The sequence below is a fragment of the Sturnus vulgaris genome, chromosome 19 (assembly GCF_052056855.1).
Source record: "Sturnus vulgaris isolate bStuVul1 chromosome 19, bStuVul1.hap1, whole genome shotgun sequence".
Classification (NCBI taxonomy): Eukaryota; Metazoa; Chordata; class Aves; order Passeriformes; family Sturnidae; genus Sturnus; species Sturnus vulgaris.
This window is the reverse complement of record NC_142261.1, coordinates 490,187-634,365: the sequence shown is the minus strand read 5'-3', so window position 1 is coordinate 634,365 and position 144,179 is coordinate 490,187. Positions and strand designations below refer to the sequence as shown.

The 144,179-nt window shown below is 45.6% G+C and overlaps 2 protein-coding genes across 8 annotated transcripts; one reads left to right on the top strand and one right to left on the bottom strand.

Annotated features, from left to right (window-relative positions):
• The first annotated feature begins 29,920 nt into the window (after positions 1 to 29,920).
• PIWIL1 (piwi like RNA-mediated gene silencing 1) lies at positions 29,921 to 42,549 on the top strand. Its single transcript, XM_014893163.2, has 18 exons — positions 29,921 to 30,135; positions 30,502 to 30,716; positions 31,794 to 31,915; positions 32,520 to 32,600; positions 33,117 to 33,314; positions 33,641 to 33,752; positions 34,655 to 34,772; positions 35,411 to 35,528; positions 35,664 to 35,778; positions 36,317 to 36,504; positions 37,007 to 37,079; positions 37,401 to 37,601; positions 37,705 to 37,808; positions 38,305 to 38,375; positions 38,888 to 39,041; positions 39,860 to 39,985; positions 40,430 to 40,577; positions 41,623 to 42,549. Exons 1-18 carry the CDS (start codon positions 30,108 to 30,110, stop codon positions 41,737 to 41,739), a joined length of 2,289 nt encoding a protein of 762 aa, XP_014748649.2. The 5' UTR covers positions 29,921 to 30,107; the 3' UTR covers positions 41,740 to 42,549.
• Positions 42,550 to 42,783: 234 nt separating this feature from the next.
• Positions 42,784 to 118,356, bottom strand: RIMBP2 (RIMS binding protein 2). Of its 7 annotated transcripts, XR_015807682.1 has the most exons (22): positions 113,810 to 113,832; positions 90,567 to 90,656; positions 85,326 to 85,448; positions 82,227 to 82,331; positions 79,140 to 79,190; positions 74,043 to 74,226; positions 69,234 to 69,385; positions 66,609 to 66,685; positions 65,729 to 65,838; positions 63,964 to 64,740; positions 61,042 to 61,193; positions 60,038 to 60,499; positions 58,147 to 58,290; positions 56,765 to 56,923; positions 51,190 to 51,307; positions 50,028 to 50,212; positions 48,961 to 49,129; positions 47,942 to 48,051; positions 47,074 to 47,145; positions 46,707 to 46,841; positions 43,386 to 44,300; positions 42,784 to 43,350 (listed from the first exon to the last, which is right to left on the bottom strand). XR_015807682.1 is itself a non-coding variant. In XM_088176117.1 (21 exons), the coding sequence occupies exons 4-21, from the start codon at positions 82,326 to 82,328 to the stop codon at positions 44,109 to 44,111; spliced, it is 3,351 nt and encodes a 1,116-aa protein (XP_088032243.1). In that variant the 5' UTR covers positions 82,329 to 82,331; positions 85,326 to 85,448; positions 90,567 to 90,656; positions 118,219 to 118,356; the 3' UTR covers positions 42,784 to 44,108. The 7 variants fall into 7 exon arrangements, 4 of the variants coding, with proteins under 4 accessions (XP_088032243.1, XP_088032241.1, XP_088032242.1 ...); XM_088176117.1 differs by lacking the exon at positions 113,810 to 113,832 and adding an exon at positions 118,219 to 118,356 and having other exon boundaries at positions 42,784 to 44,300; XM_088176115.1 differs by having other exon boundaries at positions 42,784 to 44,300; positions 113,810 to 113,834.
• Positions 118,357 to 144,179: the final 25,823 nt, after the last annotated feature.

Genomic DNA, 144,179 nt, shown 5'->3' with positions numbered 1-144,179 from the left:
GATTATTTTTTTAAAAAATACTTTCAAAGTGAAAAAGAGGATTTTTTTTTTATCTTAAAGGGATAAAAAGCAGCAGGGAGTTGCTTTCCTTAGTCTATATGCCCTTTAAAATCCAGCACAGAATACCCCATTAATTTATTTTCTCTTTCCCAGCACCACATTTTGAGAAGTGCCCTGCACTGCAGATGTGCAGTATTATTAAACCCAGAGTGATGCTGCAGGAACGAGGGATGTTTTTCCCCTTTGCCCCAGCCCAGGGCAGGGCAGCAGAGGCAGGGCAGGTCTGTGTGTGCAGAGCAGGGATGTGTCACCCCTGCCATGGCCATTGTCAGCGGGTCAAAGCCCTGAATATCAATGCACTCGTTGCCTCAGCCCCGCAGCCCTGCTCTGACTGCAGGGCTCACTGCTGGGGCACAGCTCTCACCTCTGGCCTCAGCAGCCTCATGGCTCGCTGCTTCAAAGGCTCCTGCTCGTGTGCAAAACGCCTGATGGAAGCAATGGTCATACAGCACAATTATTTCAGAAAAACTCCACATTGTGTTTCAGCTGAGGACGGGAGAACTGGCCAAAGTCTGAATCACTTTCAAGATTCAGATCTAAATCCTGAGGTTTAGAAATATGAAAGTCAAAGCTACAATAGTCCAAACACACAGAGCCTATTCTTTGCACCTTGAAATGTGGAAAATTAAAGACCTGCTCTCAGTTTGACTACTCACCTTTCCGTTTTCTGAGGCACCCAACAAAGTTCCCTCTGCTAATGAATACAGGTTTTGATTGTTGGATTACACAGATTATTTTCTGTCATCTTCAAGTCCTTTAAACAATTGCTGCCTTTGAAATCCCTTATGCAAGAAGCATATGACCTTACAACACTCCTATTCCTCTTTTGTGTTTAACATCACAGCCCTCTCTGTGGTTGTGCACAATGTGGGGAAAGCTGCAGGTCAGGGCTGTGAGGTGAGAGCTGAAAACCCAGGGCGCCCAGCTATTGAAGCTGACACAAAATACACAGAAGAAAAGAGGCTGCATGGAAAAGGCTTTAAAAGTAAACATTATTTTTTTTTATATATCACATTATGTTACAGTTCCAAAAACCAAGGAGCAGATGGTTGTACACAGGGCAGGGCATAAATCAAGGGACAACAGAAAATGAAACGGAATGTAAACTGGAGTGCTGAAACAATCTCAAATTAAAACTTGCTTGAAGTGTGGTCAAGAATATCCATACTGGGTGGAATTTATCCTGGAACACCATTCCTGCCCCCCAGTCTGTCTCCTTCCTTCTCTCTCTTTTCTCTGCTCCCTGCCATGTTCTCCTGCCTGTGCACTGACACCAATCTCTCATGAATTTTCCATAAGCATTTCAGATTTCCACAATATCTTCCATTTTAACACGCCACTGAAGTTCACAAATAGAATTACCCGTTTTTGGGATGTCTGTGGGCAGAGGTGGGCAACATTCAGAGAAACTGAGGCACCCTGGTGACACCAACAAACATCAAGTGCCTGTTAGGAGCTGAGGAGTGTTTTCAATTCCCTGGGAAGCCATGGTTTAAATACAAGGAAACTTTCACATATAGTGGTGGATGATGGATCTTTTGGTGAATTTTTATTGGGAGTTTTGTTGTGCAGCACAGTTCCTAGACTGGGATTTGAATGCAGAGAATGCTGTGGGCACAACAGGCTTGAAACAATAAACTCAACCTAACTTTGTCTAACTCAGCATTTAGAAATTTTATTGGCAGAGACTTGCAGAAAGGAACGAGAAATCATAATTCAGCAAATTCCTTCTATCACTGCTCAACTTTCTGTGCTGGTAGTAAATTATTCACCTCAGCAATGAGTCAGTTAGCAGAAGATTAAAGGCTGGATTCTGGCACCCTTGCTGCTCTCGGTGAGCATTGTGCAGCACCCTGTTGAATGCTACAGACACATTCTTGAGGGTGGGACAGCTCTGTGAAGAGAGGAATTGTTTGTGCTCAGAGCCCCAGCACAGAGCAGAACATCCCAGAGCATCAGCACAGAGAATCCCCAGAGCTCTTGGTCACAGAACATCCCCAGAGCCCCAACAAGGAACAGAACATCCCAGAGCCCCAGCACAGAACATCCCCAGAGCTCTTGGTCACAGAACATCCCCTTGGGCACAGATCCCTGGCAGTGAGAGCTGTGGGGCATCCCCCCCCTCCAAGAGCCACGTTCCAGGTGGGAACCACACCTGACCCTCCAATTTCCCAATTGCACTCCCTGAGGAGGAGCCTTGCAAGGAAGGGTTCAGGCAGCCCTGGGCTGTTCTGTGTAGGCACAAATCCTGGCATTCCAAGGGATGTCCCTGTGTCCTGTCCAGGATTGATTCCAGGATTGTCCCTGTGTCCCTGTCCAGGATTGATTCCAGGATTGTCCCTCTGCCCTGTCCAGGATTATTCCAGAGATGTCCCTGTGTCCCTAAGACTGATTCCAAGGATGTCCCTGTGTCCAGTTACTCCCAGGATCAAAACTCTCTGCAAAATGCAAAAATGTGACCTTCCCCCTGTCAATACAAAAGCAAAAATGAATCAGCCAGGTGCAAGTCTCCTACTAAATAAATAAACCTCATGAAACTACAATTATTAAACTAAATACGTTGGACTCCACAAGCCTTTCATGAACTGGATACCAGTTTAAACTGATAATTCTCTGCATGGAAAATTTCAGCAATAATATTTTTTTTCCTGCTAACAAGGACTGAAAAAATAGCATGGCACTGATATTCTGTCACTGTACCTGGATCTGCAAAGTTCAACAGGCGAAAGTTAAAGTGATAAAATTCCCAGAGAACATTTTGGAATTCAGAACTGTCAGGCAACTCACAGAAAACAACTCACACGCTCTGTAGGCACTGATGTTTCATCTCTCACTTCTCTCAGCTATCCTGAGCTGGGAGTTATCATTTCAGCTTACTGGAAAGCACTTGATGCAGTTCCTTTTAAAATATATTTTGTTGGAAGTTGTTAGAAAATTCAATAAAGAGACTTTGATCATGATCCATTCATTGACTTTCTTGGACTAACTTTTATATGGGATTTAAAGTGGATTTGAAGCTTCTGTTTCAAAAGCAAAGCATATTTTCCAAATTCCTGCAGTGCCTCATGGCATCAGCTTTGCTTTTGAAATAGAGAACGAGGATGCAGAGATATTAAAGCTAAGCTCAGAGAAACATGATTTTCACCCCCCTCTAGAAAAACAGGAACATCCTTACTCTTCCTTTGAATACATAATTAGTGCTAATTGAAGACACATGTCAGAAATGCATGCAGCAGGACAGAGGACAGAATGCAGAGGAGAGAATTTTCCTATCAATGCCAGGGACAAGCAAATCCAGAGCTGCAATTTTTCCTCTTCCTGGATCCTCCTGCCACAGGTAAGACCTGCAAGTGTCCATACACAGCCCTCATCAAACCCTTCTCTTTTCTTTGGCTGTATAGTGTAGGTATCCATGAGTTCTGCACAGATCCTAATTCCCAAATTAACTCTATATGCACAGACAGGCTTTTTGGACAGTTAGCAAAATTTCCACTGAATTGTCAAATTTGTATTCTTAATAAAAAAGGATGTTCTTCCTTGAAAAACATAATCACTCCTTCAAACATTTATCATAAAAACTGAAGCACTGTGAGTGTCTCAAAGATAAAATCAGCTTTATTTTGAGTAAAACCAAAAGATGCCAGCACAGAGATGTGGAGGTGTTCTCCTGCCCCAGTCTGGGGTCACCCCCCAGCAATGACAGAGCACAGAATTCCCACTCAGCTTTTCCCATTTCCCAGCTGTCAGGCAATTCCCTGGATCCCAATCTCAGTCTGCAATGCTCTGGGGGCAGGATCTGTGCTGCAGGAGCAGCAGAGCCTGGATGGAATTGAATTCTGGAGAGCTCTGCTGGTGGCTCCATGGCTTTGCTGGCTGGGGATCAGCTGCTCTGAACTCAGCCATGCACTGCAGAGCCCTGCCCTTCATCCCTCATGGCACTGCTTTTCCTCAAATATTGTGCTCCTACTGCTTTTTGAGAATTCCTGTGTCCCCCTCAGTCCCCCTCAGCAAAATGCAGCAGCTGGAAGGAGCCAGGGAGGGGTGGTGGCCTTTTATGAGCTGTGTTTTCCCAGGTAAATCTGATAATTCAGCTGCACCTCAGCGGGACAACTGCAAGGTTGAAAATCATTTTAAGCTTGGGAAGATTTGTGTAGGTCTTCCTTGCTATTGTGGTAACATTTTTACATTTGGGTTCTGTACAATTAATGACTGAAATCTGAATGTCACCCCAAATTGTGGCTGGCATGGGACAAGAATTGTTACAGTCGTGGCTGTGATGCCTCTCAAGGCTCCTTCAACAGCCCAAGAAGACAGTGTGGAACACAAATCCAAATATTTACTCCCATTAATGCATGTTTTCCCCCAGCTCTGCCTTCACACGTTCAGTCTGGTTAATTTAGCTCCCCTCTCTTTGCCATTTGATGTCCCACCATGATTATGATGGGATGCTGCCAGAAGACAGGTGGGGATGCAGCCTGGGTGACAAAGCCCAGCTCCTGCACAGGGCTGGGGGCTCCTGGGGGGAACGGGCCCTGGGAGGGCTCAGGGCTCCCCTGGGGCTGGGCTGTGCTCACAGGAAATGTGTCCTGCACTGCCCATGAGCCTCCAGGGCTCTTCACAGCGTTTTAGAACTGTTTGTGCCACCCAGCTAAAGGAACTGACAAAACAAAGCAAAAAGCTGGGAAAAGAGACAATGAAATGACTTAGGTTGAGATGCTCCATAATTTATTGCAGATCTATGAGAGAACACTTGTAGAACCCATTTAATTCATTTAATAGTAATGCAAACATTGATATAAATTAAAACTCCAGAACGCTTTCTCACATCTTTTCTCTCCCCATGAGAGGTGAATGAAAATGATTTATTACCCATAGATTATAATTGCTTAAAATAGGTTATGATGTAAGGAAAAAATCTAATCCCTTCTACCAGGCAGGAGCAAAATTCTACAGACAGAGAAATTACATCTAACACCAGTGTGTTAAGGAAGAAACATTCTTCTTCTCCCTTTGGGGAAACTCTAAGAACATCTTTTTAGAACTGTCAAAATTCACAAGCTGTAATAAATTATTCTTTTTCATTACCCATTTATTAAGCAGGCTGTTTGGTATAATAGCAGAAAAATTCTGTCTAATTTTCACAGCATTACACTGCTGTGATTTCTCATTTGGAACAGACGGGTTAGCAGGAGCAGGGCTGTGTTTCATTCCCTACTCTGGGACCATCTTCCCTCTGAACTCTGATGAGCACAACTCCTGAAGTGTGTCAGGCTCAGTGCCAGGGAGGGGCTGGCACTGCCACCATTGAAGTTATTAAAGTGGGCATCAGGTGCAAAGCTTAGTGTGAGCTTAAACTGAAAATCTGAAGAAAAGCAGATCACCAGAAATTTGGGAATGTTGTAAATGTTGGCTACGAGGTGCTGCAAGGATCTCATTAACTGCAATGCTAATGTGAAATTCTGAAACTTTATGCTGGATAAATGGATAAAATCCTGGTTACACATATGAGAAACCTGGAACAGAATTCTGGCTCTCTCACCAAGCTCTGTATGATTCTGAGAGAGTAATTTATTGACTACAGTTATTTAATAGATCATAAACATATATATATACACTATCATTATACAGCTATGATTTTTATTTAATATATGTGTGTTTGTATATATAAATATACATATACAAATATATTTTTATATATATATAAATATATATCTGTGAAATGGTACTCAGGGTAAATCTGCCTCAGCCCTGGTGCTGAAACACCAATGGCTTTGCTTTCATAAAATGAAAGTAAAAGTAAATATTCTTTTCTTCTGGTTTACTGAAGCTGTAGTGAAAATGCACACCCTGCCCCAGGTTTATTGTGTGTAGAGGGATCTGGTGATTATAATGGCTTTATTTATTTATTTTTTATTATTATTATTGCTATTGTTATTATGATGCTCAGTTGTCATGGTCCTCATTGCATTCATCCTCCCCATGCTCAAAATCCAGTTCTGAGCTATAACACCAAAAATAGAACTGCACTTCCCCATTTGATGCTGAGCAGGCTCAGGGAGGTGTCTGGTCAAAGGAAACTCCTGCAGGTCCCAAAATATCCCAGTGCTCCCCCTGAGCCTCACCTGGAGCTGCACACCTGGGGCCACACAACTCCACAGAGCAGCCCAAACATGGGGACACAGGAGCAGAGGGAGCAGATGGCTGCAAACACATTTTTGGGAGGCATTTGTGAGCCCTGCTGTCCCCCTCCAGCCCCCAAAAGGGACGTGCAATGCAAACAGAAAGAGAAAATAAAAGCCACCTATCTCCTACAGCCTGAATGGCAAGAGCAAGGCAGGAATGCTGCTCTGTAGGCTCTGGGTGGAAATATAGAAAAAATGTGGCTCTAAAGCCCACATTGTATCTTCACAGCCAGCAGCCACACAAAGCTGCTTTCTCCAGCTAGGAAGTGGATTACATTTTTATAACTAATCCCAGCTCTTGCACTGAAAAGATTTGCTAAGCCCCCCTCGCTACTTTTTCTTTTAGGTCTGTGCACTCCCAAAGCTTCCTTCCACCTTCTTCCTCCTGCTTCCCAAAAGTAAATGCATGGCTGTTTTTTTTTTTTTTTTGAACTTGCAGTACCCAACTTTGTTTGTGCCTTGCATTGTGAAACAGGATTCACAGACAGAGGAAAAAAACTCAACACCCAAACAACTCAGTGCTTCAGTGATCCATAAAATCATTATAGGCAACATTTCAGTTTCAACAAGTGCCAAAAATTCTCCCCCCGTCCCCGAATATAAAAATAAAGCAGAAACAAAAATAACAAGGCTATTAATCTTTCATTAAGTTAAAGGGATGAAAAGGAATCGCTTAAAGTATCATTCTTTACTTGCACCACAAGATTGGATGCCCCCTGCTAACTTCAAAGGCTCTAAAAGAAGCTGGTTAATATTGTTGGCACAGAACCAGATTGTGGTTTATTTTAGTTTTTCTGATTTTTTTTTTCAACAAAAGAAAACATTAAGGGTTGGACACTGATTGCTGAGGAACAGTTATTGAAAGAGGAGGCCTTTTGTGCTGCTACCAGTAATATGTCAATTTTCAGACATGCAAAAACTGCTCCAGGAACGGTGTCAGTGTCTGCACAAGGGCTGGAGTCTGGACCACTGCTCCTGTTTGCTCTGTGCTCCCAGCTCAGGCACAAATCACAGCGTGTCCCTGTGTGCCACAGCAGCAGCAGCAGCTCAGCGTGCCCAGCTGTGCTCTGCAAGCCCCTGCTCAGGGCTGTGGGGCACAGACACAGCATTGGGGGGATTTTCCTCCTTTTTCTGAGCAAGGAACAGCTCAGGGCCCATCACAAGGGCAGCTCAGGGGGAGAGGGAGGAAATGCAGGTGTGATCTTCCAAAGTGGGGGCTCCTGTGGGTTTGAGCTCTGTAATTCCTTGGGTTGGAGCATCTCAATTCCTTGGGTTTCAGCTCCTAAATTCCTTGGGTTTCATTTGATCTGTTGTCATTCAGTCCCTTAAGGCAGCACTACTGGATCTGCCCTTTCCAATCTGTATTACCAAATAAACCAGATAGATCCCATTTGTCCCTGGGAATTTTTTTTCCCCTCTTGCATGAGGCATAACAACTGCAAATAAATTTGGCTGCATTCCCCAAAGTGAATTTTGCCCAACATCTCCCTGTCATGCTTCTATCCATTATCTCTCCCAGCTCTTCCCTCTGGGCCAGATTCAACATTCATCACAACATTTACATGTAATCCAGCAGTGTTTGCATAAGGTGTATGTACATTCTTGCATATGCCAAATATGACAGATGTCTGAAATTCCTCCTTTAAAACCCTTTTCAGGAAAAGTCTCTTATACTGCTGCTGTGATGGATAATGTCCCCCTGACTTCTAATAAACTCTGTATTTTATTTGTCTGAGCTAGTCCATAAATTTCTGGGGCAGGAGGAAAGGGCATGACCATTATCCTTTCTGGGTGTTTTTCAAGAGGAAGCACACGTTTCCTGCCAAAACAGCAAAGGGAGCTGCTGGCAAGGCAGCTTGCCCAGTGCCTCCCATTATGAGCCACCTTTCAGTTCCTCATAGTTCTGCCAAACTCTGCCTGCATGTCCTGAAATGTGTGATCTCAGCTGACTGCTTCACTCATCTCTGGCACCAAGATGAAGGATCCAAAAAATTCTGGCAAGCAAAGTGGCAATAAAGCTGATGTTTGTCTTCACAGAGCATGAGTGTGTGAGTTCAGTGCTTGGGATCAGTGCTGCAGTGAGGAGTGCTGCAGGAAGGTCCATCAGGGAAGGAATAATCCTGGCCAAAGCCATCAGTGGTGTCCATCAGGGAAGGAATAATCCTGGCCAAAGCCATCAGTGGTGTCCATGAGCTGGGAGGAGCTCAGGGAACACTGCACACACACAGGGAGGCTCTGAGCCACTGAGGGAGGACTGGCTTCTCTGGAAAAAAAATGCAATTATGCAATTAAGAACTCTGCCATAATGTATGAGCAGCAGGAAGCTGATGCTGCTCCACCAGCATCCCAACTCCTGCATTTTCTTGTTTTTAAGTGCCTGAGTTCAACCTGAATAATCTTCTTCTAATTGTTCCTCTGTGTGTGTAATAAATAATGGCAGCTAATGCAAACGATCCAAAATGCAATTATTTCATTGGAGCAGCTGTGTGAACTGCAGCTGTCTCAGGTGGAATGGCTCCTACATAACAAAAGGAATTCCTTCTCTGAAAAATTAATTGGCCCCATCTCTCAAACTTTCTGGTGGAGTTCCAGGGAGCAAAGTCTCCAGCAGTGTCTCTGCCAGGACCTGAGCAGGGCTGCAGGGACAGGAACATCCCCTGGGCCTGGGGATTGTCCAATCCCATCAGCAGGGAATTTATTCTGGTTTTTGTCAGCTAAGATCCCTCCAGAGGGGCAGGGGGAGCACCCAGGTGGCTCCAGTGCCCCAGGATGAGCCCTTGGCCAGGAGGATTTCAGCATCCTCTGCACTCTGGCTGCATCTCTGGGACTTTCACCCAATTCACGCTTCACTTTGTGCAGTGTTTATCTTGAAAAGAAGGGGTTTAAGCTTGGCAAAGCAAAAAGACTTTTCAGGAGGGGAATGGCTGGTTCAGCTTGAGAGCTGCCTGTTAAATGTTCCATTAATGATAAGATCCTAAAAGAGCTGGTCAGGGGTGAGCAATCTTGCTTTCCTTTCTTTCCCTATCTCTGCTGAAGTTTCTTTTCCGCTTATGGAGAAGGGGAACAGTTTTCCTTTACTTTCTTCTTTCTTTATTTCGTTTTTTTTTTTTTTATCATCAACTTCAACCACAGGGTCAGCTTTGATTCGGGTGAGTCAGAAACATATTTATCTCTGAAATTCTCTTTCTGTGCCTGGGAATGAAGTGTTTCTCCTCTTCTCAGAAGAGAGAGATGTATTTTAAATAATTGCAGTGCCAAACAAAGAAAAGAGAAGGTAATAATAGCATTTGTTTTACCTGCTACGTAGTAGGCCTGATTTATATGTTGCTGGTACATATATGATTTTAAGAGACTTCTTCAGTTTCTCCTTGACAAGGTTTATAGTTTGTTTATAGAAAGAGATCTGTACTCCAGACTTTGTTCCCCACTCTGCTCAGCTCAGTTGTTACAGCAGATAGGCTTGACCCAGTGCTCACCCTGTTTAAGATGTGTTTTATTTCTGCAGGCATTCCATAGTCGCAGGAAGCACTCAAGCCTTAATCTGGACCACTTGTCGGGTAGTGAAAGGAACAAAACTTCGGGAGCAATCCTCTTGGGAAGGCGTGCCCGGCTTTGGGGAGAGCTCAGCAGGCTGAGGATGCTGCAGGCAGCTCTGAAATCCTTTCCCTGGGATGGCCCAGGGGAAAAGCCAAATGTGGAGCAGGAATAATCCTGGTCCTGCCTCCTCCTGCAGGTTTGGTGGGACAGAGCTGCCTGGAATCCTGGAATCCTCGGGAAGTGCTGGTGGCTCTCAGGGCTGGCAGGAATCCCTGGTGCCCAGGGATGTGAATTCCTGTCCTGCTGGTGATGCCCTGGGCCAGCAGTGCCATGGGCAGGGCAGGGCTGGTCCTGGCAGGGCTTTGGAGCATCCCTGGCTGCTGTGCCAGCACAGCCTGAGGAGGAATTCCCAGCGTCCCAAATCCCAGAGCAAGCAGCAATTGCCTCCTCTTGCCTTAGCAGCCAAACCTCCAGTTCTGTTCTGCACACTGGAACTGTGTTTGCAGCAATCAGTGCAAATTCTTCCTTTTTTTTTTTTTTTTCCAATATGTTTCCTCTGATTTGTTTGTGCATTGGGGGCTGCACAGTTCTCACTGAGCATCCCTCCAGAGCAGGAATATCCCCTGCCCAGAGCTCTGTCCCTTTGCCCAGCTCTGTTTTCATTTAGAGGCATAGTCAGAATTCCTCACTGCACCAGGCTGCTGCTGGAGCAGCCCCGGTCTGGCTGAGCAGGGCTGGGAGCAGATGGGATGGGGAGAGAAAGGAATTCCTAACCCAGGGAAACCTGCCTGGGGGAGAGATTTCTGCCCAAGCCACGACACTTGGAGCCTCAGCTATGCCCTGAAGTAGAAAACTTCACATCCCTTCAAAAACTGCAATTCAAAATAATAAAAAAAAGAATGTTGATTTCACAAAACTTTTTATGAGCTGTTTCTTCATGGAGTCCCATTAAGTTCTTGCCTGCACGGTTTGCATGGTGACAGTGACTTCAGTGAGTCAGTTCTGCTCAGTTCTGAAATAGATTTCCCTTCTGTCACTTTTCTGTTCCATCCATTTCAATGTAATTAAGTGGCCAAAATTTAAATTATATTTTTTCCATCTTGAAAAATAACTCCTTCATTGTAACTTTTCAGAAAATTATCTAGCTAGGTCTTTATTTTCCATTTGGAATAAGTCTGAATTTTTATGCTCCTGAGAGATTGTTTAAGCAACCATCTCACTTATCTGCTGTAAAAACAATATTTTAAAGATGCAATTTGCTGTGAAGGAAGCTGGTTCAGCATGTAACTCTCTTCTGTCTTTGATGGATCATTTGCTCAGACATAATGAATTCTGCTGGATCTGATAACTTTATTGCTCATGAAGTAATCACAGTGAAATAATGAGTTACTATATCATCATTTTTGCTTTGTTTCTCATTGCTTGCCTTTTACACTTGAAAAAAGTCCTTGAGTTCTTGATTAGTCTTCTTGGCTTCAAGGACCTGTCTTTTGCCAGGCTGGGAGAAAAAAAAATTATTCAGATTCTTTACTTTTGATTCACCATGGCTCTGAAATAATGAATGGTATCCTTCCTTATAATGACCCAAAACATCAAGGGTGGCTTCCTACTCACTATGAAAAGACACAGGTCCAGCTTTTTCATTGGGATAAAAACTTGTTAATGAAATCAGCACAGTGGCTCAGATGCATTCCCCTGCTAGACCTCCGACAGCAGAGTCACAGATCTTAGGAAGAAGAAGAAAGGGAAGTAGAAACAGAGATTCATGGGAGAAAAATAAGGGGGGGAAATGTGATTTCAGGTGGCATCAAACAAAAGAAAAGAATGTTACTGTCAGTCCTCTCCCACCAAATTTGCCTCTGCCTGGTTCAATGCTGGGCACTGCTCAGGTCAGGGATTCATTAAAATGCAATAAAGTGACAATATTTCTGAAAACATGGAGCCATCGTGGAGCTGCATGAAGAATTCTCCTTAAAGGGACTGATTCAAACCCAACCAGGATCTTCTGCATAGATTTCAAGAGGCTTTCAATTACACCAGAACCCTGCAGGGCTGAAACAAATACTGAGCAGGGGTTGGCAAGGTGTGAGAGGGCAGGAACATTTCAATTCTAACAGAGTTCATCATGGACAGGAACACAGCAGCCCTGCTCTAACACAGTTTATCACCCACAGGAACACACCAGCCCTGCTCTAACACAGTTTATCACCCACAGGAACACAGCAGCCCTGCTCTAACACAGTTTATCACCCACAGGAACACACCAGCCCTGCTCTAACACAGTTTATCACACACAGAACACAGCAGCCCTGCTCTAACACAGTTTATCACACACAGAACACAGCAGCCCTGCTCTAACACAGTTTATCACCCACAGGAACACACCAGCCCTGCTCTAACACAGTTTATCACACACAGAACACAGCAGCCCTGCTCTAACACAGTTTATCACCCACAGGAACACAGCAGCCCTGCTCTAACACAGTTTATCACACACAGGAACACAGCAGCCCTCTCTAACACAGTTTATCATGGACAGGAACACAGCAGCCCTGCTCTAACACAGTTTATCACACACAGAACACAGCAGCCCTGCTCTAACACAGTTTATCACACACAGAACACAGCAGCCCTGCTCTAACACAGTTTATCACACACAGAACACAGCAGCCCTGCTCTAACACAGTTTATCACCCACAGGAACACAGCAGCCCTGCTCTAACACAGTTTATCACACACAGAACACAGCAGCCCTGCTCTAACACAGTTCATCATGGACAGGAACACAGCAGCCCTGCTCTAACACAGTTTATCATGGACAGGAACACAGCAGCCCTGCTCTAACACAGTTTATCACGGACAGGAACACAGCAGCCCTGCTCTAACACAGTTTATCATGGACAGGAACACAGCAGCCCTGCTCTAACACAGTTTATCACACACAGAACACAGCAGCCCTGCTCTAACACAGTTTATCACACACAGAACACACCAGCCCTGCTCTAACACAGTTTATCACACACAGAACACAGCAGCCCTGCTCTAACACAGTTTATCACCCACAGGAACACAGCAGCCCTGCTCTAACACAGTTTATCATGGACAGGAACACAGCAGCCCTGCTCTAACACAGTTTATCATGGACAGGAACACAGCAGCCCTGCTCTAACACAGTTTATCACACACAGGAACACAGCAGCCCTGCTCTAACACAGTTTATCACACACAGAACACAGCAGCCCTCTCTAACACAGTTTATCACACACAGGAACACAGCAGCCCTCTCTAACACAGTTTATCACACACAGGAACACAGCAGCCCTGCTCTAACACAGTTTATCACACACAGAACACAGCAGCCCTCTCTAACACAGTTTATCACACACAGGAACACAGCAGCCCTGCTCTAACACAGTTTATCACACACAGGAACACAGCAGCCCTGCTCTAACACAGTTTATCATGGACAGGAACACAGCAGCCCTGCTCTAACACAGTTTATCATGGACAGGAACACAGCAGCCCTGCTCTAACACAGTTTATCACACACAGAACACAGCAGCCCTGCTCTAACACAGTTTATCACACACAGGAACACAGCAGCCCTGCTCTAACACAGTTTATCATGGACAGGAACACAGCAGCCCTGCTCTAACACAGTTTATCACACACAGGAACACAGCAGCCCTGCAATCACTGGCACAGGAGCAGCATCCTCTTCCCAGGAACTCTGTGCAAGGCAAACTGACCCAGGCCTGAGCTTTGTGAACTGCTTGAAGATTTAAAATTCATCGAAAGTTTCAAACTTGGATCCAAACTATCAGAAAGGGCTTTTGTTTCCTTCTCACCCAGTGCATTTTCCAAGTGCATGCCCTTTCCAGGTGCCCTTGCTCATCCTATTCCCAGCACTGACCTCTGCTGTCTGTGCTGGACCCGGGTGTTATTTTTGACTGAAATGAGATCTCTTTAATCAGCTTTCAAAACATTGTGAACTGAAACTGCTCTTATTTAAAAGTTTAACTTTACTTTCATCAATTTATAATCAGAGTTCTTCTGGTATGTTTGATTCCTGACAAACAAGGATAAAAGTCTTGTGCCCCCATTGCTAATGAGATGATAAAACAGCAGGGATCAAGTTTTTAATTACTACAGGCTATGCACTGGAGAGGTACCAGTGATATTTTCTATTGCATGTCTAAGTTGTAACTTCAGGCTTATGACAGTCATGCTGTGTTCCTCTGCCTTTGATGATCACTCATCTTTGTCTCCTGAGAACATACAAAAATTTCTGAGCTGGGCTCCTGGGGGGCCTGCAATTATTGCTGTAACCTGGCACAGGTTCCAGGGCAGCAGCAGCGTGCTCAGCCAGGATCCCATGTCTGAGCTGAGCAGGGCACACACAAAACACGGGCAACTTTTCTTCTCACACAATCTAGATGCTCAATCTAGTTGTTGCTGTAATAATTATGCTTTTAATTAAGTGGGAGAATAATTTAATATTGTTCCCTTTTTTTCCTTTTAGGAGCACAATCCATTGCCTTCTCATACATAAAGCATCAGGGCCACAGGCACACAGCAGTGCACGTTTTTGGCACTAGGGGACCCAGGTCTTGGAAAATTGGCAATACAGGCATGTTTTTGGAAATGATCGTCATTCCTACCCATGTTTATAAGCTTGTTGGGTGAGTTTCGTTTCCTTGAATAAAATTAATATTGATGCAAGAGATTAAAATGCATTTCTAAGTAATAAACGGTTTCATTATTAGACAGAGAGAGCTGAGGCTGTTGCAGACCCGTCCTTCCCCTCCCCAGCACTGCACATCTTCACACCTGGATCACCTGCATGTGCCTGGCCATTATTGTGGCAATTCCAGTGCTTCTCCTCCCCACAGAGTGTCTCACCAAGGAGGGAGGATCCCCTTGGCTGCAGTGCCAGGGCAAGAGCCAGCAGAGCTGGGGGCACTGGGGGTGTCTGCAGGGCCCCCCAAAGTCACCTCTGCCACCTGCCCCATGGCCACTGCTCTGCTCAGAGCACCTGCAATTCGTGGGGAGGAGAAAACCTGAGGAGGAACACTCGAAGTATCTCCTCACTGCACCCCTAGCAGCTTTTTCTCTGAATACAAGGCTTCTCTTCTCGTGAAGGAGTTGGTGAAATCGGAACACGAGCCCACCAGGTTTTTCAAATCAAGCCAAGGCTGTTTCCACTCAGGCCATGTACCCCCAAAACTTCCTCTGAAGCCACCACTGCTTTTCTTCTGCCACAGCTGCACAGCTCTGCCACTGTTCCATGCATCCTACAGACACAATTTCCTTTACATTCCTTTATGCTGAGAGAGCACTCTGTGGAAAATTATTTCATCCCTATTTCGTGTTGCCTTTTCTGTTTAATCTCTGCTTGATGTGAGAGATAGGTATGTCTCAGCCTTTTATCCCACTAAAATGAAGCTGCCATCCTTTCCTCAGCTCCTTCAGTTCACACTTCCTCTCTGCAGCTAAATCCCAACCCGGGAGAGAGTTTTCCCTCTGGGGAGGGAGGGAAGAGAAAGAAGCAGCGACATCTCCAGTGCAGTCAGCAAAGGGAAAAAAAAGATGAGCCTGGACTCAGGAGCAGGAGGTCCCCTTGAGTGCTGAAATACAAAAAATAAGGAACCACTTTTTCTCTGCCTAAACTGAGATTTCACAGCGGCATCATTTGTGTAAAATACCAAAGGATGTGCTTTTGTGCAGAGATATTGCAAAATACTCAGTGTAAGCAACCCCTGACTAATATATTCATTTCTGAGAGGATTGGGAGCTGGGATCTGCCTTGGGCTCTCCAGGGACAGATTGTCAGGCAGATGCTGCAGAAATCAAGAGCCCAGCTGACCCACTTCTCTCTGGCTTGAGGATAAAACCCCACTGCTCTGGTAGCCCCGTGCAGCCTGGCTGTAAATCAGCATTCTTAAGGAAAACACGGGGGTAACACTCACTTCAAAAAATACTTCACAAGTCTGAAACTTCTGTTAAGTAACCAGCCGTGATTAATGCACTTGGCTGTAGAAATCAATTACGTTTTAAAAGCAAATCACGAAGGAGACTTCATCCTTGTTTTCTTTTACAACTGATATGACAGATCAAAAATGCTAACACTACAAATGCTGCACTGACTGCAACCCAAACAGAGCTGAAATGCACCGATTTAATTCACAAATGTAGGACATCCAAATGCCAGGCTGTTGTTGTGTGGAGGGAATCCATGGAACTTCAGAACTTACAGCTCATTTCAACTCCAACCACTGCACTGACAGAATCAAGAGACATTTAATATGCTGCATAATAGAACTTGAAATGAAGTTGACCATAAAATGTGTATAATCTAAACTGCAGAAATCCCTCCACTCTAATGGTCTGTTCCCTAAAAAGAAAAATGTAAAGTGTTTAAAAGATTTAGCAAAATCTGTGCATAGATTTAATAAACCATCATGGGTATCAATTATATCTTAGAAATGGTGTACAGCTCTTATAACATCAAGGACTGGTTTTAATTACAGCTTCAGTGTAACTAATATTTTCTTAATTTTAATGAATGTTGTCCTATTATAGGATCAACTTGTGATGAAGCTGAAGAAGCCAAAATAATTTTCAATGAAAAGAACTGCAAAGACATTTGACAGGTACACCAATAACTGCAGATTGTTTTGAAGTTTGCTGGATTTTGGCCCGAATGTTGTTCCACTTTGTGACTCAGTGAGTCACCCCACGGGACTATGGCAAGTGAGACTCGGCCTTTTTTCCACAAGTGTAAAAAGTAAATATTGCAATGGGCTGCAAGGGCAAAGCTGTAGTAAATTCCTGTCTGTGCATGAGAAATTTGCATGACTAAAATGATCCAATCCATCATTGTGACTCTGAACTGGGAGGCCCATCAGCAACTGCAGCCCTGCAGGCTCCTGTGCTCAGTTCTGTTTCCATTTGCTGTGTGCCCTGATGGAGCAGCAGAGCTTCAGCAGCAGGGCAAGGTGGGCACTGGAATATTGTGTAAAAGCTCAAAGAACCACCTGAGGGGCACCTGAATCAAAAAGAAAACGAAAAAAAAACCCTGATTCTGCACTTGCCATGAAAATTTCAAAGCATTTGAATGTTTTATTGGTGAGGAGGGGCAGAGGTGAGGGAGGCACAGGGGGCTGAGCAGTGCCAGGAGCCCTTTGTGGGCACTCAGAGATTCCCCCTTTGCCTGGCTCACCCAAAGGTGCCCACAGGCCCTACCTGTTATTTGTGGCCAGGATTTTTTTCTCTGGCTCCGTGCTCGGGCTACTGGTCACGACTGAGCCCTGGTGTGGAGTTTATGAGGCACACACAGTTTGTGGCAGCAGCTGGGGCTGTGCAAACACTCCAAGTGTCAGAGATGAGGAGTCATCACTCAGCCTGGGAAATGGGCTTTGGGACAGCAGGAGGAACTTCACGTGGCTTTTACACTAAAACTCTCTACAATCACATTCAAGTGAGGATTCCAAACCGAAATATTCCTGTTCACAGAGAAACCAATGCAGCTCTTGAGGCCACACTCACCTCAAGCCTCATGCTGCACACAGAAACATTTGCATTTGGCATCTCATTTTTCTTCAGCAAATTTATTTCCTGTGACTCTTTCATTAGAAGAGCTCTAGCGTGTGCTGAGAACGTTATTTTGCTTATACAAAAGGAAAACTGGATAATAGGTGCTTTTTATGTCTCCTGCTGCTGGAGAGCCATAATATTGAAGTCATAAATGGGCAAATGTCAAAGCAGGTCTCCTGCTGTGCCTGACTCCCTCTAATAATTAGGTGCTGTTTTATTGTTCTGTGGCTGGGTTGTGGGTGCAGCTGTCAGCTGACATAACTGGAAATGGAAGGACCACATTCCTCACCACCAGACAACTCCCTTCAAAACCCGTGGCATATTTACAGCCCTCACATTTGCAGCATCAGGTTTCAGGCCATAGCTGTGCAGAATAACAGCTAGGTTATTCTATGCACAATAACATCCCAGCCTGTGTGGCTGCACTCCTAAAGGCACGGGTTTGACTGCAGAAATTTGGATTTATACAAAGAAAAGGGGGATCAGACCAGGCTCAGCAATGGGTGGGATCTTGCCTCTTTCTCCCACGTGTTTGGGGTCAGAAAAAACCCCATGGAAAGAGGAGCTCTGTGGCTCCCAGCCACCACAGCAGACACCTGCAGCAGCAAAAAATAAAAAAAAATAAATAAAAAAATTAATTTAAAAAAATAATTAGCAGCTTGTCAAAAAGCAAGAAAAGAAATGAAAAAAGTCACCTGCCAAGGTTGTTGGGAGCAGGGGTTGGTGTCCAAGGGAATGAGGGGTTGGTGTCTGTGGGAATGCCACATTGTCAGAAAAATGGGTCAGAAACCAGAGCTTTGGACAGGAAATTTATTTGCCACGGCATTCTATTGGACATAGAAATTATATTAAAAATTTAACTGGAAAGGAAGGTTATCACTAAATCAGTGAATTCTGGGGGTTTACTAACAGCCATGTATTGACCCTGGTGAAGATGTTAATTCACTTCAGAGGTCATAGGAACAAGAAAAAAACACAGTGGGGGAAAAAAAAGAAAAGGAAAAAAGAGGATACAACGTAAGATATTCTTCTGCTTTCTAAACACTAACTAATCAATCAGCAGAGTTTTTGGAAGATAAGAAAGTTCCAGTGGTGGCTATTTGTGAGATACTTAATGCACGGAGACTTTTAAAAATTATTTTTGCCCAGGAGACAAATGTGTAACCATATGATTTTTTCCCCCTGCTATGTTAAAAATGCATTTATATTTTTTCAAGCACACCCCGATTAAAGAGGGCACATCTGTTTTAAGTCCTTCTTTATGAAAATTACTGAGCTTCCTCTGAAAGCTTATCTTTTAATTTCAAAATTCTTTGTAGCAATAACTTAGATAATAACCAACCATATTTCTGTCTTCTTTAGAGGAGAAAAAAAAAAAGAGAGAGAGAGAGAAAGAAAGAAAGACCCATTTTGAGCTTTGAACTCCCCCTCCCTCCCCTGGCTGGGTCTCCTTTGAAAAGGCCCCCCTCATTTGCGTTTAAAATGGATGTTCCATAGTGCTTGATTAGTGTTCGTGTGGGATAGCAGGCGCTGGGAGCGCGGGGCTCAGCTTGAGCCCTGCGGATTATTCATCAACTTCCCCGGCAGGGGGGACCAAAGTCTCCAGCTCCGCTTTTTAACACGGTTTTTTTTCCTCCTTTTCACAAAGTTGTTTCTTTTTTTTTTTTCCTTTTTTTTTTTTTTTTTTCCCTTTTTTTTTTTTTTTTTAATTTTTTAATTTTTTTTCCCCCCACCTCCTTCTTCCCCACGGAGGGGTTCCTTGAGTGTCCATAACATTCACAACACTGGGATCACTTCTAACACCCTGAGCAGCTCCCCGGGCTGCAGGGAATGGCCAGGGCTGTATTTACCATATGTCTGTCTGCTCCCAGCCATTGTTTAAGGCAGAGATCATTTAAATACCTAAACTGGGACCTGGGGAGGCACTCGGGTTTATCGCTGTGGCATCTCCTTTATTTCTTTTCCCCCCAGACCGATGTTTTGTTTACCCTTTATTCAGTTTGCAGCGATGTAGAGCACGCTGGGCTGTGTCTGCACTGCCAGCATTTCAATTCCATTTGTCATGCTTGCTGTCAGCATTTGGAACACCAGGGCTGAGCCTGCTCTGAGCAGACTTTTACAAAACTGTCATTTGGCATTAGCTACCTGTGCCTGTTGGTGATATTTGGTTGTTGTTATTCACCATCCCTACAGAGAGGTGCTTCAGGACCAGGGAGGACAAAAATTATTAACAGGCAATTTTGTGTGCCTGCAGTGCAGCCCAGTTCCATTCCTCTGAGCTCTCAGAGGGGTTCCTGCAATCCTGGGCTGCCCAGTCCCCATTTGGGGCTCAGGAATACCAGAGCACCCTCAGTGCACACATTTCCCTTTGCTGCCTGTCCCCAGCAATGCACAGGAATGATCTGCAGAAGGAGAATGGTGTCTTTAACCCTGCTCATCGAAACCAGGCAGGAACTTTGCTGGTCAGTTTGGAAGAATCTGTTGTTGGTGGAAAGAAACCAGCACCTGCAGAACGTGGCCATGCACATCAATACTAACTCTGGAAAAAAAATATCCTGCATTTATGGTGTGTCCTATTCCCACTGATGGAATACAGATAGCTGGTCTGGATCAAACTCCCAAATTTTGGTCAGCAGAGACCGGGTGAGAATCTTCACACTCACCAAGACACAGGATGGTTGGGTGCAATGCTCACAATCGTTAATTCTTCTTTAAATTAACAGCTGCCATGAGATGAATTTTATTTTTTATTTCCCTCTGCCATCCCTAAAAGTTCTGAAAAAAAAAAAAAAAAAAGATTTCTCTTTTTTGGTACTTTTAGTGAACTGTACTTCTCCTTTGGGACATCTTTAATCTGCTTACAGGGAGGTTAGTGGGAGTAAGAGACACAGAACAGCACCAAGCAGACTTTGAAAACAAGAACTTCTTTACACCCACGTGGCACCCCCAGCTCCCTCTTCCTGGTGAATGCAAACTAATGATACATTTTCTCTCTTTGTTACCTCATTTTTTGGTTTTGAGAACGCGTGAGAATGATTTAAACCCAATTGCAAAATTAATTATTGGAAGTTTAAAATTATAAAGCAGGGTTTGGGCTTTAAAGAATGTTCAAAACAGAGAAAATAACTCAGGTATTTATTGTTTTGCTTCGATTTACATTGATGCTATAAATAGCTGACAAGAAACGATGACAAATACGCTATTGTAACCCTTTGGGAGTTTATTAGGTCATTTGTGAGAGGTCTGAATAGAGTCATTTGTTGCCCTCAGGTGTTTGAGAGTCTCTTTACCCTTGGGAAAGGAATTTAACAAAGGAGTGTATTTCAAAGCAGGCACTCTGTGTTTTCCACCCTTTTTCTGAAGTGTTTTCAAACACACTCCAAGCTAAAAATTCTCAGAAGTGAGAAAAGGAGGTGTATATCAGATGACCCCTGAGGCAGCTGACAATCCCAGGAGCAGAAGATAGGGTCACATTTGAGATGCTTGAATCCCAAATACATTTTCACTATAGGAGGCCTTGATTTATTTTTGCCCCACCCACTGGGTGCAAACTTTGAAATGCACAATCCAAAAGTGTTGGGCTAATGCCCTACTTGCATCTTTTTATCGGGCTGAGATGTGACACGTCTGATTTCTTGTCTGCTTCCCAAAACACCGGGCAGGTTCTTTGTTACATCAAGACTTTGCATCTGCCCTCATCCCTGATGTCCTGGTCAGATGGAGCATTGGCATTTGTTCAGGCTGCACTGGGACAGGCTGTCAGGCAAGAGCAGTGCAGCCAGCAAAACGAAGCTGCCCAAACAGCTTTGAGTTAAAAACCAGCTCCGGGGAGCACCCAGGTGACTCCTGCTCCAAAAGCCACCAGCCAGCCCCCTCCTGGGATAGAGGGTGGAAAGGCAGCCCAGGAGAAAGGAAAAATGGGATTTCAGCTGTGCCTCTATTTTTTTTTTTTTTTTCTGTGCAATTTTGTTCATGGGTCCCACAGAGCAAACAGTTTAACATCACCCATCTTGGCTGCAGTTCAGGAGGGGTGATAGGACAGAAATCTGAATGCAGAGGGCATTTCTGAGCTGAATTTGGGATCTGAATGCAATGGGTATCTCTGAGCTGCATTTGGGATCTGAATGCAGAGGGCATTTCTGAGCTGAATTTGGGATCTAATACAGAGGGCATTTCTGAGCTGCATTTGGGAGCTGAGCACTGCCTGTCTGTGTGTTCATAACCCACAGCAGAACTGTGTCCTCCTGCTGGGGGAGGGATTTGTGCATCCCAGCACCCTCCAGAGCTGGTCACAGAGGTTCCCAGATCATCCCAGACACAGTCCTGCAGACCTGGCTGTGTACAACTCTTCTGTCACAGAAAAACCCCTTCCAGCAGTTCAGAGCTGCAGCAGGAGCTAACCAAGAATCACAAACCTTGCACCCCAGTTTAGGGTCTCAGTGGAATAAAGATGACTGAGCTCCCCTGCACAGTAAATGAGGCTCAGGAGGAGTCCCAGAGGGGTCAGTGAACATCCTGCAGGACTGGAATCCCTCTGTCCCCATCCCATCCTGGGTGGGTCCAGGCTGGCACTGCCAGGGAGGGTCCCCAGAGCAGCAGCAGCTCCTGAGCCTGCCCTGGCTCAGGCCAGGGGCTGCACGAGGCTCCAGCTCTGCTTCCACCACTCTCAAAAATGATTTCCTGCCCTTATTCAGGGCTTCAAGAGCCTACTGTCATCCACTTAGACTCCACTTGAACCCTCTCTCAAGTGAATGCCCTGCAGCTCTTGTCTTCAAACAGTGGTGTCCATCCTTTTTGATCATCCAAGTCATGCAGATTTTTTCAAAGGCAGAGCTGATGCTCAGGGCCCCTCTCCTCTCCTGCTCTCTGATTTCTTGACTGGGCTCACTGTGCATTCAGCTCACAAGTCATCCATGCAAATAAGGCACTGCATACTCAAAAGATGTCCAAGATGAGGAATAGCTGAGATCAGGCTGCCCCTATTGGAATAATTCATGTAGCCCACGTATCTTTTGCTGAGGCTAAATTTGAGAGCATACAAAAACTTGCTTGTCAGTAGGCAAATATTTTAACAGTGACTACAGCTTATTGTGGCTGCCACTCATTGCTGGTTTCTGTGTCTTTATGGGGCTTTCCATACCTTGCCCATATTGTCCTGGATGTACCCACAGACCACATGCATGCAGCTTGGAGAGATTTACTGCCTCCTAAGCAGCCTCTGGTGCAAAGAACCTGAGGAGTTTTGTCAAGACAGTTTTTGTGCTGGAAAAGTACAAAAGAGTAACTGGGAGTGCCTGAGGAAATCTATAATCAAAAAGTTCAGGGAATTTGAAATGAGGCACCTTCAAGAACAGAGAGCATCTGAGCAGGAGATTCCAGCACCAGCTTGGCACTCAGGCCAGGGCAATACAAGATGACAAATGTGACTTCAAGTCTTGGCAGACAAATATAGGAGGGAGAAATAAGAAACTTTTGAGTATCTTTGACACACTGCAGCAAAGCCTCTGAAATCTAGGAGCCCTCAAAGAAAGTCTGCAATTGCTGGCCAGGGTCTGAGAGCACCCATCAGCCTGGAATCCCACAGAAATGAGGGTGGGTCAGCAGGGAATTCAGCTTTCACCCCTGTTTTGGTGTCAGTGTAGCAGGGAACAGAGGCAGGGTGACACCACAGGTGCCTGTGCCTGTGCAGGCTGCAGGAGCAGCAGCTCTGCCCTGCTCCCCTCTCACAGCTGCTCTGCCAGCAGAACTGTCTCCCTGCTGCAGGGGGCACAAATGAATAATGGCACGTTTTCAGGAGTACAAGTCTGTGTTAGGGGCTGAATTGTCTCTGCACCATTTCTGTGAATGGAGCAGTAGGACCTGAGAAAATTCTGCCACGGTGGAAGAAGTGCAGGCTCAAATGCAAATTCCTTTGGAAAAAGTCAGAGAGCACCAAGTGTTGGGATTTTATTTTCCTCCTAGACACAAAACCAGTTGCCTTCGTGCAATAAAATGTTGAGATGAAAGAAGCTGCTATGGAAACAGAGCCGAGGGTGTGTGGTTTGGTGGGTGCAGGTAGCCAGGTGTCCAGAGCAGGCACAGACGTGTCTGCCTCTGCTCTTCCACCCTTCCCAGCCCTGCTCCCCACACTGCAGGGAGCCAGCAGCAAACTGCTGTGTCTAACACTGCCCTGCTGCACTGAGCCATCCACTCTGCCCCTGTCCCTGCACACATCACTCCTGGATCCCTGCTCCTGCCCCTGTCCCTGCACACATCACTCCTGGATCCCTGCTCCTGCCTCTGTCCCTGCACACATCACTCCTGGATCCCTGCTCCTGCCTCTGTCCCTGCACACATCACTCCTGGATCCGTGCTCCTGTCCCTGCACACATCACTCCTGGATCCGTGCTCCTGCCCCTGTCCCTGCACACATCACTCCTGGATCCGTGCTCATGGCTCTGTCCCTGCACACATCACTCCTGGATCCGTGCTCATGGCTCCTGTCCCTGCACACATCACTCCTGGATCCGTGCATCACTCCTGGATCCGTGCATCACTCCTGGATCCGTGCTCGTGGCTCCCATGGTGTCAGACACCCAGGAGCTCGCCCCATCTTTCAGCAGAAATTCTGGGAACACTGAACCTGTGAATTCCCTTGCTCTGGTGGTGGCTGTGGGTCTGAGCACGGAGCTGTGCCCCCCTCAGGACACCTCAGTGCCACCTCAGTGCCACCTCAGTGCCACCAGGCCACTCATCCTCATGCACGGCACTGGCAGATTTTCCACGAAAACATTTCAAAAATGATTTTGCAACTTAAGAAAACATACTTCAGCAATTACCATTTCCTTTACCATGAAACCAAATTCACTGTACATTACAGCTTTAAAGCTGAGATCTAAGGTTCAGATCAACCCTTTAATCCTGACTGTGGCTTCGGGTACTTCCTGATATTTATGAGAAGTGCTCCAGGCCTGCAGCTGGGCTTTGAACAAAAAAATAATGAACTTCGTTGACTGTGAACAAAGTTCTACAATATTTTAAAGAAAGTTAAGCTGTGACATTTTTTAATCCAACACTAAATCACATAACCCAAATCTTCTGTGTAATTCAGGAATGTTCACAGCAATAAAAATACAATTAGATCAAACTGGGTTGCTAAATGAGCTGAAATCAATCCATCTAAACTTGAGAATTTTTGTTAGCCTGTCTCCTGAAATACTCCCATTTTACTATATAATATCTGAATTAAAACACTGCTCTATTCTAACATACTCCATAACTCTCCATCTCCTCTTGCTAGTTAAAAATATAGGTAATAAAGGATATCTTACAGAATACATACCTTACAGAATTTAATATTATTTATTGATAATCTAGTCACAGTGTTACCTTCTGGAGGCCTTGTTCTCTCTAGGCAATGTGACCTCTCCATTTAATACAGCTGTTATTGAGAAATCACTTCTTGCTCACTTCACACAGGATTTGCACACAAAATAAATGTCAGCTAGGCCTGGTCTGACTTTTTAATGGGCAGAAATGAACAGAATTTATCAAGTTGATAGAGCACAGGAGATTTCAGCAGGGGTAAGATGGTGAGTGTGTAAATAAGAGGCTGTTTTCCCTTCAGGAAAAGGGGGCACAGTGTGACAGGACAGGGCAGGGTGAGCAGTGAGCAGCTGCAGGGATCAGACCCTGGTGAGCTGGAGCACACAGCCCCAAAACTCATCTGTGGAAGGGCAACAGGACAATGTCCCACACCTGCTCCAAGAGTCCTGCAAGGGATGTCCTAAGAGAAGACATACAAAGAATAAGGGCTCAGACAAAAGGAGTGAGAATCTGAAGGAAAAAAAACAGAAATTAGGGATGAAAAGAGCGGCCTAGAGAACAGCAAAGGAATACAAAGAGAAACAGCAAAGGAGAACAACAGGGAATACAAAGTTGTCACATTTATATTCTTTCTTCTTGAGAGAAAGTGCTTCCCTGATATTTGTTATACAGTTGTGTATTTTTTTTTTTTCCATCACATGCCTTTTGCTTTCTGTTTTGGGATGTAAATGCTGCCTTGCCTGCCCCCCACACTGCAGCCAGGGCAGTAAATCAGACACATCAGTTCCTCTATCCCAAGCTCCATTACAGGAAACAAAATGTGACCCTCAAAACTTGCCCTGGGAAGATGCAGGGCTGTTAGCTCATGAGCCAGTGTTTAAAAGTTTGCCTCTCTCACTTTAGGAAAAAACTAATTAAGAATGTAAAAACGCTGTGGTCCAGACTCACAACTAGTTAATACCTACCACAGGAATGGGAATGTCAATGCTTAGTTCTGAGAAATTCCCATTTGATAATTTCTTAACAAATATTTAGTGAGATTCAGGACGTGCTGAGCTTCTAAGAACCCAGCTATGGATGGAAGTTACTGAGATCTGTTCTGAAGGATTCCTTGTTTTAGCACAGCAATAACGGGGTTTATTCTCCTGTCTCTGGGCAGTGCCTTTTCTGGGGTTAGAGCCAAAAGAGCTGGTGATTCCTGGGCATGGTGTTACAAGAAATACACGAAGGTAAGAGTTCAGCCTTCACTGGGAGGCATTTGTGATGCACTTACACATCACACTGAAGGACTTTCCTCACTGTGAGCATTGGAGTTGTTTATTTACCATGCAGGATCCCAAAGTGCTGCTCACTGCACAAGCTAACAGCTGTCTGCTGGTACAGTTCCTGCCTCCTGCCTCCTCAGGCATCTTTTTCCTGTTTATACTTGTACATCAAATGGGTCTTTGGAAAAATCCCTGGTTTTCTTTTGTTCTGTGTTCTTTGTTCTGTTTCCATGCAGTCTTTTCCCCTTTGGAGATGACATGGATGGGAAATGGCTCATTGTAGCAACAGGAGACAGGAGGCAAAAACAATTGAATCACGGGTAAAGCAAACATCAAAGCCAAAGAGCTGGGGGGAAAAAAAAATTTAATATGTGATATTTTGACGTGTTGAAGTCCAGTTTGGGAGGGCTTTTGGCAACACAAAAAAATAAAGTGCAAAGAGTTAGCACTTTCCAAACCTTGTTTGCCTTGGTGTTTCTGTGCAGCAGCCTGGGCTAAGGACACGATGGACCTGCTGCCTTTGCCACATTCCCTCTGACTGTGAAAATCCTCCAAGGCCACCTGCACAGCCACTTCGAACTGGATTGAATTGTTTAAAAAGAGCAGGTCTGAAAGACCGTGAACCAAACTGGAACCTATCTTTCACTAAGTACTAATTAACTGTCTGACAGCCCACGTATAAAAATTAGAGAGCTCATTGTTGATGTTTATTTTCACTTTAATAAGGAGTTGCTGTAGGTAGCCAGCCTGATTAAGTACTTTCAAAAACTCCCTTCTAAAGATAATTAAGTTCTGCAGTGAAATGTAAGGAATTTGGCATAAAAAAAACCATTAAGCAGGCAGATATTTTAAATGAATAAACAAACATAACTCTTTCCAACACACACATTCTGCTTTCTCATGATTTACATAACGCAAATGACTTTGACAACATCTTTATATGCTGTTTATCTTAAAATATTGCTGAGCCAAAAAAAAATCTGCATATTGTGTTTCTGCAGCTTTAAACCTCTGACCTACTGGAGAGTTCTGCAGGCTACAGAGCAATAAAAGTTGCCACTGTGGGTGAAGAGCCCATGGCAAGGAGTAATCACCACTCTTAAAATCACTGAACATGCCACATCTAAGTGCATGCATGGAGTTTGTTAAATATTTATCCAGATTTGTATGTGAATAATGGAAATCACATGCTAGAAGTACTTCAGCTGTCTTTAAGCAGCAACATCCACACTTTTGTAGTTGGAAAACTCTTCTTTTTCAGCTCTTTTTAACTTCTAAAAGAGGATCTGCCTTCCCCGTGGGTTGCTGTACTGACATAGCAAGCACAAGGAAACTTTAATGACAGAATGACAATATAAATGAAACAAAAAGAGATATTCCTATTATTTAAGCATTAATGTTTACAGTGTCACCCACTTCTACCTGGAATTGCAGAGAACAAGTGTTTTAATAGATCTTTTTATGATAAGGGGTGTGTTTCATTGCTTTATAGTTCCATGTCAGTTTGATTAGTCAGTTAAGAACTCACAATTTCTAAAGACCGATATTCATTTTATTGCTGAGATACAGAGCATTAAACACATGCATATTACGTGCATTAAATTGAACCACTTTAAAGCGTTCTAAACGTATCAATAGCTTTTCATGTACCGCGTCTGACTGATTTTAAATTTCCCCAAATATATTAATTTGGTAGGTGTAGGTACTATCAACAGAAGGGAACTCGGGGCTGATGAAAAGGTCAGCGGGGAGCGGCTGGAGTGTGTGAACTGCAGGGAAGGGCAGCCCGGGCTGTATCGGCACCGAGCGACGCTGCCCTTGGCTGGAACAACGCGAATTCTATTCCTTGTTTGACTGCTCCATCTCCTGGCGAAATGAAATGTACCTGTCAGGAGACACGCTGGGGACAGGCTGGGGACAGAGCGGGGACAGAGCGGGGACAACCCGGGGATCGGCAAGGAACGGCAACCCAGGGCCGGGCACAGTCCCCGCTATCCCCGGTCATTCCCGGGCACAGTCCCCGCTATCCCCGGTCATTCCCGGGCACAGTCCCCACCATCCACAGGCACAGCTGTCAGAGTCGCTCTTCGGCTCCCGTCGGCACTGTCCGGCAGCGCTCGGCAGCGCTCGGTAGCGCTCGGTAGCCAATCAGAGCGGGGGACGCCTTCCCGCCTCGCTCGGCTGTCGCGTGCCGTCCCGTGAAGGCTCCGTGCTGAAGGAGTGGCGGGGCCGGGGCTGTCCCGGGCCTGGTCTTCCGGGGGAGCGGCGGCTCCAGCGGGGCCAAAACCGTGCGGGAGCCTGCGGAGAGCGGCTTGGTGTGTGCAGGCGGGCAGGAGCAGTGTTCCCGTGCGGGCCCAGGGCAGGCTGAAGTAAGGCCGACGGCTGGCGCGTGTGCGCGGCTGCGGGAAAGGCGGGCGGCTCTGGTTGGGGATTTTGGCTCCGCAAAGTGTTCGAGGCGGGCAGGGAAGCTCGGGCCAGGCCCTGGCGACCTGGGCCGGGAAGGCTCGGGCCAGCAAGCGTGGCCGTGGCTCGGGCCGGCCCGGGTGGCCGTGGGTGGAGAGCACGGGCCGGGCCGGGCCGGGCGGGCCTGAGCAGGCCGCAGCGCTGGCACGTGCTCCGGAGAAGAGTGCTGTGCTTCCGATGTCACCGGAGGTTTGTGACCCTGTAAGATAACAAACCGGGCTGGATCGAGTGTCCAGTGGAGCCTGAAAGTCGCATCAGAAGGCCCAGGGTTAGGCTTGGTCTGGCCACAGATCTGGCCTGCTCTCCGGCCTGAGTGACCTGGCTGAAAGGGCTGCCAGCTCTGCAGGGATCGCTGTGCTTTACCGAGCCACTTGAAGTCAAAGCAGGGCAAATGCAATAGTGCTGCTCATAATATTTACTGGGCTAAGGGTGTGAAGGAGAAGATAGATCACTAATGCTGTAGGTTGCTCCTTTTAGAAGATGACAGGAAGAGCCAGAGCCAGAGGAAGACCTCCCAGACAGGCACCTGCTCTTCCTGCTGTAGGAGATGCACCTGTAAGTTGGTTTTTACCATAATGAGCACAACTGGGATTTGAGGTGTCATACCTAACCTGCTTCCTATTTTAACATCAGGCAGATCTGTTACATGTTACATGTGTGTATGTGTATATTCTGTTGGGTGTACAGTTAATATAGCTTGGTTTTATTAAGGGCATTTTATTAAGTTTCCAGTAACATGAAACTCTGAATTCTGGGATTGTTTGTGGTGTAAGGTTGTCATTCTTCCAGCTATGACACTTTTTAATATTACTTAATTACAAAACAGGTTTTTATAAAATAACTAGTCAGTTACTTGGGTATCAGAGGGACTGTAGAAAATGAGAAGTCCATAAATTTTAGTTAGAGCTTGGAAAGAAGAGATTTGCATTAGCAATTAGTTAACTGAATAATAACTTTAAAAATTTCCACACTCCAGTAATTTTGAGTTTCATGTGTAGAATAAAAACTCTTCTACTTCCTATAGGAAAAACTGGATTTAAATGTATGTAGCTCTTGCAGAGGAGTATTTGAACATTCTCTCCTTAGTGAATGCTCTGTTGAAGTGGCTGTTTGTTCCCACGTGTGGCAGGTCCAGCAGGGCGTGCCAGGCCAGCTGCATGGCCGGCAGCAGCCCCAGCAGCAGTTCCAGCAGCCCCAGCAGCAGCTCCAGCAGCCCCCTGTCCCTCCAGCACAGTCAGGGGAGCCCGGGGGCCCCGGGCGCCTGCGTGGCTATGAGAACGTCCTGCAGGAGAGGAGGCCAGAAGGTCAGAAAGGCTGGGAAAAAATTCCCTGTCCACACTGTGTTTTGAGAAGAATGCAATTAAGACATCCTTTAGAATGTATTTTTCTTTTTTTCTTTTCCAAATGAGATTTATTACTAAGATTTGAAAGGTGTTTGCTACATAGCAAAAACTGAAACTTAACATTTTGTGATCGCTCTTAAATTTGTCTTTATGCCTTTCAAAACGTAATTGCGTTATATATTTTTATTTGTTAATATATGATGGTTTCTATGTTATTTATTACTTGATTGTGATTCTCCCTTGAATTTGAACCAATAGGATTGCAGGTTTCCTCAGGGCTGCAGGATTTGACTTTAAGAGATAGGGGCGGCCGTCGCAGAGATTTCCATGACCTTGGGGTGAACACTCGGCAAGCCATGGTGCACGTTCAAGAATCCAAAACTGGTATGTTTAAATTAGACTCTAGACGTGGGAGCAATTGGAAATGAAAGACAGTTTCCTTTATTTCTACTCTTAGTCTCCCCTAATGTGCCAAGTAGAAAAAGTCTTTAGAGTGTATTAGCTAAAAAAGTTGTTTCTGGTGGCTGAAGAGGAGCATGGAGAGTTGTCCTGGCAGCTGCAGGCTTTGCAGAAGGCTGCATGGCTGGATGAGTGTCTGGTAGCAGCGAGCTGTAGCTCATTGGGTTGGAGCAGATCAGAACACAGCTGATCTCTACCCTCTGCCTGGCTGCCATAGCTCACAGAAACGCCTCAGCACTGCTGGGTGACTGTGACGTGGTTACATGGAGTAACTGTGTGCCTCTCTTTCAGGGTTTTCAGGGAAGATGATCAAGCTGACCACCAACCACTTCCGGCTGACGTCCCGCCCGCAGTGGGCTCTGTACCAGTACCACGTGTGCTACAGCCCCGAGATGGAGGCGCGGCGCCTGCGCTCCGCCCTGCTCTTCCAGCACGAGGAGACCATCGGCAAGACCCACGCCTTCGATGGCTCCATCCTGTTCCTGCCTAAGAAACTGGAGAGCAAGGTGACATACCAGCCTGCTCTTCTGGTTTTTCTCCTGACTTGTGGTTTGTTCTGGTTTCTTACTAGCTAGGCTGAAGTTAGGGGAATTGGTGTCCCACGGGCAGTGTTTAGTTGGGTTGAATATACCAGTATCAGCTAATTTGTTTGTGTAGAGAAATTTGGTGATAAGCCTCTGGTTCTAACGCTTGATTTCTGCAGGCTGGAATCATCCTCTGCACAGAAGTGATAGTCTCCTCCTTTGGTGTCCTTTGCACTTACATCTTTTCACACCTTCTGTATTTTAACACCCCACATAGTTGAAAGGGTGGATGAGTTGGGTGTGTGTGGCAAGGTTTTGGTTGCTGAAGGGATTGAGGTGGCCCCTATGGGAAGGGGTCAGGGTCAGCTCTGTGTTGTACACAGTCCTTGCCAGCCAGCTTCAGAATGGACCCATCACAGGCCAAAGCTCAGCCCATCAGCAAAGTTGTTGGCACCTCTGTATTTAAAAAGCAGGGGAAAATTGCAGAGCAAAGAAAAATCTGAGAAGAAAGGAGCACCAGAGAGAAAACATATCTGTCCTGGTGGTGATCCCTGCCCTCTGTGCATTGTGCCTCTCCTTGCTCCACTGCAGGGACTGAGTGTAGCCAGTGCTACAGAGGAGCCACAGGAGTCCAGAGTGAAGCTGAGTTTGGAAAAGGGACAGGGGAGAGATGTCTTCACTGTGTGTGCTAATCTTTGTCTTTTTGCTTCCCAGTACCTGAATCAGTAGTTAAACATATATTAGTTGGCAGTATGTTAAATTTATTTCCTGAAGCTGAGTGGTTTTCCTGTCATGGTAGTTGGTAAGTGATGTCCCTGCCTTCATCTCGAGTTCAGCTGCTCTGGGGATAGCTCCCTTGCACCCCACGAGCTGTCTTCACCCAGATGAGCAGAGTCTTGCAGGTCGTAGTTTACAGTCCTGTGTGAGATCGAATCCACATTTCAGTCTCGAATTATTGCTCAGAATAAAAATGGCCAAGTTCAGTTTGATATTACTGCAGCAAAATGCAGAGACAGCCCCGTTTGCTCTGGTTTTGTTAACCTCATTTTACCTTCTCAGGTTACTGAACTGTTCAGCAGGACTCGAAGTGGGGAGGATGTGAAGATAACAGTCACCCTCACTAATGAGTTGCCACCTACTTCACCTACTTGTCTGCAGTTTTACAACATCATTTTTAGAAGGTTTGCTGTACAAGTTATGTCTTTATAAGAAGTCATTCTAAAAACACCTGATTTAAGTTTTTCCATTTTGAGGAATAGGCTACAACAAATAAGTATTATAAATGTAAATTTTTATGCTTTTCTGGGTACTGTTACTGTGGGGCCAACCACAGTACTGTAATGTGCAGTTATGTGTTTTTCTGGCCATGTTAGTGTGGAAGGAGTTCATGCTGTTGTAGGCAGCTATAACACACTCCCTTCCTTTGTGTGTGTGGGTTTGCCTCCTAGAGCAAATAACAGAGCAGGACACTGAACTGGCAATTTCCTCCTTTGTGGCTATAGTCTTCCCTCTTAGCCTTGGTACCTGGACTGTGGTTCACCTGAGGTGTAGCCTGTGTGGACTGCTACCTTCAGCTGGTTGGTTGGGGTGGGGTTGGACATGAACTTCTCACCTGGTTCTTGTTAATAACTGTCCATGACCTTTAGAGATTGATTTTAATGTGAAGTTCATATTTTGCATAGTCATATGAACAGTGAGTTTGTGCATGGGGATTGGACCATGCACGATGTGCTGATGATAATAATAATAGTAATAATACTCAACTACATCCATTTTAATTTCTAGGCTTTTGAAGATGCTGAATTTGCAGCAGATTGGACGCAATTATTACAACCCCAGTGATCCAGTCAGCATCCCTAATCACAGGTTAGTGGAAATCCTTGTCTCTCAGTGGGGTGCTGGGCAAGGGTTGCTGGCTGTCAGGGGTGTCCTTGTTCCCTGCAGGATCCCTGCAGGGTCCCTGGTGCTCCTGGCTGGCCCTGGCCCTGCTGTACAAGTTGGTAGGCTGGAGTTTGCCTGGGGGCCATCCTGTGCCTGTGGTGCACTCCCTGCCATGAACCTAACCTGTAGAGCCTGGCTGATGGAAGGAACTGGGCAGTGTCCTGCTGGATGAACTGCTGCTCTCTTTCTTTTAAAGGTGCCCTGAATACCTACACACTTTGTGAAATACTTAACAGCATGAAATGGATTCCTTAGCTGACTGAAGATAGCCACCTGTAAAATATTTTTGACTTTGTTGACCTTGAAGAGCTTGTTTGTATTTGGACAATGGTTTCTTTGTGCCATCACTGCTCTCTGGTATCTGTGAAAGTGGGCAGGAATAAGGGGTGAGAATAAAGATGCTGTAAAGCACACTAAGATTCCGTGTGTTCTCTTTGCCAGGCTGATGGTGTGGCTGGGTTTCACGAGTTCCATCCTGCAGTATGAGGAGAACATCATGCTGTGTGCAGATGTGAGCCACAAGGTTCTCCGTGAGGAGACAGTGCTGGATGCTATGCACAGCCTTCACTCCCAGGTTGGAGAGGAAAGATTCAGAGACGCCTGTGCTAAAGAGCTGATTGGTTTAATTGTTCTCACAAAGTAAGTGTTTTTGGACTCCTCTTGTGTTGGAGAGCTCTTTATGTTCCGTGTGCTGAAGTGTGCAGTAAAGCATCAGAAAGCCTGAGAATGCTGTCACTGTCAAGCTAGCAAACTGATCAGGGTGACAGCATTTGCAAAAGCAGGAAGTACACACTGGTTTTCTTTTGGTTTTATTACAGTTCAGCTTTTGGTAGAATTGAGAGCCTAATATAATTGAAAACTTGACTTGCATCTTGCATGAGTATTGAGATTAACTTTGTTGTCCAACAGTTGTATTTCTTTTCTGTTTGAGTTAAGATTTAAACAAAAAGTGATGAAATGTTTAGGTACAATAACAGAACATACAGAATTGATGACATCGACTGGGATAACAATCCAAAGGGTACCTTTAGAAAATCAGATGGTACTGAGATGAGCTTTGTGGATTACTACAAAAAGGTATGAAAACTTCACTGTGTGTTTTATGCTTTAACTTGGATTGTTCAGTCATTGTTACAGGTTTACTTAGGATGCATGGATAATTCCTAGTATTTTTAACCAAAGTTTGTTTAAAGGACACTGAGATCAGTGTAATGTGAGATCAGTGACTAACCTGCACAGCATGGTTTGGTGGGAGTAGTCCATCCATGAGTAGTTGGTCAGGCAGAAAGGCCAGGAGGGCTGCAGGAGGATGAGGATGAGCAAGGAACTCTTGGGAAAACTCAGAAAGGAAGCATGGGGAAGGTGGAAGCAGGGACAGGTAATGTAGGAGGAATACAGATACATTGTCACAGCATGCAGAGCTGAGGTGGAGAAAGCCAAAACCAAGGAACTGAGTGTCTGTCACAGCCTGACCACTGAGGCCTCCCCCTGTAATTGCCAGGACTTCATGCATACCAGGCTCAACTGAAACAGGATGGAACTTAAGGTTAGGGCAAGATTAAATTTCAGAAACTTCACCTGACAATTGTTTGATTCTTGTGATTTCTTAAATTGCTGCGTAGGGCAGGAACTTTGTTCATTGCTGAACTGGAAGGAGCATCCCAGTATGGAGTTAGATAGCCCAGGTGATAATAATGCCTCAAGCAGAGCACGAGTTTGTTTCTCTGGTCCCTTACACACCAGTAGTTTGATGGCACCAGTTGAGAGAACAGTGCTTCCCTGCCTGGCCTTTCCTGGCAAACCCACTTCTTCTGAGATGTGCTAATTGAAAAGGGTTACTAGTTGCTTTTGTTTTGTTTTGTTTTAGGAGCAACATGCACTTTGTAAAGTGAGCTTTATTATTCAGAAATAATAATGTTTGTTATGAGTAACTTGTTTGTTCTAAGTAAATTAACATGCAATTTGTATTTTTGATACAGCAATATAACATAGAAATTAGTGATTGGATGCAGCCTGTCCTGATCAGCCAGATGAAGAGGGGGAGAGGGAACATACAAGGATCTGTGGCTCTGATTCCAGAGCTGTGCTCCCTAACAGGTACTGTAGTATTCTTCATATCAAAGCAGCTGTCAAACCACAATGCCTACTGAAAGAGGTATTCTGACAGCAGCTTTCTGCAAAGTTCAGGAGAGTTACTTTGGTTGTAATAAATGTGGACACATTTTAGGAACACATTTTGTAGCTAAGAGATTGGATATTTAAATGGGACTGGAAAGTTCCAGGGGGTTTGTTGTTGCATAGTGTTTAGGTATGGTGTTCAACACCAGAACTCTGATTACTTATAGAGAGTTTTGGTGGTAGAACTTCTGTTGAAAAAGACCAATTTAGTAGAAATTGATGATAATTTTGTAAGGTACATAAATGCATGTTTTGGTCCAAGATACTCACTTTGCACTAGCAGTACCTGTCCATCTCAGCACTGCTTTGTTTTGATTTGAAAGCGGAGCTGAAGATCTGCAGTGCCTTGTGTGATTTCCTCTCAAATGCAGAACTCCAGGATTTCTTTTCTATGCCAATGGGGATGTATGTACAGGAAGGAGCTGAAAACCTTGGCTACTACTGCCACCACTTGCTGTGCCTGCAGGACTTGCATGTGCACGAGCTGCAAGTTGAATTCTCCCAGTCCTTAGAGTTCGTTTGGCTCACAGAGGCTTTGTGTTGGCTTTGTGTTGCAGGACTGACTGACAAGATGCGCAGTGATTTCAGTATGATGAAGGACCTGGCCATTCACACACGGCTGCCACCTGAGCAGAGGCAGCGTGAGCTGGGGAGGCTTCTGACCTACATCCAAAAGTATGGCACCTCGATGTCCTCTGGTTGTGTCTCGTGAAAGATTAGTATAACAAACTGCTGGCAATAAAACTTCGGAAATCTTACTAGTGTAAAAAAAATTCTAACGTTTTTAATTCAAATCTTGTTTTCAAACAGAGATGACAATGTTCAGAAGGAACTCCGAAACTGGGGTTTAAGCTTTGAGTATAAATCAGTGTCCTTTACAGGAAGAGTTGTTCAAGGAGAAAAGATCTTTCAATCAGGAACCATGGTAAATAATAAATCAACTTCGAAAATCTTCTGGGTGTCTCACTGATGAAACAAGTTCTTAAGGAAGGAAATAGAACTTTTTAGTTTTAAAATGAGGGATAAAGAGTGAAAACATTATACACAAGTCTTTGTCCAAGTGGAGACTTGTAAATTTTTTAAACTGATCCCAAGTTGTGCTTAGAAGCCTTTGAAGGCACTCCATTACAGTGGTGTTGTCCTTGCAGAACAGTCCTGGTCAGATACACAGACCAGGAGACCAGAGATGTTTCTCATTAGTTTTCACCTATTAACAAGGTACCAAGGCTTCCAGACAAAAAGCATGAATGATTTCTGTTCAATAGCTAGAACAGACAGTGTATGTTCAGTCACAGTAGGGTGGGTTTGAATGAAGTCAGAGCTTGCTGTAAGTGTGGAGTATTTAGGATGAAGTCAGAGTTTGCTGTGAGCATGGAATATTGTGACTGTAGTGAGAGCTTGCTGTGAACATGGAATATTGTGACTGAAGTGAGTGCTGCTGTGCACTCTCTGTCTCTCTGCAGTTCGATTACAACCCTCAGTTTGCTGACTGGACCAAGGAGACGCGGGGCGTGCCGCTGATCCGCGCCGTGCCCATGGACAGCTGGCTGCTCATTTACACCCGCCGCAATTACGACGTGGCCAACACGCTGCTGCACAGCCTCCTCAAGGTCACCCCGTCCATGGGCATCCGCATGAACAAGCCCGACATGTGAGTGTGTTCAGTGAGGGTGCTGTGTGTCACACAGCCGGTGTCTGGGAGAGGTTTAGTACGGCTGAGTTGCTGTCACTGTGCAGTTTGTTCAGTTGTCTCTCCTCAGTGACTTCTCTCACTCGCACTGCTATTTCTGAGCTTTTTGCATGCCCAAACTGAGAAGTATTAGACAGCCAGTCATTGAGCAAAGCCTTCTCTAAGGAGTATTTTCTGCTGACTTAGGATGTATTGTGGTTCTGTCTAATCTGTTCTTGCAAATATCCTCCCTTGAATACCTGTACTTGCTTTAATTTTGAATTTCATTGTGTTTGGAAGCCTAAGTTTGGAGGTGATTCCTTTTAATCTTCAGATGTGTGAAAGTTGTATGTTTGTTAATAGCTGTAAATGACATTATTTACACTATTGATGTGTAGTGAGCCTTTATGCTTTTGCTGAAGTTCCAGTAGCTGTTAGTTGTTTTTTTTTTTTTTTTGTAAGCATTTTCTCGATTTCTTTTCAGGATTGAAGTAGATGACAGAACAGAAACTTATTTAAGGGTCTTACAGCAAAGGGTTACCCCTGACACAAACATAGTATGTATTTGAATCCATAATTTCAAATCCTGTTTCTCTCTGATTGGTGTTTAGTGGGGTTTGCTCTCAGAAATACAACTCTGGGCTTCTGAGAATCCCCTGCTCATCCTCCTGTGCAAACCTAACACTGACCGGGGGCATCCTCCTGGATAAGAGCCTTTGTTTCTGAACTACAGACACTAACACTTTGCAGTTCTTTCTTTCACTCTGAACATTTAAATGTTTCTCTTGAGCATAAGCAGTTTTTCCTAAAGAACTCTTTAAGTGCTGTGTTAATTCTGAGAATGCAGCTTCTTACAAAGACTCTTTATTTCTTCGAAGGTAGTTTGTATTTTGTCTAGTTCCCGAAAGGATAAATACGATGCCATCAAGAAATACTTGTGTACAGAGTGTCCCATCCCCAGCCAGTGTGTGCTGGCTCGAACTTTGAGCAAGCCACAGACCATCATGACGGTAGCCACAAAAATTGCCTTGCAAATGAACTGTAAAATGGGCGGAGAGCTCTGGAGCGTTGAGATCCCCGTAAGTGTTTTCTCGGAAATGGCAGCTCCTGTTTACTGGGCTCTGTTTGAGCAGCCAGCCCTGTGTGCAGGGTGGAGCCATGCTGTGCGTGCTTGCTTTGCAGCTGAAGCAGGTGATGATTGTGGGCATTGACTGTTACCATGACACCGTCTCCGGGAAGCAGTCCATCGCAGGCTTTGTGGCCAGCCTGAATCAGCCAGTGACACGGTAAGAGCAGAGTGCCAAAGGCAAAAAAAAGCCACAACAGTAAAAAGACAACCTTTCCTTTCACTGAAGAAAGAGCAGCTTCAAGGTGGTGGTCCATCGGGAAAATTCAAAATTGGTTTGCTGTAATGGTTAATAAGAAATATATTGTGAATTTTTTCCACTGCATCCCTTGAAGAGTGGCCTTGTCCTTTTCCCACATTGCTTGAGAGAGGGGTCAAGTGGTGGGCACAGGGCTGGGATGAATAGAGGGCATCAGGGTGACAAGTTCTTTCCCCTTTTGAGTTGACTTGTGTGAAAGGCTTCCCTTGCTTGAGAAGAATCTTAAGTCCTGCTACTTTTAGCACAGGGGGAATATTCTGACAGAACCCCAGCTCTTCCTTGGCTGCATTGACCCATAATACCCATAAACACTAAATGGTCCTGGGCATTTTAAAAACACCTCCATTGCAGGAGGCCTGGGGAATGCTTTGAAGGTCTCTCATTTTGCTCTTCACAGGTGGTTCTCACGCTGTGTTGTTCAGAGTCCTGGGCAAGAACTTGTGGATGGAATCAAAGCCTGCTTGCAAAGTAAGGGAAGGGAAGGAGTTCTGCTCTTGTGGAGCCAGATCTAAGAACTCACAATTCAGCTTCCTCAAAACCCTCCTCCCCTGCTGCCCTGAGGGAAGGTGTTACCAGCCTGCACTTGGATAAAAAAAGAGTAAACATTCTGTTATAAATACTGCTGAAAATGAGCAGCATTTTGTGTAAACCTTTCACTGATTCCCACACTTCTTTGCAATAATTAAAAACTGCTAAGTGCACTTCCAAGAATGCTTCAAGGGAGTGTGATTTGCAGCTCCTGCTATGAGAGTCCAGCAGAGCAGGTGTGTCCTTGGCCCTTTCTGTTTGTGTGGGTGCACAGGCAAACCAGAGCTCTTCCTGCAGGGATATTTGTGTAGCATGGTGCTGACCCATTGCACCTTCCTGAACGACTGAGGACCTTAATTTTCCAACTTAATGCTGTTTTTCTAGGAATAAAAATCCATTTTTGTTTTGGCATGAATTGTCATTACAACTGATGGCTTTCACTTTTTTTTAAGCTGCTCTAAGGAACTGGTCCAAGTGGAATAAGTGTTTGCCCTCTCGTATTTTTGTGTATCGTGATGGTGTTGGAGATGGACAGCTCAATACTTTGGTTAATTATGAAGTGCCTCAGTTTTTGGATTGCTTGAAGAGTATTGGTACTGACTACAGGTAAATCTGTTTCTACCAACCCTCCTCTTCACACTGCCAGAGAATTAAACATTGGGATACCAAATGAGACTATGGATGAAGACTGTGTTGTCTTCCCATCCGTACTGGTTTTCACCTGAGCTCAGATAATTGCTTTTCTGATGATTATTTACCTGATTTCAGAGACTTGTAATATAATAGGAAAATTCTTAGTACATGCACCACATACACAAGTGTGCACATCCACTCTTTGGGCATTCTTGATGGATGTGGTAATTTAATTTTGTCCCACTGGTGGATCATAGCCTGACTGTTATGTGTCTGGCAAGGCCATTTTCTTTTCTTTCCACTTCTTAAAGGAAGTTGACCAGTCAGTTAAATTTTTAGCATTCTGCTTTGAAACTACCAACTGCAGTGATTTAATCAGCTCTGAAAAATAAAAATATTTCCTTACACTGCAGGCAAGCAGACCAATTGAAGTGCTCAGTTGTTCTGTTTAGCTTTAGTTAATGGCTTTACCAAAAACACTGTTTAAGACAGTGTTTTGTATAGGAAATAATGGGATAGAGAGTAGAAAGCCAGTCTTTATTTAGAAGATCCCTTTTTGGTCTGTTTTCTCCTTCTCAGTGAAGTTACAGGAAGTTGGATTGGTGAAAAATAACATGAGTGTTGTATCTCAATTAAAAATCTAAAGTTGTGAACAATGTCTTATTTAACCTGAGTCAATAAAGACTTACATGTGAATTTAATGCCCTGGAACTCCAGTGAATCTGCTCCTGAAATGCTCTTGGTGCAGTTTTCCAGGAGAGGATTGGATTTTGCCTTTTCCTTTCTTTCAGCCCGAGACTCACTGTGATAGTGGTGAAGAAACGAGTGGGTGCCAGGTTCTTTGCAGAGATTGGTGGGGGGCTCAGGAACCCACCCCCTGGGACTGTTGTTGATACAGTGGTGACCAGACCAGAGTGGTGAGTTCCTGCACAGGTAACACTTGCTGCTCTTGCCAGCAGCCTGGCCATGAGGGAAATGTATCCAATATATTACATGGACTGTAGGATCGAGTGTAAAAATACCTCCCACACTTCTGTGGCTCAGGGGCTGGAGAAAATGAGCAGTGTAAGCTGAGTACATGTGCAGGGTGCTTAGCAGGAGGAAGATGGGATAGAATAAATAGTTAAGGTTGTTGTGGTCTCAGGACCTGGTCCATATACTGAGATGGTTGGTGTTCCTGCAGGTCTCCTGGCCTGTCACACCCACAGGAAGCTTTTGTGGCCAAAGCCTGGGCATCCTCCTGGGCTTTACTCAATAAACACAAAGTGACTGGAAGGAAACAAGCCAAATCCCTGGGGAGTTGCATTTTTCTGAAGCAAAGAGCCATCGTGTGACAGACTGTGGGGTTTGCCCTCCTGCAGGTACGATTTCTTCATCGTGAGCCAGACGGTGAAGAACGGCTGCGTGGCGCCCACCCACTACAACGTGGTGTATGACACGAGCCAGCTGAAACCCGACCACGTGCAGCGCCTCACCTACAAACTGTGCCACATGTACTACAACTGGTCGGTGAGTGTGGCCTGCACAGGGCTCTTAACCCTTTAAGGGCAGCAGAAATAAGGTGCACAGCTCCATGGGCGTCTGTCATGACAGGAAGAAAGAGCCAAGTTTATTCACAAACACACTTGGTTTTATAGCAGGACTGCAACTCCCAGAGCAGAGAAAAGGAGATTGGTTCAGAGAGAAGACACCCCATGGCCAGGGCCTGGGCACACACCACAACAGGGCTTCTATCTTGGTATTAATTCCTTTTTATTGTGACCAAATGATCACCCTGGCAGAAATTCTCCCTGGCCTTGAGCTGGAGCAGCTCATGGGCTGGGAACAGAGCTGAGAAGATCCAGCCTGGAATATTTTCCAGGCTGTGATTTTCTGACTTTCTCAGTATGTGTCCCTAAAGGTGAGTGTCCCTGCAGGGACACCTGCAGCTGGGCAGCTGTGTCCTTCAAACACCCCTGCAGCTCCAAAAACCCCCAAGGATGCCTTGGCACCTAGAGGGCTTTGAGGACTGCATGGTTTATAGTCACCTGGTCTCTCTGAAGATTGCAGCAATCTTTTTCCTCCCTAGCAAATACCTGTTGTGAGCTTTGCTCACAAATTCCGTGTCAGCAGCAAAACGAATTTCTTACCTGCAGAAAAAGCTGCTTTATGTGGAGGTGGAGCTGTGCTGTGCCTCGAGGCCTCTGTTGCACACCCAGCTCAGCACACGGTCAGCCCGTGCCTCAGGTGTCACTTCATTTGTCACTTTACATTCAGAAAAATCAGGCAGGGCTGAGCCCATGTCCCACCTTGTGCAAGGCCCAGCACTGAATGTAAACCTGTGTTAAGAGGTGTCAGGAGGGCACTGAAATTGGGAAGTTTGGGGTTTTTTTCATCTGTTCTTCCCTTGTGTTGGGTGTATGTAAAGTTATTTTCACAAATCAACATAACAGGGAATACAAATGTTACAAGTTTGCAGACTTTGGAGGTCCAGGAGTCTTTGTTACAGTGATTGCATGCTTGTTTGAATTACTTGAAAATAATTGCCTTTTTTTCTTTTTTCCCCTTTCTGCAGGGTATTATCAGAGTACCTGCTCCTTGCCAATATGCTCATAAATTGGCTTTCCTGGTTGGTCAGAGTATTCACAGAGAACCCAACCTGATGCTTTCAGACAGACTCTACTACCTTTGAAGCTGAGTACCAGCCAAACCAGAAGAGTGTAGTTCCTCTCTAAGGAATGGAGAAGTGTCTGGGCTTTTTGTTTAGTTTTGGCTTTTTGTAAGAGAGATGTGCACAGGATATGTGCAGTTGTGGAAATAATTTTCATTTTACCAGGGAAAAGCTTGACATGGCTGATTTGCATTTTGAACAGGTGTTTGCTTGCTAGAATAACTACACAAATTTTTATGACTCTTGATACTAACTTACTAAAGTTTTTCTTTGATTCTTTCCAGAAGTTCATTGGTTGTTTTTATTTACATTTTGAGGAGTCTTACACAGATTACTTCTTGCATGAGAGAGGGAGAATTATGCAGACCAGAATCCAGGCTCTTTCAGCTACTATTTTACCCTTCTAATTTTCAAAATGCTTCAGTATTGTTGATTCCTCGTTTTTCTTGGCTGTTAAAAGGAGAGGGCTTTAGACAAGAGCACCTTCATCACTGAGAGGAGCTGAACTGGGCTGCTGCTCTTCAACCACAGGTTCTTACACAAGAAATACAATTTCCATCAAGGAGTCTCAGTGCACTGACAGGTTTGTGGTTCTCTGGTTTTGTATTTCCAAGCAGTGAGAAGCAGCCCTGGTTTATTCATGTCTGAGGTTTTCATTGTTCACTGTTCTGCAGCCCAGTTTGTGGGGATGGAGGTTGATTCCAAATTTTTGCAGTAGCAGAGTCAATCTATTGCACATGGAGAAATTCAGATTAGTGCTGGTTTTTTTAACCACCTTATTCTGAGCCTTGTTGTTTGTGAGATTTAAATAAAGTTGTTGCTGTAATTCTTGCTCTTTGAGCCTGTTTATTTTCTACTTCACCACTGGGTTTGGGCACAGAGGGGACCATTGCTGGAGTAACTTTGCAAACCTTTTTTTACCTCTGGGGAGCTCCTGCAGTTTTGCAAATGGAGGAGCCTTTTTTTATTCTGCAGTAAACTTGAGCAGCCAGGGACAGTTCTGAAAAAAGGCTGACACAAGAAGCCAGCAGGTGACACAGTGGATTTATGAAACATACTGCACTCTACAAAATATCAAATTATTTATTTATATAAAATATAATACACAACGATTGTACACATGCACACACCCACACAGTACTTTACCACAACTGTAGGCCAGTTATTTTCTTTAATTAAATGTTAGAATCTAGCACACAGTATTTTACAGTAATTTACATTGTTATCTGAAGACACAATGGGGAAGCTTTGATCATTCATTTATAAACCTTCCATAAATTACAAAAAGAAAGGCAGTCTGAAAAGTATGTATAAACAGTAAAAACAATTTACAAATGGACAAGAATTACAAAATAGTAACAGCCAATGACTGCCATCAGTGTGTTAGGGTTGTTTTTGTGAAATGCCAATAGTGCAGTTGGATTTGCTTGGAGCTGTGGTGAACACACTTTGTCCTTTCCCTTTGCTCGTGCTTCAGCCTCAACTGGCAGCAGCAGCGTGGAAATGCTTTAACCTGGCACTGAACCTCCACAGGAACAAACTGGGGGAATAAAGGGCTTTGGACTGGGCTTGGGTTTTGCCCATAGAAGCCCAAACTGGAGCTGGGATGGTTGGAACTGGGTGAGGCTCTGACTTCACACTGCCTGATTGCAGGGCAGTGACAATGCCAAACCAGAACCAGCTTTTCTTTTACTGGGGGAGCAGAAACTGAAAAGGAAGCGTTTAGCACAGCACTTGCACACTCCCAGGAGCTGCTCAGACAGGGGACAGGGGCAGGAACAGAGATCTCCTCTGGAATTCCATGGGGGGAGGATGGAGACAGCTGGATACACAGTACATACAAAGTATACGCTGCATATTTATTAGACAGTACAAATCATTGTGCATTAATAAGGCAAAACATCAAGGCTGATTCAACTAGGAGTTTCAAGACCATTTTTGTTGATGATAATGGTTGGGTACAGTGGGGTGATCTCTCTGAACCAGCACTCAGGGAAGAGTTTGAGTTTTCTTCCCCCCACTCATGCTTAAAGGAGACTAAAGGCTGAGATTTTTCCAATGGAGTTGCAGGTGTTGAGTTGACTTCAAATAAAACCATGTTCTTCTGGTCTTAATCCCACAACTTTTTTTTTTTTTTTTTTTTAACTTTTTACTTTTAAAAAAATGTTTTTGCAACAACAAATCCACTTTGCTTTTTTTTTTTTTTTCCTTGCTGTTTCGATTAAGCAATTCACATGATTCTATTGATGTCAGAGTTAAAAATGCAAAGGTCTGGTAAAGTACTGCATAGTCATGAAAGCCCTAGTTTTGAGGTTTTTAAAAAAAAAAAAAAAAAAAAAAAAAATAGTACACAGACTGGAAGCTTTACAAGTTGTCCAGGAGCACATGACTCATTTCACTGCACCAAGCTTTTTCAGCAGTTTCTTGCCTTTGGAAAGCAGCCCCTTTTTCTTTTTCGAGGACAGATCCCTGCCTCTCCCGGGACTACCAGAGCCCATGAGCGGTGCCGGAGGTGACCCGGGGTGGAGCTGAGCTGGGGGGGATGCTGCTCTCCGGGCTGTACCTGTATTCTCAGGAGGAACCTAGTAGGTACATTGTTATCATTTATTCAATCTTTGAAAGCTTCAAAGCCATCAGCAGCAAGAAACTTGGCAACAGCACTTGTCCCATTCCCCCACCTAAACAAAAAGGCTGGTTTTCTTTCTTCTCTCTGCCTTAAAAAATATTACGTGGGCTTCATGGAAAATTATTAAAATTATTAATTAAGTTGATATCAATTTAGAGAAAAAAAAATTCTAGCAATAGAAAGCCCACTAATAAAGCCCAGTTTTGGTTATACCTTTTTAAAGGAAATGTTGGATACACTTGCTTTGCCAGAATTCTGGCCACAAAAGCCACAAAACTGGCTTTGGTTTTTCATTTCAGTACTCTGATAGTACTAAAATGGAGAGGGATACTTTTAGCTATAGATTTAAGAAAAATAAACGTGTTAATTATTACAGATTAGCAATCTATAGAAGCCAAACTCTTTCCAGAAGAAATTACTTAAAATGCTACATGATCACTTACTTTTTAATGTCCTTTAAATGCCTTTTCTTTAAAATTGGCTAGCAAACTTTATGTACAGATTAGAGAAGATGGCACACTGGCTTAAAAAAAAAAAAGAAAAAAGGAAAAAGAAAAAGCTAAAATGAACCTTAATTGCAATCAAAGAAAGCTTAAAGGCCCTGAGTGCTTGATGTGTATGCTGCAGCTATGAGGTTGTTAGATGACAGCATTCCTAAATATTTTGAACAGCTTTTTTTTTTTTTTTCCAGTCATCAAAAGCACTGGGATGAAAATGCTAAAATTTCGTATACTCAGCCTATCCTAACTACAGTGCCCAGCTGGCAGAATGGTTGCTATCAATTCAGATGATATTTTCATAGCAGAATCCATGCTGGAGGGAGGCCTGCTAGCTTGCAGTTCAAGTTAAAACATCAGCAATTTACTGGCTTGCTGTGCAACAGAGAGTTAAGCAAAGGGGCTTCAAGCCTACTTTGATTTTAAATCAAGGTCTAATTCTAATGAAAAAAAAAAAAAAAAAAAAAGAAACAAACAGAAAACAAAACAACTTGGTAAAGCACCCCAACGTACACCTGAAGATACCAGATCTCGAGTCTAATGCATTCATTCAGTGAGCTGCATGTTTCAGGTCGAGACTTTTATTGCATTGGTAAACCAAACAGTTGCTAATATTGCAAATGTTCACTGCTAGGAAAAATCCGAGTACATTGTCCCACAGGGAGGGGATTTTTTCAGAAGTGTTGAATAGTTGGTCTTAGGCAAACTGGGGTACAATTGACTGTGGAAAGCACAATTTAAGGCAGACAATTGCAGAAGCTGTGTCTGAGTGTAGTGAGTTTCAGAACCAACTATCCCCGAGTAAACTACGGTGCCAGGGCACTGCTGGTCCTGCAGGGGCTGCAGCTTTGTGCTTTTCTCTCTGCACACGGGAGCTTGGAATTTTTACATCCCAGCTTGGCTAGCAATGCAATATGCAGCTTTGTTTGTAGGGTGGTTAGACATCAAACTCTCCTCTCTATGTAAACATAAACATTGAGCTCGGGAAGAAATATGTTCCAAACTCTGACCCGCACCAAGGGAGGTGTGCTCGATTTCCAGGGCTCCTGTTTTAAAGGATTTGTCTCCTGAACGAGGAGTGAACTTGTCTGGGAACAGGAAAGGCATTCAGCCTGCTCTTCTGTGGCCAAGGGGTTTGGAGACATATTTCTTTTCTTTTCCCCACAATTAAGTTTCAAGACTTGCATTAGATAGCCAGGTAGCTTTAATTGAAATCTCTATTGGTATCTTCAGTTGCTCACTTACGTGAAGGCTACATTGCCTTATTAAGGTGTGAAATGAACACTCTTCTTCTGTTTCCAAGCAGATGAGCAAAGAAATAAAAATATATATAAAATATATAATATAGAAAAGTATTGCAGTGATGAAACAAAACCAAAAATGAGATACTCTAAACATGATTAATTCTTTCATAAAAGAGAGGTATCTGAGCAATTAATTAGCACCAGTTGGAAGAGGAAGTTGTGAGGATTAAGAGAGGACCACTGTCAGTCCACCAGCTGCAGTTACAGTTTGTATTTAGAGGAACACTGGCACCAGTCTTTTGTGCACAAGAGCTTTTTGAGTAAGAGCAATTTAGAAGCTTTGGGAAATAACTATGACCAGGAAAGTGCTGCCTAAATTCGGATTCTAATGGATGGTACTGTCACGACTGCAATCAGCCAATTTCGTTTCTCCACTTACAAATGTAACGAGCTAGCGAAGGCCAAAGTCATTTCTCCTCCTGTTTTAGTTTATAGATTTGAAAGGTAACTTTAAATGGGCACAAGTAATTTAAAAAGTAATGTTAAAAGTAACATGTGAATTGTAAATGAGGCAGAATGGAATGGGAAATGAAGGTGTGTGGTTTCTTAGGGGCCACTTACCCTTTTTGCCTTGGATCTCACGGGGGTGTCGTGGACGTAGCGCGAGGGTGCGTCGGAGAGAAAGACTTCAACATCATCAGGCACTTCTTCAAGGAAGTTGGAAGGAACCAGCCCCTTCTGCCCATTGAGCTCCCCCTGTGAGCACAGGGAAGTCACAGTGAGCCTTCATTCCACCCCCGAGGAGGCAGGGAGATATTTCTGCTGAAATCTACAGGAATATTTTTGAAATCTTTTTTTGAGGAAATTCCCATCTGAGGTGCCTGGGGATGCTGGGGGGCTCACACACGCCCACATCCCCTCCCCAGGATTGGTAACTGCTGCTGCTGAGGCTGGGAGCAGGTTGGGTGCCCCAGCAGACCCAACTTACATAATAAAATCCATCTTCATCGATCTCACCAAAGACAGTGATGATGTCCCCAGTGCAGAACGTCAGCTCAGCCTGCAGGGGAGGAGCAGGCACCAAGATCAAAACCTTTCCTTTATTCACAGGAAACCCATTCACATTTCTCCCCACTCCTTCATGCTAAGGCACTGGTCAAACCAAATTAATTTCTTTTTGTTCCCCTTGGGGGTTTTTGCTCAGTGTGCTACAGCTGGCACCTTGAGCCACAGTCAAACTTCAGGCCCTGAGCAGCCTGGCCAAGCCCTGGAGCTGTGACCTGCAGAGCCTCCCAGGGGCCCAAAATCAGGGGTGGGAGCTGGCCCAGCCCCTGGGAGTGGCAGCGCAGGAGGCTCAGGGAGCTCCAGCAGCACCTCCAGGGACACCAGAGCATCACCAGCCCAAACCCTGGAGCAGAGCATTCCTGCACTGCAGCTCTCCTGGATGCTCCTCAATCAATCCTCCACAATGGGCAGCCCCACTCTGACCAACACTGGGCTCTCTTTAATTGTCTGTGGCTTAAACCTAATTAGGGTGGGGCTTTAAAGTTATTTTTAATTTCCTGTGGTCATGGGAGAGAGAACAAGCAAAGATTTTGCAATACATCAGCACAATTTATTTGACTTGTTGGCCAAACTACCTTGAAACACCATAATTTGGAAAAAGATTTGGTCCAATAAAAGACAGAAAATAACCCTGGCCGTGTTCTTAAGCACCAAGTCCCACACAATTCAAAATTCACTTTCTCCTTTAAAAGAATTCCCGAGTGTTCTACAATTCAGCAGTTACAAACCAAGCAAAAGAACATTTTAAAGGGTAACTGAGGGAGCTCGTGGTTTGTGAGCTCGTCCCCTACCTCCACATCCACGTTGGGGGAGCTCTCCCTGGGGTCGTAGTCATAGAGGGCCACCATCCTCCTGGTGGTCACTGTCACTGCCTGCTGCCGGCCACCACGCCGGCCCCGCTCTGCTCGGGCCACCAGCAGGGCAGGGCGGGGCAAGGAAACACAGTTACTGCCAATTACTGCCAATTATTGCCCATTATTGCCAATTATTGCCCATTATTTCCAATTATTTCTAATTATTTCTAATTATTTAATTATTTCTAATTATTTCTAAGTCTTTACAATCATTTCTAATTGTTTCCAATTATTTCCAATTATTTCTCATTCTAATTCCAGTCCTGCTGCAGCTGCTCCTCACACCCTTCCCAGCACTGCTCTGGCACAGGGGTGAGAGTCACAGCCCCACCCACACAGATAAAGGCTGTGGGACCACCCACGGCTCAGGAATAATAATAAATTAATAAATTAATAAATTAATAAATTAATAAATTAATAAATTAATAAATTAATAAAGCAATAAATTAATAAAGCAATAAAGTAAAGAATTAATAAATCAATGATAATGATAATAATAATGATAATGATAATTATAATAATAGTGATAATAGTAATAGTAATAGCAATAGTAATAGTAATAATAATTCACTGTGCTCTGGCTCTCTTTATCCTAAGGCACAGAATCCTCAGCTCCCTGTGCACAGCAGACTCCACAGCCCAGGGATTGTGTTCTGTGCCCAGAAATATTTCAGGAGACAAACCCCACTTTTTAAATTTTTTTTAAATTTTTTTTTTTTTTTTTTAAATCAGAAAAGAAAGTAACAAGTGCAGGTCCCCATTTGCAGCAAGTGCTGTCTGCAAGGTTAAATATTAGCTGTATAAAGTCACCCAGGCACTGACACAGGATGTATCCCCTGGGGCAATAAATGACTGTAAAATGTGGCTGCATCTGCAGAAAAACAAGAGGCAAAGTGGAGGCAGCCAAGTTAAGAGACCCGAGAGTCTGAAGTGAAATTTCCTGTATTTTCTCTTACCGATTTTCTCAATGGGAGTGTTCAAAGGAAGGAAACCTTGTTTAAGGAGCTGCTCCATCATTTCCTCATCATCTGCTTGGATCTCAGAGACCATATTACAGGGGATAAGGCCAATTCTTGTACAGGTTTCTCCACGGTAAAACCCATCAGCATCTTTGTCCCCATAAACCTGATGTTCAAAAAATGACAATATTGGTCAAAAACGTTGGAGCATTTAGGAATTTTAGTGCAGGCTAAGGGTCAATAAAGCTAAATGACAACTGCAGTTTAGATGTGGAATTATATTTGTTTGAACCACTCAGACTATAAAACTGTAATTGTTATTAATTTGAATTGTGACTTCAGACACATAAGCAAAATTTGGACTTTTTGGGGGTTTTTTTTGTTAGCAGTGAAAGGGACAGAAAGTGCATTAAAAGCCATCAGTTTCCCCCTGTGCTGAGCCAGATGTTTACCTGACGTTTTATGGAATTATTATGGCACTATATTCGAAATGAAACATCTGCAAAATTGTGCCAAAATGTTATTATTTTGATTCAAACAACTTTTCTATGATGAAAAATGCTTATCTCATACACAAGGTACTTAAGCTGTGCTATTGTCTTTTGATTTAATTTAAAAACATGACTTTAGGTATTAAAAAACCCCTGAATGAAATGCACATTCTTGCAGAGGAAAAGGAACTCTTAAGTTCTTTTTCTTTGGCAGGAGCCATGTCACGTGTGAGCCTGGTGCCAATGCACATGGGGAGCCTCAGAGTCACAATTCTGGGCTTAACCAAAATCTTTAATTAAGACTGGCCCTAACTATCGAAGGAACTTAGAGATTTTTGCCCATTTGTGATTATTTTTGAGCCGTTAGCACGAGAGATTAATTACCAAATAATAATTAATTATTAATTACTAGCTATTAATTATTATTATTAATTAATTGCAGTGAGATGTACAGCCTGGACCTGTGAAGGAAAATCCCCCTGGATTGTGATCACACAGGCAGCTTTGTCCCAGAGCACAGAGGGGACCCAGGCTGTGTAATTGTCATTTATTTTCTTTATTTTCAGCTCCCACCTTAATGATCTGCCCTTCTTTAAAGGGCAGCTCCTCCTCTGCAGCATCGGGGTTTGGGGACATGGTCAGGGGGTCGTAGTCAAAAAGTGCAACAAATATTCGAGTGGAAAGATCTTCTGTGCCAGGATCTGTTTCAGATTCTTCATAAATATCTGGAGAAAGATGGTCATGGCCACCGTAGCCATCTGTGGGAGCAAATTCACAAAAGAACAATTCAGCAACACAAGCTGGCCCCATCATCCAAATATCCCAGTTAATATTTGAGACATGATTGGCATTTCAGTGAAAACACCCCCAAACCTCACTGGTTTATATCCTATAAAACTTAGTAGGTCGTTTTTTAATGGGTTTTTTTAATTAGTAAGTTGCTATTTTTAAAGAAAGCTCATAAAGGCTGCACTGCAGGCTGGGCTGATGTCCTGTACCACACTGGCCTTTGCACTGCTCACATGGGAAAACCATTTGTGCCACGTTTGCAAGAGTTTGCCGTGAATTAATGAAGGAAGTAATCAAGAGAGTGGCAAGGGAATAGAAAATGATGTTTGATGAATGGCAGGGTGGTGGCTGGAGGGATGCCTGAACGGGAACATGGATTTCACTGGCCAGGCAGCACATTCCTGCCCAGGTGAGACCCAAATGTGCCTTAAACATCTCCAACTGTACCTTAAACATCTCCAGATGTGCCTTAAACATCTCCACCTGTACCTTAAACCATCTCCAGATGTGCCTTAAACATCTCCAGATGTGCCTTAAACATCTCCAGCTGTACCTTAAACCATCTCCAGCTGTGCCTTAAACATCTCCAGATGTGCCTTAAACATCTCCAGCAGCACCAAACGCAGGGAAAGAGCCCAGAGTGTCAGGAGGGCTGGGGCTGGCCAGGTGTGAACCAGTGGTGTGAACCAGTATGAACCAGTGGTGTGAACCAGTATGAGCCAGTGTGAACCAATGTGAACCAGTGTGAACCAGTATGAGCCAGTGTGAACCAGTATGAGCCAGTATGAACCAGTGGTGTGACCCACTGCTCACTCCTGATTTCAGCAGAGCTGTCCTCACCCGTTCCCCCCACTCAAACCAAGAGCAGCCCGGCCCCAGACCAGCACCCGCTGCTGATTTTTAGGATTTCCTTCCCAACCCAGCAAAGCCCCGATGCCCAACTGACCGATGGGAGGGACCAGCAGGGGCCGAGCCCTCGGTGGCCCCGCACTGCCATGGGAGGACCTTCGCCCCACATGCTCCACCCTGTCGGGCCGTCCCGCAGAGGCTGGGTTACCTAAAAGCTAAAAAACAACAAGAGAGAGAGCAGGGCTGTCAGTTCCGGGCACGGTCACATCGTGGGCACGCGGCTGGACATCGATCAGCTCAATCACATTCGGAAGCACAAGCTCTAAAGGCAACTAAACTTAGTTTTTAACTGAAAGGTTAGCTGAAAAGTGAGTACTGCTGCCTGGCAAACCTGCAAAAGGAGAAAAAAAAAAATGGTTCCCTGGTTTATGGCAGAGTTTTGTAACCAGCAGTCACACGTCAGAACAAAAAGAAAAGAAAAGAATAATTTTTGAAATATTCTTTTGCCTTTGTCGTTGCTGCTAAGGTGACATTTGGGTGTCCTGGAGAGTGGCACGGGCAGCCTGGAGCTGGGCAGGTGGGGCACACCTGGCGGGACACACCTGGCGGGACACACCTGGCAGGACACACCTGGCAGGACACACCTGGCAGGACACACCTGGCAGTGCCCAGCCCTGCAGATCCCTCCTGCCAGCAGGGCAGCCAGGGCACCCTCGTGGCTTTTGGCACAGCCTGGGCAGGTGAGGGAAGGTGCAGCAGGGATGCAGGAACTGCATGTGGGCACAGCTGGCTCTGCTCACTGCAGGCACTGCAACTCTGCAGATACTGCAACACTGCAAACCCTGCAGGCACTGCATACACTGCAACTCTGCAGATACTGCAAACACTGCAGGCACTGCAGATACCACAACACTGCAGGCACTGCAAGCCCTGCAAGCCCTGCCTGCTGCCTCCCTGCAGGGCACCTGAAGCTCTCCAGAGCTCGTCCTGCAGCCTGGCACTGGCACAGCCTGGCACTGGCACAGCCTGGCACTGGCACAGCCTGGCACTGGCACAGCCTGGGCACCAGCTGTGCTGGCAGAACTGGGATGGTTTCAGCCTGGGCTGGAGGAGCAGCAGCTGATCTCTGCTCTCGTGTGGAATGCATCACAATGGAGTTTGCACTCTGGCTGTCGCAGGCAGAGGGTAAAGCAGCAGCTCTGGTCCCTGGGGATGCATCCCTGCCAGCTGGAGGCTCCTCTGGACCGGAGTGGACAGAGATCAAACGGGCAGGAGCGTGCAGAGCATCCCGGGAGGCTGCAGTGGCCCCGGCTCCCTTTGGAAGCAGCTCTGTGCCTGCATTCTCCTGCAGAGATGCAGTCTGCAACTTCAAAGGCAAGAAGAGATGGTCCAAAAAGGACAGCAAAGGAGTGACAGCGCAGAGATAAGGCAGAAAATGGAAATGATGAAGCTGTGACTCCATAAATCTGGGTCACTGTCACACTGGGGGAGAATCTTGGTTCTTGTCTTGAGATGTTCCATGATAAAGAGCATATCCTGAAAATTCTGGGAATGAGATGAATAAAAACAACATGATGAAATGAATACCTTGACAATAATAATAAAAAAAAATAAAAAATACCAATGAAACATTTCTCCTGTTAAAAATGCAGCTTCTTTTTCTTTCTTTTTTTTTTTTTAAAGCAACATTCAGATGGGCAAAATAAAGAAAAGCAATCTTTTGGAAAAATTATAGTTCAGCTAACCCTTAATTAAAATTTAGATTCAGTTGTCCTTTAATAAAAGCAGCCATTATTGTAATTTGTTCTGGGGGCAATCATTGCAAAGCAAATTAATCTGATTTCAGCATGACACAAAAGAGGACCATAAACGAAAATGCAGAGTAATAAACAAAAATGAACGAGGAAGAAAAAAAAAAAAAAACAAAAAAAGGGAGAAAATGTAGCAGATGGGTCCAAAGGATGGACTTTTAAAAATCAATTTGGGAAAAATAAAGAAAAAATAACAACAACAAAGACGACGAAAAAAAAAAAAAAAAAGAACAAAAAAATAAAGAGAATAAAGAAAACAGACTGATTTGGCAAGCAGATGTTAGAAGGAAGATACTTCACACACCAGAGAGTCTTGTGCATCTCTGTGGGGTGGCTTTGCTGCCCTAGGGCCAGCTGGGTTAGGGTGGCTCTTGCAGCCTGCCTGCCCTCCGTTAGCCACACGCTGCCCTCCGTTAGCCACACGCTGCCCTCCGTTAGCCACACGCTGCCCTCCGTTAGCCACACGCTCTCCTCTAGAGCCCTTGTGTGCTCCCAGCCTCCTGTCCTTGGTCTCCTCGCTCCGGGGCTCCCCCAGGCTCGGCCCCAGCTCCCCGAAATCCTCCTCGATGCTGCTCTGCCGGGTCAGGGTTCTCCTGCGGGCCAGCCCCGGCCGGGAGCCCCTCCGGCAGCCGCAGGGCTGGGGGTCCCTTTGGGAGCTGTGGGACAGCTGGGTCTGGACGTGCTCCTCTTCCTCAGGGCCCCTTGGGGCTCTGGAACTGCTCCAGGGATGTTCCTGATCCTCAGGGCCCCTTTGGGATCTGGAACTGCTCCAGGGATGCTCCTCTTCCTCGCTGCCCCTTTGGGATCTGGAACCGTGCCGTGTGTGCTCATCCTCACTGCCAGGTGTGTGTCTAGAACCGTGCCAGGGCTGCTCCTCAGTGCCAGTTTTGTGTCTGAGACTGTGCCAGAGCTGCTCTTCCTCACTGCCCCATTGGGGTCTGGAACTGTGCCGGGGATGCTCCTCTTCCTCACTGCCCCATTGAGGTCTGACCCCAAAGCGTGGCTCCTCTTCCTCACTGCCCCATTGGGATCTGGAACCGTGCCAGGGCTGCTCCTCCTCCTCACTGCCCCATTGGGGTCTGGAACTGCTCCAGGGCTGCTCCTCTTCCTCACTGCCCCACTGGGCTCTGAGCCCAAAGCGTGGCTCCTCTTCCTCACTGCCCCACTGGGCTCTGAGCCCAAAGCGTGGCTCCTCCTCCTCGCTGCCGCAGTCCAGCCCGCTGTCCGGGCTCCGGGACTGTCTGGATTTGCATCCTGGCTCCTCCAGGGCCATCTCCTCCATCCCTGGCACCATCCTGAGCTTGGCCGGGTGCCTGGGGCTGTGCTGCTGCTCGTGCCTGCAGGGCCTGTGTGCTCTGCAGCCTCTAGCTACTCTGGGGTTCTTTCTATAGGGCATACCTAAACCCTGCTTGTACAGCAGCTCAGAGTATTCACCGTCCTCTTCAGCCACTTCTGGAATACTGAAAAGCCTTTTACTGTGGTGTGTCTGCTGGGGAAAGTCAGGCTGTTCCCAAAAAGGGGCTTCAGTGCTCTTATTCTTATCGTAATCCTTAAGATTTATGTCATGTTAAAAACCAGACAGGGAACAAAGAGTGTGTGACAAAAATAAAATGGGAGGGAAAAGGGAGAAAAGAAAAATAAAGACAGAATTAGTTTTAGAGCAATGGCAAACATAAGACATGCAGCTTCTATAGTGAAAGGGATGTCATGCTTTGACTGGGGATCTGTGAAAAACAAAGCCATGATTGAGAAGTTGCTGGGTGCAACATGAGAGGTCAGTACAAACAACTGATGATGCTTTTAACAAGAATAAACTCATTCATTGGAGACAGAGTAATGAAAGCCACATACAGGTTCCAGCAAGGTGAATGGGAATGGAATTAAAGCTCCTTCCTTGCCCCGTGCCAAGCTGCCATCTGATTTTCTTTGTAACCAGAACCAGCTCTGCCCTGGCAAGCTTTCTTGCTTTGCATCTCTTAAGAAGTAAATATCTTCAGCCTCCTGTCAGAGGAGAGCTGTTCCACAGCCATCAATAGAGGAGTTCTGGTCTCCTTTCTAAAATTCTAAAAACCTGCAGCATTTCTAAAGCCTGGCTTCCAGGGAATGTCCCCTGGGACTCAGGCTGCTCCCTGGTGTCACCTGGTCTGCACTGCCACCAAACCTCTCATCGTGACCTTGTGCCTGCCTCATAAAACCTGTGTTTGAAAAGCAACCTATGAGCAGAAGTAAAGTCTCTGTTTATGCCCCAAGCAGGTAAAAACTATCCCAGCCTGGGTAAAAGAAGCATTCTGGACATGCAGATACAGTTTGCAATTTCCCCGTTCCATTTCCACAAAACACAGGCTGGTCTGACAAAGAATCCTGAGAGAATTCCCCTTCATCTCTCCTTGTGCTCAATGCCCAGACCAGGGGCACCTCTGGGCTCTACATAAATAATAAATAATAATTAATAAATAATTTCATATTCATAAATAATGCCAGATCATCCTGGAGATGTCAGCAATCTCTCCCTGAGCACTCCAAACTCAGCTGTGGTTTGGACATTTATCTCCTTTCAGGCAGAGGGAACTTTCTAAGTTATTTCAGACTGTTTCACCTTTTCCCCTTTGTTTTTAAAATGTGTGTAACACCAGTGAAACTTGGGATAAAGCACCACAGAAGTGGCAAAAAGATCAGTGAGCATGAGCTATCACAACATCAAGAGAAGCCTGCAAACCTTAGCAGGTCAAAAATGATTTCTTACACCAGTTAAAGTCCTGGAAATTTCTCAATACCAGCACTGGTAATAGTGATTTAAATCCAAGAAGTAAATGCTCCTTCTGATGCATAAAGAGTAAGGACAGCCTGGGGATTATTCTTTTTGCCAGGGGAAGGGGATAGAAGGAGCATGCAGAAGGATTTTGGTTTCTACCCTAATGCTGGTGCAGTAATAGAAACACTGACAATTTCTTCTTCTGAAAAAGTACCAGACAGGACTCACTGCAGACAGCACCAGAATAAAAGGACTGAATTTACAGCACATGAAAGCCATCACAAGAATGGTCAGAATTCTTGTATGCATGAGAAAATAGTACTGATTTTAGTTAAATAACAATCTACTGGGGAAAAAAAAAAAGTTAAACCTGTGGGTTTGTGCTTTCTAAGAAAACACAGTTTGTACAATCACTACACACATAAAGAAGCAAATACAGTTTAGATTATTCACACACATATTCACTATTGGGTTTAGTGTCCTGCATGTATTTTAGTTGTTATACTGAAGTTGTCTCTCATGTGAATATTCCTGTATTAAAGCAATATTTCTGGAATGGGTTTCCTACTCTCTCAGGTGATCCCATAATGTTCTGATAAAGCTCTGATAAAATTCTGATAAAGCTCTGATAAAGTCCTGATTGATCAAATAAAGCTGGAACAAATCCCTTTCTTACAGGAGCACTTCCAGCCTGTGGAAGGGATGGGACCAGCACTGGACACTTGGACAAGTCACTCAGACAGGAAAAAACACAATTTTATAAGTTTGGACAAATCTCCTTGCTCAGAACCAACTCATTTTTGGGGTAGCACATGCAGTGTATCCTCACAGAGACAGGGGGGAGGTCCCCAGCTGCAGAGCAGAAATTGCAACTGCAACAATCACAGCTAGGAAAACACTCAGCCAGTTCAGAATTTATCTATGAAATGATGAAAAAAATAAAGCAATAAATGCATTAAAGCTGCCCAGCTGTAATTCTCTACTCCAGAGTGAGTTTGGATGTTCTGCAGGCTCTGGAGCCTCTCCCACAGGTGAGTGCCACACCCATCACCCACAGGTGAGTTCCCAGGTTCCCCCTCACCCACAGGTGAGTGCCCAGGTGCCCTCACCTTGAGCGTGCCGTGCGAGGTGAGGCTCAGGCGCCGCCGGCCGCCCTCCTCCAGCTGCATCTCCGAGTACAGCTCCTCCTCATCCTCCTCCAGGATGTCTGACAGGTCTGAGCCACGGCTGCTCTCCGTGTGGTATTCATCCCCGGGGCAGTAGTGAGCCTGAGACAGCCAGGGGAAAAATTACTGAGAAATCTTACTGAAAACCTCACTGAGAAACTGAGAAACCTTACTGAAAACCTGAGAAACCTTACAGAAAAACCCTACTGAGAAACCCTGCTGAAAACCTCACTGAGAAACTGCTGCTAGAGCTGCTAATCTGGGCTGGGACTGAGACTGGGCTGGGACTGAGCACTGAGCACTGCCTGGGCTGGGCTGGCACACTGGCATCCACAGGGAGTTAAAAACTGATAATCCTGGCCCTGGGCTGGGCTGGCACACTGGCATCCACTGGGAGTTACATCACCAGGCTTGGGCTCTAGTCCAGTGGGAATTTCGTGTTTCCCATTCATGATCATAATTCAAAGACATCCAATCTCAATCCCAGGTGATACAACAAAAGGATATCTGCATTCACAGCACCAAATCTAGTTTTAGTCTTGATTAAATTCCCTTTATTAAAGAGGTCCTTCATGCATCAATGGACTTGCTGACCAAATTGTAAAAGCCTAAGGATAACTCACAAATCATCTGTTCTTCACAGCTGTCTGTTACATCACATTATAAATTAAAAGTGATCAGCATTTAACTCTTGCAGCATATTACCACCACTGTGGACCTTCAACACAGGAGGTCAGGTCTTTGACTAAAGTGTGTTAAACTATGCCAAGACATAAGAAAACCTCTCTTTTCTAGAATTTACATCTCTCTTGAAAGTAATGTAATAAATTATTTAATATTTGTTTTCAGTGGGATCAGACTAAAAGCTGTGCAGTTGTGCAAAATTCTTCTGGCAACATCTTTCCATCCCCTGGAGCCACCCCCATAGCAGGGATTGTTTCCTGCCATTAGGTTATTGGTCACAGGTGGTGCCTTTATGGCACACAGGAATCCTCCCCACAGCAGGTTCTCACCCAGGAAAGGCCCAGGACCCAGACAGCACAGCCCAGTCCCATTTTCTATACGGGAAGAAAATAAAAAAATCTCCTTTGCCATTGTCATGTTTCCAGTCTGCAGAGCCTGGGGCTGCTGAAGGGAGGATGCCCAGGACATCCCTGTGCCAGGCACCCCCAGGTCCTGTCAGGCTCCAGGAGCAGGAGCATCCCCTGCCCACAGCTCAGCCTGGTGCCACCAGGAGAGCCACAGCGCTCAGAGGGGACAGGGCTGAGCCTCACAAATCCCTCACTGCCTGCTGAGCACTGATCCAGCACAGCCAGGCTACTCACCTGCTTCCCAAGCTCTGACTCTTTCAGGAAATCATCCACCGAGGCTCCCCTTCTCTTGACCTTGGGGGAGTCGTAGCCATCCTCCTCCTCATCAGAGTACGGGGCCACACTGCTCCTGTCACTGAACACGCTCCTCCTCTCCAGCTGCCAGGAAAGAGCAGAGACATGGGACACCCCGTGGGACACCCTGTGGGACACCCTGTGGGACACCCTATGGGACACCCTGTGGGACACCCCATGGGACACCCTGCTCCTTTTGGGACACCCCATGGGACACCCCATGGGACACCCCATGGGACTCCCTGCTCCTTTTGGGACACCCTGCTCCTTTTGGGACTCCCTGCTCCTTTTGGGACACCCTGCTCCCTGTGCTCCCTGCACCCAGGCACACTCGTGGTAAACACAAAGACTCAAGCACACAACGTTCAAATGGTTTAAAGCACTGCTCGTTTCCCCGGCTGGAACTTTTGAGGAGTTTTTCCAGAAGTTTTTGCCTGTTTTATCAGCCTCACTCTTACACAATTACCTGATTTATGTGTTTATCAGCTGCCAGCTCTCCTCCCTGCACCCTTTAGCAGAATTCTCAGGCTCTGCAGTCAGAGACCTCCTGTCCCCTGGGCAGAGGCAGTGGATGATCAAACCACAGCAGCATTTTTGATCTCACCACACAAAAAGCCCAGGATGAGCTGTGGGCTCTGCCCTGCCCTGAGGAGCCCCCTGGCTCAGCAGCTCCTGCTGGCTCTGGTGACAGTGGCCATCGGCCACCACAGCTGGCCCAGGGCAGGCACACAGCTCCTCCACCAGTGAGGAATTCATACCACAGGGGACTGAACGTGACAAATATCCCTGGCAGAATTTGATTTAATTTAGGATCAATTCGTCTATAAACTTCAGTCCAGATTCCTGAATAAAACATTTCAAGCATCACTTAAACTAATGTAATCAAACGTGGTTCACAGGTTATGTCAGCAGTTCTCCAAACCAGAAAAAGCATTTCTGTTCTTTCCCTAAATGGTTCTTAAATCAACTTTCACCTCACAGAAACCAATTGCCCTTTCTCCCTCTATGACATCCCAGTCTTCTTTATTTATAAACGAAAGGAAGATATATACAGATATATAAATATGCATTTATCAGGCCTTACTGATCCAGAATTTTTCAGGTTCTCAAAAGCTGGCTCAATTTACCCACTGTACCAAATACATCCAAAACAGGAACACTCAGTAAGTTGGGGCTATTAAGACATGTTGAAATGTCAGAACTAATGGAGTTATTTTGGAGATACAATGGGAGACTAAAAACTGGACATAAGTGATGACTTCCAGATGAAGGACCAAGAAAATATGAGATGAGTGACACCCCAGCTTGCAAGAAGTAACAGACAATTGTGAGCAGCTTGTGATGAGGAGGTGACTGCCCAGGGCACTGGGAGGATTTAAATATTGCATATTTGTGTGAAAAACCCACAGCACGTTGTCAGGATGCATCCACACCAGCTGTACTGACCCCAGAGCCCCAGATGTGGGATTTAAATTTAAATTTAAATTGACTGGCAACGATCTGAGACAGTGCAGCAGCCCTGGGTCACAGTGCTGCCCAAACCAGGGGTGTCCCTGGGCTGTGGCTCTGCTGGCAGCTCCAGGAGGAGCTGGAATGAAAAGCAGCTGCAGAGGTGTGTGCAAATGCAGCATTGAGAGGGGCAAAACCGTGAAATTCCTGTGGATCCACGGCAGCAGACACAGGAGAGTTTCACAAGCCCAGAGTTCTCAAACATCTCCAGCTCAGGAATGAGTGCCTGCTCCTTAAAGCACGTGAGGAAAAACCTTTGATGGCACAAGGTGTCCCAAGGAACAGAGCAGCCCAGAAAAGCCCCAGAGGAGTTTGCCTTTACCCTGCTGCTCTCTGCCACTCTCTGGGCAGCTTCTCTGGCCATGGCTTTTGCGACGGTGTTGGGCACGGGGGTGCCTTGAGGCTGGGGGAGGATTCTGTTGGGGGATGGAGATCTCCTGCCCTGGAGAGGCCCGTGGAAGGTGGGTGGCTCCAGCATGTGTCCGTGGGCAGGGGACACCGAACGAGTCTGCTCCCACGACTCATCCCTTTTGAAATGGGGGCCTAAATGTTCTTCTTTGGTTTCTGGGGCTCCGGCACTTGCTAATGGCTTAGATTTGGGAGCAGTTCTGGGGTGAGGGGTTGGAGGCACCAGCAGGTCAGATGGAATGGCAGCAGCACAAGAGTCCAGGGACTCCCCCTGTGCAGAGAGTGTCCGGACTGTCACTTCCCTGGCGTCCAGGCTGCGCAGCCTCAGCAGCTCCACAGGTGAGCCCTCGGCTGCTGGGAACATCACCTCTGCCACCTGGGGACACAGAGAGCCACGTGTGAGCACCAAAACCCCTGCTGACACCCCTGTGAACACCAAAACCCTACTGACCTCATCTGTGAGCACCAAAACCCCTGCTGGGCTCATCTGTGAGCACCAAACCCCTGCAACCTCCCCTCAGCCCCACCTGGGGACACAGAGAGCCACGTGTGAGCACCAACCCCTGCTGACCCCCCTGTGAGCACCAAACCCCTGCTGACCCCCCTGTGAGCACCAAACCCCTGCTGACCTCATCTGTGAGCACCAAACCCCTGCTGACCCCCCTCAGTCCCACTGAATCTCAGCCCCCAGAGCCTTCCCAGAGGGAGCTGCTGCCAGCACAGAGCCCCCACCAGGCTCCCCACCCCTTACACCACCTGCCTTCCATCCTCCCAACCCCTCTGGCCAAAAGGGCTGCTCGAAGGGGAGCAGGTTCTGCCCAAAGCTCGGGACAGGCTCAGGAGCCCTGCAGGGCTGTGCCACCCTTCCCTGGCACTGCAGTCCCTGCAGCAGACAGTGGCCCTGGCACAGGCACTCACCCGCTGCCCTTTGGCATAAACCCCATAGCCTGTGACGCTGGCACCGTGGGATGTCCCCGTCACTGACAGCACTGGGGGCTTCCAGCACACCTGGAGGGTCCCTGGAGTGGAGCCTGCCCGCACAGACACGTCTTGGGGAGGAGCTGGAGGACCTAGGAGAGATGGCACTGGTCAGCCCCGAGGCTCAGAGCAGCAGGGCAGTGGGGGCTGCAGGCTGACTCTTCATTTCCCACCACAAGGACAAGCGGTGTCACAGCCTTTGCACTCAATCCAAGCACACCCAGTGTGCACACTCACATTCACAGAGCTGGGGAATTGCAGCTTGGGAATTCTCTCCAGGCCTGGATTTCTCCTGACTCTCAGCTCCATTCCCAGGCTGACAAGCTGACTGCAGCTTCAGTTAGGGAGGAGTCTCCCAGGGTGACAACACGGTGACAAACAGAGTGGAATTCATCACCAACATTAACCCCTGGTGTCTTTCCCGTGGGACACATCCTGAGGTGCTGTCCCAAGGATGTTTTTCCCAATTGTCCAATGAGCTCCTGTCCTGTCCTGGCTGCACTAACACACTTTAAATCCGGGCTGCCTGTACAATAAATTGGCCTTTTTAAACAAAGAGCTCCGTGTTTGCTGCTGTCCTTTCTCTCTCTCTTTTTGGCACAGTGACCACACGCAGTCACCTCTGGAGGCATTTGCAGTATGTCAGTGTAACAGCACACCCCACACCTCCTGCATTAAAAGGCATTACCCAACTATAAATAGCTCTACTCTGACCAGGAAGCCAAAGTAAAAATATCACAGAGATTATTGGTCCATGAATTTTTCAAGCATCCTGCTGTGTTAATTTAACCATCAGACCCCGGGCAGAGTCTGCTGTTAGAGGTGTCAGGAGCAGAACACCACACAGACCTGGCTGCTGTGACACTGCCCCTCCCAGGGAACTGAGCACAGCCAATTCCTGTTCACACACCCAAGAGGCTGCAAACGCTTTAACCGTGTGCATGATACATGTGCAAATACCACACGAGATCCCTGGCGGACTGCCAGTGCATTTCTCTGGTTTGCTGCCACTGAATTTCGTCCTCTAGAGGACATGGAAATAAAATCATGGTGGGAAATAAAATCATGGTGATGCTCAGGACAGTACAGGCACAACAGGAAGTTTTTGCTTGTACCATCCCTGCATCTATAAAGTATTTTTACCTTGCAGCTTGAGCGTATGCAAATTGACCTAATACTATTCTGGGCCAAGAGAGATTTTGGTTCAGGATTGAATTTCAGCTTTCCTGATCACCCTGTTTCACTGACAGCCACCATTCCCAATTCAGCTTACAGGAAACAATGCAACTCATCTAAGGCAGCATCCTGCCAGTGCCAATGCCATTACTCTGCTCCTGCAGGAGAAGTCACCTTCCCTCCATTCTCCCAAAACTGAACAATCCCCAGGGTGTCTGTCCCGACCTTCACAGGCTGTGGCAGAGATGAGTTTAATAAACTGCAGTGCCTGAGGCTCAGCATGGTTTCTATTTCCTCCCATCATTAACTGGGAAATTAATTCCTGATGATTTTTCGATGGTCTTGGTCATCAACACAAATGTTTGTTTTGGAATTCTGCTACACTTTGCTCCTCATGGGGTTTTTTTTAACATAAATTAGCTGCAAAAACAGCAGCAGCCCCATTGGTCCTGATGCTGCACTTATTTCTATTTTTAGATCTGAGTGCCCAAGACAGAAACACTTCTATTTTTTTTTAGGCAATTCCATTGCTTTGATGAACCAAGATGAGTTCAATTGCACGACACACATGATGGTAACTCCCATCACTGACTCCAAATCCATCCTTTTCCTTTGTCCCAACGACTCTGGGATCAGGCACCAGCCTCTAATCACTCCAGCAGTGCTATTTTGTTTTCTCTGCACAGAGTGAGAAGCTGATTGTTTCTGTAGAAGTGCTCCCAGTGAAATGAAGCCGTGGGGAAGGCTCTGGGATGTCTGGCTCTAAAAGCTGAGGCTCCACAGCTGCTCAGCAGAGCTCACACTAGAGGGAGATACAGCATGGGAAGAGTTTGGCTGCAACAACCCTCACTCCAAAGGCCTTTCCTAAACAGCAAAGGTGAAATGAGTTCAAGCCAGCATGCAGGCAGTGCCTCCCAGCTCCCCCAGGACAAATCCCAGTCTGAAATTCCCTCCTCCCAGCCCATGGCACAGCAGCACCACCCCAACCCACTGCAGTGAGTCTGGACTGCAGATAAATCTGTGAGCTGAGAGACTTTCACTGCAACTGGCATCAGGAGAGGAGGCACAGAAGCTTCACTCCCCCTCCACATCTCCTCTTGGAAAAGTCACAAGGAAGGGGCCAAGGAGGAGAGCAGGATGAATTCCTGCCCCTCTCTGGAATCAAAGCCCAGCAGGGAGTGAGCAAAGTCCAGCTCAGAACACTCTGCTGATGTTTCACCCACCCCTTGTACCTGAGTGTCCCTCCAGAGGCACCCAGGGAGCTGAAACACTGAGTATTGGAGGGCTCTCCTACCTGGCCATCATTAGATCACCTTGGGTAGGTGAATCTATAAGATACTCACATTTGTTCAGGTGCTGCCACACATCCCCAAAATGATGAGATTATCCTTCAAATTCACTACATTATTTCTTCTCTAGTTTTCAACACTACTTCAATTTTCTTGGATAATGGCAAATGACTGACAACACTTACCAACACTCCTAAGGTAAAAGCAGGGGGAAAAAAACCTCAGACTTTTCAAAACACAACAAATCTGTTGACTTTACAAATTCAAGCTGTACAAAGAAGTGCATTACAGCTTCACAACCAAGATGCATTTACATCTGGATGCTGAAAGCCTTTTACCCAGTATTTTCAGAGAAATTCAGCTGAAGAGTTTTGGGCTAGGGAGGAAAACATCAAACCTGCTGGCAACGTAGAAAATTCCACAAAGGCTTCCTTTTTTTCTCGTTGTTCCAAGGGAAGCTGCCAGGGCATCTGGTGGGGCTTTGCCATGACCTTCACCTTGTAGGCCATATTGGGCTTCAAATTAAAAAAGTGGTACTTGTAGCTAGCAGCCTTGACAATGTCGAACTCCTCCTCGTTGAGGAAGATGACGTGGCTGTAATTGCTGTTGGTGGGGAGCCAGGAGAGCTCGGCAGAGATCTGGGTGATGTTGTCCACCCTGAGGTTGGAGGGGGCCACGATGACGTCCTTGCCCACCAGCAAGGTGCACTGCAGCTCGTCGGAGCTGCCCTTGCTGGTGATGCTCTGGATGGAGATCCTGTAGGTGCAGCTGGAGATGTTGAGCTTCTCAATGAGAGCTTTGGTCCTGCTGCCCAGGGCCACGTTCATCCTGACCTCCCTGTCCACCAGCACGTTGTAGCTGCTGACGGTGCCCCAGCCGGGCGGCACCAGGGGCGGCTCCCAGCCCACAATGACACTTTTGGCGAGTTGTTTGATGAGGGTGATCCTCCTGGGGTAAGGCACGATGTCTTCTCCGATCTGGTCGATGTTGATGTCGGGGCCGCCCGCGCCGTTGCTGAGCCCGCCGGGCTGGCGGTGCCCGGGGGGGCTGAGCTCCAGCAGCTCCCCCTCCCTCGGGGGTCCCCCCGAGCTGTTCTGCTCCTGGGCCTCGCTGTCCTGCACAAAGTCCACGAAGTTGGACGGCACCAGCCCCCTCTGTCCGTCCAGCAGCTCTCCTGGTGGGAAAGAGCAGAGCCACTGTCAGCGTTGGAGCTCATCCTCACTGCACGGTTACAGGCTGCAGCTCTGCTGAAGAGCCCTGGGATCGGGGCTGCAGACCCGGATCTGACCCCCACATGACCATGTTTTTATACCCTTTTCGTTATATATTAATTATTAAACCCATATTGTTCTATTGGATACATTGATCTTATCCAAGCATGAATTCTTGTCATTTTCATCAGGGCCCCCAAATATCCTTTCCCATGATTCTTGTTACGATTCCATCCTTTCTCATGACTCTTATTACGATTAAACAATAATCATATTCAATTACCAAACAACCATTAATAATCATATCATTTATCATATGATGATTACACAGGTGGAGCTTCACATGATCCAGAAAAAACACAGCTCAATATTCATTCCCTTTCCCAGCCCTACCAGACCCAACCTTTCTTTCCACCCCCTGAATCTATTGTATGCAATTCCCATGATTTTAGAAACCTATTTCTAAATTTTAACCCTATGCTATCACCATCAGAACCCCTGAAGGAAAACACCCTTTCCATGGTTCCATGGCACTGGGAAAGGTAAAAGAGCAATGCCATCAAAATCCATGAAGGAGAACACCCCTTCCATCATTCCATGGCAGTGGGCAAGGTAAGGGGCAGGGGAGGAGTGGAAGCACATAAACAACATCCCCATTTTGGGAACAGAAAGGCTTATTAAGGGAAATACCAGAATTGCCAATAAGCTTTTTTGTCAACTTAAATCTTGCCAGTAGGAAAAGCTGACACTATAAAATATCTCATAATTAGCTCTGCCTGCAAGGAGCGGCTTTGCTGGTGCAGAAACTTTTAATTAACACCACGGTGATAAAGCTAATTTTAGCAACCGATTTAGGAGCAGACGTAGGAAAGGATTTGGAGCGCGTTTGACAGAGGAACTGATTTCAATCTGCATGAATTAGCAGGAATTCAGGGATGAAAAGAGAAATACCTTCATAGAAGCCATCCTCGTCCATGTCCCCGTACACATACAGGTATTTTCCTGCCGTGAGAGGGAGCTCTGCCTCTGGGTTCTCGTTTGGTCCATCGAAGGGGTTGTAGCTGCGGGCACAGGCAGAGCACAGCTCAGGGCAGGGATGCAGCCTGAGGAGGGGGATTTCCCCAGGCACAGCCTCTGCTTCCCTCCTGGCACACTCCGGGAGCGTCCCAGGGTCACTCTGTGCCTCCCCCGACCCCCAAAGCCACGTCCCTTCCTGCAGGATTGACTCAGGCACTTCTCACTTTGGGCTCCTGAAAAACGCTGGCCAAAACTCTCTGTATTTTTTAGAGTGAATTAAAGCAAACTCGGCTGTGGGGGTCTTTTGCAGTCGCTGTGTTCAGTTTTATGTTCCTTTTACACAAGTTCATTAAACTTCCACAGAGGCAAGGTAAAAGAAGACAAAAGCAGTGAGCTACATCTACTGAGAGACAAAAAGTACAAACCTATATCCATCCTGAGACCAACTGCTAGTCACTGAAACTTTTATCATGACACTCCTCCACGCCTGAAATTTTAATGTGCAAAGCAGTGATGGACTTCCAATCTTTTCTTGCTAAAAAAAGCGATGGTTAAGAACAGAATGAGAGCTGCTCTGTAGGGCAGGAGCAGCCATTTAATTCTGATTTAGACACTGCAGGACAGGAATGCAGAGGGGTGGGAGAGCCAGGCTGGGCTCAGCTCCCTGTGACAGCTCAGGCAGGGCACTGAGAGCAGAGCAAAGTGCCCAGAACATCCATTCCAACAATCAGGGCATGCAGCAGGGGAAGCCAAAGCTGGAGGTGAACATCACAACCGTGTATTTATTGTATCTGCAATGGCATGGGTGCTGTACCTGTAACGGGCAATGCAAAGATGGACTTTCCCAGAATATCTCTGCTTTGAGGTATTGGAATTCTGATCATTATCCATCTGTGGAGGGAGGGGAGAGAAAAGGCAACGTGATTACAAGAAAAAGAAGAATGAACAGTTTTCCTGACAGGTGATATAAATCAGTGAGCACACAGTATCAAGGGAAAAAAATTAAATTCTAACATGGAACATCAACACAGACTCTGCCCATTTATCTCTTTCTTAGAGGTTTTGAAGTGAGGGATGAACTTCACTTACTGTACAGTTTGCTGTGAGACATTTCAGAAAAAATGACCAACTTTTTGCCTGAGCCTGAGAGAACTTTAATTAAGGTAGAAATACTGGGTTAAGAGTGGGATCAAATAAAATAAATTGTCCAAAATCTCAGAAAAATGTTGCAATCCAGACAGAGTGAATCCTGACCTGCAGTTTCCAGGTCTAAACTGGTCCCTGCCAAAAGCACACCAGGAAAATTCTGAGTGGGGTCCCTTTTCCTCTGAATTAACTTGTGAGGGGTGGTATATTTTTTGCAGAGTATCACTGATTGATTTGCTTTGTTTATTTATTTCAGACTCCCCAGCATTATGTTCCATTTTTTAGATTTTGCTCATACACCCTCCCTTGGGTCTGGATGTCTCTAGAAGGGAATGGAGCTTAATTTCTGTGAGCTTGCATAATGTAAGAGTGGATCCCATAATTACACTGTGGAAGGCACAAACCCTGCAGTTCTTGACATTCTCAGTGAGAGAGAACTCAAAAAGAATAGAAAAGGGGAATTAAATTTGACGTGTGCTTCTCCTGCTCCTTGCTGTCAGTTCTGCTTCCCTAAGTCTCCTTGCTAAGCTGCTTTTCCTGTGGCCTCTTCAAAAAGCAGTGAATGTTCCCACTTTTCAGTAATGGTGCTACACAAATATACACAAATATTTCCTGTGGATAATCCTCAGATATGCCCACGGAATTCCCACTGTACAAGAATCCAATATTTTGTTGAATATTCTCAGGCTTGTGATGCATTTAGAAACATTTTGATTCCATCAACTTCCACATTTCCAGTATCAATGAATATAACACAGATAGCAAATATGCACATGGTTGCAACTTCTTTACTCCTGTGAAGATTAGGAAAGAGATTTCCTGAAATGAGGGGTGAAATCTGAAGATATTTCCTCGTGGCTATTTGCCCATATAAACCAAGATATTTAACAGGAAATAAAACCCTTCTACAGAGTTTCAAAAATCAGTTCTATGCAGTTTTTATATTTAACATTTGCCCTAAATATTAAAAATCACCTTGTTATGGCACCTTTGAAAAGCTCTTCTGAGCTTCCCGTTGGATTTCCACTGCAATTCCACCAAAAAGCAGAAAAGCTCCCTAAGAAAGGAGGAACAGAACCCTTCAAAAGTACCACTGAAAGCAAAATGCAGAGTTGTGACAACATCCTGCAATTTCCCTTCCCATTTTCCAGGCTCAGAGCCCTTCAGGGGAGGCTGGGCAGGTGAGCAGGGGGTGCCTGCCCTGCTGCAGGATTCACACACGACAGAAGCCAGGCAGAGGAGGAGCCCTGCCAAAGGAGCCCTGTTCCTGTCACAGCATCCCTGGGACACAGCCTGGCATTCCTGGGGGAGTGTGCTGGCCTTTGCAGCACTCCTTACTGCTTTGTCATCACTTTAATCTGTTTTTTCCTTAGAGTTAGGGTCATTAGAAAGGTGATCGTGACGATTTTAGTGTTGGGGCTTGGATGTTTTATTGGATCTAATCAGAAATTACACAAAGTGTGACAGCACCTCTTGCAGAAAGTGGGGAAAATGGCCCCAGTGAGGCTGCTTCAAGGCCTTTTAAAGCCAAACAAACCAAAAAAAGTTTAACACCTCCATTATTTATACTTTTGACCCAATAATAGATTCCCACGACCTTAGAGTGATATTTGGCTGACTAACCAGAAGTTACTACTTGAGTTCTGTGAAGAAGAAGATGAACAAAGAAAAAGACACCACCCAAAATTCTCCATCTTGTCCCATACCCACCCCTGTACTGTAAAAACCTCAAATTTAAACCCCATCACCCAGTGCAAACACACACATCTGACCCACTGCACATTGGTGATTTCTAACTCATTATTTTATATTTACAAGTTTTCTCCAAGGTTCCAGCTCCAGAGCAGTGTTTGCCAGGGGGGTCTGTGCCTGGAAGCACAGAAAGCTCAAAAACTCCAGATTTGTGGGATCCAACAAGGCTGCACCAGTCCCTCCCTCCTGCTGGGAGCTGGAACAAAGCTCTGGTAAATCTGCACAGCCCTGGCCAGAGCAGGAATGCTGCTCTGCCCTCAGCCAGGAGCTCTGCAATCCCTCTGAGCATCCCTGACACCTCAGAGCAGCTCCAGCTCCTCCACACCCCATTCCTGTCCTGTGTACCTGGGACATCAACTGCAGCCTCTTGGAAAATACCACCAAAATTCCCACTGATCACGTTCCCAGGTTGCCTCAGAAAATGAGAATATTCCTGTCTTGGCATTTGAAAAGCAGGTGGATCAACCTGCACCAGGCTGCTGGAGCAGAGAAGCCTCAGCCCTACATCAGCTTTTCAATAAAAAAATTCCAAAGGACTCACGTCTGAATCAAATCTGCATCTTGGGGCACCAGATCTTGCCTTGGACAGGAAGGTGGGTTTGACAGAGAGCTGCTCTGGTTTGTCTGCAGAGATCTGCAGGGGCCGGATGAACTCTGAAATCACACAGCGACTTCCAGCAGGGCTCTCATGACCTGCAGGGAGCAGAGCACACACCAGAGTCAGGACGAGCACAAACTTTGCCAGCACGCAGCAAAAGTTCTTTTCCTCTCCTGGTAAAAACCCTTCCAGATGAATACTGTGCTGGGGAAACTGCAGAGCACAGGGGGAGCTCAGCCTGCCAGCTCCCAGAGCTCAGGAAAACTGCTTAAATCAACAACTGCAACAAAACCTAAGGCAGAAAGTGAAGGCATTTTAACCCAGAGAATTCACAGTAAAGTTTCCCCGGTGAAAAGAAACTCCCCTTTGTTTTGAGCCCCTTTGGGGAAGTTCTGTGACACCCCCAGCACTGCAGAGCTCCTGTGGGAACCTTTCTTTATTTTGGGGTCTCTGTCATACACTGGAAACCAGAATCGTCTTCTAAAAAAGAGACTGAAATGCTAAGGACCTACTTGGCAGGATATTCATTTTGCTATGAAGTTGTTTGACTTTTGGCAGGCAGGAAGTGCCAGGAGCACCTGGTTTGTATTTCCCAGGAGTTCCTCACTGACACCAGCACCAAACCACATTCATTTGATCCCAGGGCCATCTCTCCAGCTCCTGACACATGGAAGGTAAGACTATGAAAAGGAAAAATCCCCCCAAATCCTTTTTTTTTTGGTAAACACCACCTGTACATTTTTCCTTTTGCTGTTAGGTCAGTCCCAGGCAGGTGAAAGCAGGGATTCACCTGAGCTGATCTCACCTGCAGCAGGAGCAGAGGCTGCAGCAGAGCACAGAGAGCTGCTGACACACTCACATGTGCAGAGTGCATTCTGCCTCTCATTAACATCATGAGCCTCTGCTCTAATTTTCCAGCCCCTGAATATGTGTAGCTTCAGCATTTCCTCTCCTGTTCTGCCAGAAGTCTGGGCAGAAATGTTCTGCTGCTGAATTGCAGGATCCCCAGTGAATTCACCAGGAATTATCAGAGGAACCTCTTTGTCCACTCTGCAGAGGAGAATAAGCTCCAAGAGCACCATCAGAGGGTTTTTCTGGTGTGCTCATTAGTCCAATATGATTAATTTTCTCTGCATCACTGTAATTTACAGCTTAAGCACATTGACAGCAGGGAAATACACAACTCACCACAGTAAAGATTAATTACAACCAGCCCCACTCAGAGCAATCCCCAGGCTGAAAAGAGCACATTCTTTATTCTTGGAACCTTTCTCACATCTATAACAGAGAAATCCTCCCCGTTCAGGAACCTTCAGCCAATTTAGCTCCTTGTGTTTGCTGTTAATGTGTTTGCCATTTCAGCCTGTCAGCACCAAGCTAGAAATAATTGGGCCAACTGTGATTATTCATTCAAAGGAAGCCTCTGGTTGGTCTCAGACCTCCTGCATTCTCCAGGCTTTGTTTATAAATTTCTGGCACTGGGTACAAAACGTGGAGGAAGGTTCTAAGGCAATGCAGCCCTTGCTTTGCATCCAGGTGGGATAATAACCAGCACAGGAACACACATTATCAGGGACTCCAGGAATATCAAGGTGCTGGAAGGAATGGATCCTACTCTTTTCACGTGGAAAATAAAGTACATAAAATTGGCCCTGAGTCCTAAAGCCAGCAGAGAAAGGTGAGTGTTGGCTGTGGCTGCAGGAAGGGCCTGGGCACATCTCTGGCCCCAAATAAATTCCATTTCTGCTTTGAAGAACCTGCTGTACTTTACATCATTACTGAGAAAGGGCTGGTTTCAGCGATTGGTAACTGCACACAGGCTCCACAGACACCTCCCTGCCCAGCACAGGCACTGAGTATCCAACAGCAGCAGCATAAACACAACAGGAACAGGAGCATAAAGAGGTTTTTGTGTCAGAAATGTGCCCTGTCAAACAGCTCCAGCAGCGAGCCTGTGCATTCTGCAGAGGAGCCTTTTAAACAGGTTATGAGATAAATATTCTGTGTAAATTCATGTGGTTCAATCCACAGCTGGATTGAAAAATAAACACAAGCATGGTCAAGAAATGCCTTTAAAAACCAAAGAACCAAAGCAGAAGTGAGATTCAGGGTGCAGAAGCACATCCCCCTGAGTGTCTGTGATCTCCCGACCCTTCCTGCACAGGAACCCAGGACACACAGAAAAAGCTGCATTTCAAACTGGCCCAAAACCCCAAACTGATTAAACCTGGTTCTCTCCTTCATCCGAGGCAATTACACTGAGAGAGAGCCCTGGGAAGAGCAGAATGAGAAGGAATCAGACCTGCAGACAGCTTTAAAGCTTGTTAACTGGAAACTACAGAAAAGGAAACAAACAAGCCAGAACCTCCAGTAAAACACCTTTCTTTTTATATTTTCCCTCTGGAAAAGAAAAACAGAGTTAACAATAAAATATACAAGAGGTCAGCTCATAAGAACACACAGCAGCATCTAGAAATGTCTTTTTTTTTTTTCTTCAAATACTAGAGAAGAACATTATAAAGCCACAAGGGTTTTGTCCATGAAGTCTTTTAAATCCATACAAGCTTAAAATGGCCTTTATTTTCCTGTGACTGGCAAATATTTGTTAAGGAGGTCTGAAGAACACCCTACCAAGGAAAAAGGAAGAGCACCAGATCTAATTTAAATGTTTCAGGAGAATTAAATCTGTCCATACTTGCATTACAATTAAACTCTCCATTTTATTTATTGCAATTGCTGGTTCCATATGGACTACCTAAATTATCCAGGAAGACCATTTAAATGAGCCTCTTCTCTGATGAATAATAAATCTTAAGGCTTCTATATCTGATTGTGACATTATTGTATGTTTAAAGTGAACTTGTTATGCTCTAATCCATCCTGGCTAGGTTTATTTTCATTTCCTGATACATTCAAACATCCCTAATTAAGGCAAAGCAGCTGGTCATAAACTGATCTCATTTCCATCATTTGCTTTGCTTTGAAAGCTGTCCCTGGGTTCCCTCTCGTGTTCTTTCTTCCTCACACATAATAAAAATAATTACACTTCTGCTTTGAAGAACTTGCTGTACTCTGCCATCATTATTGAGAAAGGGTTGATTTCAATAATTAGAAATCCTGCCCCCTTGCTCAAACATGACTTTATTGATGTCAGAGCATTCACACTGAGGAGGAATGTTGGGCAAGCAGTTCTGAGGTTTAGACACAAGTGCTGCAGGCCCTGCATTCCAAATTCCCACAAAAACCACGAGGTTTTGGGGAAAGGTTTAGAGAGGAAGGCCCTGAAGTGCCTTGGGTACAGAGCTGGCTGTGCCTGCTCTGCTTCCACTCAAGGGTTACTTGGGAGATTTCAGTTTGGCATGTTTTGAGGTTTTTAAAAAGGTTTCTTTCCATTAGCATGAGAATAAGAATAAATTAGCTTGGAGAGTCTGGCTGAGTACCTGGAAGATGTTGAGCTGATTTTCATTTTTCATTAAATCAATCACAGTGACACAGGCTGGACCTTCACTTCTGCCTAAAGGACAGCTCAATACCTAATTACCTTTCCTTTTAAATTAATTGTTGCTTTGAAAATCCTGTCCTTGGAGACAAGAGGAGCTACTGCTGTTGGTATTAAAGAAATTTCTACTAAATACTTGTGTCCATCAGGAAATGCCTTGGGAATTCTCCATAACACACTCTGGCATGGGATTGCCATGGAAAAACACACTCTAGCATGTCACTGACATGCAATAACACACTCTGACATGTCACTGACATGGAAGTTGGTTTCAAGCATCCTCAGGTAAGCCCTTGCCTCGATCTGTGTAATTTTCCAGTGGACAGTGGCTGGGTCACACAGCTCTGCCCTCGGGACAGCAGCAGGACATGACCTGGTGAAAGTTCAGCCCAGATCCTGGACAAACACACACAGTTCACTGTGCTGGGGACTGGAAGTGGGACAACACCAATACAGAGGGGATTTTTTTCTTTTTGGTTTATATTCTCCATTTCTCTCAAAACCATTTTTTGCTTTCTGAGATGTTTTACTCTAAAATTTTTATGAAGTGCATCATTTCTGTTGCACAAATGGAACTGAGCCCAAACCATTTTCATGTCTGTCAAAACACTCCATTGAGATTCTCCATTTTCTACCCAGCTCTATTTAAATGGTTTTTTATGTAATGGCCATATATATATATTTGTATAATGTGTGTGTGGGGTCTCTGTGCTTCCTTCCCCCATTAACTCCTCCTTAGAGCAGACCTGACACAGGGAAGGATTTCCCACAAAGCCTGGACCTGCAGCCAGTCTTTCTTTCTCATCACAGAGCTGCATTTTTACAGGAAGAACACCCAATTTCAGAACCTGGACCTGCAGCCAGTCTTTCTTTCTTTTTTCTCATCACAGAGCTGCATTTTTACATGAAGAACACCCAATTTCAGAACCTGGACCTACAGCCAGTCTTTCTTTCTTTTTTCTCATCACAGAGCTGCATTTTTACAGGAAGAACACCCAATTTCAGAACCTGGACCTGCAGCCAGTCCTTCTTCTCACAGAAGAAAAACACACAATTTTAACTCTGAGCAGGTATTTTACCACTACACCCAACAAGAACCGGAATTTTGCTGGCAGCAAACAAAGCCAGGAGAGCTCAGGGGAGGCTGGAGGATGCTCTGAGATGTGGAGGTGTCAGCGCACGGAACCAGGAGGGGACGCCCAGCCCGGGGTGCCCATCACAGGCTGGCAGCAGCAGCCAGCACCGCTGCTCACCTTTGCCGATGGAGGTGGCTATCCCGTTCATCAGCTGGGCCAGGGGTTTGCCAGGGGGTGCCAGGGGGGTGCTCAGCAGCTCGATCTTGCCCGCCTGCTGCCGGAACCGCTCCAGCTCCCGCGACAGCAGGTTAAACTGCTCGCCCTGCGTCCGGCATTTCTCCTCCAGCTCCCTCACCTTGGCCTGCAGGGACACACAGCACACTCACACACGGCCTGGCCAGCCCCCCTGGCATCGAGGAGGGGTTTTTGGGGTTGGGGATATACGGCCCCACGCCTCCCCCCAAACCTGCCCCCCAGCCCAGGCTCAGACCTGGCCCACGGGCAGCCCCGTGGCTCTGAGCCCATTTCTCCTTCCACCACCAAAAAGGGGGAATTCCTCATCTTGTGTTTTGGCAGTGCCCAAAAAAAATAAAAAAAAAATAATAAAAAAAAATCACTGCCAGGAACACCTGCAAGGAGATCCTACAGTTCTGTGACTTCTTCACTCATCTGAATGCCAGTTTTGTGTGCTTGTCCTGCCTTCCCTAAAAATCAGCTGCACCTCTGAGGTTTGCCCATCCTCTGCTATTAACCTGAAGCCTCCTAAATTTCTACATTAACATTTGTGTATTAAAACCCAACAAGGACAAGAAAAGCCCCAGAATTTGGCTGAACTGCCCTTGAAAACGACACTGAAGGGCCAAAGCACAGTGAGGTGCTGCAGCTCCAGGCAGGAGGAGGCTTCTGCCAGCCTGGCACAGGCACCAGAACCTGCCAGCTCTGTTTGGATTGTGAGGCACCAGGCTCTACCAAAACCTGAACCTAAAAGAGGAGCAGCTGTGAGCTGGGAATGTGCCCCCACAGAACGGGGATGGATTGCTGGTGTGATGGAGAAGGTGTCACACACAGCCCCTGGCTCACACAGGGGGATCTCAGGGGCTCTGCAGCTTTCACTCCATACAGAGAGGGGAGGAAACACCACTGTGGGACACACATGGAGAAAGTAAGAAAATCACAGCCTGGAAAATATTCCAGGCTGGAGCTTCTCAGCTCTGTTCCCAGCCCATGAGCTGCTCCAGCTCAAGGCCAGGGAGAATTTCTGCCAGGGTGATCATTTGGTCACAATAAAAAGGAATTAATACCAAGAGAGAAGCCCTGTTGTGGTGTGTGTCCAGGCCCTGGCCATGGGGTGTCTTCTCTCTGAACCAATCTCCTTTTCTCTGCTCTGGGAGTTGCAGTCCTGCTATAAAACCAAGTGTGTTTGTGAATAAACTTGGCTCTTCCTTCCTGTCATGACAGACGCCCATGGAGCTGTGCACCTTATTTCCCCTGCCCTTAAAGGGTTAAAATCCCTTTCCAGGGCCACACACCACAGCAGGAAACCTCTTATCCAAATCTGCACACTCACTGAACCAGCTAAATCAAGGTTATAATAATGTATCCTCATAAAGGATAGAATTTATTATCTGTAATCATTCTATAATAATATATCCCACTCTGGAGCTTTATGGTGAACAAACATCACCTTCCTTCATTAAAAACCCCTCTTGTGCTGAATTAAACAGCTGGACTAGCAAAGGAAGTCTGGGTGGCAATTAAATTGGTTCAACTGAACTAAGAGTTTGGGGGTTTTTTTAAGAGAAAAAGACCATTCTCAGTTTGGGTAAGAAAAACTGTACATTTTCTAGATCAAGAAAACAGCATGTATTACATACCTATAGAAATATCCTAGTTAAAGGAAAATACTTATAGTACCCCAGAAGAACCCAAAAATCCAAAAGTTCTACTACACAAGGTGGTACTGTCTGTTCCTTTCCTTGTAACAAATACTTTTTTAAAAGTTAGACTGAATTTTAAAGATACAATTTCTTTGCATCCATAACGCACAAATGAAATTATTTCTGCAAAAGAAATCTCAGGGTATCCATCTGATCGATTACAAAAGGAAGAACAGTAAGAATCAGACATTGTGGGAGTTTTACACAAACACGAAATGCTTGGGGGTTTTGTCTTTCATTTTTTCATTCTGGTTTTGAGAAAAATGAAAGGTCACACTTTGCTACTTGTTAATTTGCTGCGTGGAAATGGCATCTATGCACAGTTTCTAAAGGATATTAAGCCAACAAGGAAGAAAACTGGCTTGGGTTTTTTGGTGCCCACTTTCCACTGGGAAAGCTTAAGGATGAGCTCTTCAACTCTCTGAGAATTATTAGTGACCTTTCCACAAGCAGTTATGGAAAGTCTAGCCTAAAATAAAAAATAAAAGCATCACAAGCCAGACCTCAACAAGAAGCTAAGGCTGCCTTAAAAGTAGTTTTGAAAAAGCATTAATATTATTTATGAACTTAAAAATTATTTGTATTGCAGTAAATGCCTTCACTGTCTTTCCTTCTGAGATTTCAAATTCTCTCATGGCACTTGGGAGCCTGGAAGAAAAATGCCTTGACTGAATTACAGTGTTTTGGTACCTTGTGAGATAGAAATGAGCACCAAGCTGGCATTTTATAGAGAAAATTTTGCCATAAGAGCCACGATGGAGCCACCAGGAGCAATCTCCATGCTCAGCCCTGTTCCTGTCAGCCAGCCAGACCCACCTCACTGCAGAAAATCTGCAAATTTGGGTCTGACCCTGCACAGCAAGACATGGTCTCAGGCTCAGAATTGTGAATTTCTGCCCTGTGCTGTGGTTTCTGCCATTCAATCTGTGCTCACAAACTCAGAATTGTGAATTTCTGCCTGTGCTGTGGTTCCTGCCATTCAATCTGTGCTCAGAATTGTGAATTTCTGCCTGTGCTGTAGTTCCTGCCATTTAATCTCTACTCACAGGCTCAGAATTGTGAATTTCTGCCTGTGCTGTAGTTCCTGCCATTCAATCTGTGCTCACAGGGTCAGAATTGTGAATTTCTGCCTGTGCCATGGCTCCTGCCATTTAATCTGTGCTCAGAATTGTGAATTTCTGCCCTGTGCTGTGACTCCTGCTATTTAATCTGTGCTCACAAACTCAGAATTGTGAATTTCTGCCTGTGCTGTGGCTCTTGCTATTCAATCTGTGCTCAGAATTGTGAATTTCTGCCCTGTGCTGTGGTTTCTGCCATTCAATCTGTGCTCAGAATTGTGAATTTCTGCCTGTGCCGTGGCTCCTGCCATGGGAGCTGCCGTGCCCAGGGTGGCACAGAGGTGTCCCAGGTGTCCCAGGAGCTGCAGCAGGGCTGCCAGGAGCCTTTCCTGCTCGCAGCAGATGGGGTGTCTGGCACTTGGCACTGCCAAGCTCCTCACCCAGCACCGAGTGCTGCTGCAGTTCCACGGGATTTGTGTTTTCAGAGGTGGAGAGTGAAGCAGGCTGCACCCTCTGCAGACAGACACTGTGCACACGGGACAGGGAAGGTGCTGAGCAGCTTTCCAGGTGGGCAGGTCTGGATTCAGAGCAGGGATCTGCAGGTTCTGCTGGGCAGGGACCATCCCACAGCTGAGCTGGCCACGGGGCTGCAGTGGCTTCCACTGGGCACTCACATCAGCCCCAGCTGGAAATATCCCACTCAGCACAAAGGGACCCTCTGAATCCAGACAAAATCCACACAGCCAGACAGGCACAACCTCGAGGGAGCTCCCAAACCATTCCTACTGGGCATGCCGTGAGGAATTGACTTGGAAAACCAGGATCCAGGTTCTCAGCAAACCAAGATTAATTTCTGGCAGAAGAAGGATCCTGATTTGGTGATTTGGTGCTGGCCCAATAAATGCAAAGCATGCTTGCATAACAATGGTTCATCCCATGCAAGGTGAGGCAGGGCTCTCGTGCTCTCCTGCAAGGGACAAGTGCAGGGAAAGGACAGGGAAAGGAGAATTGATGCCCTAAAATACCTGCATGCTGTCCAAGGTGTTCTGGGTGAAGTGCAAAGCAATAAATCCCAAACAAGACACAGTGAACAAAGAGATGTGAAATAAACAAAGAAATAAAACCAGTTCTGAATATTTCTTTTACATTTCAAAGCAAAGTCAACTTTGCAGTTACACGTGTAAAAACATGCATTAACACAAACAGTGCTATAGAAACCAACACTGCTGCTGAGCTGAAACTGCAAAAGGCACATTAAATAAAATGCTGAAAAATAATGTGCTTGTGGCAATCAAAAGCAAAAGCTTTGGAAATCTTGTTGGGTTATGCAAATCAGAGGTTGCAGACAAATCAGCAAAATCAGAATTGTGCTCAGCTGAGGGGGTGAATATTCTCTTGCCTGTCTTGTTTCTGTTTCTCTGTATCATACACTTTCCACCAGGCATTAAATAATAACTTCAGCTTTTAGTCTGGAAGCTCAAACAAACTGAACATTACATTCATACATTTCATTACATCATGGTAATGAAAGGCTCTGAGTCAAACATCCTGTGGGAATATTAACTTTTATAGATAGTCATAAACAAATGCTTTAATTTTGTATTTTTTTTAAAGTTGATCAATGCACCAGGAAAAAAAAAAATCACCTGTCACCAAGGCATGGTACAGGTACATGTAGAAATACTGTGAGGAGGTAAAAAGACTGGAAATTACCTTTAGATAAAAGCAGATTTCTAATTGAAATATTGACAATGCACTTGCTATTATCAATCCATATTTTTGCACATTCTTTAGGATATGTACTTGAACACTTAAAACCATTTAATGCCTTTTCCTCAGGCAGAAGAATGAAGTGTTCTCTTTCACCCTTTGCAGGTTTTTTGAAGCATCTCAATTCTTTCATTAGCTTTACAATTTCTGCCTCTTTAACATGTTGCTTTATGTTCATTAGACAGTATTTAATTAGGAACCCTCGGTAACTGATTGGTATTTGCTCCTGTATTTCCAGCCTAATAAATCAAAATCCTCATCATTAATCACTCCCTTTAATAGTATTTTACAAAAAAATGGTAGGAAAAGAGAAACATACATCACTTCCAGCAGCTCAGCTTAATGCACTCCTAACTGAACCATAAATCTGAAAGGATGCAATTATATCAGAAGAGATAAAAAACCCCTCTTTGCCTACATATTCCTTGAAATGTTCACAAGTGATGATGCTGAAAATTATCCTGTCCAGAAGGGACCTGAATAAGCCCAGGGAACCCAGAGGATCTTACCTCTAGCAACTGAACTGCTCCTTCATGTTCCTTCTTAGCTTCAACCTGAGCCTGGTTTTTGTGGAAAAGGAAAAAGGGAAAAAGAGGGGAAAGGAGGAAGAAGGAAAATTAATTAGTCATGCCACATATGATATGCTCTAAGCACGTAAAGCAGCACATTTATCCTCAAACCCAGTTTCCATCCAGCAGGGGTGGCTGTGCCAGCTCAGAAGGAAATGTTTATTTTGGGAGACTCAGTCTCAGCGAGGCTTCATGGCAGTGCTGCTGTTTGAAAAGAGGAGAGCAACATTTCAGGTCCAATCAACTGAGTCAAAGGCAAAAAGAAGGAATAAAGAAGGGCAGAAAAGTGTATTTCATGTAGCTCAGAAATTCAGTTATCAGCTTTTGGTTAGGAAAAGTCTAAACCTTAAAATCAAATAAATAGCACTCAGTAACTTTGGGTTATCCTCATTTTCTTTCCAGGTAAGTTTTCACTGTTTTGTTGAAGCTGACCCAAGGTAAGAACAGATTTTTTAAGCCCTGTACCATTCTGCACATTCCCCACCAGAGAAAAGCCATAAATCCTCCTGTTCAGAGGGGGACAGCACCCCCAGACTCATTTAATGTTCCAGACAGTGCCAGGATGGACAGAGTGCAGCCCTGGTCAACTCCAACCTCTTGGCTCAGGGCTGCCCTAATCCTTCAGTGGGAGCTGGGTCAGGACATAAAGTCACCACCAAAACAGAAACCCAAATCCACAAACCAAAACCACAGAACAAATCCACAAACCAAAGCCATAAACCCAAATCCACAAAGCAAAACCATAAACCCAAATCCACAAACCAAAACCACAGAACAAAACCACAGACCCAAATCCACAGAACAAAACCACAAACCCAAATCCACAAAGGAAAACCACAGAACAAAACCACAGAACAAAATCCAGAAACTCAAAACCACAGTCCAAATCCACAAACCAAATCCACAAACCCAAACCCACAGACCCAAACCCACAGACCCAAACCCACAGACCCAAACCCACAGATCCAAATCCACAAACCAAACCCACAGACCCAAACCCAGCTCCCCCAGTGCCCTTCCCTGTCCTGCAGGCTGCCAGAGCCCCCTGCCCCTACAGCCCAGCCCCATTCCTGCCTGTACCCCGGCCAAACTCTGCCTGCGAGCAGAATAATATTAATATTAATAATATTATATTAATATTATACTACTACTAACAATAACAATAAGAAGATGCTGGCTCCTCGAGCAGCAGCAGCCATGTGAGCAGGTAACAGAAAGCTTTGAGTCATCCATCAGGACAGGTTTAATAAAACCCCCCCAGAGCCTGACTCTGGATAAATGAAGGCAGAACCTGCATCCATCAGCAGCTATCTCTGCTGAACATCTAACTGCCTTGTATTAAAGTTTTCTGGAAGAAAAAGAACCATCCATATCCCCATCAACACAAAACCTTGATGGGCAATATTGTGTTCTTCCTAAAATCTGATCATGTATTGAAAAGAGAATGGACTTTTATTTACATTCAAAATGTGACAGTAAATGCAGGGGGCTGCAGCAGCAGGAGATCACACATTTGTCTCCTGCCAGTCCAAAGGAGGTTTTATTACAAGAATGCAACACAAATTAGCAAGAAATGCTGTATCTTCCTTTGATTTCTTTCCTTTTCCAGGAAATTTAAGTCCAAAATTAATGAGGCAGTGCTAATAATAACAGCTGAATAGAACTAGAAATGGCATTTTGCAGAGTGCCTAAGTACACTTATTGAGAAAGACTAAAAGAAAATTAACTGGAAGATTTCATTTGGTCAACTACAGCCTTCTATTTCAAGCAACTATATTAGATACATCTTTTATTCTGCTGAGAAGGTCCCTCTGTGGCAATTCTGTACCAAATTATCATTAGCAGCATTATTTCTGTGTTTTAATCTCGTCCAGCAATTGGAAAAATCAACATTAGCACCGAGACAATTGCAGCTTGAAGTGACTTTGGCAAGACTGAAACTCAACATCATGGTTTTTGTGTTATAATGAATACTGAGAAATTGCAGGGTGAAAAAAAAAGTCTTAAAGTGACTTGTGAATTAGAGAATGGCCTCGGAAATGAGGTGTTTCAGCAATGGTTCTGTTTCTGGCTGCACACCAAACCCTCACCACACAAACATTGACAGGGAAGATCAACTGTGATGTGTCAGGACCTTGACAAGAGTTTCTTCCATCCAATTTACTGGAGAAAGGGAGCAAGAATTGGAAAAGGAGGCCACAGAAATCCTAACAAAACATTGGTGTGTCAGTGAGAGGGTTAACAGCACGCTGGGAATGGAAGGGACCTGGGAGTTTGGTTGTCCAGAAATTAAAACTGGACTCCTTTGTGACATGGAAGAAATGCACAAGTATTCCCAAGGCAAACATGGAGGGAAGCAATGGAAATGCAAAGGAAATCCATGAGGTTGTGCCACTCTTACCCCTGCTGGGAAAAGGAAGAGCTCAGGTCCCCCGGGCTCAGGTTAATGGATTGATAAATTCATTTATAAAGCCGTGAGCACAGCCAGCACACTCGTGTCCCAGGGCAGCAGCAGGGCCATGGAGCCAGCCAGGGCAGGGAGCTCTGTCCCTGCAGCTCGTGCTGCCACCTGCCTGGCCCTGTCCCCATGTCCCTGTCCCCATGTCCCTCCTGCAGGAGCTCCATTCCTGCCTGGCCCTGTCCTTGTCCCTGTCCCATCCTGTCCCCATGTACCTTCTGCAGCAGCTCCATCTCCTGTCCCTGTCCCATCCCCATCCCATCCCTATCCCCATTCCTGTTCCCACCCTGTCCCCAACCCCATCCTGTCCCATCCCTGTCTCTATCCCCATCCCTGTCCCATACCTTCTGCAGCACCTCGATCTCCTGTCCCATCCCGTCCCTATCCCCATCCCATCCCCATCCCATACCTTCTGCAGCAGTTCAGTCTCCTGTCCCTGTCCCATTCTTGTCCCTGTCCCCATCCCCATCCCTTCTGCAGCAGCTCCATCTCCTGTCCCATCCCATCCCTGTCCCATCCCGTCCCTATCCCCATCCCATTACCCATCCCATTATCCCATGACCCCATACCTTCTGCAGCAGTTCAATCTCCTGCTGTTTGGCGTTGAGGACAGCCAAGGCTTGCTCATGCTCCAGCTCCAGCTGTTGCCGCCGCTCCGCAGCCTCTCGCATGTGCTGGGCAGGGGACAGGGACAAAAACTGTCAGGGCATGTGCTGGGCTGGGGACAGGGACAAAAACTGTCAGGACACTGTGCTGGGCAGGGGACAGGGACAAAAACTGTCAGGACACTGTGCTGTGCCAGGGGACAAGTTCAGGACAATGTCATGGCACTGTGCTGGGCAGGGGACAAGGACAGGACAAGGACAAGGACAAGGACAAGGACAGGACAAGGACAAGGACAAGGACAGGACAAGGACAGGACAAGGACAAAGACTGTCAGGGCACTCCCAGCCCCAGCTGCAGCCACTCGGGCTGCCATGGCCAGGGGTGCCCGTGTTCCCTGCACAGAAACCTCCCCGGCAGCCCTGAGAGGCAGGAGGGAAACCAGGCGGGGCTGGAATTGAGAAGAATTCGGATTTAGAATTCAGCCAAAGGTAGCTCAGCCCTGGCAGTGCCAGGATCAGCCCTGGGGATGCTCAGGTGAGCAGGACTCATTCCACCCAGCAGGAACAGTTGTGGGAGCATTGTGCTGACAAACTAAAACATGGAAAAAAATCACCTTGCCAACTCCCTGAGTGCCCCTTTATCTAAGATGGGCTGCTGTGATTTGTTTTGCTGACCCAAAAGAAACAGCTTGCCTTTGCTGATCTCTGCCTGTTGTGTACAGAACATGAGACAGAGCAGAGCTAACACAGGTGGGTTTGGACAAAAGGGACTGCACAGCACTCACTGACAAGCTCTAAAGCACATTTGATGCTAACGACTCAAAGCAATATGAGAAAGGCTCCTGGGAAGAGCTCAGGCTGCACAAGGCACCCTTTGCAGATAGAAATCTTTTTCATTACAGGTTAATATTACTCCCCCAGCACCACTGTAACTTTCAAAACACCCTCTTAATAAATGGGAGTTAAGAAAGATCTCTTTCTAGATTCTGATCTCTTCCCTGGTGAACCTGGTATTAAAGATTTTTATTTTCTAAATTACATCCTATTCCCATAATAGTCTCAGAGCAGAGGCACAATGCCTTATCTGCAGCACTGAGTTATTACACACAAACCTATCAGCAATCAGCACCTGGGACAACAAATGCAGGGCGAAAATGGACAAGAACAGCCCAAAATATCTCTCATTGTCTACAAGAGAGAATTTTATCAAGCACATTTCTAACCTGTAATGAGCTGTTACTGCCTGTACACATTGCCCACAGCACAGAGGGAGGATGACATCTCTCAGCCTGGACATGCTTGAAAAAGCAGCAGAAATTTCTCCATTTGGCCTCTGCTTGGGATTGATTAATTCTTTGTTTGGTTATGAACAGCAACAACAACAAAAAGCAACGAGCACGAGGCCATGGCCTGTGCAGGAGGTGACAGTGACAATCCATGTGGCTGTGCTCTCACTGTCCTCAGTGTCTCAGCTTAGATCTTCCTAAGGGGTGAATTTGCACTTCCCTCTTGCACCCTTTCCAGAGCTCCTAACAATGCTGCTCCAAGCCCAGAAGGCAAACCCACAATTAGGGGTGACACCAGGACAGACACCCCAGCACCCAGCCCAGAGCTGGAGGAGTGCTGGAAATGATGAGAATTTAACAAAAAAGTTTTACAGATATACAAAAAGTTCTATAGGAATGAATGGAAGTTTTGATATAGAAGAAAAGAATTGCTGAGCCAGTCTGACTGGGTAACTGGAAGGCAAAAAGCAAGTGAGATGGAAGGGGCTTTTATGGCTTAAAACAAAAGATAAATCCACCTTAAACCAAAAATGTTTTTACCAAACAAATTAATTTTCACAAGCAAACAAAAAAGCCAATGTTAAAAGTAGAAAAAAGATCTCAAAAATTTCCACTACAAAACAAGTCCCAAACTTTAACATGTAACTACTAACTCCAATGACTGGCCAGTCACTGACATTATATGGTAATTTTAGCAGTTTGGACAGGTTATATGTAAATGTAAAAGGTATTGTGTATGATGCTGATTGGGAGTCATGTATTAAAATGCTCTGTAATGAAAAGTATAGAATGCATTGTAACCAAAATGAAAATCAAACTTCAGGACACACAGCTTGTCAAAGCCAGCAGCTCTGGGCTCACCCACGACCCTCAACTGCTGCGACCTCGTCTATGCAATAAAACAACATTTTAAAAACCATCTAAAGCCTCTGTGTCTCCACCAGGCTCTTGCAGGGGAGGAGCAGATTTCAATCCACTCAGAGGAGCCATGTGTGCTGCAGCTGGGAGAGAGCAGGGATGAATGGGAATCGCTGCCTGCAACATCAGGAAATCAGAGACTTCACCACAGCATTGTCCAAGCCAGCTAACTCAGCACTCCTCCATCTTCCCTGCTTTGCTGATGTATCCTGAATTTCTCAAAAGAGAAACTGAACTTCTTTTCAGGCAGGGAAACTGGGCTAAATGCTCCTCACAACTTTTTTGCAATGGCTGGAAAGCTGCAAGCCATTTCCCCAGACTGCTGATTTGCAGAGCACATGAGGACACACATGAAATGCAGCATGAGCTGCATCTGCTCGGTGCTGAAAAGGAGCTCTAGGGCTCCAGGTCTGCCCAAGGTACCCTGCCAGCTCACAAGGGCTCAGCCCAGGGGACAAAAGCACTGAATATGAAAAGCCACGGTCTCTGCACACACCAGAGGATTTTTGTCTCAGCAAAGGCAAATTTTTGAAGAAGTTCTTAAGCAGAACAGTGAGAGGTACAGAATGCAAAGGCCACAGTAATATTCTGTAGGCTGGCAGACACTTCTCTCTGAAGTGAAATACCTGGGCACTTTGTTCATGTTCTCATCCTCTCTCTGTCTCATTTTGGCTCAGCTCACTGCACAGTGCAAAGCCCACACCATCATTTATAAAGTGTCAGGTGAAGGTCTCTGAATGTGCTGGTTTGAGATCCCTGGCAGCACCTGGAGCTCTCAGTGCCCACATTGGAGCTGAGAGGGGCACACAGTGCCTGGGTCTGCACTGCTGGGCTGATGGAATCCAGGGTTCATACACACCTTTAGGACCTGCTCTAAGTTCTCCAGCTTGGCTTGGAGCTGGTGTTTTCCCCTTGCAGCCAAATCTCGTTCTTGGGTCACTCTGAGCAGGGTTTCTCGAAGATGGTCATAGTCTGGTTTTACCTGGAGAAAACAAAACAGGGTTATTGCCCAAACTGCAGGGAATGCAGAAAAACCACAGCTGGCACGAGTATTTCATGTTCAAAGGAAGGGAAAGGTTCAGGGGAAACAGGAAAAAGCCCAGAACCCCCAAAGGGAATGTCCATTGAGGGAGCTGTGGGTGTCTCATACACACAGAACATTTTCTCTCAGTCTGGCAACCAAACTGGAGTCATGCATAAGTCATGTAAATGTAAACAAATGTTCTCTGTCATGCACAAAATGCACGACAATCAAAACATTCCTAAATTCTCTGGATCTTAGGGGCCTCAGAGATGGGTGCTCTATAAAGGGGCAGAGATCTAACATATATGTATACATGAAATAAAACTCAAATTTACATTTCTTCTGGACTCTTTTAAGTGTAAACTGACTTCAGAATAAACTCAAATGCACATGATGAGCCTGTGGTAACACTTGAAATCAGTGTACCTGCAATTCAAAAATAAGTATTTTCTGCAATAAACCCCTTGCTCTCCCTTAAAACATTTCTATACAGATGGTATTGAAAGGATCAGATACTCATAAAATAATGTTTTATGATTCAATTCACTTGGTCCTACATTCACCAGTTCAGTAGGATCAAGTATTTTTATACAGGATTTTGTGAATCACCCGTGATAGAGACTACTCCATAAACAGACACAGAAAACAAGAAAATGTATTGAATCACTTTAGCCTGCCATGGAAAAGTTCTTTCTTTAATTCAGAGCAGCTGAAAATTTGATTTCTTAGCCCTGATCACTTTGTGAGATCTGTATTGCTGCATCACAGGATTATTACAGCTTGTATCATATCAAAAACTGCATCTTTGACATTAAGGAAAAATCAAGCAGGAAAAAACACCTGAGTAAAAAAAAACCCCAGTATTATTTCCACACATTATTGCCTCTTTTCTGCAGGGTTTACAGAGGTAAGGAGGCAACAGCATTTCCAGGGAGCTTCTGTTTTGCTCTGGAACTGCAGCACACAGGGCTGGCAGGGTCCTGGCAGGGCAAAGCAAAGCAAAGCAGCTCAGTGCTCAGGATTTCAGCTCTGCCTCCTCCTGCCTCCACTTAGGGACTGACAACTTCCTTCCTCCCCACTCCCCAATTTAATTACTGTGGTTTTATTTTTTTTATGTAAGAGCAAATGGAATTAAGCAGTGCTGGACATGGATACCTCTGCTGGCCATTTTCTAATCCATGTTTTGAAAGCTGATTCAGCCTTTTTATTTGCCTTCTGGCTCCAGTTTGTTAACTTGTAAATTTTGCCATGGACCAAACAATCTAAATGGTTGCAGCCAGCCCTTGCATTCAGGGCTCTTTGGAGTGCAGTGGACTAGAAAAAAAGAGAGGAAAAGGGAACAAATCATGTTTTCCACAAGAACTGCTGCAATTATTGTCAACCTCAGGATTTTTTCTTTTTCTGTGCAAAGATTTTTCTTTTCCCTTCCTCTCAGTTCTTTATAATGAAGGGAACTACTAAACAACGGATTTTTCAGAATCTATTAACTCCTGCATCATGTCTTGCATTGCTCAGATCTGTCAGGGTACATTGCTGAGCAATAATGGGGTGCAGAAAGGAAACAGGGAGGTGTCAGGATCAACGATGCCATCCTGCTCTGGTCTGGGACTCCCAGTTCATCTCCTCAGGATTAATGAAGCACAATATTTTGAAGAAGTTACAAGAAGAGGTTATTTTTTTGTCAGATTTTAGATTTCCCTGTCTCCAAAACAATTCACACCAACTGACCACATCTGGAAAGAAGTTTTTCTAAAACTCCCTAGTTGACATATCCTGAATATTTTTGGGAGCAGCTTCTCCCTGCAGGCAGGGAAGGGCTCAGAACAAACTGCTCTCACCTGGCTGCTGATGGAATTTTGGGAAGGGATGGGTTAGAGACAGGTGGAACTGCAGGGATTCTACACACCTCAGGAGCTTTTATTTAGGATCCCAACGTGCCTTCCTAAATGGGTAAAGCTTAGGAATACACCCATGACTGAGAATTTCTCTGCTTCCTCTTCTGGCAGATCAGCTTTTGAACAAGGTTTTGGGTACTGGAAAGAACAGAACCAAATCTACCAAAGTCCTTTGGATAATTACTACTGCTACTCCCAGAAACACTGAGATCTTTTCACATTTCTGCAGAACATTCTCACCAGGACTTCCTCCTCTGAAGATGATGTATTACATGGAATGCTGTATATTTATACAACCCAGATGGCATCACAAAGCTTGGTGAGACTATCATTTCCCTTTTTCTTTTTTAGACAACATTTGCTCTTAAATGTGACTTTAATGCTCTCTCCAAGCAGGCTGCCTAAGCACATATGGGATGTACATGACCTGGAATTACTCAGGGAGCATTTCCAAACATCAATGTTCCCAGTGGCAAGCACAGCTGACCTAAATAGAGTGCACCACAAACAGCTCTGATTTCATGAACGGGCAACATTTTGATCTGTGATCAAATTCATCAAGCAGTTGATTTTGCATCCTGTATCTTCACACTCCCTACCTGTGCCCTCCTTGGAGTCAGCCTGAGGGCCAAGGTTGTGGAGAGCCCTTGGATTCCTGAACACTTCCACAGAGCCCTGAAAACCATCCCAGGAACCAAGAGCTCCCCAAAACCATCCCAGGACCCAGCAGCTCCTGAAAACCATCCCAGGAACCAACAGTTCCCAAAAACCATCCCAGGAACAGCAGCAGCTCCTGAAAATCATCCCAGGACCCAGCAGCTCCCAAAAATCATCCCAGGAACCAACAGCTCCTGAAAACCATCCTAGGAACAAACAGCTCCCAAAACCCATCCCAGGACCCAGCAGCTCCCAAAAACCATCCCAGGACCCAGCAGCTCCCCAAAACCATCCCAGGAGCTCGTGTACAGCACCGTGGGGATGCTGTGCTGTACTGGAAATGCATTCTGGATGTACAAACCCTGCTGTGTTCCCATCCTGCAGCACCAACTCAGATTAAATCGATCCAGAGCCCAGTGCCACACCCTGCCCAGGACACAGAGTTTTCCCACAGGTATCCACACCTGCACACGGTTTTGTTTCCCTTAGCAGAGCCCCAAACCCCCGAGATCTGGGTGCAATTCCAGCTTTATTGGGTGGGCTCAGCCGGCCTCACACCCACCCACTCCCTTGTAGAGTGAAATTCCCTGCACAGCAGTGAGCAGGGGCTGGGTCAGTGCCACCAACAATTCACAAACACTGCTCCAGCCCCGGGTGCTTGCATCAACTTGGCCTGTTTTTCAGGCCAGCTCTCAAGGGTAAAAAAGAATAAATTCATTTAGGCAGGTTTTCCCCTTCAGGGCTGAGCCCTATCTGTCAGAATTCTGCTCCAACCCCCACACCCAAAGCTGCAGTTTCACACATTCTGAAGAATAAAATGCAATCTGAACTGCACAATCTATCCCCAGTAAAACACCTCAGAAAATCTCTTATGCAAGGAGGGAAACAAAAGGTTTGTTAACGTTCAGGGTACAGGACCAGGATTACAGATTGTTAAATTTGTTAACAGTGAGACAGCACTGATCACACTGATGGTTGTATGAGATCAGCAGGGCAAACAGCAGAGTTTTTGCTCTGTGCCTTTCACAGTATTTAATAGATGTGAAGAAACAAGTACCCACAGTATGATAAATTCTGACATTACAATAGTGAGAGGGATTTTTATTTCTAACTTAGAGGCTAATGTGACCAATGCTGACCTCTGTATTTTAAATTGGTTTTAGTAGACTTTTCCAATGTACCTCAGGACAAACATTACCTACAATAAAGCACTGTCAACCATGTAAGCTGTGCACTTGCTGATAGAGGAATTCACATTTTTAGTGTCACCAAAGCACTGAGCCTTCATTGCACTAATGATGCACATTATTGTGTGTCAGCTAGAATATAAAATTGCCCAAGTGAGACTTTATCTTTATGTTCCCTGTGAGGTAAAGAGCAAAGGTAATGTGTAAACAACAATAAAGAGAAGAGAAACACATTAGGAAAGGGAGAAATCTGTAGACAGATGGATGAATAAAATTAAGTGGTGCTGTGATACACATGGCTGCCTCCTATCACAAAATATTAAAACTCTGCCTTTTCACACAAAACCCATTTCAGCTCCTCAGCAACAGGAGCTGCCAGGGCTGCCTGGACACCAGGGGCTGCACACAAAATGCAGCCCAAAGGCAGAGCCAGCTCGGAATTGTGGTGGGGGGCACTGCCCTGGGGAGCCAGCCAGCCCCTCTGGGCTGGGGAGCTCAGCTGTGCCCATGGCCAGCAACTCCCAGTCCAGCTGTGCCCATGGCCAGCAGCTCCAGTCCAGCAGTGGCCACACTGTGCCCATGGCCAGCAGCCCCTCTGATACAGATGAGCTTGCCCAGCAGCTCACTCCAGCCCCGTTTTATTTTTAGCCAAATGCAGCCCCTGGCTGCTGCAGATGTTTGTCACTCTGGATGCAGATGTGTGTGCTGGGGTGAGGCACATCAGCCTCTCCTCCTCCCTGCAGCCACCCCGTGCAGGATTTCCAGAGATAAATCCACATTGCAGGCACGGAGAGACCTTTCAGTCCCCAACAGGCACAAGTGAGAGCTGATAAAAACACTTCCTGCTAAAATGGATTTTGTCTCAGGACCTGGAATAGCTGAGACTCCTGCATGTGGCAGGGAAATGATGCCAAAGAGAGTTTGGGGCATTTGCTGCTGGACAAGAGCTTTTCAACGTTCTACTGAGAAATTCAAAACTGCAATTTTAAGATGCACAAAGGCAGGAGAAAACCCCAACTGATGGATAGGAATTATTCATAAAAATAAGAGAATTCTCCAATTGAGTCTCACCAAAATCATAAAAAAAAAAATCTTTTACCACAGCCCAACACCAATTTACCACCCTAAGAAAATACACATGAGAGGCATGGTGCACTCCCTGAAATCCAGCAGTGTCTCGAACCTTCACCTGAAAATCACATTTGTTCCTAAGGCAACTTGTTGGGATTTATTCTCAATCCCATTTTCTCGTGCTGTCCCAGAGAGGGGGGCAGAGCAGTGAGGGGCACTCACTGTTGTCACCTGCCCATGCTGCTGTCACCTGCCCGTGCAGTTACCTGGCCATGCTGCAGAGCTGGGGGGCACACACTGCCGTGCTGCAGGCTCAGGTGCTTCTTCTCCTGCTCAGCATCCTTCAGCTCCTTCTCCTAAAACACAAACAAAGGGTGTCACAGGCTGCATCTCCATCACAGCACACACCATGCAGAGCTTAAGGAAGCCGTGGTTCTGCATTATTTGGCATTAACAAACTCAGAAGAGCAGTAGGAGGTGCAGAAGCACCACATTAATTTGCCATAAACCCCCGTGTTTTCAGTAGATGATCTGATTAAAGATGTGCAGGCAAACAGAGGAGACCTGGCTTCGCAGGCCTGGTGCCTACAGAAATAAAAAAAAAACAAAAAAACCCAAAACCCAAAAATCTCCCCGTGGAGGTAACCAGGGGCTCAGACTTGGCTGCCTCACCTCACCCAGAGCTGGGAGGAGAAAGAGACTCAGCTCCCAGAAAATGAAGAAATTTAGGTGTCCAGGAGGCATTCTGAGGACAAAAGCCAACAGCTGGAATGTGTACCCATGTACACACTTTTACACTCACATATTCCACCTGACTTTTAATGGATATCTATTTATAATGTGAGTAAATACCACACTCCAATACAAACACTCTGCTCTGGGCAGAGCATCTCTGCCCTGCAGTGACAGACAAGTCACCAATGCAGGAAGTCAAAAGGTAAAAGAACCTGTGCTTAAAGATCAAGGCATTAACTGCAGCCTCAGGAATATATTCTTATGTATTTAGAGAGCAATATAAGCTGGAAAAAAAAAGAACAGTAAATAAAACTCAAATATAGAGCCAAAGGTCAAAGTAGCAGGGGGGAAATGTTTTACCAGGTCACTGAAATCAAGGATGGAGCTCAGGGAGAACCAGCAGCATCCTCTGGCACTTGTGACTGCTTTGTTTCTGCACAGGGTCCCAAAGGGAGTTGTTGGAGATTTTATTTTAAATTCAATTCCTTATGAAAGTTGCCATCAGTCACTTTTGAAAGATACCTGCAACCTTTCCATCCTACTGTCCTCTGCAAACACTGCTGGTTTTGGCCAGAAACTGCATTAAGGTGAGCAACACTGGGCCTGGTTTTGAGTGATTAGAAATAATTTATGATTTTGCATCACTAAATCCACACTATCAGCAGATTTCTCTACTAATTCTGCTGAGGCCTAAAGAAAAACTGTTCACATAATGCTTTATCACATTGTCTTTAAAATTCTCAGTATGAAAAAAATACAAGTTGGCAATTTTTGATTTACCAATGCAAGCCCTAAAAATGGAATTTCAAGATTGTGATATTAAATATTTTTCATACTATTTGAAACAAAAATCTTGCTGTTTTAAATATGTCTTTCTTAAATCAACTTCAAAGCTTTGTGCATGCAAGACATTCACGTTTTGAAGAGAAAACTAACGTTTCTGATGAACAGAAGTTTTTAAACTGTTTATATGAATTGTTTCCTAAGCCTCAGTGCCTGAGCATCAGAGCAAGTGAGGATTTACAGATTTCTGCCCAATGCCTCCTGGACTGATATCTCAGCAGGTGTGGCATTCAAACCTGACTGAAATGGATGGATTTCATTGGAAATGCATTCAGAATTTACAGAGCCAGCTAAACAGAAAATCCTATTTATTCTACAGAAAACTGACAGAAGTGCCAGGTCTATGAAACCTCCACCCCCAGAAGGCCACTCTGAGGAACATTCATTTATTTAAACATCTCAACTCATCCCACAGGAGCTCCTGCACATCTGCCCACACCTGGAGTTCCAGTCCTCTTGTTCATTTGAGCAGAAAGTGAGGCAGGGAATGATTCAGCCCAGGTAAAGACACCAAGGTACAGAATCAGAGCATCTCCTCAGCTGGGGGGAGCTGCTGCCCTGAGCTGGGCTGCTGCCCTGGGGCAGTGACAGAGAGCAGAGCACACCTGGGGCAGTGACACACCTGGGGCAGTGACACACCTGGGGCATACACACGAACCCCAGAGCACTCAGCAGCCTGCCCAGCCCACCCTGCCCTGCCCACCCTGCAATCACAAATCAGGCTCTGGTACCTGCCAGCCCCAAACAGAGCCTGCAAGGCAACAAAAGGAAAGGTCAGCAAACACACGGGGCAGCCTGGACCTGCTGGCATCAACCTGGACCTGCTGGCACCAGCCTGGACCTGCTGGCACCTGCCTGGACCTGCTGGCACCAACCTGGACCTGCTGGCACCTGCCTGGACCTGCTGGCACCTGCCTGGGCGTGCTGCTTGCCTCCAGCCCTCCCCTGAGTGCCAGGGATTCCCCACTCCTGCCTTCCCTGCTGCCAGTTTGGTAACTCTTCCAAACTCTAATGGGCACATGCAAACAGGCAGCACTCTGTTATTGCCTGGGCCTGGGAGGGAATTCTGTGGGATTTCACAATTCCCTGTGGGACTTGGCACGACTGAGACTGAGAAACTCCTTGGCAATGAAGCAGAAGCAGTCCAAAAAACAAACATGTGGAAAGCATTGCCGTGCACTCCTCCCTCATCCTTCCTAGTTTTTATTGAAATAGCTTTTGATTTCTTAACACAAATTTAAGGAGAGTTTTGTCCTTTCTCTCCGTGGCGCCCTCTCTCCCGTTTACTCGGCGCCTGTAACAATTCTGACAATGGAATTGTGCCTGGGGAGCAGCTTCTCCCCGGACTCAGCCGAGGTCTCGTGGAACCTGAGCAGATCCCTCCTCTGCAGCTGCTCACACACAGTTCTGCAGAGAGCAGAACTGCTCGGGACAGGATGAAGGCAAATGCTGAGCAAACCGAGCACGCTGAAGAGCAAGTGCCAAGGAAACACAACTTCCTGCTTCCAAATAAACTTCTTGCCCATCCCCAGAAGTTTGGCACTGGGTTTCAGTGATTATCTGCACAGTCTGGCACCCCCTTTCTCATGATGCTGCTACACAATACTCACTAAAAAAAATAAAAAAAAACCCCCAAGGGCTTGAAGCAATCTAATTACTAATCTTGTATGAATCCAAAAATTTCACAGATAAATGAATGGGGGAAATTAACTATAGGAAAATAAGCCATAGAAGATGCTGATAGAACATTTTCACTTTCCCCCAGAAAAAAAACCTGAGAGTTCTGTCCCAGGTTAGCACCAAGCTACAGAACAAACAAACCCCAAACTTGTTCTAATGGATAGAGGCAGGACTTGCTCAGAGCTTGTATTTCCCCTGCTGAAGCTTTTTTAGCAAGTTAAACACCAGCAGCATAGCCCATATTACACCTCATACATATACCCATATAACACATATTATACATATATTATACCATTATATTATACCCCATATATATACACCCATATAACCCATATTACACATATATTATACCCATATAACCCATATTACACATATATTATACCCCATATATATACCCATATAGCCCATATTGTACCTATATTATACCTCATATATACCCATATAACACATATTATACATATATTATACCATTATATTATACCTCACACATATACCCATATAGCCCATATTACACATATATTATACCCCATATATACCCATATTACACAAATATTCTACCCATTATACCCATATATATATCCATATAACACATATATTATACCCATTATATTATACCCCATATATATATATACCCATTATAGCCATATTACACATCAATTATACTAATTATGCCCATATATATACACCCATATAACCCATATTACACATATATATACCCTTATAACCCATATTACACATATATACCCATATAACCCATATTACACACATCACACATGTGCTGACCCCTCAGCCACGCTGCATCCACAGGAGCACAGGCAGCATCACCTGCAGAAAAATCCAGAAATATCTGGAGCATGTCAGAACTGCAGCTGCTGGGATATTTCCTGCTGGATGCTTCAGGCATTCTCAGCTCAGGTTCTTGAGTTAAGAAAACCCCACTCAGACCCAGGCAGACAAGGACCAGCCCTCCCAAATGCACAGCAGCAGTGCTGGGGTTTGGGGGGACCCTGAGCCCAAAGATTGAAAGGTCACACACCAGCACACACTTCACAGAAGATGGGACAATCCATAAAGGAACAGCCACCACAAATTAAATATGAGAGACATTAACGATAAACTGTGTTACCTGATATATAAGCTGCATCTTTTAAAGTGCAGAAATGAAGGCATAAATGTGTGCTCACTATAGAGCAAAAGTAAAATTTCTCCTGTGGATGTGAGGACTGACTAAAACATTCCCAGCAGGGGGATGGCTTTGGTAGATTTAATACAATCTGACACCACTGTCTGGGTAACAAGGTTCTACATTGCCTGGAGAAAGGCATCTGTTACCCCTGTGTGCTAGTTTGCTCATCCATCAATTATTTTTGCTTAAAAAAACAACAACAACAAAAAAAATCTTGTACACTATTCATTTATTTGCAGCTCTTTTTCGTTGAGAATTATTGCTGCCAGTAACCTGGAAGGGCTGCACTGGAACACTCTGATTCTAATCCCCTGGGAGAGTTCCCTGTTTGGGTGATACACGAATAGAATTCATCCAGGAGCAGAGGGATAAAAACCTGTAGGCTGCAGGGACGTAAAAAGAAGAAAATTAAGAAGCTTCTGCTCTTTTCTCGTGTATTTTGGCCCTGTAAATGACTCACTTCAAAGGTCAGGTTCATCACCTCCAGTTCATTTTTTTGATTTCTTCCAAGAGCTGGATTTTAAAGGCAAAGCTGACTCATCCTCAATAGCACAACTAAAATCCTCCCCATGGCCAGCAGAGCTGGGCTGAGGCACAGCCTGTGCAGAAAACTGCCCTGAAGCCCTTTCTGAGCTCATCTTTGCCATCAGCACCTGCAAAATGCAAGGAAAGTCCTGTCCTGCATCATTCTGAGCATCACCAGGAGAGCACTGGGCAGAGAGGGACCTGGGGCAGGCAGGAGGAATTTCAGGGGAGCTGCTGCTCTGCTCCTGCCTCTGCAGCTCTGCTTTCAAATTCCACTGCCAGAAAGCTGCACTCAGAATAAAATCACATTTTATAAGCTAGTGGAAAGCTATCACATCCAATGAAAAATAAACAAACAAGATAGTCTTACTTTTTTTAGGTGTTTTACTATTTCCACTTGTTCCTTCCTCTCAATTGCCATGGTGAAGCACATGTTAGCAAGCAGCACAGGAAAGTAGTTGGACATTTTCTGATGTTAACCCTGAAAAACTAATGAATTCCTACAGAGAGCCTAACAGACATGAGTGCTTTCCACTGCCTCTCTTAAGGTAAAGGAAGAGCTACTCAAATGCTTGCATTTTAAATAAAATCACTTCACAATTGGATTGCCTTGGTTTTAAAAATAGGAACTTTTCCGTGCAAATTATACTCTGTTCTAACAAAGGAAAACAAATGCAGCTTTACCCCTCTAATCAGGCTGAATTTAGCATAAGAAACACCATTTAAAAATAGCACTTCTTAAAAAGCACTGCTAAATAAGGGACCCAGGAGCTGCAGCAGTTCCTTGGCCTTGGAAATCACCAGTCCTGGCACCATAGCAACTGGGAGCAGCTGTTATGGGGGAAACACAAACAAATTCCTCCTTGCTGGTGCTTTTCCCTTCAATAAAACCCTGAAGATAACAAGCCTGGCATGACCAACTCATTTCATTGCCACTCTTTTTGTCCTGGAGCAGCAGCTCCATCAGGGCCAGGTGAAACATCAGAGCCCGGAGGATTCTCCTGTTTCAGGATTCTCCTGTTTTAGGATTCCCCTGTTTTAGGATTCCTCTGTTTCAGGATTCTCCTGTTTTAGGATTCCCCTGTTTTAGGATTCCCCTGTTTCAGGATTCTCCTGTTTTAGGATTCTCCTGTTTTAGGATTCTCCTGTTTCAGGATTCTCCTGTTTCAGGATTCCCCTGTTTCAGGATCCCATGGATTTGTTTTGCTGTTTTTTCAGACCCTGGCCATCACTCAGAGCTGTTCATCACAGCCTCCACCTTATTCTCTTCTCCTTATTTTTCACTTCTCTATCTTCCTTTTCATTTTCTTCTCGTCTCCATCTGATTTTCTTCACCTGTGGCACACAGTACGAACATGACAAGATCCTCTCAACTCTTTTAAAAATGGAAAAGGGAGGAGAGAGAAGTTTCCATTTATCCAAGTGGTTTTATGACAGCACCCACACACGAGTAAATAACAGCAGCCACTCTGGCTGCAGCTCTCTGCATGAAACACCAGATATCCAAGTTCTCCTCAAAGCATTCCTTTTGGACTTGACACCCACCCTGGCTGAAGGAAGGGAAGGATTACAGAGTTCATCCATTGGATTTGTGGGCTGAAGCAAAAATCAGCATTTCTTCAGGGGCTTTCCTTTCAATTATTTCTTCTCAACACATTAAAATAATCTGTGTATCTGAAATACAGAGTCTAATTCTCCTTTACCATGGCACAAGCCTACTTCCTTCAGGGACAAATTATACCTGAGGGAAAGAAAAATGATCCACTGCTAAGGGAGAAAGGAATGAACAACATCCCTGCTCCTGTGGAAAGGCACAAAGGAAACACAGTGTGGCTTAAACATTAACTGCTTTTGCAAGCTGCTGTGAAGCTGGCATGGTCTGAAGGAGATATTCCCTAATGTCCCCTGAGCAAGTATTTTCTTTTCATCTTACCATCATCCTAAGTATCTTTTGTTTCACAGCTCCAATTTGTTGGAAATTGGTTTTTTACCTTGAGCCCAAAGGATGAGCCAAAAATCTAATTCAGTTCTGTAGGCCAAACCAAATATTACACCAAATATTTTAAAATCATTAAAATGCAGAGCGTGGCTTTAGTGGTTCCTGCACATGCAGGAATTTCCCCTCACACCTGGTGATAACTCATGAGAAACTTCTCACCCACATTTTCCACTCACTTCAGTTTCTCTAGAACAAATGAAAATCACCTAAATGGAGTCGGTTAAAACGAAAATCAGCTAAAAAACACCAGCAGAGTTGTTGTGATCAACTGCAGAGCTCGAGGCTGCAGCAGAAGCATCCTGTGCTGCCCTGCCCACAGAAACTTTGAGGATTGCATTTGCTGAGCTGCAGGGATGGAGGGGATGGAGCTGGGAATGTCCCCGAATGTCCCCCTGACCCTGGATCTGTGTGTGCTCCCCGAACACAGGCAGGGATGGAGCTGGGAATGTCCCCAAATGTCACCTGCATGTCCCCTGGCCCTGGGTCCACCTCTGCTCCCCCAGCCCAGCCACTGCCTCTCCATCTCCCCATGGATGCAGAGACCTGGCCAGCTCTGGTGAATCTGTCACCATCACTGCCCTGCTCCTCACAGCACATTTATTGTCACCATCACTATAACACACATTTACTGTCTCTATCACTATGACACACATTTATTGTCACCATCACTAACACACATTTACTGTCACCATCCCTGTGACACACATTTTTGTCACCATCACTAACACACATTTATTGTCACCATCACTATAACACACATTTATTGTCACCATCACTATGACACACATTTATTGTCACCATCACTAACACACATTTATTGTCACCATCACTATAACACACATTTATTGTCACCATCACTATAACACACATTCATTGTCACCATCCCTGTGACACACATTTATTGTCACCATCACTAACACACATTTATTGTCACCATCACTAACACACATTCATCGTGCTGCTCCCAGCACACATTTATTGTCACCATCACTGTGACACACATTTACTGTCACCATCACTATAACACACATTTTTTGTCTCTATCACTATAACACACATTCATTGTCACCATCACTAACACACATTTTTTGTCACCATCACTATAACACACATTTATTGTCACCATCACTAACACACATTCATTGTCACCATCACTAACACACATTTATTGTCACCATCACTAACACACATTTATTGTCACCATCACTATAACACACATTTATTGTCACCATCACTATAACACACATTTATTGTCACCATCACTAACACACATTCATTGTCACCATCACTAACACACATTTATTGTCACCATCACTAACACACATTTATTGTCACCATCACTAACACACATTCATTGTCACCATCACTAACACACATTTATTGTCACCATCACTAACACACATTTATTGTCACCATCACTATAACACACATTTATTGTCACCATCACTATAACACACATTTATTGTCACCATCACTAACACACATTCATTGTCACCATCACTAACACACATTTATTGTCACCATCACTAACACACATTTATTGTCACCATCACTAACACACATTCATCGTGCTGCTCCCAGCACACATTTCCCCTCCCTGCCCAGGCTGAGCCGTGCCTTGCTGTGCTTTGCTGATCCTCTCAGCACAATCAGTCAGCTCAGCTCTCACAAACGTTTCTCCAGAAGCTTTTCCTGTGCCGTGCACAGAGCACAGAACAGCAAACAAGAGCAGCTGTTGTCATGGCAACATCATGCCCCAGCAGGTGAAAAATTCAGTCTTGTGGCACTAAAAAAGGATGAAATGTACTGAACCTAAGCATAACATCAACCACAGCTCAAAAGGCTTTCTGGTTTTTTTTTTCAAAGATTGGCAGATTTTTCAGCAAGAAATGCAGAGATGGAAATGTTAAAAAGCCCTGGTGTGAACTCTGGTGGCATCAGTAATTATTCAGCTGTCTCACAGTAATTTTATTAGGCAGAAACGTATTAATCTATTGCATCGTTTTGGAAATCTCTATGAAAAGTTTAGCCCAATTTTTAGAAGTTATAAGTGACTTGAAAACAGAAGATAATTTTTCATTTCTAGACAGACACGAGAAAAAGATGCTGAATAATTTTAAGGATTAGGTGCCAGAAGCATCATTCAAAAACAGCTCTTCATGTTCCAAAAATCCTGTTTTAGAACAGATAATATTACAGCCTTCAGGTAGGACTGCACAATCCATTTTTCAGCTGTGGTGGAACACAGAAACACTACACAAATTCACGACTAAAGCAAAATATTTTGGGCCAATGCTTTCCCTGCACGTTTTTCTAAGGAAATCTGGACAGAACCTCCCATTGGTCCTTCCATGGTTCAACCAAAACCTCCTTAATTAAAATTATCTGTAAGGACCCACCTCAAACACTTCACTGCCATTTTAACTGGGGGGGTTGCTCATTTTGGATTCCTCTTCTGGCTGCAAACATCCCCGAAAAGTCGGGCAAGAAACCAGCAAAGAGCCCCTTGGAAAAGTGGTTTAAAATGACAGAGGCACAGAATATTCTGAGCTGGAAGGGAGCAGAGCTGATGTGACTGACACTGAACAACCTCAAAGCTGCAGCTCCTGGGCCAGGGAAGCTTTTTGTGCTCTTCAGGATCAGTAAATATTTACATTTTGCTTTTCTCTGGCAGTAATTAACTGCTGGGGGCTGAGCAGGGAGATTTCAGCTCTGCTCTGGGTTTGTCTCCTGCTGCTGCTGTGGCCCTGAATTAAACCAGGATTCTGGGGTATGAAGGCATTTCTGTTCATCCAAATAACTCCATTTCAGCCCCAGTTGTTTCCAAGATCAAGACTTGGCTCATTGGGGAAGCACAGAGTTCATGGGTTTGCTGCTTGCCCATTCTTCAAATGAGATGTGTAAAACAGGAGGAGACTGCAGAAGATTTTGCCCTCTGACACTCAAAACCTGAGCAGTAAGAAATTCAATTTATTTTTGCCCCTAACTATCAGCATGCATCACTCACACCCTGAATATTGCTCTCAAAAATCTCTTTCTCCCTGTCACCTTGTATAAAACTCACATTATTTTATGTCCTCCTTAAAAACATCCTCAGTCTTTGTGGTGATTTTTATATTTCCTGATATTTAAGCCAAGTTTTGTATTTAAAATAGAAACGACCTGCCACCAGCTCATGAGTCTGAGCCCATCAGGGCACCCAAGCAGGGAGGGTCTGAGCACAGAACCCATTTCTGAACAAAATAACTGTGCTGAGGGAGAGAGATGGGGAGGGGGGAATAATGATGCAAAACACCCTGGATTTGTGAACTGACTGAAAAAATAAAGGAGAAATAAACCCCAAAGCTAACCAAGAGCTCTGGACAGTGATTTCACCCTGAAAACTGTGGGGCAGTGTAAAGGATTTTTACTGCCACTGGAAGACAGTACTCCACTTTACCAAACTAACTGCTGAAAATTTCTCCTGCTGAATTAAAGATTAAAACAATAATTCCAATTCTAATAAAATTTAGCCTTAGGCCTCGTCATTTAAATTTTTTTTCATTTCGTAAAAATCACTTTTTAAGGCAGCTGTAAATGTAAAGCTCTGGAAGTTCTCAGGAAAGGCTGGGAAGAGAGGGAAAAAAAGAAAAAGAAAGGAATAATGAAAAACACCAAGCATAAAGAGCCTCTTATAGTCTCTATTTCAAATTGCTGCTTATCAGAACTGAACACAAAGGATTGCACTTGATTAAAACCAGGCTCGTGTGCAGCAACCCCTGAGCCAAGCACAGCATCACATCTGAGCTCCCCCAGCCCATCAGGCAAAACCAAACCTGCACTGGGAGCCTGCTCATGAAGAAACAAATGGATCTCTCACAAGGTGATTTCATTCTCTGTGCAAAACAAAACCTTGCAGAACGTTTTAAAACGGCACAAAAAAATTTCCAGCACTCCTGACACTGACACTGACAGTCCAGATACTGACAGCTGGATTTCTACCTGTTATCAAACATTTTTTACTCCTCCTGAATGAATTTTCAGTTGTTGCCTGTGTTTCCTCATGATGTATTTATTTGTTGCAAGGAATGCTGAGAGATTTTCAGTCCTCAAGCAAACGAATTAGTTTTGATAAAGCCAGAAGAAATTAGTTTGGGTTAAGAATTAACAGATAAATTTAAGTGATGCCTCTGATTCACAGTGGGCTGAGACAGAAGGTTGATCAAAGGGGAGTGTCAGTTTATCTCCCATTATGAATAAAAATTGAAATTAAGCAACATTTCTAGGCACACAAAGAACTGAAAAATCACTGAATTACGTGTTCATATGATGGCTATCAGAGAACCTCAGGGAAAACCATCTGACAACAGATCTGTCTGCATCTGAAAGGCCTGGGAGGGCAGAGAAATGATTCCAAACTCTTCTCTTCTGGAGATGAAATCTGCCCAGCCTGACACTGGAAATGAAACTGAGCATCCCTGAATGTCCCTGATGCAGCTATCAGCTAAAGGAAGGGTGAAACTGAAAATTAAAGATAGCCCCAGATGGCTGCACCTTTATGAAGCTTTCTAAAGCACGGATTTCATATCATTCATTCTTCTTTGCAGTTATCTGCTAAAGAATGACACCTGCCTGCAAAAAAAGAGATTCCCAGGCAGCTCTGAGGGAGCAGGATGAGATGCCCTGAGAGATCCCAGTGACAAAATGTCTGTCATGGCAACAGGCAAAGGAGCAATTAAAGATTGCTGTTTCTCCTAAATATCCAAATGCAGAACATTTCACTGCAGAGCAGCTCCTCACAGCACCCCCAAACCAGCTCCTGCTGTCCCTGTGCCAGGAGCACCCATCCCTGAGCAGCCCTTTCCTTTCCTTTCCTTTCCTTTCCTTTCCTTTCCTTTCCTTTCCTTTCCTTTCCTTTCCTTTCCTTTCCTTTCCTTTCCTTTCCTTTCCTTTCCTTTCCTTTCCTTTCCTTTCCTTTCCTTTCCTTTCCTTTCCTTTCCTTTCCTTTCCTTTCCTTTCCTTTCCTTTCCTTTCCTTTCCTTTCCTTTCCTTTCCTTTCCTTTCCTTCCTTTTCCTTTTCCTTTCCTTCCTTTTCCTTTTCCTTTCCTTCCTTTTCCTTTCCTTCCTTTTCCTTTTCTTCCTTTTCCTTTTCCTTTTCCGTTCCTTCCTTTTCCTTTTCCTTTCCTTCCTTCTTTTCCTTTTCCTTTTCCTTTTCCTTTTCCTTTTCCTTTCCTCAGCACAGGGTCCCTGCAGCTCTGGGAGCTGCCCTTCCTGCAGGATTGGACATTTCCAGTGTGGAAAACCTCATGGAAATGTGCAAAACCCACGGGCTGGTGCCCACAAACTGCTGGAGGAAGAGCAAGGCTGAACGTGCTGATCCTGATTAAAAGTTTTACATGGCAGGAGATACATTCAGTTTTGATTTCTGCTCCTGATTAAATGTTTTACATGTCAAGATGTACATTCAGTTTTGACTGAACACTCCAACCCCTCACAGGGAAATTTCTGATTCCAGCTCCTCTCCCTTGGACAGAGACTCCCACAAATCTTTTATTCCCCCGCATGGGTTTTATGAACCTGAACTGCCACACAGCCGAGCCAGCAGAAGGGGGAGTTCCATCTCTCTACAGGCACATCAGAAAACTTCCCAGCTGCTCAAGGAGGAGTTTTTCCAGCATGCTGCTCTGCTTTCTTTAACCCACGTGCAGAAGGAAGAGCCCGAGGCTGAAGGCAGCTCCGGGCACAGACCCAGGCTTGCCCTGCTCTCCTCTTCCTCACAATCCTCAATAATTCCAGGCTGTCCCAGCCCAGCCCAGGTGTGGGGCAGAAAGTTCCATTCCAGTCTGAGCACAGCCCCTCCAGTGCCCCCAGAAAAGGGAATTTTGGGCAGAGGGGTGTGCACATCCCCAGCCGTGTGCCCGCGGGCCCCTCTGAGAGAACCAAGGGCAGCAGGACACGGCTGCAATCTGCCTGACAGCCAAAAAAACCCAACAACAACAGGGATGGACAGTACATCCCAGCAGAATTCCAACCTGCCTCTGCTGCAGGGTGAAACTCCAAGGTTTTCCCTCTCCCTCCTTGGAGACTCTGAAAACTCGGAGTGCAGGGAGTGAATTTCCCTGAATTTCCCTTTTTCCACAACAGTGAGGGGGTTTTGATTCTCTCCTAAATCTGCATTTCCCTCATTAGCCATCCTTTCCCTCCATTAGTGCTTTGCTGTTGTTCTATTTTCTAAGCTCCCAGCAAATTAACAGTAAATTGAATTCTGTACAGAATTTGTTGCAGGCTTTCTCCCCCATGCCTGATTTAATCACATTTTCTTCTCCTTCAATTTACACTACATTTAATGGTGGAAATTATTTCTAAGGCTGATTTCTGATGATAATACTTATCACACTGCAGAGGATTATTCTTCCTGTCTATATCTGGCCAATCCTCAAAGAAAAGATTTGATCTGGAACAACTTGTGAAAGCTAAAAGTGATATTTAAACAAAAGATAATTTCTTTTCCCTCCTGCTTCCCCTTTCCAGCACTACAGCCAGCCTGTGGCAAGAGACACAAAGTCCTCACGTTTCCTCCTTTCACAAATAATTCCAGCAATTGGTGGAGAATGGCCAGAGGAACTAGAAATAAAGCAGTGTTATTATTTGACTTAAATGTATAATAAATTCTTTTCTTTCTGGACAAACCTACATGCAAAGACATTCTTCTGCAGTTTTTAAGTGCTCTGAAATTCTTATAAGAAAATTAAATTATTATTTTACTGGTGCTATGTCATGAATATAACCTTCTGTCTGAAAAAAAATATTCTCCATATAAAATCATCACTTTTTAAAGCCCTATGCTTCAAATTGTTTGAAGTATGATGGGAGATTATCTGCTTAATCCATTCCTTTCACTTGGGCATTTCAGATTTCATGCAAAGTTAGTTCTGCTTAACAGACCTGGGAAGGTCCTCACGATGTAGAAAACGAGTCAGGAGAAAAAACAGACAAATAAACAAATAAACAAATAAACAGCCTTGAGGTGGTGTAAAAAAAGCGGGAAGTGTAGTGAAATAAAACTGCAAGGGAGAAATCCTGAGATCCATCTCTCACCAATGCTGGAACTGCTGGAAATTCACATTACCCTGTGCTGGGCAGGAGCTGAGGGGACTCAGTCACTGCATTTCCTCACACCCAGATGTTCATTCCCTGCATTTCCTCACACCCAGATGTTCTATTCCTGCTCAGTCACTGCATTTCCTCACATCCAGATGTTCCAGCCCTGCTCAGTCACTGCATTTCCTCACACCCAGATGTTCCAGCCCTGCTCAGTCACTGAGCACTAATTTCTTCACAGTCATCCCAGTAATTTCTTCACAGTCATCCCAGTAATTTCTTCACAGTCATCCCAGTAATTTATTTCCTCACCCCCAGGGTTCTGTTCCAGTCCTGGTCCAGCTGGGCACTCCACTGCATGAGGAGCCCCAAACTCAAACCACTGTGCCCTCAGCACTCAGAGGATTCTGGATTTGCCCAGAGGGAATGAAACCCCTGCCAGCACCTTTGGTGTTTGTGCCTGATGCACAAAAGATCAGAATTTGATCTTTTCCTTCACTGTTTTCAGCACAATCCAGCTCATTCAGTCTGGTGCTGCCCTAAATGGGATTTAAGCACATAATTACCAAAGGAGCTCACTTCACTTTACTCTTTCTCTTTATTCTTTCTCTGAGAATGACTGGATTGGAGCTGGGGCTGTCTCCTCCACTCAGTCTCTCTCTGCTGCCTGAAGCACATGGAGAAATTCAGAGCAGTTTTCCCTGGAGCTCCCAAATCGCTTTGGGGAGGAGATCTGCCAGTGCAGGGCAGGGGTGGGACACAACCCAAACTCTGCCATGGAAATCCCTGTCCTGCTCCCCACACAGCTTGGAAAGAAATCCAAGTTCTGAACATTTTCCCTCTGCCAGATTGTCAAATGGCATTATTTTCTTCTCATGTGCAAAATGTGTGTTGAAAGTTGCTCAAATGCCAAAACTTGTTTAATCCTGCTATAATGTAGTAGAGAATAATTTCCAAATTTAGGAAGTAATTGCTTTGCTGCCCAGTGAAATGTACACTGAAAAAAATAATTTCCTCTAGGCAAGTCCTCACTTTAAACACCAATTCAGACTTCAGTGAACACAAGCACTAAACCTTTGGGAAAATGAAGCTGTGCAGTTCCATTGTTGCTGTTTTCTGTTTCCTTGCTGTTCCACAGCACAATCCAAATAACAGCAGCCAGCTGTCATCCACCACACACTTACAAAGTGCTTGGCAAACAAAACCACTCCGTTCTCTTGGGCAATATTTCTTTTTGTGGAGGATTCCGACTCTCCCAGCTGTGGTTTTATCAGAATTCTGAACAAAAAGCTGACATTTCTGACATTTTGAACTCCTTTGTGCAAAGGAAAGGAAGGAAAGGTTCTTGTTTCAGATGCATTCTGCCCTGGAGCAGCTCCTTGCCAGCCTGGATCTTGGGAGCACCAAGACTTTGATTTCAGGAATTTCAGAGGACTGAATTCCCAGCTTCTAAAACCTGAAAGAGGCTGGAGTGAACAACCAAGCAAACAAGCTGGCAACGGAGCAGTTTGAAATTGCTTTTCTGGCAGCCCCACAAGGTGCTTTTCCAATCTCCTGCCAAATCCCCAGCCACATATTTGGTGTCAGTGCTGCTTTTGAGCACTCACCACAGCCAGGGCTGGACCAGACAGATCACACGTGTCTGATACTCTGTCAGTTACTGCAGAGTGAAAAATCCAGTGCTCGACACGTTCCACGTTTCAATCCTGATTTCACAGCTCTTCAAACTTGGCACCAATCCTGCCAGGGGAGAAAAGGGCAAACCAAAAAACCCAGAGACCCAACTTGCCATAAATGTTTGTAAGTGCTCAAAAAGACTCAAGGGGGAAGCAGGGAGAAGCTGCACAGAGCAGTCTGAGTTTCTTTCAGTTGTACCAGAAAGTTTTTCTATTAGGATTTACCTAAGGACCATTTGAGCATCATTCATCTGGATTAACCCCAGTCCCCTACAAACAGTAAATCCTGAAAAGTTCAGATCTTTAATTGGGTCATTAGTATGTGCCTAAAACTTCCTACATTAACCCAATCACTTCTTTTCCCCCTCAGTTTTGGGGGATGACTCTAATCTCATCTGACTGAAATTCAGCCTGAAACAGAGACAAGGGGAGAGAGGGGAGGAGCAGCAGAGTAACCAACACTGCTTTGCTCAGGATGAGCAATCACAAGAGCAGGAGAATCAGAGAGATCTCACCCCACACCAGGAGCTGAAAAATCTGACATTACCAAACCCATGGTTTCTGTGAGAGGAACTGCAGCCCAAACCCACTTCATGAGCTAAAGGATTTCCTGTGCACCATCCAAGGCAGGCGAGATTGAAATCCTGAGTGGCTTCAAATGGTTATTCTTGCCCTGAGGGAAAAGGGCTCCACTCCCCAGAACATCAGGTAAAATTTCTAAATTATCACATCCAGCAAAATCCCCCTGGTGTTCAGCTACTTAAGCATGCTCTAACACAGATTTTCCAGTGCCTCCCTGACTATTCTTCCAGGTTATTAAATATGGTGTTTCCTTCCCCCAAGGTGGAGATTTCCCACTCACACTCGAAATTAATTATATGGTAATGTGCTAAAAATGCTGCTACATGGGAGGACTGCAGCCTTCTTCCTCTCACAGACAAGGACACAGTCCTATTTCAGGAAAATTATTTCCAGGATCTGAATAGTTGAGATCTTGCAGAGGGTATGGCCCAGCTCACCTGTCAATCCAAACTGGTTCATGTGACAAGAAGAAGCACTCGCAGGGTTAGAATCCAAGAAATAGAACTGCCATTAAAATCCAAAATTGAAGTCAAAAAGCCTCCAAAACCCTCCTGCTGATGCAGCAGCAAAGGGAAACGGGGTGGGGAAAACTCACATTAATTTTCTGTATCGGTGATGTTTTGCACAAGTAGATTTTAGATTTTCCCCCCTCAGTTACCCACCAAGGAGAAACACTCGAATTGCAGTTCCCTGCAAAGAACCACCAAAGTCACTTTGATTCACCAGATTCTCCTCTTCTCTCTCGTGCTCAGCAGAGTCTGAGGCTCACAGTGCTTCCACTGCAGACATAAAAGCAGAATTTTCATGGCACAGGGACATAAAAAAAAAGAATTACATGGCACAGGGACATGGCAGGGACACGAGGAAAGCCAGGCAGGGGGCTCAGAGGATTTCCAGCATTTCCCCTTGGGAAGTGAAGAGCCAAGGGAGGATTCCTCCCCTTGGAGGAGTGGAATTCATTCCCCTTCCATTCAGTGCTCGGCTGTGCTGAAAAATGTCAAATATCCTCCTGCACTGGGGAGAGGAGGCTGCTGCAGGAGTTTGTGTCCTGTGCCCTGTGTCCCCTGTCCTGTGTGCCCCAGTGTCCCTGTGTCCTGTCCCTCTGTCCTATGTCCCTGTGTCCTGTGCTCTGTGTCCCAGTGTCCCTGTGTCCCCTGTCCCTGTGTGTCCCTGTCCTGTGTCCTTTGTCCCTCTGTCCGTGTTCTGTCCCTGTGTCCTTTGTCCCTCTGTCCTGTGTCCCTGTGCCCTCTGTCCCATGTCCCTGTGTGTCCCCCTCTGTCCTATATCCTTTGTCCCTCTGTCCTGTGTCCTTTGTCCATCTGTCCCTGTGTCCTGTCCCTGTGTCCCTTGTTCCGTCCCTCTGTCTCTGTATCCTGTGTCCCTGTCCCTGTGTCCTGTCCTGTGTCCCTGTCCCTGTGTTCTGTCCCTTTGTCCCTCTGTCCCTGTGTTCTCTCCGTGTCCTCTGTCCCTCTGTCCTGTGTCCCTGTCTCCTGTCCTGTGCCCTCTGTCCCTCTGTCCTCTGTCCCTCTGTCCTGTCCTGTGTCCCTGTCCCTCTGTCCCTGTGTTCTCTCCGTGTCCTCTGTCCCTCTGTCCTGTGTCCTTTGTCCCTGTGTCCCTCTGTCCCTGTCCCTGTGTCCTGTCCCGCTCTGGAACAAGCAGCTGTGCTCGGGAGCAGCAGAGGGACAGGAGGGATTTGGGGCAGAGCTCTGGGACAGCCCAGGCTCCTCCTTGGAGCAGGGCTCAGCTGGGTGTCCCTGTCCCTGGCATTGTCCCTGTCCCTGTCAGGGACACAACAAGAGGGACATTCTTACCTCACACTGTGCCTCTGGGCAGGGAAATGTAAAAACATTGCAGACCTCAGGCTCCCACTTAAACTCAGCCCTTCCAGGGTGGGAGCAACAACAATGAACAATTGGAGCTGTAAAAAATCCAGGAGGCATCTGTTCTTCACTCAGCCCATAAAAATTGCATGACTTTTAACACACTTTTTAATTGCTTTTAATTATTAACATTTACATTGCCCTCAAAATGACAAAGTGTCTCAGCCGGAGTCATGGTTAAATTTTTAATAATGTTGGGAAGCAAAGCAGCAAATCTGAGAGTGTGGAGTCCAAAGCTGCACAGGAGCCCTGGGTGCACTCAGAGCAGGGGGAAGGGAAATGGGGCTCCTGTGAAATCCCTCTGGGTGCTGGGGGCACGGGGACTGCTCTGCACAGAGCTGGGTTATGGCTCTGATGAGAGTTATTAATGAGAATTCTTTAATGAGAGTTAATATTTAGCCTAAAAAAAGCACCCAGGCTCACAGCTGTCAAACGTTCTGGAAGGAAATGGAAAAAATATGGGAGAGAGATGGGAAAAGTGAATTTGGTTCAGAACTGTGGCTGGAGAATGAGCAAACAGGGTCCTAGATTCCTTCAGAAGCAAACCTGCAAACAACAGCTCCTGCTTCAAAAGAAACCATGGAAACCTCGGTGACAAGGAATGCACAGCTCCATGTCCACAGGACACGATCAGTCTGCAAAAACCAACTGCTCAACTGCAAAGTTGGGTCCCAAGAGAGTGATTACATGAATGAAAATGCCCAGAATATTCTCACTATTCTCACTATTGTTATTTTTCTTATATTTGGGGCTTTAAAGAACTTTTTCTACATTGACTTCTATCAAACTCTTTCCAAATTTTCAAACTACACAACATTTTTATGGAGACAAACAGGAACAGATTCTCTTATGAATACATTTTGGTCAATCTTTTTTATCTTTTACTTTCTCCCAACTTCATAACCTTTGGTTTACATTTCAGAATCTGACAGGAGCAGGGCTTATTCCAGCTAAACCAAATTACAGGTATTCATTAATGGCTCATGCTTGTTTGCCAGCTCCTGCAAGCAGAAGGGCAGATAAAAATGTATTTACAGCAGAATTTAATTACCCATTTTCAAGCCACTGGCCTCCTGGCAAAAGTCTCCCAATGTAGTGCAGAGCAGGACTTGGATTAAGAATTAATTTACTGTCAGGAGTGATCTGCAATTTAACAGCTTAATCAGGTTTGCTGTGAAATTGGTCAGGAGCTCTGGAGCCAGGCAGCTCCAGGATCCAAAACTCAATCAGCAAAGGCAGAGCCTGGCCAGGAGCAGGAGCTGCTCCTTCCTCCTCCTCCTCCTCCTCCTCCTCCTCCTCCTCCTCAGGGATGAAGGGCAGGTCCCTCACACAGAGCTCCTTCTACAGCAGCAGGATGGGAATAGAGAAGGAAACTTGGACAAAATGATCTATGAACTGAGCCTTTTGATTGGTGAAATTTTGAAATTTAGAAGACCTTAATTACCTTTTAAAAAATCAAATCAATCCACGTTTTCTACTCGAAGCCAACTGATGGAATAGGAACAGCCTAAGTGCTGAAATAGAAAATGTCATGCCAGAAATCAGGGTATAAAAACTGTTCCCTTGAGCTTTCAAAGCCAGATTTTAATGGTCTCAGAGGCTCCAGCCTTTCAAAAATATGAATAATCTTCTCACATGGGGTATTTAGCTGGGCTGAAATACTCCAAACAAAGCCACTGCAAATGATCACTGGCTGTCAGAATACCCTGGTGAGAAGTCCTGGAAGTGCTTTGAAGACCACACCACCACAGCAGCTGACCTGGATATTCCACTGCCTTTCCCTGCTGGGACCAGGATCATCCTGATGCCTCCCTTCTGTCACCCAGGGATATTTAAATCACATCTGGCACAACACCACCAGTGCACCCAAATGCTCTTTTTCAACTCTGATTTCTCTCCTTCCCCTCCCAAGATCATTGTTAAACTCTTCAGCATCCAAACAAATCAGCAGGTGCTCAAAAGTCACCCTGCACATCCCAGCTCCAGTGAGTGTTAAATTCCAGTGCTCTATTGCCACTGGGAATTTATTTATTTTTAATTTTTATCCCATCACAACAGGAAACTGGATGTTTTCAAACCTCAGCTTTTTCAGCACGTTCATCTAAATCTTTAAGCTGCCAACTGTTTAAACACAATTTGCACTCTGTCTCACATGAAAGTTACTCCATGCTGGATTCCTTTCAGGCTTAATTCTTCACTTTGTGCATTCAGGAGAGAGTTTTCCTCCCGTGCCATCATCTTCCCATTTCCACCCTGGACTCGTGCCCAGGGGAGCTGTGGGGAGCAGGCAGCAGCAGAGCTCACCCCCATCTCAAGTGGGAAGCCAGGCTGCAGCCCTCGAAATGCCAAGGCACAAAAAAAGCACGCCTGTCCCAATTTCTCCGTGTTATTTTGGTATTCTTCAGGAAAAAAAAAAACCAACAACACACAACTCATTAATTATAACCTTTCAAAAGTGTTTTCCTTTCCCCCAAACTGCTAAAATTCAGCAGAGCTGCAGCCAAAGTTCTAATAGAACTATTTTTAGCTTTTGTCATGCAGAGAACATCATGAAGTAGGTCTCATCCTTCTATTAATGCAAATGTATTTAAGCAGGCAGTGCAGGAAAGTTTCAAATATGCTAATGGCTGGTTTGGGGCTGCAGGCTCTGCTGTGAGCACACCACAGGCAGGGAAGGGAAGGGAGCAGCATCCCTGAAAGGGCAGCAGGAATTCCCAACCCACAGAGCCACAGCCACTGCAGCTGCTATTGCCACATTCAGAGATTCCACCCATTCCCACACCCAGAGCCTTTCTGTGCACGCTGGTCTTGTTTCCTGGTGTCTGAATCGTTTTAAAAACGGGAAGCTTTGGATGCTCACATGCACTGGGCTTGTTGGGAAGGTGGCTCAGTGCTGGTGAGAGGGAGCAGATTGGAGTTCCCTGATAATCCACGAGGAAAACAAAGCCCTGGCAGGGCAGTGGCTCAGCCAGCTCCCCTCCAGTGCTTCTCCACTGAAATCCCTGGGAGAAAAACTGAAACCAGCACACACACACACCCCTCACGTGTGTGAGCCCAGGCTGACCCTGCCTGCTCACATCCTGCTTGTTCTCTTTAGCAGCAGGGGAAGAAATCAGAGGAAGCAAAGCCTTGGTGGGGCTGGGCAGCTCCTGCAGCACACACACCTCTGGCTTTGAGAATTCTACCCAGTAAAGCCCTGAGCTGAAGTTTCTGGGGCTCACCTGAATTTGTTTCTCACCTCCAGGGAGTCCCATCAGGAGCAAGAAAATCTCTGCAGTGATAAGGACAAAGTACCCAAGACAGATGTACACACCTCTCCATTTCTAGCAATACTGAAAATTAAAATTTTTAACTGGCAGCGTGATCAAAATAGCAGAAAATCTTATTTTGAGCTTTATTTATCACCACAGAGTGCAGAGCAGAGAGTGTCACATCTGAGACACAAGGCCTGCTCAAAGCACCTGTTAACACCTCCCCTGTAAAACTGAACTAGACATTTAAGAAATCTTTAATGAAGATCATTTTTTAATGGCACACAAAGAGGTCAGCAATTAGAGGAGAATGTGCTAGCCCAGAAATAAACAAACAAATAAGAGCACAGGGTTTGAAAACAACAGGAGCAGCTCAGCCAGGAGGCACAAAAGCACAGAGAGCCCCATGGGCAGCACCTGGGGCCAGCTCAGAGCCCATCCCCTCCTCACACCTCCCAGGGAATCCTGCCTGCCCCAGCCACCAGCTCATCCTGGGGGAAAAAATAAAATAAAGGGGAAAAATAAATGGGGGGAAAAAATAAAATAAAGGCGAAAAATAAAATAAATGGGGGAAAAAATAAAATAAATGGGGGGAAATAAAGGGAGGGAAAAATAAAGGGAGGGAAAATAAAGGGGGGGAATAATAAAGGGGGGGAATAATAAAGGGGGGGAATAATAAAGAGGGAAAAATAATAAAGGGGGAAAAATAATAAAGGGGGAAAAATAATAAAGAGGGGAAAAATGGCTCATGCCCATCCTGACACACACCCAGCCACAGACCTGTGTCCTTATCTCAATAATGTTATCCTGGGGGTTTTGTAAAGGATCAAATGCCATTAAAATGCATCTGTGCAAATATTGGTTAGGTCTAGGATTGCATTTCATCTTCTGTTAACTGAAATGCTAGAGCAGAACATTTGAAATGTTTGCACTCCTCTCCTCTCCAGGGGAAGGTGCCTGTGCCACTTCCAGCCTGGAGTTTTACCTGGTGGAAATGATCTGCAAATCTTCGTGGCAACTGCACAAAAAAAAAAAAAACATTTCCTCTGCTGCTAAAGAAGGAACCAGGGAGTTTCAAAAGGTGCCCGTGAGTGTCGATGTGTGCCATGTCCTGCATGTCACACCTGAACCCCAGAGGTCACTCAGAGCAGGAGCTCAGTTCCCTGTGCCTTGCTCCAATGAACATCTCTGAGAGCTCAAGGCTCTCTATAAGCATATCTTTAAAATGTGCTGCTAATTGTTGATGTCATTAGTAGAGCTCATTATCCCCTCGCCCACCCTCTGCCTTCCCAGGGAAAAGGTTTGGGTGTGCCTGAAACTATCACCTGCTCAAAAAGGGACAAATTAACCGGTGCAGCCACTTTGGAGGAAATTCCAATGAGATCCAGCCAGGAGATCTCACCACCATTAAATTTTGGAGACAAAACACACGAAGTTTTGTCCTTTCAAACACAGAAAATCGAGATTTGTGCACGAGCAGTGCAGGTCCCTGCCAGCAGCTGTGAGCACAAGGGAGGAGTGAGAGAAATCCCCAGTGCTGATCAGTCCAGAGCTGATTTCACCTCTGCTGCAGCACAGCACCAGGGAATGGCTGCTCCCAGCGGGAATAACTCAAATATTGCACACACATCCCCCAGCACTCTGGCTTGGGGAGCTCTGAGCATCTCCCAGGCTCTCAAGGCACTCACAGCTTCACACACTCAATTTTGATCAATTTAAAAAACGCTTTTTTTGGGAGGGCAGAATGACAACTGCCCCTCCAAATCAGAGATGAGCCCTCCAAGCTGTTTAAAGAGGAGCAGGAGTTCCTCTGCCTTTGGTGCCCTGGTCCTGTCTGACTCCCAGACCCATTCCACCCTCACCACGGTGCCACAACTTTGTCAAATTCCATTTCCTGATACACAGCAAACGCTCTGAGCTGCGAGGGAATGATTGAAGGGCAGTGCTGAGAAATGTGGTACCTTCCATTTCAATGTCAGCTTAATTTACCATAAAAATGAAAAACTCTGGGCCAGGAGTTTGTAGCTGTGTAGTTACCTGTGATCTAAACACCAGCATTCTGCATGGCTTACCTTGTCAGCTTTAAACTCTTCACAGAAGGATTTTATTGGGTTTTTTTTTATTATTTTTTTTAGACCAACATTTGCCAGTAAAGCAGCTCCTGCATTTGGAAGCCGTGCTGAGATCCCAGACAGAGATGCAAACACGAAACATGCTCGAGTGCTGAGCTCAGGGTGGGACAGCAATCTGTGAAGTGCAGCCCACACTGCTGCTGCTGCTGCTGCTGCTGCTGCTGCTGCTCACACTCCCAGCTCTGCTGCCTGCACCTGATGCAAAGGGACAGCTCAGAAATGCAATTTCCAGCATCTCTTTGACTCAGCATGCTTCTCCCCAGCACACTGTTTATCCCTGTACAGCACCAAGCCAGGGGCTCACCCTAATATCCACATCCAGAGAGGGATTTCATTTAAAATCCTTCTCCCAGCTGACTGCACCAAGTGCTGCACACTCTGTACAGCATTTCTATAAACTGCACTTTGCATCCAGCACTTCTGGTGGTTTTTAGCCAGTGAAAAGCCAGTCTGGTATCTCTGAGCAGGGCTCTTGCTACAGATCTGATCATCAGAACTTGTCCAGGACACAGAGAGAAAAGTTTGTCCAAGTGATGATCCCTCCGTTTCCCTGCTGTAGAGAATATTCTGATTATTCAGAATAATAATAATAATTCAGAATAATGACCCAGACAAAGGTGCCCCACTGGGTCATGGTGACCCAGAGCTGCTGCCCCCCCTGCCCTGTCCCCACCCTGCCCCTGCTCTGCTCACCACACAGGCAGTGGCACATGGCACTGAAAACCTTTATTGAAAGGTCATGCTGGAGCCAACAACCTTTTTCATGTGTGGGAGAAGGAATATTGAGTTCTAGGGCAGAAAAGAAAGGTCAGCCTGCTTTCATGGCTGCTAATTGAATGCAGCCTCACAGTGGACATGGCTCATTGTCTGGGCCCTCAGACATCCTTCCCTGCTTCTACTCATTCAGCAATGTAATGACCTGCTTGGAATATGATTAGAAAAAAAAATGCTTTTTAAAACCCCATTAAGATCTATTTTTGATGGAAGTTTCCTTCATAGCCTGCAGCTAAGAAAAGCTTTTATTGTGCTGGCACTGTATCAATAAACTCCAAGCAGAATTCTGCATTTGCACAGGTAGTAGCTGATCCAGAAAATGCCACTAGAGATGGAAAGCTGTACAAGTGACAGAGACAAAACTGATGATGGAACAGTAAAGCTCACTAGGAGCCAGTGCCATGTATTTAAAAATGTTTAAAAGACATGCCAAATTAGAAAAATTCAAATACATTATCATCAGCAGCAGCATTTTCCAAACCCCAGAGACTGGCTCTGGCCATGGATATTTTTGGTTTCACTACTGAACATCTCCCATGTGAACAGGGCACAGGAAATACAGGAGAGGTCCTTCCCTGGAGCCTGCCTGGGATAAACAGCAGTCATCACAGCCAGGGAATTCAGATTTTGTATCACTGTACTGCTCTATTCTAGTCTATTTTATTTTTTATCATTATACTGGTATATTCTATTCTATTCTATTTTTCATCACTATACTGGTCTATTCTATATTATTTTTTATCTCTATACTGGTATATTCTCTTCTATTTTGTATCACTATACTGGTCTATTCTATTTTATTTTTATCACTTACTGGTCTATTCTATTCTATTTTATTCTATTCTATTCTATTTTTCATCACTATACTGATCTATTCTATTCTATTCTTTATCACTATACTGGTCTATTCTATTTTTTATCACTATACTGGTCTATCCTATTCTATTTTTATCATGATACTGGTACCCAGACTCACCATCACTGCAAATTTTGTCCCAACAGCAAGCACTTCCCAGCTCCTTTTCCTTAGAGCAGATTTTGCTGCAATTCCAAGAGCTCCTGCTGTGAGCTGGGCAGGCAGGGAAACCCAGGGAGCACCTGGGGAAGCACCAGGGATTCCTGCTTTGCAAAGGTGGGCACAGGGTGGATTTTAGAGGAGTTCCCTGAAATCTTCTTGTTCTCCCAGAGCCTGGAACAGCCCAGGTTCCCCAGCAGAGCACAGAGAGCTGGAGCTCATGGAAAGGAGCAGGAACCTCACCCTGGGGCAGCAGATTTGGTTATTACACAGGTTTATATCTATATATTGTATTTATAACTGGGTTTTCTGAAAGGGAACTTTGCTCTGGAGGGAACACATTAGGTTTATCACCCAGGTAAAACTGGGTTTACTGACACACACACAGGCTTTTCATCCCACACCAAAACCACTGCTGAGACACACAGAGCCAGAAGGGAAAAACTGCCCCTCGTTTTTCTGACCTCCAGTGGAAATGGCTGAAAGTTGTTATTATTGATAAGGCTGCAGCAATCCATTGAAAATTACACAGAACAGCAGGACAAAGTTTAGCCTGTAAGTACAGTATGAAAGAAACATCATTTAATATTTTGTTGGGAAATTTTAGTTGTGGCATCAGAGTCTGTGGCTGTCTCAGAGTCCATGGAAGCAGCAGAGGCTGCTCTGGTGCCCAGAGTTACCCTGGAGCCAGAGCTGCTGGCCCAGCAGTCATTTAGATTTCAGGTTTCAGATTATTATTATTAGTATTATTATTCTGATTGTATTCAGGTTATTTCAGATTTCAGTGCCCCCTGTGCAGCAGTGAGGATGGGCTCTGCATGCACCCAGGGCTGCAGCCTGACTGCTGCAAACATTCATTTCTCTCTTCTGCTCCCAGCACACAAATCCAACCCAAAGCTTTTCTAACACTTTGTGCTCCTTGATTTGTGTGGAGGAACCATCCAGTGAAATCCCCCTGACTCCAGGGGTGCCCCAGGTTGGTTTTTTTTGAGGCTGCTGGCTCTGCAAACACCCCCTCCCTTCCCAAAGGCTCCAGTCCAGGCAAATCTGACTCAACATTAAAGGACTGACTCTACTTTTTTCACCACAAATGCCTTTCCCCAGACCTTAACATTCAGTTCACAGCACTGCTCTGTAATTATTCTTTTCAGAAGCAGAGATGCAAAGAAGGCATTAACAGCAGTGCAGAATACCACATTTCTGCACTTTTCTCTTGTCGTATTAAATATAATTACTTCTGATGCAATCAAACTCATGTCCTTCAAATGGATAAATCCAGCACCAAATTTAGAACCTCAAGCTTCAAACACCAGGCTCTTAGAGCAAAGCTTTAAACCTTTACTTTCAGTTCAGTGAGGTACAAAGAAGAATAGTGAGGACATAAGGTTTAAAAATGGTATTTTTAAACGAATTTTCTTTAAATTATTCTGTCAGTAACTGTTTGCAAAGTGCTTTGAAGATCAAAGGTGATACCTGAACTACATAACTCAGCACCAGGAGATGGGCACCAACTAAATGACCAAGCCCTGTAAAAGTTTATTCTCGAAATTCAAGACGTGCCAGGAAACCAGACCATGTTCAAGCACGCAGAAATCCAAGCAGAAGCCTGTGCTGATTTTGGGAGCCAGGACTGGGGATGGATGCACCAAACTGGGAAGTGCTGATGGGGCCCCAGGAGCCTGCACTTGTAATTCACGCAGAACTCAGAGCTGGAATTCTTTGTGCCACATTTTTAAACTCTCAGCCCCGGCTCAGAGCGCCCCACAAACACTCCAGGGCTCAGTGGAAGCACGGCCAGGCTCCTGCAGGGGCTCAGCCAGCTCTGCACAGGACACTGCTGGGAGGAGGGCGACTTCAACCTCCCAAAATCCCCCCCAGAAATCCCCAACCCCCAACAACACCCACAAACACCCCGGAGCAGCCTGGGCTGCAAAACAAAACTCCTGAGCAAAACCCGGCTCAACTCCCGAGCCAAACCCGGCTCAACTCCCGAGCCAAACCCGGCTCAACTCCCGAGCAAAACCCGGCTCCACTCCCGAGCAAAACCCGGCTCCACTCCCGAGCAAAACCCGGCTCCACTCCCGAGCAAAACCCGGCTCCACTCCCGAGCAAAACCCGGCTCAACTCCCGAGCAAAACCCGGCTCAACTCCCGAGCCAAACCCGGCTCAACTCCCGAGCCAAACCCGGCTCAACTCCCGAGCCAAACCCGGCTCAACTCCCGAGCCAAACCCGGCTCAACTCCCGAGCCAAACCCGGCTCCACTCCCGAGCCAAACCCGGCTCCACTCCCGAGCCAAACCCGGCTCCACTCCCGAGCCAAACCCGGCTCCACTCCCGAGCCAAACCCGGCTCCACTCCCGAGCCAAACCCGGCTCCACTCCCGAGCCAAACCCGGCTCCACTCCCGAGCCAAACCCGGCTCAACTCCCGAGCCAAACCCGGCTCCACTCCCGAGCAAAACCCGGCTCAACTCCCGAGCAAAACCCGGCTCCACTCCCGAGCCAAACTCCTCTCCACGTGCAGCAGCTGCCATAAAACTGTAAAACAAACTCAAGACTTACCAAGAACTGCCAGAGGTGACGCTTCTGGTTTAGGGTGGTGACATGAGACTCCGGAGTTTGTGTCTCCTCTATAAACCAGGTGTGGTGAAATATTTTGTGAGCAGGTGCAGGCTGCAGACGTGATGGAACATTTCCAGACTGTGCAGGACAGAGAGAACAAGTCAATGGCCAGATGGTTACAGCTGCATTTGCTCTTCCAACACTCCGTGTTTCCTTCACAGGTTTTTCACTGCATGTGCCCCCCAAAGCTGCAGGAAAGTGATGGTTAATTATCCATTACACACAATAAAAGCCAATCGACATGAATAAATTCAGCCTTGCTGAATAAACATTTTTGTCATGGCAGGCAACAAGACTGAAGTCCAACAAAAAACTCCAGAATAAGCCTTAAATGATATCATCACTGGTATGCTGCACGAAAATCATTTCAGAGGGCAAATGAAAAAATTCAGTCTCAATTCCTTCTCTAAGAAATGTAGGTACATAGAACGAAGCAGAAAAATTCTGTCCAATATTTATCATTACAGCCTGCAAGTTTGCCAGAATCTCTCTTTATATGAAGCACAGATTTCCAGCAAAGGTTAATACAAGGCACCATTAGAAATCCTGGAGGGCTTTTGCTGTCTCACCCACTCAGCTCACAGTACTCTTTGGCTTAATAGGGATCTTTAAATTTGGAATTTCTCCCTGAGCCTGAGGAACCTCCCTGGTGGGCAGGTGAGTGCCCAGGGAACCTCCCTGGTGGGTGCCCAAGGTGTCCAAACGCCCTCCTCAGAATCCCCCCTTGCTCAGGGCAGTTCAGCCAGGGGCACAGCAAGGGACACAGCCAGGGGCACAGCCAGGGACACAGCCAGGGACACAGCCAGCTCCTGCCATCCCCAGCAGTGGCACAGAATTCCTCCCAGCCTCCCTTTCTGTGTCATTAATCCAAATCTGTGCTGGGCTGCAAACCTGCCCTCCCTGTTACACCAAGGTAGCACAGCCCCTCTGGAGCCTGGATTTGTGCTAAAACCCATCATGGAACAGAGGAGAGGAGAGGGAGAGAAGCATGAATCAGTTCTTCCAAAGACTATTTTTTCCCTGGAATGGATTCTAAAAATACCTTTGGATAGTGTCCCTCCACACACAAAATGACAAGGCATATGAATTGCACGAGCTAAATATCAGAGGTTGCAGTCTGACAGATTGCTCAGAGTTAATGACAGACACTTCCACTCACACCCCACACTGCCATCTATTTTTAAACGCCTTTACTTACATAATGCTCGGTGTCTTCATCAGCACAATCCTAATTCTGGTGCCAGCATCACTGCACTCGTGGGACATGGGAAATCACTCAGGAGAGGGGATGGATCCTCCCAGACCTGCTGGCCTCACCTGCAGCTCAGATCCTTGACTTATGCATGAGTTTCCCGAGCAGAGCCAGTGGCTGCCTTGTGCCAGCTGGGCAGGATCGAAATTCAATCCTGCCTGGACCCTGCCCACCTGCCTGACTCACTCAGGTGTGAGCTGCCTGCCAAAGCTGAGCCTTTTGCTGGGGAAAATCTATTTCCAGAAGTCACTTCATGCAGTGCAAGTTATCCACGTTTGGTTTTGAGGGAGGGACATCCTTTCTTAAAGGATGGAGAGATGCAGTGAAGCGTTCACACTGTGGAAATGTTCTGCTGCCAACGGGCACTGGGATGGGCACGGGTCACGAAAAACGTGCGAGGTCACAGCTGCAGCTTGGTGCTGGAGCACAGGATCTGCAATCCAAGGGTTGTTTTTGCAGAGTTACCACCATTCCTGTGGAATTCCAGCCCTCAGGGGTCTCTGAGTAGAAAAGATAAAGAGTTGCTGCAGTTTCTCAGATTCACAGCTCTGCTGTCTGCAGTGTCTCTATAAATGCAGGTAAAAATCCTCTCAGAGCCCTCACCTGGTGATTATAACCCTCTCAGAGTTTTCACTCGGCAAAGTTTCAGGTAACAGAGCAGCGAGAGGAGCTGACCTTTCCCAGAGATCACACACAGGGGAGCAGAGCTTGCTGAAGATCTGAAAAGTCTTTCTAGGAAAATCCCTCTGGGAGCTGAGAGCCAGGCTGGTGCTGCTGCTCCTGCTGGGCACTGCCCACAGCTCTGGGGGGATAAACTGCACAGCCAGCAGGTCAAATAAGGCTGGGTTTAACTCTCATTAATTTGAAAGATGCTGTCACTGTCTTCCCTTTTAGGATCTCTTAACTATCCATTAGAAATAACTCAGCAATTGCCTTTGGTCCCGAATTGCAAGTGATGAATGCATGGTGATGAAAGAATCAGCAGCCAGGTTACAGGGATAACAACATCCACCATGCAGGGAAAATGTCAACAGCCCCAAGGCAGCACTCTGCTGAAGCAATTCCTAAATGGTGAGCTTGTAATGTGAGACACTTCAATGAATCCTTCACAAAACACGGTTCAATCTTTCCTCTTAAATTGAAAGGATTTTCCTGACCTCCCTCTGCTTTTAATGTCTTTTTCCCTTTGCCTCTCTCGGAGTATAAGTGCTGAGTATTAGTGCAATAATCAGCAATATCACAACGTGTAGTAGCTCTGCACCGTGTGGGTGTGTGCAAAGACACATTAATACAGACACTACCCAGGCTGATACATTCCATTTGCTGTCCACAAGTAATTTATCACAATTTATTACCATTAAGTGCAAGCAGGTCACAATGGGATAAGCCTTGGGTTAATTTAATTTTAATTTTAATTTTTTAAATTTGTTAATTAAATTGTTAATTTGTTTGGGTTGGGGATGCTCCAGACCCGTCCCCTGCAGGGTGGCAGTGCAGGGGCTCAGAGCAGGGCTGCGAGGTGACAGCACAGCTCAGAAAAGCACTGCCTGTCCCAGGCCTGCAGCAGCTCCCCCGGAGCCTCTGATTAAAGAGAAAATCTGGAGAATAAAGATAAAACCTGGTGGAGGATTCCTCTCCTGGAACTCCCCACCCCCGAGGCTGTGCCATGCTTGGTTTGATGCTCTGGAGTGAAATCCAATGTTCTCCCCAGCCCTGTCACAGCTGAGAACGTGGCTTTGCTTTGATGGAGTTTGTCTGACAGCCCGAGAGCTTCTCGGTGTGTTAAACAATCACCGGGTTTGTGCCATTGCCTCACACTTCAGTCACAAAACAAATTAATTAGCGAGATCGTGCCACCTCGTCCTTAATCTCATTAGAAAAGACTGATGGCTACAGAATCAATTATTTCATACAGATCAGCCTTTCAACACATCAGCCTTTGCATCATTCTGAATTTTCAATTCCATTGTCATTTCCTCCACTAGTTTAATTACAACCCTTAATTAAGTCCCTTCTTTAATCAACTCCGTAGCTGTGTCCATTCATTAATGGCTGCAAATGAAATAAGAAACAAGGAGCAGCCACCCCAGCAGAGCTTTCCCAGGCTTTGGCTGGGCCCAGCCTCTGCTCCAGGAAAGATCCTTTCCTTTGGAATATCCACAATAAACTCAGAACAAATACAAAGAAACCCAAATCGTTTAGCTGAGGTTTACAGAACCATGGCACAGTTTTCATTTTGCAGCTCCTGAAAACCCAGTGGATTTGTGATTACACTGACACTCTTCATTGTTTAGTCTTTCTTCTGTCAGTTCAGGTTTTGGGGGTATGCAGGTGCTGTATTTTCCAGAATAGATAATTTCATTTCCAAAGCAACAATTGAGATTTTCCAGCTTCACTCACCACTATTATCATAATCATAATTATGATAATCTCATTATCATAAATTTGTGTAGTAACAAGTTTCTCCCTTGGTCTAGACACATTTAATTTTGCTTTATTTGCTGATTTTTTTTCCACTATGCTAAAAAAATTTCATTTCCCGATAAAGAGCCCAAGTGTTTTTCTCCTTCAATTTTATCTTTCATAGTCTCATGCATAACTGATAAAACTATCCAGTGACTTTCTTCTTTAAGATCTACTGGAGTAAATGTACCAAAAAGAAATTAGCAACAAAAATGAGAAAAGCCAACACCCTCTCTGTATGCAAATTTCTTCTCTTAAATACAAAAAACGAGACCATGGGAATCCTATTTCACTGAGCAAATTAACAAAAGGTCAGAAAGTTTGATCTTTGTCACCGGTGTACTCTGTCTGAAAGCTGAGCTGCCATTTAAATATTTATCAGGGAGAGCTGTAATTGCAGGTTGAGAGCTGTGAGAGCTCTGCATGCACAAAGCAGGAAACTGAAAATATTCATGACATGGGGGATATTCCACCAAAGCAAAATTTGGGTGAAGGAAAGGAGCACTAACCTGGAATTTTAGTCATTTATGAATCCATACACAGAAGGAAATGCCCCAAAGCCTTTTATTTTTGAGTTATGGGACACAGACACAGGAAAGAAATTCAGACTTTTCCAGCCACTGAAAACTGACAAAAAGAGTGGTTCCAAATGATGGCAGGACCACAAGCAGCACACGGAACCACGCTCCATTTGATGAATATTTTTTTTTAAATGAAACCAAAACCGAAGCAGCAGCACAGGAGTCAGAGTGGGGAGAGCACACGAAGCTGCTCAGAGCCTGCAGCCCCTGTGAGCTGGGCTTGCCACCAGCAGCAGAGCCCTCCCAGCAGATTAAAGCTTCTTGCTACATAATCTTCCTGCCTGACTTTAGTGCCTTTAATTAAAGCGAATTTATACTCCTCCCTGTAGTTTGATATCCAGCTTATGGAAGTTTCTGTTCCAGTTATTCAGTGTGGCACCACAGCAAGGCTCAGAGATCTCCCAGGCAATTCTCCCACACAAACCCCAGGTGACACAAATGGTGCACTCTGCATCCTCCACCTGTGCTCCCTTCCTGCCCAAAAAGTGCAATGTTCCCATTGTGGCCTTCAGGAAATTCCCTTCAGCCACAGGGAGCCCCAGCCAGAACTGCTCCAAAATGAGGCTCTCAAACCACAGCAAGAAAATGCTCCCAGGGGAGAGCCCATCCTGAGAGAAAAATTCTTAAAGAACCACCTTGCAATACCTGGATGCTTGGAAGGGAAGTAATTACAATATAAATAAAATCTAAACTCTATCAAAACCACGCGGTGAGCTTGATAGGAATTCTTCTGAACCATCAGAAGAGAATGAGAATTTGGTTTTCCAGGAAGGAAAACTGTCTGCAGGGCCCCTACCTAATTACCCCACGATCATACTGCAAGTTCTGCAAGCAAACTGTCATTGGAAAATGGAAAGTGGGCTCCAAAAGAATCACAGCTTCGTGTTAAAGAATTTGTGGAAGCATGTGACAAAATACACTCATTGGTTAGACAAGGCAACATCCCAAAATACTCCACTGATGACACCTGGTGGGGTTGCACAGGGTTTTCTGTGAACACATTTCATTTCATGTGCATTTCATGTGAATTCAGGCTTTTCCTGCACAGTGCATCCCAAAATTCGGGAATTCAGGCTTTTCCTGCTGTGCCATGGAGAAGGGAACCCCCATGGGCACAGGGAATGAGGGGTGTGGTGGCACAGGCTCTCCTGATGGCCTGGACAGACACACAGACACACAGACACAGACACACAGACAGGTGTCTGTGCTCCCGGGCTGAGCTGTCTGCTCCAGCTCCTGGTGGCTCTGTCCAAGGTGGAATTCCTGGATTTCCTCTCTGTGCCACGCAGGGCAGATGGGCAGCACAGCCACCAGCACGAGCTGAGTCACAACTGGGGGCAGAGCAGTGACCTGGATTTCCTGACAAGCTGGCAACTTGAACCTGTTATTTCAGCTAAAATTAAAAACCCCCTTGTTCCTTTTGAACCTGAGCTTGGTGAGAGACACAAACCCCCGGCTGGAAATGCAGACACAGACACATTTTCTGCCCTGGGGGTGGAAGGTGGTTGCCCTCAATAATTTTGCTTCCCCCACCAGTTTGGGCTGGCAATGAAAGCACTGTGATGCCTGTCAGCTCTTTCACAGCATCAAGAATAAATGAGTAACTCCTGTTTATCATCAGACAAAAAAAAAAATCCTCATATCTCTGTTCAAACATCCAGCCAGACTGAACAATTCCCAGCCCGACAGCAAAGAGGAAACACTGCTGAAAATGCAAAGTTTAGCTTGGGGCTAATTATACAGATCTAGCTTTGGGTGAATGGTGATCCTGGTTGTCAGTGGGAAGATTGTTGATTCGATTTTTTTAATAAATAAATTTAAAAATTACAGCTCACTTGTCACTTGCAGCTCAAAGTAAGAAAGAACAATGGCAATCCTGGAGGCTGTCCAGGCAATCCCAGCTCTGGAACAGAAACATCCAGAGCCTGCATCACCAGAATGATAAAATGAATGCAAGTTGACAAGAAAAAAAATCCTGATAAGCAATAAAATGTCACCCCAACCAATGGAAAACCCTGCAGAACAACTGTAATTTACTTTGCTTTGGTAAGGGAACTGTGTGGCAAAGTGAAATACTTCCTTCCAGATGAAGGAACAAAACTCAGTTCAGGACTGGGCATTTTTTTTTTCTAATTGGAACAATAACATTTTCAGCACTTATATTAACCTATAAACTATTAAACTACTTTTTCACAGTTTTCCACACTTTTTTTTCCCATCTAAGATCACCGTGGCTCGTTCTGTGCTCTCCTTAGCACACAAACCCTTCCTCCATCACTGAAACTTCACAGAATCTCACACTGGCCTGCCCTTCCACTTTAGCAATTTCTCAGTCACTCTGATTTTCAGAATGCCTCTTGCTGCACTGACACCAATTCTCCAAAGCACTGCAGGCTTGAGGGTTCCCATATTTTTAGCTACTGTGCCAAATTGCTCTGAATTTAATTAGTTAAACACCTATCTGCAGAAATCTATCCTAAATTCAAAGTGAGAGTCTGCTGTCAAAGTTTTCATAAAAAAAATTCAAAGCAACTTTGGTACCTTCTGGGCAGGAAGCTCTGATGCAAATGACTCATGTTGCTGTGTTAATCTGAAAACCACTTCTAGCTCTAAGCCCCAAAAAGCAGAGCATCACACAGTGTGCCAATAAATCCTGTGGCCAGAGCAAGAAATGAGCTTCTTGGGAAAAACACAAATCTGGCTATCTGGATGGAATAATTGCTTTATTTATTACTCTTCAACACTCTGTATAAAACTTACAGGAATAAACTAAGATAAAGTGGCAAGGGAGACGTTTATACTACTCTTTCTGTCATAAAGTATCAAATAATTTACCTAATTTACAAATTAGAAAAAGGTTATTGAGCAGAAGGCTGGCTGATTTCTCTGTTTTATTCATGCTGGAAACATGAACACCCTCTGGAAAAGTGGGGTGAGAAATCCCTGCTGTGCTCAGAGTGCACAGAACCATTCTCCACAAAGCAGGGAAGCTCAACTCAAACCTGGACAAACCTCCTGGCCAGGAAAAGAAGCCTTGATGGACACCAGCTATCCATTAATGTTCAGTCTTCTGGAATATTCTTTTTAACAGCAAAATTCACAACATCTCGTGTACTGACACAGGCTTCACATTGAGGTTTCACAGAAGAACAAAGGATGTCCACATGGCAAAGCTGTCACAGCTTTGTCCCCATTCAGCAAAGCTTTTACACCTCAATTTTTAGCAACATGCATGAACAAGGCTCTGCATCACTCTGCAGGACTCCACACTAGCAAATATCAAACCTATCTTTTCCATGGGGCTGCTGATTTTTATTTAAATGAATTATGTATCAGCCAGACCAATTCTTCTTTCATTTCACACATGTAACTAATATATTTCTCTCTGGAATTATCCCACAGTGATATCACCACAAGTCTAAGGAGAATCAGGCCTTTAAGCCCTCAGTATTATCAACATAAAATGTAAATCCTTTAAAAAGGATTCGAGGTGGCTTTTTATGAGAAAATGTCAGTCAGGAAAACGTCTGAGTGCCTCTGACACAAACAACAGGGCAAGAGCTGGAGATTCATCTCAGTGAAGAAATCTGAAACCCAACCTGCAGCCAGAACTCATCTGATAGCAGCTGGCACCTCTCAATAGCCAAACCACCCTGCTTTGACATCCCCGTGTTGGCAGCAGCAAAAGCTGCCAAAAATCATTTTGGCAAGAGCAGAAGCTCCCCTCAGGAGGCAAACAGCATCCTGAACCTGTGTGCAAACCCGGCATCTCTGCCCCTCTGCAGGGCAGCTCTCTGAGCAATCCTGTGCAGATAAATAAAGAATAAAGGCAGCAGTGCTGCCTCTAAGCCCTCCCTCAGCCCCCATCAGGGCTCTGCTGATAATTATAAATATTGCCATGACCACGTTTAATGCATCTGCCAAAACAGAAACTGAACCTGCAGAGAGAGAACATTTTTTTCCCCCTCTGACATAAGCCCTGCTGGATCTGTGCCTGCACAGGCAGCCAAAAACATTTAGAGTGAGAGGAGCCCTGCAGCACGGCCACCTGAGCCCTGCAGGGTGAGTGTCAACCTGGCCAGGAGCTGCACACACAGCTCTGCTCACACAGCTCTGTATCTACAGGTGAGTGTGAACCTGGCCAGGAGCTCTGCACACACAGCTCTGTACCTACAGGTGAGTGTGAACCTGGCTCTGCACACACAGCTCTGTACCTACAGGTGAGTGTGGCCAGGAGCTCTGCACACACACACAGCTCTGCAGGTGAGCCTGGCAGGCACTGATGGGCTCAGCTCAGCTCAGCTCAGCTCAGCTCAGCTCAGCCTGTGCAGCACCATCAGAGATGTCACACACTGCACTGCACTGCACTCCTCAGGTGCTCAGTATAAAAAAACCACAACTTTCTTCAGGTGGTAAGAATTTGGCATCATTGATGTGGAAATTATAAATGATGCATCAACGTTTATTAGCATCAAACATTTTTCAAATGTACTCTGCTCGCTGAGATTAAAGGTGTTCATACTTTAAAATGAATCCATTTGTTATACAAAATTGAAAATACAAACCTGCATGGGATCATTCTGTGTACCATTAGAGCTGTAGAAACAGCCACCCTGGAGTTGTCTGGGCCCTCTGACAGTCAATGGGGCACTTCAAGGTGTAATTTCTATCTAAGACAGGTACAAAAACCAGAAAGCTTTCTTTGTCCATCTGATTTTTAGAAGTTCTTACTGCCTGAGCATTAGTCACTCCCCCTGGTCCCTGTGCTGGTGCTGAACGTGCCCCTTTCTGGCCAGGCTGACAGAAATTTACCTTGGTTTGCTTTTCTCCTGAGCCTCTGAACGCTCACCTGGACCCCCACACCTGAACTTCCATTCTATGGAACTGCCTGGAGCAGCTGCTGCCCCTTCCCTTCCCTCTGACTGAAGGCAAGGTCAATATCTGAATTATCACAGGTCCAGAATTAAGCCCAGAAAGTGAGAATCAATTCACTTTGACTTTCCCATTAAGTGATATGAAGATCAGTTAAAGGATTTGCTTTTTCTCCATCCTCCATCTGCATCCTGCACAAGCAGAAGGGCAGAATTGCTGATGTGCAAGTCACATCTATCTTCCTCTTTGATCCACTTAATGAAATTGAGACTCATTGCAATTTCCTGCTTTCCATCATTTCAGGAATGTGGTTACTTTGAAGGTTCCTTGAAGCTTACAGTATTTTTCCTTATAACCAAAATCTGTTTCTCCTGGATATCTTCCCTCTTCACCACTGCCAGTAGAAGTTGTTAATGTACACCTGTCTAAAGCATTCTGCACTGACTGAGCTCCACAAACTTAAATTCTGACTTGAATTGATGTAAAAACTTCTCTAGAAAATGGCTTTTTTTGCTTTTTCTCTCCCTGCCTCACACAATAATCAAGTATTTCTAACTGCTGGTGCCAGCACTGGAGTAGCATTTAAATGATGGCTTCAAATATTCTGGAATGGATGGGAAGGTGTGACTGAATGGCTCAGCTGAGCCCAGTTAGGACAGAGCTTTGCTGAGCTGGGCCCAGCTAGATCAGCACACTGGAGGGAAAGTGGGAGAGCTCCAGACAGGAAAAGTTGATTTTGCTGTGCTGTGCCTTGGGTTTGCTCAGTGATTGGGCTCCCTGCCAGCCTGACTCCTTCAATGTTTGAACTCTGTGCAGCTGAGTGATTGCATTAATACACTTCCAGAGCAGACAGCATGCTAAATTCCAGCCACTGTTCATGTAAGAAGAGAATGGATGTCTTTAAACACACTTTCTCTTCTAAACTCTAGGAAAAAAAAAAGGCAAAGCCTGGCCTGATTTTCTCTGAAAGAGCCCTTCCTTAGAAACCTCCAGCCACCTCTTGATTCTCAGCAGGATTTTTAGGACCAGGAGAATTTCCTCTCATCTGAAGAAAGATTTTTTTTCTTTATTTTTAAGGTTGCTGAAGCAGATCTAACGTTCCTCTCCATCACCCATCACAGCTGTGCATAACTCAGATCCCAGTTGTAACATCCCCAGAAATTAATCTGAAGACCTTCAGGTCAAAAGAATTCACCTGCACTATCCAGGGTAGGAGGATAAATCATCAGCAGTGATTTATGATCAGAGAGGAACAGGTGAGAGCAGAAATCTTGGGGTCAGTCCACCCACAGTGCTCAGACTGGGCCACACAAAATCCCAAATTCTGTCTTAGATGATCAGGTGAGGGTGGGGAGGGAGTGAGTCCTGTTGTGTGACACACAAATTGGAATATTTGCACATTTGGGTGACAGCACAGTGGGGGAGTTTTTAGCAAGGTACCAGAGCCACCTTTCCCCAATAAATCTGAGCCAAACTCATGAACATCCCTGGCACTTTGCATTTCTGCAGCAGGAGCAGCTCCCTGCCAGCCCTGGGCCCTGGCTGCTGCCTCCCTGCACCCAGGCAGGAGAAAAAAGGAGGATTTGGGGTTACTGGGAATAACAACTCAAAATAAAATCCTGCATTTCCCAAGAACACCTTTGGGAACATCCTAAAAATGAACAGCAGAGCTATTCACAGATAACATGGCAATGAGAGATCAGGAAAACCTTCCAGAGCAGACACAGCTTTCAGAACTCTGAATTGAAAAATATTCGGTCACCTACACTGAGAAAAGTACCAGAGCCACCATGCAAAGACTGCAAAAGTAAAAATGTTGTTTTTTACATAAGTAACATTGATGTAGCACTTGGAGAAAGGGTTCCTTGAGAAGGACTGAATTCAGAGAACGAGCCCAGGAGTCTCTTAGAGCAGTAAAAACTCCAGCTGGGTTAAAGCTCAGCCAGGCAGAGGCTGTGGGACAGCTCCCCTGACAATGAGCAGCTCTGGGCATTTCTGAACTTCCACCACCTTGGCAATCTCTGGTGCTTGGATTGGAGCAGCCAGCCCTGAGTCTGTGCTCCAGTCAGAATTAGTGATGAAATCAGAGCCACCTTGTCATTTTGTCACTGTCAGACAACAAGGAATAAGCTCTTTTAGTGTTTCATAACATAAGCTCCCCAAATTCCTGGTTTATTCGTGCAGCCCTTTCTTCTGGCTCCTTCCAGCTCCAACTCATCCTTCCTGAGCTCAAATCCTACACTGACACCAAAAGCCAAAGCTCTCAGATGTGTTTTATTCCACTCTTTGTGAATGGTTTTAATTATTGATGATGGAAATGATGGGGTTTGTTTCTCACACTTCTCTCCTGCCCTTCCAAATGTGCCTGGGAATTTGAAGAGACAAGAAACACCGAGTGGGATATTGTGATATTCCCCCTGAAGTATTTACTTGCTGGTTTTATTATTTATGTAATAGTGGTTTATTATCAATCCAGTAATGATGCATAGTGATAGTTAAACATTCCTGTGGGACTGCATCCCTAAAGCAGGTTTGATGGAAGGATAAAAATCCAAATGCATTTTTCCCAGCACACTTGTACAGGATTGGAACAGTGGGACTCACACATGAGATTTACCACACATGTGAATAAGATACATTGCAGCAACCCATTCTGAAAGAAACCCATTTCAGCCCTGAAGTTATTCCAATAAATTAGAAATCCTGATAATAGGAATGCCACGGGCCTTTAAAAGCACTGCAGCTCACAGGCATGCATTATTCTGCCTAGTTAATGCCAGCAATTATACTTTTAATTAATGTTGCAGGGAACAGAAAATAAATAGTGCTACATGCCTCAAATCTGCATTTTTCTAACAGCCATGACTGCTATGAAAATTCTGTGGGCTTGGCAATTGTTACACACCACAAACAAAATCCCATTTTTACCCTGGAGGCAGATGTGGTGTCAAGGACGGCCCTCAGCCCCTTTTTGCTTACTTGTGAGTTTTAGTTTGGGAGGGGAGGAGCCCACAAATGACAGGCTTGAGAAAAGCTAAATGGGGATGGATTACTGAGCACAGAGCCAGTACTAAAGAGAAGGAATTAGTAAAAGTAATTAGTAAAACTCATCAATGTTAAACAAAGAGCACTTCTGGACTCACAATCACCAAATGATTTGAAGATGCAAGTCCAGACAGAGCAGCAGAGTCCTTTACACACATGGAGAATAAAGGGATGCCACCTTTTAATTCTTTGTTTTCCATTCCACATTTTCTGGGTGTTTTTGAAGCCTCTCCGTTTCTTCCTTCCTCATGCAGTAGCCTGGGAAATCCTGCAGGATCTGATCTAACTTGGAGAAGAACACACAGAGCTGGAGTGGGCAAGCCGGGCTGGTAAAGCCCAATGAGAACACCATGCACGTGGATACTTTGCTCCAGACACCTTTCCTGCTGTCAAAGACCTTTCAAACCATCATTTCCAACTCTCTGCAGCCAGTTCCATCCACACAGAACCCAGCTGCATTAGGGAAAATTTCCTGTTACTTAGTTACAGCAAATCAGAGTGAGAAAACAACTTCTCCACAGCAGCATGGGCCCTGAAATGTTATTAAATCAAGTGATATCCTGGATTCACTAAAGGTTTTGGTAGCTTTTTATGCAGTAGACTGAATTTTAGTTAAACAATGGGGCAAGAATGGGGGATACAGCACATCTGGAAGGAGTTAAAACGGGGGGAAAGGAGGAAGGAGAAGGATTTTCCTCTGTGCTCCCTGCATTTTTGCATCCCTCTGCTGTGTCCAGATGGAGCTTTGGGCTGGCAGTGCCTGGGCTGAGCTCAGAGCCTGCTCCTGGGCTGAGCTCTGCTCCCAAAAAAACCCTAAAACTGCTTTACTCCCTCTTTGCTCTGACTCCAATTCATGCAGGAGCCACGATGGTGACACAGCAGCATGAACTGTACTTAATCTTCAAATAAACCCAAATCTCAGGGAGGGAATGGTAAATACATTTAAGGCTGTTGAACAGAGACCCTTCCAGACAAACATTTATAGCTCCAGTACACCCAGCAGGTGAACAGGCAGCCCTTAGAATACAAAAACTGACTGAGGCCACCCTGATTTATGAAAGTAGTAATTTTTTTAAAGATTAATACATTTGCAGACTCATTACTATGAGTAGCACATGGCCAGTTAATTTAAAATGAAGAAAAAAAAAATCTGGTTTTAGAAGATCAATACTTCCCCCTCTCCTTTCTTATATAACATTTAATTAAGAGAAGCAATATAATGGATAAATGTTAGACCTGGTCCTGCAAACAATACCCATGGATTTCCACTGACCCTGCTCAATGGTCTTGGGCAAATAAACCTGAAGCACATTGAAAATTTCTCACCTGCAAAACGGAGAGAGTGACATCAAACCATCATCCTTAAGCACTCAGTAAACTTTCCCTACTGAGAAGTGCTACTGCAGACTAAGGGCTTCTCTAGACAAAACCCAGGCTCACACAATTAGATTTCAATACGAGATTAGAAACCTGTAAGGCTGACATCCTTTAAAAAAAAACAAACCAACACTCAGATTTTCACCCAGCTCTTCCTCATTTCTAATTCCAGCTTTCACTGCAAGACCACAGCACCTCTCTGCCACCGAGCCTCCCCAGCAGAGAAAGAGAGGCAGAAAATTTGTGATTTATGAGAGAACAGAATCAGAGCCACAGGCAGGACTCAGCCCCCAGGGCCATGGCCTGGCCAGGAACCCAAACTGAGATTTATTTCCTTCAGGCTGGTCCACCCATGGAGTGCTCCAGCTGCTCTGGGCAGTGGATGAAGATGGATAAAGGTGTACAAAGGTGTACAAAGGTGTACAAAGGTGTACAAAGGTGTAGGAACTGTGTGTGAGGAATGAGCAGGAGCTGGCTCTGGCTTGGAGGAGGAAGAGGAGCTCTTACTGTGTGAGTGGAACTTTGCTGTCATTTACAGCAGTGCTCCCCTAGCAAAGCAGAGCCTAATGAATTACCAAGCATTAAAAATTGATCGTCCCTCTGTAGCATTTTGAACCTGTATTGATTGATGCTTTCATTCTGCACGAAGCACCAGAGCCCAGTTAAGATGTGTGGGAGGGGAAGGGGTGGGGACACACGCTGAGGTTTTCTGTGTTTGTTCTGTGCCCGGGTCACTCCAAAGGTGGGATGGGCAAAGCTCTCAGAAGAGCAGGAGGGCTCCTGCCTTTCACATTGATTTGCTCACTGCCTGGCATGCCAGGGTGTTTGAATGCAGCCCCTCCTGCTCTGCCCTGCAGGGAAGGGAGGCAGGGCTGGCTGCAGAGCATCTCTGCCACGGAACACAACTGACCTGACAACCCAGGGCACAAATCTTGTGCCAGAACAAACCATGCACAAGATTTCTACAGTCATCCTACATAAAAAACCTGCTCAGACTGCTGGCTGCAGACAGAGCCTTATGTCAGGCCCAGGATGACACAAGCACATTTTCCCAAACTACTTAAAGGTTATGTAATAGAGATCTGCAGAGCATTAGCAGTCACATGACATGTCCCACTAAGATTTCAAACTGCCACCTACAAAATTTAATTAGCAAGCAGTAAACAAGAGAGAAAGGGAGAAATGCACTCCTGGAGCTGGCAGGGAATATTCCTGGGGTTCTAAACCCTGAGCAGGACTGGGGGCAGGGGAGGGGGGAGAGCAGAGGCTCAGGCTGTACCAAGGGGGGAAGCTGTGAGTGTCACAGAGGGAAATGCAGCACAGGGACCACGTCCAGCCCTTAGTGCTGGGCACAGGGACAGCTCTGAGCTCCATCCCCTGAGCCCTGCTCCATCCCTCCATCATCCATCCATCCCTCCATCCATCCCTCCATCCTTCCATCCATCCCTCCATCATCCATCATCCACCCATCTATCATCCATCATCCATCCTCCATCATCCATCCATCATCCATCATCCATCCATCCATCCCTCCATCATCCATCCATCATCCATCATCCATCCATCCATCATCCATCCATCCCTCCATCATCCATCCATCATCCATCATCCATCATCCATCCTCCATCATCCATCCATCATCCATCATCCATCCATCATCCATCATCCATCCATCCATCCATCCATCATCCATCCATCCATCATCCATCCATCATCCATCCATCCCTCCATCATCCATCCATCATCCATCCATCCATCCTCCATCCATCCTCCATCATCCCTCCATCATCCCTCCATCATCCATCCATCCTTCCCTCCATCATCCATCCATCCATCCATCCATCCCTCCCTCCATCCCTCCCTGCCCAGGACAGCCCAGCACACTCCCAGGCACTCTGGCCTGTGCCATTCCTCTGTCTGGATAAATCCTTGCTGGTTGATACCAGAGCTGTCCCAGTGCTCTCCCTGCACATGCACTTCCCACAGCAGGGAAAAGGCACCATGGCATTCCATGCAGCAGGGACAAAGGGCATTCGATAAGAAGGAGGTTCAGAAAGATTCAGCAGGAGTTGAAAAGGTAAAGAAAAAATTCCTACAATATTATTCCTAGAATAAATTCCCTATTCTGGAGGAATTTAGCCTTGATTTAGGATTTTTCTAAGCCAACCCTAAACGAGTTAACCTGCCTCAAGAAAGGCTTTTCCTTCCAAAGCTGGCAAGAGGGGGCATTATTGTCATTTTTTCCATCACACATCCAGTGTAAAAACTTGATGAGGCTGTCTATAAAAATGATTTACGCTCTTCAGTAGAAGAAAATAAATCACATGAGAGGAAGGGGGTGCATGTGATGGCTGCCCACCAGCTCCCCGTGTTCACATGGAGCCTTGAGGAAGAGGAGCTGCCTGTGGGATGATCTTTAAAGGAAAAATGGAGAGAGTTTCTGATTGTCATGGCATGAGAGCAGGGGAGAGAATCTGTGCCGTGCTGACACATTCCCAAAGCCTTCCCCTTCCTCTGGGCTGTTCACAGGAACACCCTGCTGGTCAGCCAGCACTGGGCACAGCAACACCTCCTGCTCTGGAAACCAAACCTGTTTGTAGCACAAAATGGAAAATTTTATGGCAATTTTATATATATATATATATATATATATATATATTTATATTTTATATATATATATATATATATATATATATATATATATATATATAAAAAATTGCCATAAAGTATATATATTATATATACATCTATATAATATATACATATTTTATATATTATGCATTATATATAATATATACATATAATATGTGTATATAATATAAATACATGTTATAATATTATAATATTGTATATTTAAATATATATTATATATTTTTAATATATATATATAAGCAAAAATCAGGCCCACAGTCCCATTCCCTCTGTGGTGACACCTGCTCTGTAAATGTTTCTACCAAACCACTGCCACCAGCAGGACAACAAGGCTCTGCACTCCCACCTGGACATACCCATGAGCACTACAGAGAATCCAGCTGGTGAAATGCTATTCCAGAAACCTCAGAACAAATTCGAATTCTTCTGGCACTCAGCAATATTCTTCTATAGATCAACAACACACAGTGCAGGCTGTCAAGTGATTTATAAGTAGCATCTAGAAGCCTCTGCTGGGATTCAGCATCCTGATGGAGAAAACAGTATTTGGTCTGAAAATCTCATTTCCTAAGCAGATAAAATAAATAGAATGTCGTGGAAAGAGTTGATTATTATTCCCATTTACAGGAGGAGAACAGAGCCCAAGAGATACCAAATGCTTTGCCCAGAGCCATTCACAGAATGTGTGGCAGAGCTGGAGCCCCACTCTGCTTTCCTGATTCCAGGAGCCAAAGTGTGGAGCCCCCAGACCCCTCTGATTTCCTCACCAAACCCCAGAACAGACTTTGGTCTCCAGTCCCCATTTACAGAGTCACCAGGGCTCCAACAAGTCCCTCACCAGGACACTCCCAGTGCCAGAGGAGCCCTCAGGGACCATTTCTCTGCAGTCCCAGCTGCTGCAGGAGCTGAGCTGCTCTCCAGGGCCCCTTCCCAGAGCCCTGGGGGCAGAGCAGCCTGGCCAGAGCCCTTTTCTCCACCCCTGAGCACGAGCTGGGGAGAAGCTGTACCTGCCCAGAGCTGTGCCTACAGCCCAGTTCTGGTTTTATTCAGGATACTGGGATATATTTTTCAATTCTAACAGGAAATGCTGCTGTCAGCAATGCTCCATGACAATCCTCATCTGTGGTGCCCAGGCATCTCACACAGAACATCAACAGAGAGGAAATCACCAGGTGTTCCCCAGAAAATCTGAAATGGGTTCCAGTTCCTTGGTCCTATGCACAGAGAGACTTTCCAAACAACAGAGAGGAATTTTTATGTGCAGCTTGACATTCCATCAGAATAGGATACACAGGCTGTGAGAGGGGGAAACAAAGGATTCACACAAAATTCCAGTTTAGTCAGAACCTTTTGCTGAATAATAACCCAAAAATAAGTCCCAGGAAAAAAGTCGTGACTAACAGACATTTCAGCTGGTGTGACATATTTCATAGCAGTGATGAGGGCCTGAAACACTTTCAGTGAAATGACAAACAGCCCTGGCTGTCACACCATGCTTCCCTCCACATAAATATTGGAAGGGCAGGACACTGATGCATGGCATAGTTAGTTTCTCATTAGAGAGCAAAGTCAGCTTGATTTTGGATATTGAATTTTGATCTGGGGGGGGCATTTGGCACACGGGAAGGAAACCCCCTAATACCCGAGGATGTGAATTACCCAGTGATCACAGGCTTCTCATTTCTCTTGTGGCAGCCCAGAAAGGTTGTGCTGATATTTTCATTTAATGCTCATTATCACACAGCTGTAAGCAGCAGTGGTTACACACACGAGTGTGTGTGTGCACAACTAACACAAATCTAAGCCAGAGATGCAGACATCCCAGGAAATGCAGATTGTGCAGGTGCAGAAGTTCATACACAGCTTGTACGAGTGTGGGATTGGTCACATCTATGGAGAGATATTTCTGATTTCTGAGCTTGCAATTGCCAGTTAACTGAACCAGCATCCAGCAGCTGTCCAGACCATTTTCATGCAGAAATCTGTGGCACTGCACTGCCCCGTGTTTTGTTCCATCTCACTTTTCCTACCCCTAAAACCCACGTGCTGCTTTAGGGCTGTAACTTGGTTTTAATTCTAGAAATTTCAACACGCTGCCTTTCTCAGAAAGGTGCTCCAGGTAAAGTACATGAAGGTGGATGTAATAGCAGTGCCCTGGTCGCTGCCCCTAGCATGCAGTCCTGCTGTGTTTTAGCAGGCTGGGACTATTCAGGGATGTAAGCAGGGAAAATCAGGGTTGCTCTCCAGTCTGCAGACACCATGACCACTTCACTGCCTTCATTTGGAGTCTGTCTTTTCCCTAGTAAGAGAAAACAGCCTGCACAAAGCCACTGACCAGGACCATCAGAGCCAAAAGGAGTAACAGAGGCACCTAAAAAAACCCCCAACCTCCTTTAAGGAACTAAAAGTAGCACATATGCATTTCAAAGGCTGCCTACAGTGCTGAGTCCTGGCTGACATCTGTTATATTTCATCTGAATTACCTTCTTTGTCAGCTGGGCACACTTGAAAGCCCTCCTCTAATGAAAATGTAACACCTCCTGGTCAAAACTCCAAAATACAAAGCGACTACAGCAACTTTCATATCAGTGCCATAAACTGCTATTTTTTATCATATTCACTTTATGGGGCTGCTGTAACTTCCTCTCGACTGCTTGGTCTGTGTTTTTTCAGTATTTCATGCTGTTTTCTTAAGGCAGCTCTTCTGTCTTGCCAAACAATAGTCCTTATTTTTATTTGGATGATAACGATCATGGTATTCTTCCCCTGTCACAGAACACTTGGTGCAATTCCTAACGTTACAACCAATGGCTTTGAATTTAGGTATTTCTTCAAAATACACGCAATCCCCTAAGAAGCAGGTTGTGCATTTACCAAATGCAGTGTCAAGACTCACTAAGAAGTTATTCTGCTGAGTTATTTGATGTACAAAGCCTGCATCACTGAACAGCCCAGGCAGTGTTTTAGCACTGACAGAACAGGCAGCAGCCGCTCAAAAAAGAGAAGCCGAAGCTTTCCCGTGCACGGAGGTTCTGTCAGGCACAGCTGCACTGAGCCCATGCACAGCTGTAATGTCGACCATCACATCACTGTGGGAAGGACACACCTCCCTGCCCAGCGCCGCCAGAAGCAGCCAGATCTGAGCAGAGGTTAATGAAAACCCTGCAGTATTCCCCGTGACACTGAGCACAGCACACTGGCACACGCTAATTCACGGGATTGACGGCAATATGCAATCATAAAATGTGATTATTCTGCTCTACGTGCTCGCCTGCAGAGCAGACATCCCCCAGCCCTGCTATTTACAGTGCCCATATACCCGAGTGTCTGTCTGTGTCTGTCTGCAAACCTCACCGTTCTGGGAAAAAAGGATGAGGTATTTACTGTCAATGGGGGGAATTTAGCATGAGAAGCCAGACAAATGCCTCGTAATTGCGCGGCCAGTGGCTCTGTGGAGGAGCAGCCAGTGATGACTTTGCCATGACACGACAATCCACATTTGCAAAGCAAACACATTCAGTGGAGATGCACCATGCTCGGGGCTGGGGACAGCCACAGCCACTGGCACCACCAGCTCTGCCCACAGACACCAACCCGGAGCAGAAACACAGCCATGGAACCTGCCAGCATGGCTTTGATTTCACTGGAAACCCTAAAAGTGACTGGGAAATGACATCAGATTAAACATCACTCGGAGGGAGGATGGAATAATCTAGCAAGAGTTTAATCCCTTTACCTAGTGCTCGTGCACGATGCACATTTTATTATTCGCAGCAGCACCTAGGAGGGAAGATTGAGTGAAGGGCATCACGGAATCGCTGCGGAATGATAAAGTTTGCCTGCCTGCCATCAGAGTTACCCGTGCCAGAGGGGGACTCTCCCTTGGAACACGCATCCCCGTCCCCATACGGATCCGGATCCCCATCCCCGTTCCCCGTTCCCATCCCCATCCGGATCCCGTTCCCATCCCCATCCCCCGCGGATGCTCCGCGGGGTTCTCGGGGTGCGATCCCCTCGTACCTGTGCTCAGGCTCTGCGGGGGCCGGTGGGGCTCATTGCGGGCTCCTTGCGGGCTCCTTGCGGGCTCTCAGCGGAGCTCCGAGCTCGCAGCTCCGGTGCCGGCGCTCAGGGGCGGGCGCGGAGCCGGGCGAGCATCATCGCCGTGCGGGGAGCCGGGAAGGAGCCGAGCAGGCGGCAGGGCTGTCGCAGCCGCCCCAAGATGGCTTTCAGGCTTTCAGGCTCTCAGGCTTTCGGGCTCTCGGGCTCTGTGTCTCGCTGTCCCCGGCTGTCTGTCCGTGCCCTGCCCGCTCACATGGCCCTGGCCCGGGGACGCGGCTGCCGCAGGATCCCGCCCGGGTCAGCCAGCCCCGGCCTGCAGGCAGCAGCCAATGAAGTGCGGATGGAACCGCAGGCTCGGCTTTTTCTCCTTCCTCCGCCGCCCGGCCTGCCCAATGGAAGGCGCCGGAGCGCCGATGCAGAAGGGAATTAAAGCAGATTACCTGGAGCATCCCACCCACCCTGCCGCGCCTCTTCCCAGGAAAACCGGGGGCGACGCGTTCCCAAAGAACTTCTGAGGTGCGGCGACATCTCCCCAGCAGGCACGGGGAGACGCTCTAAGGGGATACAGAGCAAGATTTTAAATAAATCGAATTTTGGAAACCCAGTTCCAGTCGTTTTCTCGTTGTGTTTTGCTCCTGGCTTCTCCCGAGCAGAGATGATCCGAATGACAGAATCTGATCAGTCTGGGAGTGCGTTCACTACAACATTACTGAATTCCCCAGGCTGGTGAAGGTTAAATCATCAAGAAAATATCTGAGTTATATTGAATGGTATTTCTGTATTTTCCTTTCGGTATTTTACAAGGGAAGGAAATATTGCACACTCCAGGCACTATTGTATTAAATTCTGTTGAAGTATCCAGAGAAATACATCCCCCAATTCAATAATGTCTTTCCTACAGTTCCTTTTCAGACTCCAGCCTTCCTCCCATAGTTTTACCCACAGGCATAATGAGGAAGAGCAGGAGAATTTTCGGAAAAGTTTGGTATTAACAAAAGAAAGCAGATTTCCCCTCAAGCCTGATGGTTCTTTATGCAGGGCATGGGGAGTGCCCTGCTCTCCAGGAACTGCCAGCACCTGAAGCTTCTCTGCAGGAATTAGGAGCCATGGAAAAAGGGTTTTCAGATGATCTCTGTCCAGTTTTGTCTCATCTGGATGTGCAGCTCACGCTCAATGTGAACCCCTGGACCACGATGTTTCCTGCCCAGCTGAGGAATCACCCCAGACTGGCCTGCTCTCAATTTTGGGTGCTCTGCAATTCTGGGTGCTCTTCAATTCTGGGTGCTCTTCAGTTCTGGGTGCTCTGCAATTCTGGGTGTTCTGCAATTCTGGGTGCTCTGCAATTCTGGGTGCAGCACTCCCAGCCATCCACCTGTGTGAGCACCCAGAGCTCCCAGCACACTGAAAACCACCATTCCCCCTTGCATGGAACACATTTCCCTTCAGAGGTCTGGAATCGAATCGTGGTCACAGGGTGATCTGCAAAGCTGAGAAATCTGTCCCTGTTTGTATGGATGGAACATCCAGATCTGGGCCCTGGTGACGTGGAATTGCAAGGAGAGCAGATGAGACAATCTGTGCTTTCTTCCCTGAAGATCTGCACAGCCTAGAAAGACTAGAATTTTCTGAATGAGAAGTCCAAAATCTAAAAATAAGGTCCTCAAGACCTCTCTGCTGTGCAAATCCCAGCCCCAAATGACCTGAGATTACTCATGGCTGCAGCAGGAACAACAAAACTCTGGCATTTGGGGAGGGAAAAGCTGCCCCTAGCCAGGGTCATATGTTCATTCCCAGATTAGATGATGGCTCTGATCATCAGGCAAGGCACTCTTATTTTCATCACCAGTTTGTGGCAAAAATGGCTTTCTCTTTTTTTCTAAAGTCTAATTTTGGCGAGTCAGATTTTTTCCCTCAGTTGAGCTCCATGCAAGGCTCAGACTCCAACGTTCCTTGTGGCTGTGTCAGCATTTGGCACACATTTAACACACATTTGGCACACATTTAACACACATTTGGCACACATTTAACACACATTTGGCACACATTTGGCACACATTTAACACACATTTAACACACATTTAACACACATTTGGCACACATTTGGCACACATTTAACACACATTTAACACACATTTAACACACATTTAACACACATTTAACACACATTTAACACACATTTGGCACACAGTTGGCACACATTTGGCACACATTTGGCACACATTTGGCACACATTTAACACACATTTGGCACACATTTAACACACATTTAGCACACCCAGCACAGAGCTGCAGCACAGGGCACAGTGGCACCAGGTATTCCAGTCTGGAGATCTGGCTGTCCAGCCTGGAGACTGCAGGAACGTGTCTGTTCCCTTGTGTACAAACAAACCAAAGATTTGTCAGGCCAGCCTGATAGCTGGGAATGTGTCAGTGCCTGTAAAATGGTGTTGTGGACCTGTCCCACTGAGCCAAACCTGCTCCTCTCACTCCCTGTCACGGGGGGGGTTTAAAGGATTTCTGTACGTGGGGGGTGTGGGTACATACATGGATAAAAAATGTAAATCATCACCAACTTCCTGAAAGCCTTGCTTTAAAAATATAGAAAATTACATGAATAGGTTTGACTAAGTCACTCTGAAAGTAAAATAGCAACTAGTTTTTTTAAACTATCAGTGCAGACTCACTGCTATGAGGGCTTTAAAACATATTCTTTATCTCAAGAACATGTTTAGCAATTTGAGTCATAAAAATTTGACATATGCAACTTGTTATGCCACAGCAGATGAGAGCTGACATTTTACTGGAACTGTAAGATGTTAGGATTTATTACCATAAACATTTTATTATTAATTTGGTACTTTGTGTGGCCAAATATCAGCATTAAGTCTACAGCCTGATAATAATTTTTTCTGGCTGCAGTTGTGTTGTTGATGGGCTACTGGCATGTAAGGATATACATAATATACAGAATAATTTTGCTGAGAGAAGAAAGGGAATTACAGCTCTGTGCCATGGAATCCCCCAGAATAACAATCCCCAAAAATGACCCTCCCTTCTGGCAGACTTTCTTTAGAGAGAGAACAAAATCCATCTTCCTGTAGCTGATAAGGGCTCTGTGAAACACCATTTAAACTTTTCACTTTTCACAGGCTATTGTGGATTTCGTGTTCTTTCCAGTCCCTCTGAATTACATGAAACAATTATTTAGAATTCATCCGAAGAGATGGGGTTTCCTGCCCTCGGTGTGAAGCCAATCCTGCCCGGAGCTTCAATGAACCAAAGGGTGACAAACGCTCCCCTTCCCACCTCCCCTGTGGGAGGAGCTCACCTGAGCTGCCAGGGGGAGGAAGGACAGCAACCTGTGCAGCCACAGCAGCTCCTGTGCAGCCTCAGCAGCTCCTGTGCAGTCACAGCAGCTCCTCCGTGTCCCCTTCTGGCAGATCTGCACTTCTGTCCTGCCAAACACACGGGGACAGTGACAGGACACAGGACAGTGACACAGGACACAGGACAGTGACACAGGACAGTGACAGGGACACAGGACAGTGACACAGGACCTGCCCCACGTGGATCTGTGACTGAACCAGGGCCAGTCCATCCTCTGTACTCCTGCAGGTCACTGTTTGTGTTTAACCCAGTGATCCTCTGCCCCAAAATCCATCTCTCCCAGTACCCCCAGTACCCCCAGCACCCCCAGCACCCCCAGCACCCCCAGCACCCCCAGCACAGCTGAGGGAGCCCCTCTGGCCGTGGTCAGGGAAAGGAGCTGAGCAATCCCAGCCTTTGGGAACTGGAGTTGTCCCTCTCACGGGGTTGGTGGCTGTGCAAAGGGCCCAGGTGCTGCTGGTAGGGCACAAAACCAGTGCAAGACAATGCCAAGAAGAGTTTGGTGTTGGGGCAGGAATCCAAGGTACAGAGATGCCACAGAGAATTCCAAAGTTCACGTTCATATCCTCAGAGAAAACCTTGAGTGTAAACCAGAAGTGTTGTGAACTCAGAGCCAAACTCTCCTCCACACTTATGGGACTGCTTATTGGGATTAAATATTGTGTGCATCACCTGTTTGAATGGGAAATGGGCAGATAAATACCTGGGCTTTAACACTCCTATCAATGAGCTATTCTCACTGTAAATGTTTCCCAGCACAGTTTGATATCAAGAACAGAACTGGATTTTTACCCACCCTCAGGCATCCCTGCTGATTTTGGAGCTCTCCTTGCAGCAGCTGGACCTCCAGGCCTTTTGTGCTTTCGGATTGTTTGTTGATATTGTGCAGATGTGGAGACTCAGCATTGGCAGAGTGCATTTTCTGCTTTGGAGGCAGCGTTGTGGTGATTGTTTTTGTGATGACAGCAGTGTTATTGGATGACAGTGTCAATGGAGCTGAAGGGTTGACAGCCTGGTAGGAGAAAATACATTTTTCATGTCATTCTTGCTAAAGCTTTGTCTGAGGGAAAGAATTTAATTCAAATTCTTTCAAAAATCATAGCATAAGTGTTTTATTTGAAAGCTTTCTTCCTCAGACATTTCATTCAAGCTGTAAGTGAGTGAGAGACAATCAGGTTTGATCAATCACAGGTAAAGAGATAGGGATAACACACAGAAATGAAAAGCAGATGATTTCTTTTCTTTCTTTTCCTTTCCTTCTCTTTTCCTTCTTTCCCTTTCCTTTCCTTTCCTTTCCTTTCCTTTCCTTTCCTTTCCTTTCCTTTCCTTTCCTTTCCTTTCCTTTCCTTTCCTTTCCTTTCCTTTCCTTTCCTTTCCTTTCCTTTCCTTTCCTTTCCTTTCCTTTCCTTTCCTTTCCTTTCCTTTCCTTTCCTTTCCTTTCGGGATTTACCACTGGATGGCAACAGAGCGCTGCTGCTCCTGCTCTCCCCATCTCGGGAGGGGTGGGGAATTCTCGAGCTGTGACAATTCCGTGCCATCTCTCCAGGACTGCGGCGTTCCCGAGGCTGTGTTGGCCACCAGCCCTGCCCGGGGTCAGCCCCGGCTCGCTGGGAGAGTTCTGGGTTTGTCCCCGGGACCATGCGGACAATGCTGCCCATTTCCCATCTCCGGGATTTCCCCGCCCGGGGAAAAACAATTCATTGTCAATTCAATGGGGATGGGGAGTGAGAAACCCGCGAGGATTAAAGCAAGGCTTTGCCAGGCTGGACTGGCTCCTTCCTCCCTGCCCTGCTCCCCTTCCCCTCCGGGAGCGATCCCGGGGCTCTGCTCCCCTTTCCCAGAGCTCTGCTCCCATTTCCCGGAGTTCTCCCCTTTCCCGGGGCTCTGTTCCCCTTTCCCAAGGCTCTGCTCCCATTTCTGCCCATTTCCCTTCTCCTCCCTCTGGGCAGCTCCTGCCCTTTCCTGGGGCACCAGGGCTCAGCTGTGCCTGCACTGGGATCAGCTGGAGCCCGTCCCTGGCACTGCATCCATCCCATTCCCGAACTGGGATCTGCTCCAGGGGTACCCGACCCGTCCGGGCTGCCTGTGCTGGGATGGTCAGTGCGACCCAACTCCAATTCCAGCTCCAATTCCAGCTCCAATTCCAGCTCCGCTCCATCCAGGGGCTGTGCTGGGATGCTCGGTGTGCTCCAGATCCAATTCCATCCCATCCAG

Excerpts from the sequence above, each read along its gene's own strand:
- PIWIL1 (XM_014893163.2), top strand. The coding sequence starts at position 30,108 with ATGGTGCACGTTCAAGAATCCAAAACTG. Across the intron at positions 30,717-31,793 it reads CTAAGAAACTGGAGAGCAAG|GTTACTGAACTGTTCAGCAG; the intron begins GTGACATACCAG and ends TTACCTTCTCAG. Across the intron at positions 32,601-33,116 it reads GTCAGCATCCCTAATCACAG|GCTGATGGTGTGGCTGGGTT; the intron begins GTTAGTGGAAAT and ends TCTCTTTGCCAG.
- RIMBP2 (XM_088176117.1), bottom strand. The coding sequence starts at position 82,328 with ATGCGAGAGGCTGCGGAGCGGCGGCAACAGCTGGAGCTGGAGCATGAG. Across the intron at positions 60,500-61,041 it reads TTTATGCCAAAGGGCAGCGG|GTGGCAGAGGTGATGTTCCC; the intron begins GTGAGTGCCTGT and ends CTGTGTCCCCAG. Across the intron at positions 58,291-60,037 it reads GAGTGGCAGAGAGCAGCAGG|CTGGAGAGGAGGAGCGTGTT; the intron begins GTAAAGGCAAAC and ends CTTTCCTGGCAG.